This window comes from Lepidochelys olivacea (genome assembly GCF_965140295.1).
Source record: "Lepidochelys olivacea isolate rLepOli2 genome assembly, chromosome: 6".
NCBI classification, from domain to species: Eukaryota; Metazoa; Chordata; order Testudines; family Cheloniidae; genus Lepidochelys; species Lepidochelys olivacea.
The window spans coordinates 53,463,045-53,607,223 of NC_140416.1; the positions used below are offsets into that span (position 1 = coordinate 53,463,045).

General features: G+C 44.8%; 1 protein-coding gene across 2 annotated transcripts; it reads right to left on the bottom strand.

Moving 5' to 3' along the window:
* Positions 1 to 424: 424 nt before the first annotated feature.
* On the bottom strand, positions 425 to 70,820 carry ALX4 (ALX homeobox 4). Of its 2 annotated transcripts, XM_084632306.1 has the most exons (5): positions 70,803 to 70,820; positions 69,152 to 69,541; positions 25,150 to 25,460; positions 15,636 to 15,764; positions 425 to 7,993 (listed from the first exon to the last, which is right to left on the bottom strand). In XM_084632306.1, exons 2-5 carry the CDS (start codon positions 69,537 to 69,539, stop codon positions 7,670 to 7,672), a joined length of 1,152 nt encoding a protein of 383 aa, XP_084488432.1. In that variant the 5' UTR covers positions 69,540 to 69,541; positions 70,803 to 70,820; the 3' UTR covers positions 425 to 7,669. The 2 variants fall into 2 exon arrangements, with proteins under 2 accessions (XP_084488432.1, XP_084488433.1); XM_084632307.1 differs by lacking the exons at positions 69,152 to 69,541; positions 70,803 to 70,820 and adding an exon at positions 57,903 to 58,097.
* Positions 70,821 to 144,179: the final 73,359 nt, after the last annotated feature.

Genomic DNA, 144,179 nt, shown 5'->3' on the forward strand with positions numbered 1-144,179 from the left:
ATTAGTTATTGCTTTAGAGGGTTTGATCTCCCCCAGCAGAAATAATTCCTCATACTATGCAGTGGGAATAGTATCACCCGCTTACCTCTGATCATGCTCTCCAGTTCACCTACTACCAGCCACGTTAAAGTGCACTCTTTGTAGGTGCGAAAAGCACTCACTAGCTTTAAGTTTGCCTGTGGAGTATTGCCAGGGCTGGGTTTTGGCTGCTAACAATCTCTTTGTGTGGGGGTCGAGGCAGCAGTCCTATGAGCTGCCACCTGTTGTTAATCTAGCACCGGCTAATCCATTCTGCACTGTGTCAGCAGTTCAAAAGGGCACTGTTAGAATTTTTTGCCAACTTCAATTAATGTGAGATTTTGGAGGCCCCCTCTGATCGCATTTCATCTGTCATGAAGTCAGGAACAAAACAGACAGATTCCAGTTGGGAGGAGAGAAGAGAAGGAGTTTATTGCAAACAACAACAACAACAACAGTTGGGTCTCCTCAGACAGGGCTGTGAGTAATTCAGTTCATTTTGACTCCTTTAAAAAAACACTGGCACCTAGATATTCCAACCCCTCCCACCTCACAAAAAAAAAAAAAAAAAAAAAGTTCGAAGTGCAATAACTTACTCCCAAAATCATTCAAAAAGAACCAAGATGCAAAGCGGTTTGTTCTTTTTTTAATATTACACTGTAACAAACTCGTAATACATGTCTGTATACGCAGTAAAATTGTATGGCACAAACCTCACATTGCAATATCTTTTCATGATTTTTTAGTCATTTTTTTCCTGAACTTTTTTTTTAATTTTATTTTTTTAATATATTCTACCCCAGGCTGTTAAGCTAAAAAAAAAAGTTGCGTTTATACAAGGTTACAATATTTTACAGCAAGGCCAATAATATTGATTGAGGTTTGTTTTCCTTCTTTCTCCTTCTCTCCCATTCTCTCTTTCAAACACTGCACACCTAAACTGATATATTATTATACATTGAAAACTGTCCTTCAAAATCAGTAGTATAAAAGTCCTAGCTCTATCTATGGATCTAGCTATGTGGGATTGGGTGGGTAATCATGTTACCAGCAAAGAGTTACTAGGGTATAAGGTCGGTCTTTCACCGCCCTGCAGTACCATCAGCAGAGTTGAAACTGCCGGAATGAGTTTCAGGCTGATTCTGCCCCAGTTCCCATTTGGGTTTAATCCTTGATTCAATCTGTTTGCTTTTCACTATGTCAGTCAGAACAGCAAAATAAACACAGTCCTGCACGGCCGTTTGATTATTTTTGCAGCCCTTTCCAGGAAACTACCTTTTCGCCTTTGTTTGTTTTTAGAGTGTTTTACAACATACTGTGATGTCTGGGTGTATGCTGTCAAAAAGGAACACATGGAAAAGACCCCCCCCCCAGACACAGACACGCTCTGCACTGTATGTACACATCTGTACAATGCACACTATCCAGATACACACTGACCACATACAGATACAGTGGTATGTACACACAACACACATTGCATATGTATACGTGCAGGGCATTCATGCTTTACATACTGTACATATACAGTATGCATACAATGCACACCCCTCCCACCCATGTCTTGGAACATATGGACATATTTACACATGGATACACACGCGCGCACACACACACACACACACACTTTTCTCTCTTGTGTTTTATTATCTAGACACGACCGGCCAGACTCTAGCTCTAGGACAACAGGTCAAGCAAATTCTCCTTTGACTTGACATTTCTGCCCGCTGTTCCAGGGAACTAGCAATACAAGAGCCTGAGAGATGAGTCTCTGAATTCATAGCACATTTTTAAAGGAAACAACACAAGCACAGCAGCTGGCTTAAGGGCCTATGAGGAGCTTGGCCAAGAGGAGTTTTGGAACCTGCTGGGTGGAAGGAAGCACGTCCTCTTGCCTCAACACTCACCTATGCACACAGCCCAGTGGTCTCTTTAAGATGCTTGTTCTGTGACCGCAGAGTGGCGTTTCATACCCTTTCAGAGACCTGCAAATTCCATGTGACAGAGCTGGAGCAAATGCATCTCCATGCCCTCTAGAGTGGGATTAGGGTAAAGCGCAGTGGTTCTTGAAGTGTGGTCTGTGGCAGCCCTTCCTGGTGACTGGCAGAGGACAGCAGTCCGCAAGCCAAGCAGTGGGGGGACAGGCCTGGGGACCAAGGGTAATGAGTAAACGTTTGCAAGTTGTTACAGAAGCATTTCTACTCCCAACAAAGCTGTTCTGCCAGGCACCTGGGTCGCGATCTATACTCCGCTGCTTGTAAAACCAGCTCTGAAAACCATGCTGCTGTTGCTCTCAATTTTGCCCATTCCCATTTCCAAACCCCAATGTCCTCCCCCTCTTGTGTTTCTAATGATGGTGGAGCAAGGTGGTGGCTGCTGTTTACATCCCTCTTGGTGGCATGGCTGGATGGCCGCAGTCGCTGCTGTTCAGGGGAAAGTTTTGTAAATCGACTGCCTCTGGATACTAGCAGCAAGCACAGGGGACAGCAAACCCCCATTGCGGGCAGTGGGCCGAGGCCCCAAGAGGGAGATGCCTCTCCTGCTCACTATACACAGCTGTTGAGCTGTTTTGAAAATCCCCTCACCCGATAGTCTTGTTGTTAGTGTTGTTCCTGTAGCACCTAGCCATTTCAGTCCTGGGCCAGGGCTCTGGCATCCGAGGAGCTGTGCAAACACAGACCAAAAAGCCAGTCCCTTCCCCAAAGAGCTCACTTGTGGGCTGGTGCCTTGTGTCTCATGAACTATGGCAGGTGTGTTCTCCTTTCTAAAGGCATGGCCAGCGCAAAATCATCACAATGGCAAATTATAGTGCGGAGAAAAGCCCAAGCTAAAGGACGTATTGACAGGGTCATAAAGAGAATAAACATGCATCTAAAGGTGCCATCCTGGCACCTCAATGCAGAGGAGGCGTGAAGACTCAGCAGTGCCATTACAGTAATTAGGAAAGCAGAGTAATCTGCAGCTGGGCTAAAGGAAGCACTCGATTTTAAAATATTTGTTTTTCTAGTTAATTTAACAGTTGGGTAAAAACAAATTCTTAAATTAACTAAAGAAATTGCTTCAGCGTAGCGCATAGACGCCTCTTTGCCTAGCTGCGAAAGTGATTTCTGATGTTTTCAAATGTCCGCACTCATTCTTTCAGCCTTACTTTGGGGCATCAACACTGGGGCCCTGTGCAGAAGTGACACGCAGATGGCAGCTGCCGTTGAGCGAGCCAGACTGAAGCAGTGGCAGGTATTGCTTAACTAACGTGCGAACACTTCATTTGGGATGCCATGTCACGTAGTCACTGTGTTTTGCTGGCTGAGGTCACAGAGCTGGGCACTATTGGTTGTTTTCAACATAAATGTAATGACTCTAAAGAATATGTTGTGCAAGGGTTTTAGGGTAAGTGAAATTTGGGGCTGAACCACCCTGCTAGTGTCATGTCTCTGCTATATGGAAAGAGTGGACAGTGCTCAGTCCCCTGCTGGATCGGGCCCAGTCCTACCTTGTGCTCCTCTAAAACTGCCTCCCTTATAACTGTCGAGATAACTCCCCCTAACAGCCCCTCTCCCCGCCCCCCGGGAATATTTGTCTCTCACTAGAAATGTAGCTAAGAGCAGCTCGCCTCACGTGTCCCCACTCTGCGTGTAGTGCACGGGCGTTGCCTCCCGCTGGGGCTGTTTGTAGTTCCCCTATGAGAGGCAGCTTCTGCCTGACATATAAGGAGGGAGCATGTTTGTTGCACTCTGCAGCCTTCAGCGGTAAATCATCGGCTAAGGCAGACATGTCCTGGGAACTGTCCTTACTTAGCCCAGGACCACCTCGCTTTCAGTGACAGATGTGAGTCCATTTCAGGGGAGGGGGGTGAGGGGAAGGGCACATGTTGGGCTAATGGGGGAGGAGAAGAACTGTACCATGTTCCCTTCACCCCCATGCCCCCCCCCATCAAATTCCAGCTGAAATTTATAGGCTAGGTTTGTTGTCCCCCCCAAATCTAGCATCTCTTTAGCAAACTGCGTGAGATCAGGGGCATGTAAGAGAACACTGCTCCTTTTCCAAGGCCGGGGCTCTGCGGAGCCCCAGCTGGTATGGGGAGGATAGTGTAGTCAACAGTCCCTCCAACAGCTGCTTAGTTCAGGCCGCCTGGATTTAGTGAGCCTGTTGGTGACATTAAGTAGCTGGGAGCTAGGGAGCCAGAGTGAACCACCGGGTCTGTCTTTGTCCAACAGACTCAGTAAGGGATCCTCTTTATAGTCATCCCAGCTGGGTCCTGTCTCTTTTCTTCTCTACAGGGCAGTGGGTGGCAGAAGCACTTTTCAAATCACAGAGGGCTGCTCAGTCTGGCTGAGGGGGTTTGGAGTGGCCGCTAGATCTGCCCCAGCATCACACTGGGGGCTTGGCTGTTAGATTTCTGCTTAAATAAGGTTATTTTAAAAGGTTTTTTGTAAAACCAAGTAGCAATGGGCGGAGGAAATGAAAACAACAACCAACGCAAGCCGGCTCTAGGGCAGGAGAAACAGAGGGTGAAAGTGACCAGACCAGCAATGTTGATGATGCAGAGTGAGGGGCGAAAACTAAATGAGCTGCAACAGTGGGGAAAAGTCAATTTGGGCCCCAGTCCTTCCACTGGAGCCTGTGGCTCTGCACAAGCCCTTGGAACCATCTACCTGGATTCTACTCCACGCTCCGGACCTTTAGAGGTTAAAAATCCTTTCCATTTTTATTAGAGAAAGGAGCTTTTACTGACACTAGGTGGGGGGGGGGAGGTGTTGTATTGTTTTTTTTGTGGAAGAGGGAGTTAAAATGTGTTTGTTTGTTTTTTAACCTCGACGTTATCTCTTTAAAACATACATGAAAACTGGAGAAACTTTCAAGAAGGGCTTAAGTTCTCCCCTGTGACTCTGTCTGATGTGGTAGGCAGCCTTGTTTCAGCAAGTTGAAAACGCACGCAGGGACCATGTGCCTAATCCAGCAGTTCTCAAACTGGGGCGAGACCTCAAAGTGGGTTGTGACCCTGTTCTAATGGGGTCACCAGGACTGCATTAGACTTGCCCCCCACCCAAGGCTGAAGCCCTTAGGCTTTGGCGGCCCCCGCGGTGGTGGTGCTCAGGCAGGCTCAGGCTTCAGTTCCCACTCCTGGGGTTGTGTAGTAATTTTTGTTGTCAGAAGGGGGTTGCAATGAAGTTTGAGAACTGCTGGCTGATCATTAAGCTAATCTTCCACCCTGAGGCACAACTCCTGTTCATCCTTGGCTGACATAGACTCATTATTACACATGGACTTCTGGATACATGCATGATACCTCCCTCACTGAGTGTGGGGGAAAGCTTCACTTAGAATTCTACTGACCCCAAAGACTTTTGAGGAAAAAAGAGACAGAAGTATTAGTTTCACTTAGTCTAATAAATACATGTGAATGTTAGATCTAATATAGGTGTATTATTTATATAGGGCACAGCAGTGTGCTAGGCAGTACATAAATAATAATATATACACATAGCCAGAAACCTGAATTTTGGAAGTAGTTTCTTTGGAGACAGTCCAACCATTATGAAACGAGACTCTGAAAAGAACCCTTAATACTCCCAAATGAACTGACTTCCTAGCACCCAGAGACAAGGAGTTATGGCAGTGTCTTTCATTGGACCAACTTCTGTTGGGGGGAGAGACTTGTCTCTCCCCCCAACAGAAGTTGGTCCAATGAAAGAACCTCACCCACATTGTAAAACCAAGTAGCAATGGGCGGAGGAAATGAAAACAACAACCAACGCAACAACCAATAGCCTGGGACCGACATGGCTACAACAACACTCCCTGTTGCCCCTAACATGCTGGGCCAAGTTCATCCTGATTTAATGCTCCGAAAGTTACTGGACTTGCACGTGGAATGAAATGAGCCTCCATGTCACATGGGATAGCCAGGTCCGCCATAGCTCTTGTGACAAAGAGAGAGATGAAGCTATGATGCAGCTTCTCTTTCTCATGAGCCAAGGTGCCAAAGCCAGCTGCCCCTAGCCAATGCTGTTTAACATCATCTCTTGAGGCATGTGCATGTGTTACATACACTGCCAGAATTACCCCGTGCTGTTTCTAGTGCTGCTTCAACTATCCATGGCTTTAAGCAGTGGTGCAATGGGAGCTTCTGAGACTATCCCTGGCACCACAGACTCCATGGAAAGGTTGGGAAGAACTTGGCCTTGCAGGGGAAAACTCGTCCAACCGTTTACAGTTTAACTTTGAATAGTTAATGCAGCCCCAGGTAACAGGAAACAAATAGGAACCACAGAGAGAAATCAAGAAGTGCCATTGACTCAAAGGACACAGAGAGCCCAGGGAGGTTCTGCCCATCTGCACCCTGCTGACCAGCGTTTCAGAGGATGCACACTGGAGGCCACTGCCCCGCAACTGCATGCTGTTCCGTAGAGGATGGTAGTGAAGTGACAAGGGATCATTCCGTACATACGGACGTCAGGACAGCAGCTGCATGTGCGTGGGGGATTCCATCACACATGAAAGCCAACAAGCAGGGTCGCATGCTAGTGCCTGAGTTGTAATTCAAGGGAACCTCCCTTCTGCTATGAAGAGCAACAGACCCATGCTGGGCAGGGCCCACATAGCAGCTGCACTTATACAGTTGCTAGCTGTAGGTAGATGCCAGTAACTGCTGACCCAGTAAACACCTCTTAAAAGAGATGGAAGATTAAAGGCCTGCCATTCCCTCCCTGCTGTGGACCTGTGCTTACAAACCAACTAATGCCAGCTATTTCCTAGACGGGGCGAAGGAACCTTAGCTTATTGGGTGCTAATCCCCCTCTGAGCACCTAAAAGGCAGAGAAGCTGCTATCTCCCTTAGGGAGCCTGAATGGAGGTGAGTGAAGTAGGGTGTAGCTGATTGTCTTAGCCTGTAACTTCAAGCTTTTCCAGCAATGGTGGTACTTAGCTCTGTAGGGAAAGACATGCCATCCCTTTCCTCATCCTCCCTTAGCGTCTCTGCAAGTCCTTGCTTCAGCTAAGCTTGTGCAACACGGAGAGGAACCAGGGCAGGAGTCAATGAGGGTAATTTCTCTTTCTTTTGGACCAAGATTCTCCCCCCAGCTCTATTGCAAACTCAAATCGCTAGTTGTGACTCCTGCTAGGAGGCCAAGAGTGATGGCCCTGCGGCCCCCTCCCCCGCCACCAGGAGGTGCCTCCTTGCTGGTGCCAGGCATCACCCCCCACACTTGTTGCCTGTATGGGACAGAATAAAATGGATTAGAAACAACACTTCAACACATGGGTGGAGGGAGGGGGAAATCAACTGAAAATGATGGGCGGTTGATTGGAAAGTCCGCTCTGGCACGGGGAGAAAAATGCCCTGGTCATTGGCAAACGCAAGCATGACAGTGAAAGGGAAACGCCACCTGTTAGAAGAAAACACAAGTCTAGCTGGGATAGGAGCGATTCCGCCACTTCCTCTTATCCTGCTTGAGCACAGGAAGCTGGGAGCTCCCTGTGTGTACGTTTGAAACACTCCACTTACGGTAAGGTACGTGTTCGCTGTAGCTAAAAGTGCTGCATTCGGCTCCCCAAGGAGGCAATGGCTGGCTTGAGTCCAAGCGGAGGGTGGGTTTTTTTGGCTGTCCCCGTTTGCTCTGTCAGTGTCTTGAGGGCGTTGGCTGCAGCCCTGTCATGTCGCCCAGGAGATGGCAGCACTGTGCTCCTTTGCCTTCATCCTCAGGGCCGCAATGCTGGAGGTTTTGCGGTCAGGCTCGCCGCCCAGCTCGTAGCCATTGATGCCCGGGCTGATCCCAGCGGTGCCAAAGAGGCTGCCCATGTGAGTCTGTCCCACGTGGCTGCCAGGGCCGGAGACACTCAGGAACTCGGAGACACCACCAGCTGCATGGGGGTGTCCGTGGGGGGACATGCAGGAAGGTACTGTGTCACAGGGGACCACGCAGGCGGGCACGGGGGAGGCGGTGCCATTGTTGCCAATCCAGGATGGGTTCTGGATCTGAGGGAGGAAAAGGAACCACAGTGTTAGCTCCTGGGCAGCCCTGGAGATGGAAGAACTGGTACAGTACAGGGAGGAACAGTCCTGGCTTCTGTCGCCCCCATGGGCCTCCACCCTGACCCACAGGGGCCCCCTCTAGAGGGGAGAGGGACAGTCAGGGTCTGTGGCCCAGTCAGTCCTCAGTCTCCCAGCTGAGACCATTAGCAAGGGGGCCAGCTAATGCAAGCTGTGCTGTGGACACCTGGCCACCAAAAACTGGACTGAAAACCATCAGCCCATTTCACAAGGGCCCCAAACAGCCATTGCATGAGAACAACTTGCAACCTGGGCCAAGCTGGCCTAGATTTGAATAAAGACCTAGAGGGAAAATGTGCTGTGTCTATTTCCAGTCCCCACAGCCCTTCATTTTAAACTCCACTTAATGCAGCTTGACATAATATACTGGGTACAGCCAGAAAATTGCTCCCATGACCCAGTATACACTGAGCACCTGCTGACCATTGGAATGGGTTAGCTTGAAAGAACATGTGAGCCATGGGAATGAAAGGGCTAAGAGCACAAGCAACATCGGCAGCCCTCTGGCGTCTGGCAGCTGCTGTTCCTGGGTTGGTTATGAGCACTTGGGACTGTCAATCCTGCTGGCCAGGTAATAGGGTTGAAAGAAGGCCCGTTAGCCACGAACTTGGTGTAGGTAACCCCCGAGCAAGGGAAAGGTGTAAGAGCAGAGGGGGAGAATTCTTAAATGTGTGTGGGGAGTAAATCCAGTTCTGTGTTAAGGAACATTTTCCAGAGACATTGGGTGGGTGTGTCTGGATTCATACAGAGCATCCCCCAGCCAGGAGACTCATGAGTGAAGGAGTGAGTGCCATATTAGCCTCAAAACCACCTGAGCTGAAGTTGGGCCATGCTGTTTTGCTCAGTGAATAGGGATACTAGCTAATCCCAAGATGCTTTACACCATGGGGATGGGTTCCTGGGTTTGGGGAGAGGCTGCTGAAGAGGAGAGGACAGGGAGCACTGAGTGGTCCTCCTGAAGCACCCAGCCTGCTTCTGGGACATTTCCCTCCTGACCTGGCCTGTGGGAAAGGCTTGCCCCAGATTCTACACTTGCTGGGTCTGCCCTACCCAGGGAAGCAGCAGAGCCCAAGAAGTTAAGCCAGGTACTTCCTGCTGTGGAAGCCAGAAACAGTCGTGTGCTGAAGGTGTGGCTGGTGAGGGAGCCGAGGCAACTGGGGAGAAGGTGCTAGGGAGCAACGCTTCTCAGCTGTCTAAAGTGCAGGCTAAGGAGCTGAGAGGGGCTCCCGTTGTGGTGCTAGGCAGGTGGTTTGCAGGGAGGAGGAGGGAAATGGGACCCGAGTCAACTCTCCTTCCTCCCTTCACCTGAGAAATTTGACGGACAGGTTAAAATGGCAATATGACATAAGGTCTCAGATCAACAATGAAATGCAGAGGAATCTGCTCTATTGGCATCAAGTCCATTCCTAGCAGGCTGGTTGGTGAAAGTGCTCAGTCAAGTCATCCATGCAACCACGCAGTGTGCACGTCACACCAGGCGTGGCACATGGGTGTGCTAATAATGCTAATTCAGTAGCTGTACTCTTTTATCACCACCTGGATCGTCCCTGGCCTCTTTCATCTTCCAACTTCCACAGAATTTCCTTATGAATTGACTAATGAACTTACCTTAGCTAGGGAGAGAAGCTTCCCTTTTTGTAACATAGGCATGAAATGATCAAACTGAAGGGGGGAGAGGTTGTGTTCATATGTCCGGAGATTTTGTTCAAATTAAAGAGGGGCGTCAAATTAACCAGTGCATTGGTTAAGTGGAAGGCTCCGTAGACTTCAGATGATATCTACATAAATCAGGAAGGCTTATCAAGTCAAGGGAAAGAACAATGACATCCTGAGCATTTGCTAGCAGGCTCATAGTTTTCAGAGGATTTCCCAGTGCAACTGACCCCAGTCTCAGAATTGGCTACTATTAGGTGCTATGCACTAGGTTCATCAGACAGCAGATCACTGTGCCTTTACTTGAGTGCAGGGTATTTACCCTGTAACAAAGAATGACACCACAAATGCCTAAAGCAGCACAAGGAGGTCAGCTCTCTGCCCTGCTATAGATGTTAGCAAGGTCACTACTTGAGGCCAAGGAAAAGCAGAACCTAGAATGCTGGTTTATGCAGGGAAAAATGTTTGTGGTCATTCTTATGTCCCAGCAGATTGAGAGCACTCTAAAAACAAATTACACAGCCTCCATAGGAGGTACTGTCTGGGGATCCTCAGAGCATCCAGTAGATCCGCAAAGTCCTTTCCCAATGTGCACTGGGCTCCAGCTGAAACCTGCAATAGGTTCTCTGAGATAGGCTTCTTTGGCTGTTCCACAGTCCTGGGCAGGAATACAGAAAGGCCATCACCAGGATATTACGTTCTCCTTTAAGTAAAGGCCCTTACAAGGCACATCTCTTCTTGGGGAATTAATTACTTATTGGTACAACAGATTATGTTTAGAAGTTAAGCAATCCAGACCAGAAATTACTGCTCAAAGCCTGCAGGTCACATTTAGACCCAATGGAAAAGCGACGTCAGTGGACTAGCACCCATTCACACTAAATCTGACTGACAGGCATTGAATCTAGTCGATAGGGCTGCAGACTGGGACTCAGGAGACTGGGGGTCTTCTTCTGCCCTACTGTGTGATGCTGAGCAAACCATTTCACCTCTCTTCACCTACGTTTTCCTGTCCGCCCCCTTTGCCTTCTCTAGTTAGACTGCAAGCACTTTAGGTCAGAGCTTGTTTCTTGTTGTATGACTATTCAGTTCCTTGCAATGCCGTTGTAGCTGTATTAGACCTTGGATATTACAGAGATAAGGTGGGGGAAGTAATATCTTTTATTGGGCCCACTTCTGTTGGTGAAAGGGAAACTTTTGAGCTACACCAGGCCCTTCTTCAGGTCTGGGAAAGGTACGCAGAGTGTCACAGCTAAATACAAGGAGGAACAGATTCTTTAGCATATTCTACGGCAAAGTGGCTCGTTAATACCCCTGTGGTCACTGGCCAGATTGTTGTAATAAGCCATAAATCCAGTGTTTTTATTAAGCCCGTGCTTTTTAGTGTCTAGCAAAGTTATGAAAATGTAGGTGCCCATGCTCGTCTTTTGAAGATAATGTGCAGGTTTCCTTTGAGGACAAGGGTTGAGGGGTCAGATATGGAGTGATCACTTTGTGACAAGTGTGCACCCGTAGGTGTTATGTTGTTTTCATCCTTTATCATTTTTCTGTGTGAGTTCATGCAAGAGCATAGTGATGCTCTGGTTTTGCCAATGTAGTTGTTATTGTGGCATTTAGTCCATTGGATGAGGTATACCATGTGTTGTGATAGGCATAAGTAGGACCAATTAATCTTGATAGGTGTGTTGGGGGGGGGTGTTGATCATTAAAGCAGTGGAGATATGTCTACAAGTTTTGCATCTATTGTTATAGGAGGGTTTGGTGCTGCATTGAGTTTGTGGGTCCTGGGCTGTGAAGACCTTGCTTCTGATGATGAGTTTGGAGAGGCTGGAGGATTGTTTGAAGGCCAGAAGTGTGGATTAAGGAAAGACTTCTTTCAGAATGTGGTTCCCATCGAGCATAGGTTGTAATTGTTTAATGATGCCCTGCATGGGTTCCAGTGTGGGGTGATAGGTGACAATGAGGGGTGTGCAGTCAGAGGTTGGTTTTTTTTCCGATATGGAAGCAGGTTCTCTTGGGGTATTTGGGTGGCCTATTACAGGATGCGATCTACTTCTCTGGTGGAGTGTCCTTGTTTTAAGGTAGGTATCCTAGACTTTCTCCTTGAAGCATATTCTGTGATATCTGAGGGCCTGTTTGTAGATAACAGATATCTTGGGGCCTTGGGGGTGGTTACTGGATTTGTGAAGGTAAGGATGGTGATCTGTGGGTTTCTTGTATGTAGTTGTCAGTAGGGTTCTATTGCTGAAGCTGATCGTGGTGTCCAGGAAGTTGATGCTGGTGCAGGAGTGAGTGTTTGAGAGAGAACTGAATAGATGGATGGTGGAAATCTATGAGGGAGTTTAGGTCTGTCCAGAGGATGACAATATTATTGACGTATCTTAGATATACCATTGATTTCACTGTGCATTTGTCCAGAAATTCTTCCTCAAAGTGGGCCATGAAGAGGTGGGCATATTGGGGAGCGACCCTAGTACCCATGGCTGTTCCCATCGTTTGGGAGTATTACAGTTCCTGGCTCAGTTGGGCCCTGACCTTGGTTAGGGCTTCTAAGTACTAGTGTAATACAAATAGGTAATAAAGTGTTTGCAGCACTCCAGTATGCTTGTCAAAGAGACACAGGTGTGGTCAGCATGCAGTCTCTGGGACAGACCATTTCCCATTTGCTTGCCTTAATTTTTGCTTAGCATATGCAGGCTGATTAGAGAGAGAAAAGGAAACCCCTGCTTGTGCCCCCCACTCCCCAGAAAGCAAAGTCAGATTCAAGTGTCTGGCCATCTGGGATCCTGAATCTTAATAATAAAACAAAATGATACTGCAGAAGAAGAGCGGTGTTTGGCAACGGGAGGCCCTTCCTTGGGGAATAGGTGTGTTGGGCGGGTGGGGGGGAGGGAGATGAAAGAATGCAACAAGAGAAGATCCAGATGGAGCGAGAGTGTGAAGAGCCCAACATTCCACAGCCCGGCAGCATCACTGGCTTCTGTTCCACTACTGACCTTTTACCTCCTGCAAAGTACATTTTTTTAGGCTGGGGGAGGAGGTGGTGAGGAGTGAGGGAGGCGATGAAAGTACAAAGGCAGAAGAGAGAGTGTTACAAAGTGTGGTCTAGTGCGTCCTTTGCTTGAAAGATCCTTCGGTGTCTCTCAGCTGTTTAATAAGGGCCTCTTATTCCTTCCAATACAAAGGGGAAGCCAACCAAGGGGAAAGGTCAAGCACTCTTGGCCTTGATGCAGGAAAGCCGGCTTGCCGCGCTCTCCAGGAAGGCCAACCATGCATCTGACAGCTCAGGGTTGGAGGGGAAATCCCAGCAGCTGAGGGGAGCAAAAGCTCAGCTGTAAAACATCTGACCTGGCAAACCCCAGGATTTCTTGGATCCTGCATGACAAAGACTGGGTGGCTCAAGGGGACATATTGTGGCCACCAAACCCAACTACCACTGAGAGTTTGAGTCCTTCCCTTGGCAGCCTTCTGAGAACATGGGAGAGGAAGTCTGGGTCACTCTTTAGACCTAAGTGTTGGGAGATGCAGGTTTGATTCTCTGCTCTGCCACAGGCTCCCAGTGTGACCTTGGGCATGTCACTCAGGGTGGGATCCCCAACGGGACTTAGGCGTTGCAATGGTGAGTGTCATGGCAACTTGACAATCACAGGAAGAACACTGGAAGAAAGCCAGAGGTAAGTGCCTAGCCCCCACATACGATGAATGGGGAAAGATAGGCACCTAAGAATGCAATCCACAAATATCAGCACTAGGTGGGGAGCTAAGTTAGCCAACGGGAGATGCTAATTCTGCCTCCCCCACCCATGGAAGGCAAGCTGTAAGGAGATGCCTATTTCTGCTTAGAAATCCGTGAAAGGGTACCTGCTGCCTGGAGTCAGGTGGCTTAGGCACCTAAGACATTTCTTGCGGGAAACAGTTTTGTGTGCTCCACACAAAATGGCTCAAGGAGGGGCCCCCACCTTCTAGCCCAGTGGTTAGACCTCTCTCTGGGATGTGGCAGACCCAGGTTCGGTTCCCCCCCTTGCAGGCAGAGGGGGAGAAAGGATTTTAACAGGGGTGTCCCACCTCGCAGGAGCGTGCTCTAACTACTGAGCTATGGGATAGTCTCATGTGGGGACTCCCTCAATCTATTCTGATGATAAATAATGAAAGAATGGTTGGAGCAGGGGGACTGGAGCCTGGGTCACCTCCCAGATGGGTGTCCCAACACTGGACTAGGGAATTATCTTCTCTCTCTCTGTCTGGTCCAATGACTATTTAAGTATTTATCCATAGTGGAACAGTCAGTGGGCCAGAGGGAGACAGAGTGTGAGAATAACTCTGGGCTTTGAATGGGACCTGATCTGGCAGGCAGCCTCTGAGCACATCTACGGGATTGGGCCCAGCATGCGACTTAAGTGGCCAAACACCTGTCTTCCCCCGGTTTATGAATTGCTCCACAGCTTAGGTGGGAGATAGGCATACGGGCACTTAGAGGCAAGCAGCAATGCACATGCTCAGAGTCAGAAACACAAGCCCCAAAGGAATTTTTACCCTGAAAACTTAGTCACTGAGTGAGTTTATGGTATCTAATGGACTTGATGGAAATTTTGTGGACCACAGTGGAGCCAAAATAGGAACTTAAGTGACTAAAACAGGGGCTTAGGTGCCTATTGGGGTTTACTTTTGTGGCTCCTACTCTTAGCCTCTTGGTGCCTTTGTTCCTTATGGGTAAAATGGGGGGTAATAACATTTTCCTATCTCATAGGGTGTTACGAGGATAAATACATTGCCAATTATGAGGTGCTCAGCTGTGCTGCAGGGGGACATACAAGTATCTAGCTAAATGGAGAATCCCTGAGCAGGGTGTTTGGTGTCTCCTCCTGCCTGAATATATAAGAAGGCTACATCAGGTGATATCACGGAGGGACAAGCTTGTCCTGGGAGATTGAAACAGATGAGAAGCCTGCGCCTAATGACTCCTACTTGATTCAGGCAGGGACTAGTGTTAAAAGGGAAGGGACATCTGGAGAATTTGTTTAAGGGTCCAGTCACACCTTTTCTAAACCAATTAAATGTTTTCAGGAGCTAAAATATCCAGGGATCAGAACAGAATATAATTTAAGAACTGAATAGAACAGAATTGGAATGAATGTAGTGTGGCCAATGAAGCATTGTCCTTGCTGCTTGGTGTCGGGTTGGTCTTGGTGTCGCCCCTAGGGGAGGCTGAAAAGGACAGCCCTATATTAGGGCATGGGAAATCTAGATCAACCTGCCCACTCTTAAGAGCTGGGGAGAGCTGTGTAATGATAATTATTATCTATGTATTGATTTGCATTACGGCAGCACTTTGGGGTAGAATCCAGGATCAGGAACTGACAGTGCTAGGTGCTGTACAAACACCAAGACCGTCCCTGCCCCAGAGAGCTTGCAATCTAGGTTTCTGACAGGACATGAGAAGCCAACAGGGAAGACAAATGAAGGGGGCAGTGGGAAGTACAAGTTAACAGCAAGAGGAGCAGAATTAGCCCAGTAGACAGTGGCTTCACTGCACCACTTGCATAGCAGTCATCAGCTGCCAGTGTTTTGTAGGCAGCACCACAGAGGTAAGTCTGAAAGAGGATGATGTATAGCTCCACACTGTGCTACCCCAGACTGTGCCTGAGATGCTCACAGGGTCAGTACAGTTTGTCTTTCAGCAGAAGGACCGACTTATTGTGGGAAGCACAAGGGACTATGAGTGAATGTTGTGTCAGGCATCTGTTGCCCAGACACTAGAAGTGACTCTGGTCTCGGCCCACTACCTCCCAGCGGGGCCAGCATTGCCCCAGTGCATCACAATGATGGATAGCCTCAGGGTTAGGGAGGGGGAGACTGAAAGAAGCTGAACAGGGCAGTCAAGAGGCCGGAGTGGGACAGGGCAGGGGACACTCACCTGGGCGTAGTTCTCTGCTCTGGTTAGGAGGGGCAGCTCATAGGCCGTTGAGAAGTGGGTGCGAACCTGCTGCATCTGACCAAAGCGCTCTCGCTTCCTCCATTTTGCCCGTCGGTTCTGAAACCAAACCTGAGGGGACAAGCACAGACGGCAGAGATCAGAGAGGATGGGAGCAAGGAGTGAGCTCAAAGCACCTCCAGAGAGAGTGGGGGGTAGAGCTCCCAGAACACCAGCCTGGGGAGACTTTTGGCAGATAACACCTCTTGTGCTATACCCAGAGTGCTTTGCAATAGAAGTCCCAAACCTAACTGGGGCCAAGGGACAATTTTCGATTGTAGGCATGTCAACATGATGCCAAGTGCCCACACGCAGTTGCACAAAGGCCCAAATCCTCAAAGGTATTTAGGTTCCTAACTTCCGTTGATTTCAATACAATGGAAGTGGGCCCCAAATCTCAGTTCTAGATATCTAGTCACCCACTTGAGCTCCCATATAAGGCAACGGGGCACCCCACTTACTGCTTGCCCTAGAATTCGGTGAATCAGAGTCTCTTGTTTATTTTTGGCTAGATGCAATTTCTTACCTGCTAAAGTAAAAGAGATGCTGTTGAGACGAATGTCCCTGCATCACTGATAAGTCCCTGCCCAGAGATTAGTCAACTGGAAAGAATTTTAAAATCTGTTTTTTTCTTTGTATCAATAATCCGGTGTGGTTTCTTTCAGCACCTTCATCAGCTCAGAGAAAGACACTAGCCCTGTCATTTTCACTTTCTGTTCAGTTTCATTCCAGGTGTCCCATGGCTGCTGATCCCACTTTCTGACACTCTGGGGAAATTGTAAATCCCCCAACAAATTGTTTTCACAAAAAATAGATGGAAACTTCCCTCTTCCTCGAGGATCCCAGTCCTTGAGAACTGAGCTTCCTCCTAAGATGAAGGGAAGTAGGAAACACTTCCTAGTTCACGAGGGAAGAGAATCTCCTCTACATTTACAGAGCTGAGATCTGGGTTTTTCCATTGTTGGATCTTTCTGATGTAAGGGATTCCTGTGTGAGCCATAGAAATCCACTGAAAAAATTCCTTGAATGAAAGCAAAAGCATAGTTGTCTCATGTATAAACCTGGTATTATTTTTACAGTAGGGCAGAGAGATCCAATGGAAATTATGCTGATCCAGGAGTGACGAAACTTGGATTCCAGTCCTAGCTCTGCTACTGACTCTCTGTGACCTTGGGCATGTCCTATCCCCTCTCTATAAAGATGATAATCCTGACCCACCTCTCCTGGTTGCTGTGTATATTAATTCATTCCTATTAGGTGAGAGGTGCTGTATAAAAGTACGTAAGAGCTCAACAGCCCTGGAGTCTCAATTCACAGAGGCCCCTCCTGGCAGTCTGCCCCCTACACAACACTTCAGGGTTCCCCCCTGCCATGCCACTCCAATTTGTCCCAGCTGCCCCTCTGTCATGATGGAAGGGCAGCTGGACCAAATTTAAGGGAATGGTGTCATAACCTGGTTTATGGGGGTCACAGTGCCACTCAGGTTTGGCTCAGCTACTCCTCCATCGGGGGTGCCTGGGCCAAATCTGTCACCCTAGCATCTTCCTTGTTTGCCTGTAGCTAGTGCAGCCTCTGTCAGTTCATGTACTTAGCTACTGATCAGGTAGCGGTAATGCCAGCTTCTTCCATACTGCACCCCACTGCCTGCCACACGAGACGCTCTGCATTGGGGCTGTGCTGGGCAACTTCTAACAAGCCTCAGTTGGGCCAACTGATGTTTTTGCCCATGATCTCAGCATAGCCCTAACCAAACCCTCCCTGATTTGGAGATCCTGGGAGTGAACATGAACGCTACTGGACTGTGTCTGCTTTCCTATTCCTGCCCTGATAGCTCCTTCAGCTGAGCTGAATTGTCACCCTCTGGATCAAAGGATCAGCAATGGGGATCAAATGAAGATCTTCAATAAATAGACTGTTTGTTGGTGCCAAGTTCCGAGTATAGATCTGGGACCCAGGAGATCGTGAGTTTTAATCCCGGCTCTGACAATGGGTAACTCTAGGGTCTTGGGTAACTCACTAATCTCTCTGCCTTAGTTTTCTCATTTGTAAAGCTCCATGAAATGTAGTGGGCACTTGCTTCATGCTTAAAAGTGCTCAGTCAGTATTATTATCACACATCCCTTATTTTACAGCTGTTTATGGAGGTTTAATAACTACTTAGCTGAAATCTAGTTGTTCAGGTCTTGTCTCAGCAGTGGGAAACCTCAGACCCTGATTCTGATCTGACTTTTTCTGACTGCACATCAATGTAACTGCACTGACTTCATAGATCCCAAGGCCAGAAGGGACCATTTTGCTCATCTGTTCTGACCTCCTGTATGATAGAGGCCATTGAACTTCCCCACACTAATTCCTAGAGCAGAGATTTTAGAAAAACAGTCAATCCTGACATACAAATGGTCAGTGACGGAGAATCCAACACAGCCCTTGATCAATTGTTCCAATGGCTCATTACTCTCACTGTTAAAAATTTAGAAATTATCACTTTATATCCAGTCTGAATTTGTCTAGCTTTAACTTCCAGCCATTGGCTCATGTTACACCTTTCTTTGCATGACTGAAGATTGAACAGCCGATTATCAAATATTTGTTCCCCATGTAGATATGTGATCATGCCACCCCTTAACCCTCTCTTTGTTAAGCAAAATAGGTTGAGTTCTTTGAGTCTATCAGCACCAGGCAGGTTTTCTAATCCCTTAATCATTCTCATGGCTCTCCTCTGAACCCTCTTCAATATATCAATTGTCTTCTTGACTTGCAGACACCAGAATGGGACACAATATTCCAGCAGTGGTCACAGAGGTAAAATAACCTCTCTACTCCAATTTGAGATTCCTCTGTGTGGGTAGCCAAGGATCACATTAACCCATTTGGCCACAGCATTGCACTGGGAGCTCCCGGTCAGCTGATTATCCACCACAACTTCAATGGAGTCACTCATGTTTTACACCTGTAAAGCCCGTTCCTGTGTGTTCAAAGCCTCCTGAAGCTGTGGGTCAGTGAAACGCATCCATCAAGAGCTGCTTTGAAGGGCTCTGACAGATGCATGCAGTCACTAGGGGCAGGAAAGCCCAGGTCAGGCTGGCGCATGAAAGGAGCTGCCAGGAGCTACATGGCAGCTCAGGGAGCATTTAGCGTTGACTGTTCAGTCAAGTCAAAGGCAGGCTTGGGGGAGAGAACCAGCTCTGTTGCTTATGAGCCGATCTCCTCACCATGTGGTCTGGGGATGGGTTAGAACCTGTCAGTGGGACAGCAGGGAGATCACTCACATACATGCAGTGGCATCTGCAATGGAGCCTGCTAGCGGCAGCTCTGTCAGCGGACAGCTTCCCATTTAGGGATAGCCTGCATCCTGTGCAGCAATTAGCAACCCCCCACCCCCTCCAAAGGTAGGAGGTTTCCGGGAAGTAATGAAATCAAAGGGGGCTCCGAAATATAGCGAGAATGCTGCATTTGAATAATATCCCAGTGGAACAGGTTTGGGGCCCCAGGCATCTGTCTGCTTTCTGCTAGCACTGGCCCCGCCTCCAAGCAGCCCAGCTGGAGGCCAGTCCCAGTGCTGGCCAGCTCCATAGAGCTTTGATCTGCAGATGCAGTCAGTGGTGGTGACCCTGCTACTCCCTATGCTGGGGAGACCATGCTGTGCATAGAAGATGGGTAGCAGCTAGGGGGTGTGCTGTGCACTGCACACAAGGCTGGTGAGAACATATGCCACACACATGTGCCCATCTCTGAGCACGATAAACACATATGACTGTCTCATGCAAAGTGCACATCCCCCATCCCACACACCTGAGCGCCCCACTGAGTCACAACAGAGTGCGTCCCATTCTGGCAACTCTATGCTACCCGGGACTTCCCCAGGCAAGGGAAATCCTTAAGTGTCCTGATATTCTGACTTTAGGTCTCCTTTACACTGCCAGAGCCTAGGACAGCGTCTGGCTGCTAATCTGTATGAAACTGAGCATGCTGCGGCACCCTTCAGCTTTACAGGAAAACGTCAAAGGAATAAAAACAGTGCACAGGGCTCTCTTTTGTTGTTTTGGGTCTTGAAATACCAGAGACCTTAGGTCTCTTCAGGGAAACCTCCAGCAAAACTCTGGATGAAGGTCTCACTTATGAAGTGGGAGTTTTCTGAGCCCTTTGTGGGTGGGGGGGGGGAAAGTGTTTTATTTTTAACACCGAGCTTTCCTCCCCGCTGTTTATTCAGGCAGTCAGCTTCAACTAGTGTTAACAAAACTCAAATGCTTTAAACAATCCCAGTCCCTTTGCTCTGTCATGTTTTAGTTGCTTTGTAGCTTTGGTCTTATAAACCTGTTAGGCCTCCAGTCTTCCATAGAGTCTTCCAGGAAAAACAGGGCAGATAAGACCTATAATATAACGCTCTAAGCAAGGAAAGAAAACAAACCTTTCCAGGCCTTCTCAGCGAATTCGAAAGAAACAGAAAATGGTACAAACCCAATGTACTTTTCTTAGCGGGGCACCTTTAGTAGTGAGGAGACTACAGGTCCCAGCATGCAATGTGGCCTATCCACTAGGATCAGCCAGCAGCAGTGCGGACCGTGGTCTGCAGCTCTATGCTAATAGTAGCAGTGTAGTGTAGCGTGTTCTTCACCTGCAGGCTGCATGTTGATAAGCTGTGATCTAGCACAGGAACAAATCAGTCCTGTAAAATCTATAGACTAGAATAAATGGTCTATGTCTCCATACACATCTAGCCTTATAGTGGTACATCAATCCATATACATGGATAGATATTGGGGGTAGGGGAGGCAGGGAATAGTTTGTAACAAAAAGGTCAGTAACTTCCTCCTCTCCACCCCTCTACAGTCCCCCCATTCAGCTGGTGCTGCCTGTTCTCACACAGTGGGAAAATGTTCCTCCTCCTCACAATGCTCAGCTGGGTATTCTGAACACCCCACTCCCATGCTTACATCCCCCTATGCTTCTGATGCAAACAGAAGTGATGGGGGAGAGGGGGTGAGAAGCTCAGTATAGTTAAAGGAAAGAGGGGCTCATTCTGCAGAACTGAGATCTGGATTTCAGAGCCAACCCCCACACGCTTCAACTTTCAGGGAGCAGGGGTTGGGGCTGAGGCTGGGGCTGGGCTCAGCTCTAGGGGAAGCTCTTTGGGTTTCTGGCTCCCTGTCTGTGGCTGCATTTCTCTGCCTCTGTCACTGTCCAGCTCCAGCTGTTTCTCTGTTGCAGTCCCTCACAAGCTCTCTCTCATGGTCTCTGCCTCTTGTCTATCTTTCTCTTTCTCACGGTCTCTGTCTCTTTCTCTTCCTCTCTCGCTGCCCTTTTCTCTCTCACGCTCAGGCTCACAGTCTGTCAGTGTCTGTCTGTCTCAGCTCCTCCCTTTTCAAGGCCAGGCTGTCTCCCCTTCCCTTGGTGAGGGCCACAAGCCCTTCACTTTCCAGCCTGCAAGAACAGAGCCAGAATTCATCCTTAAGCACTGAAACTGGACACCATTTTATCAGTGGCCTGGAATGGGAAATTGGAGCCTGGGATGAGAGAATTGAATAACTTGAGCTTGTTTTCATTTCATGTTTAATTTCCTGCAGGCTTAGCTCAGTCTTTCCGCTCCTTCCACCAGCCTCCCAGGGTTTTATGGGGGAAAAGGGATCAAGATATATTACCTCTTGCTTTGCTTTGCTTTTTTTATCAAGGCAGTGATTTTTGCTACAGCAGAGTTTGACATTTCCCCCTTGCTTTCAAGCCCTTGCCGCATCACAGGGTCAACACTGAAAAGATTTTCATTAACAGCCCTGCAATAAGGAGGCCTGCCCTGGGGAGGGGCAGTGGGGTGACATTCCCTGGCGCTGACCCCATACGGAGGTGGCAAACCTGAATCACAGCTACTGTCTGCTAAAGAGAAACTTGCAGCCAGTGAGAGGTATGCTCATGTGCTGGTATTGAGCTGGGGTGCACTGAATGGAGGTTGGGAGGGGCTGCATATAAGCAATTGTATGGGTATGCCTGGGGAGTGGGAGGCGCAGTGGTACATGTGTGTATACAAGTGTGTTCCTCTTTGTGTGTGCATGTGCATATGCAGGGATGGAGACTTCGCAATGGTGTGTGTGCATGCATCAGATGGGTGGGGGGGGCAATGATGTCTGTGGGTGCATTTATGTATAGGGATGGGTGTCTGACAGAAGATGTGAGCACATGTGCACAAGGAAGGAGCTGTGCACGTGTGTGTGTTTTATGGGGTGTGGTGGAGGGTCATGCAGTTGGGTTATATATTTCTCAATATATGTGGGATCAATCAAACCTCAAAGAGCCCCCTTGGGATCCTGTCCCTGGTCACATAGCCTTCTGCAGCTCTCACACCAAAGAACCAGACCAGATCCATATAAGGAAAAGTAGGTGGGACTCCAGGAGTGGGGACCTGAGGGAGGAAGCAAGGCAGGGATCCTGGGCTTGGAGGGAGAGTTGGTAACCTAGTTGCATTGATCCACTAGGTTCAACAGATTTGTCTCAGCCTCTTACACCGTACTGGTTTCAGTGGTAGGTTATTTGTGATAGACACACGCCAAGCTGCAGTGCTGCTCAAGGGGGCTCACCACCCACTTATGGGAGAGGGGGAGCAGAAGGAAATGCATAGACATGGCCAGTGGCCCTCTTTGGGGGAGCAACCTTTTGTGCCTGACCCATCATCCCTGTCCTAGCCCCGCCTTTCCTTCCCCTGCTGCCTCTGTTTCTAAGTTTGTTACCAAGCATGGTATGGGTATTTGGGTATTTCCAAGAGGGCCCAGAGACTTTAGCTTCCATGGTTCTATAATTCTGTAACTTCCTTCTGACTCCAGGAGGACCTCCATGGCCCAGAATAATTGAAGGGGGAAAAGCTATGCTGGAGGTTGATGCCTTCCCGCCTTTGTTTACATGTAGCATGTAAGGGAAGGAGAAGTTTGTTGAGAGCTTACTTTTGTAAAGGTGCCCCTGTCACTGCAGCAACATTGCAGCACATTGGGATTGTTGACTGCTAAGGTCGCTGCAGTTTGGACCATGCGATATCTCAGCTAGCTGGCTCCTTTAAATAAGGTTCAGGGGCATCTGCAGGTGCGGAGTGAGAAAACGAACAGCACGCTGCACCTCAGGGGAAACTCAGCTTTATTGCCTGTAGACACCAGCTGTGGAGATTAGAATCCAAAGCAGGCAGAAAAGTGGCCTCTTCAGTGTCTGGAAAGGGGCCAAGCTGTGGAATGATTTCCAAAGACACTCCATTCCAGAGCTCCGCAGACAGAGCCCACTGTGCCGGGCCTGCTGCTGGGGTGAGTTCTTCTCCAGGTGCCTGGCTCCCAGTCGGGTATTTCACTCGCAAAGTGTGAGCTGGGGAGAGGTCTGGAAAGAACCAGACTAGTGACTTGTCTGTCTGGGCTCTGTCTCTGCTACAACCTGGTGCTTTGGGGACTGTTTAGTTCTGGAGGGAGACCAGCTTGGCCAGAGGGAAGGCAGTTCCAGGACCAGGCCAGGCTTTTACTGAGGCAAGTCACAGCACAGACCACCTCATCTCCTCCCCATCAGGCTAGGGAGAAGAAAGGTCTGGCTTTTGGTTCACCTATTACAATATCTGCTCCTTAGGGACCATAAAGTTCCCTGTTGGAGTCTCAGGTTCGGTTATGGGCCAGCCACGCAGTCACACACTACAGGTTAGAGCCTCAGGCAGCAAACTTCCATCAAAGTCAATGGAGCTATGGTGATTGGTAGCCACCAGGAAAGGGGGCTCATGTGGCAGGTGAAATCCATTCAAGTATGTTGCCACCATTTGGCAGGTGAAAAAAATACCATGGTAGGGACTCAGGTAACTTGCTGTGTGTTCTAACACTAGGTTTTCTCTTGTTTCTTGCAGCTTGAGCTTCCTTAGGTAAAGGACTCCAGTGACCTTGGCCACTTCCTCCATCTCCACAGATCCCTGCCCATTCTCAGGACAGTTTCTGTCACCCTCAGTTCTGTAGGCCACCTTTCTCTGGCACAGGTCTTAAGTGGAGGGGCAGCAGCAGGGCAAAGCTGGTCGGCTTTGGAGCGTACGATTAACAATCTGGTCACTCCATTTTAACAAAACCCAGGTCTGCAGACAACAGACACAAATATGAGCTAAGTCTCTCACACATGAGCCAGGCCTAGAACCCCGGTCCTTTGGCTCCAGAATACAAGCTTCTGTCACTGTAGAGGTGAGGGAGTGCTCCATTAGTTAACAGCAGTGGTAGGCCCCCTAACCTGTCTACAGGCCAAACTCTAGAGGGGAAGATCATTCATTCCCTCAAACATGCACAGGGCCCAACTCACTGCAGCCTTGCACTCTGTGTTGTCATTGCCACTACTAGGGCAAAGTGTACAGTACTATCATTCACTGTGCACAGGTGTGAACGATGATGAAACATGCAAGGCCATGGAAGATCAGGTACCAAATCCTCTCCTCTACACCCCCTGGAGTACCTCTGGAGAAGCTAAGATGCATGAACCAGAGGCTCTGGGCTGAGCGTGAAAAGGAGAGTCCCCCCTCCCACTACCATAGGATTGCCGCTCCTGAGCAAAAGAAGTCAGTCTGTGCAGCGTGTGATCAGTAAACCTGAGATTGTACCCGGACCTCCAGGAGAAACCATCAGCATTTGCGATGTGTCTCCAAGAAATACTATCAATAGCCACTTCCTGGGATCTCGTCTATGCAAGCCCTGATGAAGCCTCAGCTTACAACTGTGTGAGACCTGGCAGCTTTGCAGCCTGGGGTTGTTGTTGGACTCCCCTGTTCTTTTGGAGGTGGCAGCCATACCTTTTTGCCCCCAAACAATAGGCTTCCTGCTTTGTCTCTGAGCCTGCTCGGCCAACCAGGCAGCAAAACCCATTTCAATTGTGTCTCTGCATTCTCTGTCTCTGCATCCCTGGCCTGGCAGGTCATGATGACCTCTGCCTCCCCCACCTTGCCAGCAATGGGATATAGCATGAGAAAGGTTGGCGCCACCGTGGCTACTGAGCCGGTGTCCCCATCTGATTCTTTTGGAGCAAACTAATTTACATGAAAGCCTTGCTGGAGTAACTGTCGCTGAAGACTACCTGCTGCCTTGTTGCTTGCGAAACTGCTCCATTAACTCAAGGAACAGCATGCTCCTCTGTGAATCTCAGAGGATACTAATCCAAAACAAAAAAGTCTGCACTAACACCAGGCAGAAATAAGGTTCCCTGTATCTTGGTCTATTGATGCCCATTGCCTAAGAGAAGAGCATGAGTCTGTGGCATGGACTTTGGGTACAGCCCTGTAGGCTGTAAGTTTAAGTGGAATTAGGGGTGAGGTTCTAGGCAACCTCAGCTAAGATGTAACATTGTAATACAGAGCCATCTTCCAGATCTGTTAAGTCCCAGTGAATTATAAGACTCATTATCTTGCTGCCTGGAATATTCTTCATTCACACACTGAAAACCCCACTGCTCCCATCCACCCCAAAGCTTCCCCCATTACCTGTACTCGGGCCTCAGTGAGATCGGTCCTCATGGCTAGCTGCTCCCTGGCATAGACGTCTGGGTAGTGGGTCTTCTGGAAGACTTTCTCCAGCTCCTCCAGCTGGTAGCTGGTGAAGGTGGTGCGGTTCCGCCGCTTCTTGCCCTTGTTGCTCTCCGAGTCGGCCTTGTCCATGGGGCTGGGGAGGTCAGTGCTGGCCCTGTCCTGGGGTACCTTCACCCCGGCCTCCTTCACACTGAGGTAGCTGCCGTCCATTCCCGCAGGGTCAGAGCTTGGCTGTAACTCAGCCTCTCCCAAGGAGCTCTCTTTCCCTGTTTGTATGGGAGAGAGGGGGAAACAGGGAGAGAGGGAGAGAGAGAAAGAAAAGAATGTGAAGCCCAGGACAAATGAATCAGTTTGAACAGGAGTCACTCCAGTAGGGAAAAGAAAAACTAACAGAGAGAGCAAGGGTCAGATGGGTGAGGAGGAAGGAGGGAGTGTTAGAGATGGGGTGAGGGAAGGAACAGAGGCCAACGGGAGAATGGGGCCCTGAGAAAGGAGAGGGACATGAGGCGAGAAACAGGGCTGTGGGGCTTGGATTAGAGCTAGAACATGAGAGGGCTGGGAGATGAATGGGAAGAGCGGGAGAGAGAGGGGGACTCTTTTTATGGCATAAGGGAAGATTAACAACACCTTAATTTATATTCAGTTGGAATTTTGCGAGTCTGGTAATAATGCCTCAGATGAAACCCATGGCAGAAATTGAGACAGATGCCACCAGCGTGCAGAAGCAGACCGAAGCATCCATAGGGACTCCATAGGGAGGAGGAGGGGTGAGGATTCCACCTGCTCAGAATGTCCCTGGAAAGAATGGAGCCAAACTGGGCCTCTCCCACCCAGTTCTGGTTGGAGTTTTGAAGGCCCGTTTCAATGTGAAACTCACAGCCAAATGTGGGAGGCCTGGTGAAGCCCACACCATAGAGTGGAAACAGAGGCAGGTTCCTGCAGCTGTCTACAAAGGGAAATTGCTGAGATTTACACAGACTGAGCACCAAACCAACCCAAACCTCCTTGCCTTTGCTGATTTCCCGAGGACTGACTGTCACTAGAGCTCGACTTCAGGATGGAACTTTCCCAGGGTTTTGGGGGCTCTCAGTATCTGGTATGTGGGGGTCAAATTTGACTCTAGCTGTATTTTTAAATTTCAGATGATGTTTATTATGCCAGTGAAGGCTGATCAAAGCAATATCACCCTCCATAGACCTGCGCGTCCTTCATAGACTCCTGTGTACCAAAAGGGGTAACAGCGTATGGAGTGGCTATCATTGCCAGTTCAGATGAGTGCAATCTGCTCCCTCCTATGGGAATAGGTCATCTGAACTAAATCTCTCTACGGTGCATATACGGCCATTACCATGTTAGCTGAGCACCTCACAGTCTTTAGTGTATTCACCCTCACAGCACCTCCCCTCCCATTGTTCCATTCTACACAGGGGGAACTGAAGCATAGGAAGGCAGAGAGATTTGAGCAAGGCCATGTAGGAAATCAATAGCAGAGCAAGGGACTGAATCTGGACATCCCAGGTCAGCAGCCTAACTTCTGGACCATGCGTCTTCTCCTGTTGAATACAGGTTGCTAGAAAAACAACTGCAAATGGTAGCCACATATTATGTTCAATAGGCCCTGTTCCCCTGTCATTACACTCATATAGCGTCACTGGCATCAGGAGAATTACTCTGATTTACACCAGTGAAAATGAGAGGGGAACCAGGCCCACTATGTTTTGTTAGGGCTTCAACAATTTTTGGAAGAGAGGAGGAAGAAGAAAATGATAGCAATCACTGAAGAAAGTGATAAGGTAATAGAACAGAAAAACAACAACACCCCAATTCAGTTTCCAGCCGCAGAGAAACAAAGGGAATCCACTTGCTGCTTCCCATCAGACTGTCCCCCGTAATTAATAATTAACCTAGTGACATATAAAAATAGTAGAGTGAAGAAAGAGGTTAATAATTTTATTGGTAATGTGTGTTAATTTCTCTCTCAACCCCTGTCCTGAAGGCTAGAACCTCTTTGAGGCTTCTTTAAAAACATACCTAAAGCTATGTACATAAAAGAAAAATTATGTTTTATTTATTTAAATGCAATGATAAAGGGAAGAATCTTATTGACAATCTTTTAACTGGACATGAATTGTTCCTTTACTTTCTTTCCCCAACTGTAATGTAAGTCCCTGTCAGCTGTTAAACAGCTACCATGTTCCATGCCAGAGGTGGCTGACTTTCAGTGGTGGGTGAGGTGATCTTTATACAGGTAATGGCTTTGGGATCCTATGGGATGGACGTCACCATGGTTAAATAATGGGAATTAGGAAGTCCCATTTGCTAATCCCAGCTCCACTTGCAACTGCCTCTGGAACCATGGACAACTCATTTAACCTCTCTCCATGGCTCGCAGTCCCCATCTATAAAATGGGAACCCTACAGTGCACACCTGTTTAAATGTTTAAGGATTAATCAGTGAATAGTTGTAAAGAACTGTGAACACACAATGTGCTATGTAATTGCTAGATGATTTATTAAATAGACTACAGCATGTACAATATAGGGCAGGTAGCTCTCATTTTATAATTGACCAGAACATGCTAGACACACTTGAGGGGGCTCTGTAAAATAATAAATCATATGCATGTAAGAAAGAATAATAATAAATCTCTTATTGCTCTCATCAACAGAGTCATTATATATATATTTCTCCAAACTAACATTTCATTCCAAAGCAACTAGCCCCCACCTGCAAGGGTAGGAAGGGTGGGGTATAAATCCAGCCTGGTTGCACTGACGGCCCTCCCTCGACATACTAGGTGTGAATTCATACACACTACATTACACCTTGCCATGTCTTATTGGTTCATTTAGCCACAGCTGATTTGTGTTGCCATGTCACTGCTTTGAGCAGAACTCAGCTCCCACTCTGGAACAGCTGGGTTTTAAGCCCAATCTAAGATAGGGTCAGACTTGTCAGGACTCCAGGTGACTGGGTGAGTATGTGGCTATCAGCTTGCTCACTCCGCCCTGCCGTACCACTTGTGCTGTTGCACGAATGTCTGAGCAGTGCCAGTCTGGTGTGTACCTACCTCCTCCCCACAGTCCCGTCTATGGGTTAATTTGGGTTGCCCTAGCCGGGTCCTATACCAGAGATGTCCACACTTGGCTCAGCATTGTGCTATGAGCCCAAAGGCCATGCCTAATCTGCATAGAATGGAGCAGACTTTGCTACTCCTCTCTTCAATAGGGAAGGACATCTCCAGGCAACTATAGTTCCCAGCATACAGTGCTCCAAGTGGCCTGGCTACTCAAGTCAAGGTGGAGCATTGCATTCTGGGATCTGGGATGACCCCTTGTGTTGAACACAGGGTGTGTGCGCACACTGTAGAACTCTGTTAGTCACACTGTGGGCTGCCCTAATCTGTACTGTTCGTGGATTTTGCAAGCCTGTGACATGTAAGGGTTTCCCAAAGCACATTTTGCAAAGACTGAGTACAGCGGAGCGTGATGTGGTTAAGAATCACAGCTCTTCAGCCAGATTACTCCCATTACTTCATGCCTAACTTTGCTAATCAGTGACTGTAGCAGAATAAAGGGGAAAGCTGAACTGAACCGCTACAGGCTGGGGACCGACTGGCAGTTCTGCAGAAAAGGACCTGGGGATTACAGTGGACGAGAAGCTGGATATGAGTCAGCCGTGTGCCCTTGTTGCCAAGAAGGCCCAATGGCATTTTGGGATGTATAAGTAGGGGCATTGCCAGCAGATCAAGGGACGTGATCGTTCCCCTCTATTCAACATTGGTGAGGCCTCATCTGGAGTACTGTGTCCAGTTTTGGGCCCCACACTACAGAAGGGATGTGGACAAATAGGAAAGAGTCCAGCGGAGGGCAACAAAAATGATCAGGGGGCTGGGGCACATGACTTACGAGGAGAGGCGGAGGGAACTGGGCTTGTTTAGTCTGCAGAAGAGAAGAGTGAGGGGAGATTTGATAGCAGCCTTCAACTACCTGAAGGGGGTTCCAAAGAGGATGGAGCCCAGCTGTTCTCAGTGGTGGCAGCTGACCGAACAAGGAGCAATGGTCTCAAGTTGCAGTGCAGGAGGTCTAGGCTGGATATTAGGAAACACTATTTCACGAGGAGGGTGGTGAAGCACTGGAATGGGTTACCTAGGGAGGTGGTGGAATCTCTATCCTTAGAGGTTTTCAAGGGCTGGCTTGACCAAAGCTCTGGCTGTGATGATTTAGTTGGGATGGTCCTGCTTTGAGCAGGGGGTTGGACTAAATGACCTCCTGAGCTCTCTTCCAACCCTAATCTTCTATGATTCTATGAGAGAAGAGAGGGTGGAATTGGCAAACTTTTCAAGTTTAATTTTGAATTCCATATATTAGAGTCCGGGAAGTTAAAGATGGAAACTGTGCATTAGGTCTTCTCATCCATAACCCCTTTACCAATTCAAGATTGTTCCCTACAGTCTATTCTCTAGCCAGCTTTGAAACATCTTGAGGCAAGGGTCTTCCATCACTATCATTGGGCAACAATTCTAAATGTCCTAATGGCTTTCACCATTAGGACATTGTCCATGCTGTTCAGCCAAGTTGTCAACCCACTACCCTTAGCTCAGCCCCCTTTGTACCAGTACCACCTTAACCACCCCCCTTGCATTTTTCAGACACTTGTGCCTGGTTACAACCTCCCTTATAACCCATTCATTGCACATGGGGTTTTATCACAAGCACATATTTGAGGGCACATGTGGGGATTTGCAACAGGAAAACAGACAAAATCCCTCCTCCTATTCTCATGATCTAAGGAGATAGGCACAATTCAGGTGAAAAATCAGCGAGTGTAATGTGGCTGTGGTCATGGGCAGAGCTGGTGGACCAGTTTGTCAGAAGGGATTGGGACGTGACCGGGAGGGCACTCGCTATGCATCCAAAGGTGAAGGAAGGACAAAGACAACTGGACAAAGGAGACACATGGGGAACATAAGAAAAGATGCACAGGCAGAATTTTGGAAGTGGCAGGACAGGCTATAGATATTTAGTAGATCTAAGCCTTGTCTTTTGGGGGGTTCCAAGAATCTCAGTTCATTCTCCCCACGTCTACTTATTTTGGTTGATCCAGTACTATCAAGTTCTAGCTGATCTAATAAGTAGAAGTCTAAGAAAAGGACATTTTGCAGGGAAGTTTTTCCCCATGAGATCTTCTGCCCTGTCTTAGAGTCTTAAATGGCTCAAATAATTGGGGAAGCATCTGTTCTGAACCCCGGCTTGCTCCAAACAGTTTGAGATTTGTCCCTCCCTGTTTTCAGTAAACTGTGTTGCTAGGAGAATCACCCCAGAGGGAAAAAATGACATGAGAGAGAGAGGATGCAATCTAAGGAAACAGCTTCTCCCCCAAATTACCCTGCACAGGCAAACCTCTCCGTGACAGCGGGCAACAAGAGTTTCCTCTGCATCATAATTTTGGGGGATTAAACAATTCAGGTCATCTTAATGGAGCAAAACTGTTGATTAATGACTGTAGAATATGACTCTCTGTGTTTATAAAGTGCTTTGAGATCTTAGAGTGGATGGTGTTGTATATATGACAAATTCTCTTCTTCATGACACTGAGATAATTTTGTTGACTTTGATGCGTTTCATTGCATTCACTGAGAGGAGAATTTGGCCCTGTACTTTATTCTCTCCCATGAATAAGCCACTGGCCTGGATTTAATCCTTAGGTTCCAGAAGCACAAGGAGTTCTATATTGGCACAGAACGTCCACCAGGAATGGAGGCACACTGCATTAACTGCCTAAATCCCCCCCTTCTCCAGCTGGAGATCTGGAACCAGCTGATGCTACCCCCAGTGTGTGTGTGGTGGTGGTGGGGGGGAACGGGGCAGCCAAAATAATTGAACACCTCCCCTAAGTGCCCTCTGCTAACAAAGCTCATATGGCATCCTGGCTGGATTTTGAAGCAGACCTCCCTGAATGCAATTGCCTGGGGATGGTGGCAGTTGTACTGCCAAAGTCCTCCCAGGCGCAGCTGCTCTTGCAGATGCAGAGGTGAATCTGGCCCATCTGGTAATGACAGGATGTCTTGACAGCCCGGATGGAGAGGCCAGCGGCTATGCCATTCTCAGCATGGTTGGAGCACTGACTTCTGCTGTGCTTGTTACTTTGCAGCTATGCCATAGAGGAGGAGGGAGGGGCACTTTCAGTGTGTGGGGCACGGGATGGTGCATATATGCAGGTGCAACATGTAGCTGCCCAGGCATTTGTATGCACCAGACTCATAAAGCCAGCAGCCTGAATCGCCAGCAGTTAGTCTTCAAGGGGAAAGAAGCATGTGTGGCAGGGCCACGCAAGTACTTTTGTAGCAGTAGGGAGGGCCAGGGAAGCAAGGAAGGGAGACAAGGCAGAAGAGCCAGAATTGGAAGGGCTCTGCCCATCAAACCCAGAGCCACGCAAATTCCCTCTGTGGAACTGGCAGGGGAGCAGCCTGAGAACAACGGCTTGGAGAAGTGGTCAGCTGTCATCTGCCAAGCCTTCCCCGCCCCCCGCCTTCACCCCCTACGTCTTCTTTCCCTGTTCACTAGGCCCAGGGTCGGGGGGAGAGGCTGTGGCCTGCAGGCCCTAATAATGACTACAGGAGGGAAGGGGGAAAAACCCACACACACCAACATGGGAGAGCATTGGGTTTGATCTAACTTCGTTGACTGCATAACATAAACTGCAGCTAGGGGTTGGACCCAGGGCTTTCAGTGGAGATATTTAGCTCAGCTGAAAGCAAACAGCCCTTGATTTACAAACAGCACTGTTATGCAACCCCCAAGGACAATATATACTGGATCTGTCTGTAGCAGGGATTGCCCTGGCTTCGTGGGGTCAGTTCCAAACCCCCTTAGCCTCCTTTCCTTTCAAGTCCTCCAGCCCTTTATTTGTTGCCTTTATTTCATGGGATATTTCTCAGAGGATTCTTTTTTGACAAGGGTGATTGTTTCCACGCCTGAACAGCAGAGCTGAGCTACCCTGCCCTCACCCTGCCTGTAGAGACTCTTGAACTGGCTACCTGCAAGATGGTGCCAGGTGACAGGCAGAACCTGCAGTAGCAAGGACTTAGTGATGGTTGTAGAATTTGTAACAAAACCTTCTCTTCCTCCCACCCTTCTTTTGTCACTCTTCCCTGCCTTTACTTGGACTGGCTAGAGGGACAAGGGGTATCTTTAGAATAACGTATACTGAATATTTTGCCCTTATTTGGTGCTTTTTGTGTGAAGATCTCAACACGGTACAATGGGGGATACCATGTTAATTGCCTCATTTTACAGAAGGGGAAACTGAGGCACAGAGCAGGGATGTTCCTTGCCCAAGGTCATGCAGGGTGTGATGGGCAGAGCTAAGACTAGAACTCAGGACCCCTGGGTCCTAGTGTCCTATCTCTTTGAAATACACCCAAATATGTGACTCTCAGAAATTCGAGGGAGAAAAAGCTAGTTCATTCCTTTTGGGTGTCAAAGCAAGATTGTTCCTTTGGTATCTTCTCCAGAGATTTGTGCAGTCTAGTTGTAAAAGTCCCAGGTGGTGGGGAACCCACCATGTGCTTTGGGGAGACAATTCCACAGTCCAATAGAGATGATCATCCGTGCTAAGAATGAGAAGGAATTAAAATGTACTTTACATAAATAATCAGAATGTAGGGCGGGATAAAAAAATCTGACTGCGGGACTGCAGATCACATGATTAGATGAGAGCCATTCTAGTGGTTACAGACGTGGGCTGCGCATGCGGGTTGAGAGTCCTGGGCTCTGTTCCCAGCTCTGTCAGTGCACAACCTTTGCCAAGTTGAGCCATAATGTCCTAGTCTGTAAAATGGACTCTTACATATGTAACTACCTCCAGGCAGGCTGGCACTCTTTAAAGGTATTTGCAAAGTGCTACGAGATCCTCAGGTGAAAAGCACAATAGGCCAGACTGTGCCCTGCTGCTCTGAAAGGCAAAGGAAGGGAAGGGCAGGGCTCTCTTCCCTGCACAGCAGCATGGCACAAGAGCAGCTCCTTTTGTGTCCCCTGGAGATCGAGACACTCTGAAAGGGACAGGGGTGGGGGCGTAATGACCACAGGCCAGTGGAGCTAGCTAGCCATGAAGCTATGTTGTAGCAGATGCACTGTTTCTGAGTGTCAAGGAGGAATCTCCAACCTGAGGCAGTGCCTTCATGGCACAAATGAGCCCCATAGTAGCATTATACATTTCTTTTTAGAGTGACTTGATTCTTATGGCCCCTGTTCAGGACGATGCCAGGAGTGGTGGAGAGAAGCAAAGCCAGGAGGGTTCAGTTATGGTCATCCCTAATGAACAAACATAAAAATGGCCACCACTGAACTCCATGAGACAACTTCTGACCTGCTGTGAAGCCATTGATATCAACAGAGGTACCCCAGGAATGGATGTGGCGCCATTTGCCGTCTGCTCTCTTCGGTCATTGGCAGAAACAGGCAGTCTCTGAAGTGCCAGTTCCATCCCAGTGTCCACCCAGCTGTGACTGGGGCTGGAGCAAGAGCAAACCCATTTATAACCCATGGTCAGTTAGAAGTGGGAATGGCAAGGAGTGGACTGCAGGGAATATGTCAGACCTGTATGGAGGGGGTGGTTGCCTAGAGAGCTTTGCCAAGAGAGGGGACTTGCCTTTCCCAAGGAAAAGGGTCACCCCTGTCTAATAACCTCAAGATAGTTCTGTTAAATATTGACATGAAGTAAATTACCTACATCTGCCTAGGGATAGACAAGTTCTGACTTCTTGTAAGCAGAGATAACCTCAAAATTTAGATCTAAAGTTTGAGGGGTTTGGATGCAGGCTTTTTTCTAGTCACTCTGAGCAACATCATGATGAGGATTTCCTTGACCAGGAAGCAACGTAAGCATCACTTATTCTCATTACACCCTTCAGGCTCTAAAAACCCAGATATACAGTTCAGTGCCTTCCCTCTGCTCCCCAGAACCCCTTAGCTGCCCTGAGCAGCAGCACAGGGAGACCTATTCAGTTCCTGAGCTGTGCCGGTGTCTCTGCTTTTCAGTCAGAGGACACCATGTGACCTGCTGTCAGAATCCCCAAGCCACCGGATACAATTTGTCAGCGTGCAACGGCAAACTAGTATAGTTTGGCGCAGAGCTCCTGAACAGCATTATTGTTCCATTGCTATGCAGGAGCTCCAAGACTGGGGAGATTCTCCCACACCCAGGTTCTGCTCCTCCTTCCCCCCAAACACACACACAAGTCTGGTGAAAGGAAGGGCCTTTGTTGACAAAATGCATCATTCCTCCCACTGGATAACTCTGGGGACAGCTGACGTCAGCTACGCTGAGGAAAAGAATTGCTCCTACTGCAGGGGACTAAGCATTTGGAATCCACCCTCCAGATTTTAGCAGACAATGCCCAGTGTGCCAGAGAATGGCAAATCCCCCAGGAAGGTCCCTCCCAATAAACTCAGGGGGAACATTTTTTCCTGACCTCAGTTCTGGCCAATCAGCTTTTCAATGTGAACCCAAATGATCGTAACCTAGCACTGTAGCCCACCACTGAGACACCACTTTTATCCAACCCCTTGGACCGTTATTGAATCCTGTTAAGGTGGATCCTACCGGTATTGTCCCTGTAGCAGAGTAACAGACTTTTGTCATGCAATCACTAGGGCTGCGTGGATTAACAGCTCGAACCTATGTCGCTCCAAATGGGCACTATATTTTGGGGAGGGTAATAGGGCTGTGCCTTCCTGGAATTCTGTCATTTCATTCAGACTGAGTTCAACATTTACAGTGAAATGTTCACACTGCAGTGAAATGTGAAGATTTCACACAAGGACAACACCACTAGGCCCAAGTTGAAATGACAAATGTTTTGACATGAAATTTAGCCCTGCCTCTAATTTCCACACACATTATATTTAAGGCCCTGATCCTGCAAATTGTTGCATGTGGCTAAAGCCTTGTGTCTGCATGGAGCCCACTGCAGTCTCAGGGCCTCATATAGATACTAACTGCAAGACAATTACATAATCAGGGAGATGCACTTACACTGAAAAGCCATGGTTATCACTGTCTTTTAGTACTGCAGATCCCCTAGTAATCACTAGTGAACCAAAGAGGCCTGCAGGAACCTGCCATTGCTAATGAAGGCAGTGTATGTAGTTGTTACCAGGTTGATGCTATGACTTTACCATGTATCTTTATACATCATGATATTCTAGCTCCATCACTGAACCATAGCTATTGGTGAAAGAAGAGTCCTGTTAGCCCTATCTAGCCCATTCCTCCTGGTGAGTGGTGACCAGTCTAGTGTTAAAGGGCTGCCTAAATCGTGGCTTTGCCATGAGCACTAAATGAGGGGCACCCTGTCCTGCTCTCTCTCTGCATGGGGTAGATCACAGCTGCTTTGAGGAGGCTATGTTCCCGCTGTGCAGCCACCTGTGAGGTGGGTAACCTGGGCAGGGGAGTAAGGAGCGCTCAGCTCATCAGAGGAATTTAGGCTCTTAACTCCCTGTGAAATCAATGAGAGTTTGACACTTAAAACCTTTGAAGGTCTAGGGTGAGAAGAATTCTGGGCAAGCGCCCTGCTCATGGTAAGATACACACTGCTTTCCACTTATATAGAGCAGAATATTATATGGAACTGGCTAGCATGAGTGTATGTACCACTGTCCTCTGCTGAATGGACCCAGAACTGCCCAAGCCTGCCAGACTAGCTGCTGATGGAGAAGTGCTACACCCCTTTCTCTCCAGCACGGCAAATCAGGTCATGGTGTAACCCTTATTTCTTTGAACAATTAAGTTTATTTTGGTTTTAATTTCTCGGACCCCAATTTTTGGGAGATTCTGTAACCTAATCTAGGCTCTTCATGCCATGTTTGAACCCCTGTTTTAACATCACTGCTAAACTTTCCCCCAGATATGGATGGGGGAGCAGATTAGCTAGCGAGGAAGATTTACATTACCAATGTACTCCATAGACTTGGCCATCTGTAGTAAATATATCCAGTCTTTGTGATCTTGCCCTAACTAACACATGCGGAAGCTATTATATTTTTTCCCCAAGTTGTCTGTTACAGCCCTTTATTTATGTCTCTTGTCTACTTCAGTTGAGAAGTTGACACGTGGCTGTCATTTAAAAACCAAACCAAGTATTCGTTTAAAAGATAAAATGGAGCTTCTGCATTTTGATTCATAAAAGCCAAAACACTGAGAGTTATTCACATTCAGTGAGCAAAGACCCTTGTGCTGCCCAAGCACAGAGGGAGACACAACCCTTAGATTTGAATGTCTTGGCTTTTATCACTTTATTAATGATTACTGAGTGTTTTATAAAGCTTTTTTCCTCCTGAGGGATCCCAAACAGATAGGGAACACTTGCTCCCCACTAAAAATGCAGCCATCTCTGGGGAGGGATGTGGCAGCTGTTAGACTTTCTAGAAGAATCAAAGATTACAATGATCAGTTGCAACTGTCGGTGGAATTTAGGCACAATAGGTGGAATGTCATTAACCCAACTGGAATTTGGCCTCAACACCATAAGCATCTGGAACTGATTCTCGTGGCTACTATTGCAGGGCTGGCTCACTACCATGAAAAATACCCAGGGATCCTTAATGATCACAAGTGGTTAGGACAAGGAATGTAAAATGGATCCATAAACACAATACAGGGCTTAGTTCTGCTCTCATTTTGGGGTAACTCCTTTCATTGCAAAGGTGTTGCTCCCGCTTTGCTCCCTGTGAAGGAAGCACCAGGTCTCTTCGTAGTTTCCTGTATGCATTTTCAGACAGGTAAATAGAGGAAGTTGCCTACAGTCCATGCTTGCTTTGGCAGATCAATTAACCTCTTCAGTGCTGGAGAAAATACCAGATAATGTAGGGCAAAGAGCACTTCCAGTTCTCCTCCCTTCTCACAGCAGCCATGTTGCCACTGAAGCATTGATGTTCCTATAGGAGATCAGGTATTTTGAGGAGTTTAACAGTCAAGTGTAGCAGCTAAGGGTTAAAGGCAGGCGTCCATTATCAGGGCTACTCCTCAGATAGAGCAGGAGCTCTGGGTGAATGTCCTGACAGTCTGGAAGCCAATCCCCACAACACTGGACCTCTGTGTTCCCAGCACTATCCCAGCAGAAGCCCTGACACAATTGAGAGGCTCCTAACCCACCAATAGCCTGGGCCAGCCCATGATCTGCAGCAGAGTACAGAGTCTAACCACACTTCTGCACCAGTTACCTTGCTAAGTGACTGGAATTAGAAGGAGATTCAAAGGCCCTGATTCCCCATTGCCCCGCACCTTGTATGGTCACTTATCCTACTGCAAAGCGGGTGTGAACACCATCATTCTGATGCGGGAACATTTTATGCCCACTTTGCACAAGGCGCTAGGCCGTGGTGAATCAGGCCCCAAGTGCTGACTAAGGGATCTACTTATTTTTTCCTTAGGCCACATATAAAATGCAGGTCATTTCCAATTCCCCAGTGGGTTTCTTCTCCAGGGGCTAAAAGTCGAAATAAAATGAGCAGCTAGATGCCTCCCTTTGGACACTGCAGACTCTGCCGACTGAAAGCCCACTTCAGATGCGGTGCCCTTTGGAGCAGGTTTAGTCCATGGCATGCTTTGCCCTCCATAGGTCATCTCTGCATTAGGCTGCCTCAGCTCTGGATAAGGATGAACACAAATTCCTGGGTCACATCTTTTGATGTCTGCCACCATTGTTACGCAGGGGTGTGTGTGCGATGGGGTGGAGTCCTGCATGAATGTTTGGTCTTGGGATGCTTTGTTTACCCACACCAAAGAAAAAGTCTGGCTGCTCTTGCAGAAACTGAAGAAAGCTGGTGACGTGCCTCAGAATTCTGGATCGCTGCCCCACTCATGGTAAGATACACACTGCTTTGCACTCGTCTAGAGGAGACTAGTGTGTGGAACTGGCTAGTACGTGGGTATGTATCACTGCCCTCTGCTGAATGGACGCACAGTAGCCCAAGTCTGTCTCATAGGCCTGTCCTGCTAGCTGCTGGTGGAGATTCTTTAACTTAAATGGTGGAAGCTGTGGTTTTGGAGCAATAGGATCTGAGTTCCCATTCCTCTGCTGCCCTGATGTTCCAAATGGGTCAAATTTGCAGCATGAAGACAACTGTGAATTTCCTGGGTGGTGCTGGCCAGTTATGTTAGAGCATGAAATGGCTATAGATGCTGCAGTCTGGCCAGAACATGCCTCCTCCTGGGGGGAAGGTAAGAGGGCCAATTTCTGTCTATCCAATGCACTCATTGTAACAGTAGCCAAGCCCTGTCTCTTCAAAAAAGACGTGTTACTCTAAGCGGAGCAGACGGCGAGGATGACGGTATGTAAACCCTGGAGCAGAGAATGATGGGTAGTCACAGACACCCTTCCCAACACACTGGCCTGAAAAGAGCCTGGGCTTTGAGAGCCTAGCGCAGAAGTGATGTAAAAGGTGCTGTAAGCCACACATTGTAAGTTGGTCCATTGGGTTTCTGTTTCTCTGACACCCAATGTGTAACCTACAACACCAGTTCTGTCCCCAGTGTGTTTGGCCCAGAGACTCGCATGAGAGTCTGCTTATACCCGGCTGCACACAACCCCGACTGACTGGCTGGCTGTGTTTTGTTTTGATAATCCCTATGTGGGTTTTTAGAATAAATGATCTGATTTGTAAACCTTAACTTCAGCGCATCTAACAAGCCCGCACCATGTCAGTTCCAGCAACAGAGCATGTGTGCGTTTTTATGCATGAGTAATTTTATTCTCTATGGTTATTGTTGTTTTTGTTGAGTTTCTTAAAACCAGGTCTCTTTTATCCCATAAAACATCTGCTTTAGAGGCACATGTTGCTTTGTTTACTGATTTGTTGAATTCATGCACCCTGTGGCTACTTGGGAAGCACAACATCATCAGTTTAAATGCAGCTGGTATTGTCTGTTTCTCTCTCCTGCTTGTTAAAAGACACTAACTAAACTCACTTTTGTATAAGATAATGTATGCTGAAGGCCCTGAACTGAGGCTATGGCTGGAATTCAAACAGGGCATGGTTAATGCCCTGAGTTCTTCTTCTTACTATAGCACTTAGCTGAACTAGAAGAAAAGACAGAGCTGGACAGTAAAGCTTTTACTGCTGCTTTAATATGCAGCTTATGCCACTGCTCACTTCCCAACTTTCAGAATGCAAAATATTGGAAGGAACTGGTCTGTGTGCATGTGCTTGCCACTGCCCTCTGCTGGACAAGCATAAAATTCCTCAACTGCGTGTCAGAGGTGCTATACTGCTGACAAACGAAGCAGTAATCTCCTTGAGTTAAGAGCTTGTCAGTTTGGAGTAGAAAGATCTTAGTTCTCTCTTTGCTGGCCCCGTGAATTTCTGAGCGGCCATGGTTTTCAGCATTGTAACAAATGTGAAATTCTTCAGTAGCCACAGATGAGTTACACAATATGTTAGAAACCTCCTGCAGCCTTAATCAAGATCAGCTACTAGGAGGCTCTTTAAATGAAATTCACTTGATCATTAAAAGTGAAATTCACTGGTGTGTACAAGGTCAGCCCAAGGCCCATGCATTACTGAAGTCCCACTTGAGCAGGATTCCTCCCTTGGGTTGACCATGATCAGCTAATGAGTTTTTAAACATGATTTGCCCTGTCTGGATTAGAAGCAAAGTCCTGTATAAAGTCACATTAGTTAAAGTGGGTTAGCTATTGTGTTTTTACACACCACTTTTTTCCCCTAGCGTATATGTGCCCTTAAAGAGCTGGGGAGTAAATCCTAACCCAGCTTCTGGGCTCACTTCCCTGTCTCCATAAACATGTGTGTGAGCTATTTCAAGTCTCTGCCTTTGCCTGCACTGACATTGCACTGTTGGTATCTGAGGGCATGTTTACACTCTTGTGCGGCTGTGGTGTAAATGCCTACTACAGCAACAGAAGGGTTTTTTCCATTACTGTAGGTAAGGGCAGTAGGTAGCTCAATGGAAGAATTCTTCCAATGACCTAGCTGCGTCTACCCTGGGGGCTAGGTTGACCTTATTATGGCGCTCAGGGTGCAAACTTTTTCCATAGCCTTGAGCGATGTAGCTTGGTTCATCTAATTTTTAAGTGTAGACCAGGCAGAACTCATTGCTTTTAACAAGAAGGGTGCTAACCCCCCCCCCATTTCCTTGCAGTATATTTTCAGTCAGAGCCTGTATAGTGCAGAATGAGGCTAAAGAGTATTTCCAGGGGACCTTAAACAAACTTGCAGCTTCCTTTAGATTTGGGACTTGATAGCCTTCATGATGAGGAAGGTCTGGGTCACATAGGTGAGTTCTGGATCTGAAAGAAAATGTTTCAGTCTCCCAATCAGAAGCAGGTGTTAAAAATAACAGTCCTGGCCAATGCCACTACTGGATCTGCTTAGCAGCCAGGGGCCTAAAAAGATCCTTAGATTGAGCATCTTAATAACAAAAGGTGGGCATCCCCCTTTATTGAGCGGGGCAGATATCCAGTTGGTCATCTCCTTCAGATGTTTCCCCAGCAAATTGGCATTGCCTCCATCTTCTCTGCAATAAGCCTCAGCGTTTTGTCGTTTAAAGGCTAGACATTGAGTAACCTGAGAATCTGGACTATCAGGGTCAAATGGAGGTGAAAGTTATCAGTATAATCATCCAAATTACTGACAGAGTGAGGCAACTCCAGGCCCCACATAGAAATCAGCCAAATTGTTACAAAAAGAAAACCCCACTTCAAAGCTTACTCCACTAGAGGGATTTGAACATACCACAGCCAGGCTCTGGAGCTATGTACAGCATATTTTGATCACAGAATCATAGTAATGTAGGGTTGCACGGGACCTCGAGAGGTCATCTAGTCCAGCCCCCTGCGCTGAAGTAGGACCAAGTAAACCTAAACCATCCCTGACAAATGTTTGTCTAACCCGTTCTTAAAAACCTGCAATGATGGGGATTCCACAACTACCCTTGGAAGCCTGGTCCTGAGCCTAACTACCCTTAGAGTTAGTGTTTTTTCCTAAATGTAACCTAAATCTTCCTTGCTGCAGATTAAGCCCATTATTTCTTGTGCTACCTTCAGTGATCATGGAGAACAATTTATCCCCAGCCTCTTTTTAACAGCCCTGAACATATTTGAAGTCAGTTATCAGGTCCCACCTCAGTCTTCTTTTCTCATTGCTAAACATGCTCAATGTTTTTAACCTTTCCTCATAGGTCAGGTTTTCTAAACCTTTTATAATTTTTGTGGCTCTCCTCTGTTCTTTCTCCAATTTGTCCCCATATTCCCAGAACTGGACACAGTACTTCATCTGAAACCTCACCAGTTCTGAGTAGAGCAGGACAATTATCTTCCATGTCTTACATATGATATTCCTATTAATATACCACAGAATATTAATATTAGCTTTTTTTGCAACTACATCTCATTGCTGACTCATATTCAATTTGTGATCTACTATAACCTCCAGATCCTTTTCAGCAGTACCGTACCACCACCTAGCCAGTTATTCCCCATTTTGTAGTTGTGCATTTGATTTTTCCTTCTTAAGTGAACTATTTTGCACTTGTCTTGATCGAATTTCATCCTGTTGATTTCAAACTAATTCTCCAATTTGACAAGGGCATTTTGTATACTAATCCTGTCCTCCAAAGTGCTTACAACCCCTTCCAGCTTGGTGTTATCTGCAGTTTTTATAAACGTATGCTCCACTCCATTATCCAAGTCATTAATGAAAATATTAGCTAGTGCTGGACCCAGGACTAACCCCTGTGGGACCCCACTAGATAAACAGAGCCCTGCATGGATACAAATTTATATCCGCAGATGCGGCTATCTGCAGATATAAATCGGTATCCGAGGAACCTCAGGGCTATCCCGGGAACGACAGCAGCAAAAGGAACAGAACGTGGGGCTGCCACTCCCGGGATCCAGCACCCCGTGCCGGCAGCTCTTCCAGCACGGCTGTACTGTCCATAGCCCTGCCCCCCACCCCTTCCACGCAGCTGTCTGCGTCTCCTGTCTGGGGGCGTGCACGCTGCTTGAACACAAGCGTGTGACCCAGGACATCTGCCAGTGAGCCTGGTGCCCCAGTGGACGTAGCTAGGGGTAGTACTGCCAGGCCGGAGGAGCTGCCCGCCTCCTGGGAGCAGCAGCTCCTCTTTCTGCTCCTTTCTCTGCTGCGGTTCCCGGGAGAGCCCTGCTATTCCGCGGATACCGATTTATATCCGCAGATATACATGTGTGTGTGTGCAGGGCTCTATAGATAAACCTTTCTAATTTGACAGTGAACCACTGATAAGTACTCTCCGAGTATGGTCTTTCAACCAGTTGTGCACCCACCTTATAGTAATAGCATGATTCAACTCAGCACACTGAACAAGTGCCAAGATGGACAGGGGTTATGTGATTTGTCTGGCTGTCTCCAGCTGTCTGTCAGTCTCCTTTGCAAACGGAACAGATTAAACAGTCTTGTCAAGAATACATCACTGAAGCTCAGCTACCTCCCAGAGGTGACTCAAGACACCTGCTTTGTGCCTCTCATAAAAGAGCTCGAGGTAAGATAATAAGTGGACTGAATGGAGGGAAGGAAGCAGCTTAGAGTCATTTTGTCATGAGCTGAGCAAGAGCTCAGCCACCTTAGCACTACGGGATCCTGTTTCAAACTAGTGACAAGCAAACTTCAGAAGGCTTGGAGATACAATCCAAAGAGGCATCCAATACGGTGGATGCTTATCTGAAACTTACCTAAACTATGGCCCTGACCCAGCAAAGGACTTAAGCAGGTGCGTAGCTCTGCTGATGTCAGTGCGATTACTCGCTTGTAAAGTTAAGCATGTGCTTAAGTGCTTTGCTGGATCACGGCCCTGGTGAGCATCTTGGGGCTGCAAAACGGATCTAACAATCTCCCAAGATAGGTTCCCATGAGGTTTCTGGTGCCAGAAACACTACAGTAGAGATAATTTGGAGACTCAAAATCATTTGGATCCGGATCTCAACAAACCCAAGGGTCTAGAGGTGTTTGGATCTGGGGCAGAGGCATAGTTTGACTTCTATTTTTGGTGGAGGCAGCTCCAGTCAGGCCAATAAGGTCATGCGTGGGGAGGCGGGGGTGGGGGGGGAAATTCCATGCCTGCTTGAGGCTTGCAGATTGAGGGGGCAATGCCCCCTCTCCCCTCCAAACTACGCTCATGATCTGGGGTACTAGTTCAGAGCCATTTCTAGCCAAGAACAGCACTTCTTTGGGGAATTTTGGCTCTTTCCTTATCAGCTGGAAATTGAGAGCCAACTGAAAATGAAAGGGAAAAAAAAAAGAGAAAAAAAAAAAGGTGGCTGAACTTTGAAGCACAAAATAGCTTGCTTTTGAATTTTGGGCCAATGTTTGGTCCAGGTGCTTTCCCCAAACTGTTCTGCCAGTTTTAAACAAGGGATCAGCAAAAAAATATATATATATATATTCAGATGCAAAAAAATTACAAAAAATTATTTTCTCTTCCCATCTCGTTCCTTTACTAAACAGGCCTGCTCTTAGAAACAAGGCTAAAATTTATGTCCATTCTCACTGCTCATTACAGGACTGGGAATTGCTAATGTCCTGACAGGCATAAAACGTTTGTAAATATACCGGAGATAAATCTGGATTCTGGGAGCCAAATCCTGCCAATGTTCTTGGATGCGATGGGGTAGGGGTTGGAAAAGAAGCCAGCATCAGCAAGCCAGGATTCTTTGGCCCTAAAGAATATTATATGGCACGGAGGCATCTATTGTCTAGAGGATGTTGTCAACCCCTTCAGTCCACTGGTACCCCTGCTGCATTAAATGTGACATACATAGACACAGAGGTCTGTGTGACAAAGAAAGCTTTTATCTTAGGGTTTGTCTACACTTACAGCGCTGCAGCTGCAACCAGTGCAGATGTGCCATCGTAGCACTTGGTGAAGACACTACCTAGACCGACGGGAGAGCTTCTCCTGCTGTGTAGGTACCCCACCTCCCCGAGAGGTGGTAGCTATGTTGATGGGAGAAGCCCTACACTGCTGTCTATGCTAGGAGTTAGGTCGATATAACTGCATTGCTTAGGGGATTGGTAGTTGTACCAACATACGTTTGTAGCATAGACCAGTGCTTAATGTGCTCTTGAGCTCATCATGAAATATATTCCTATACCTAGAACATAACATCTTACTGAACTGATGTCAATGTGATATGTTCTTCTTAATGTAAATCACTGAATCTAGTCGCTCAACTAGAAAGAAAGAAAGGGTCTGAGTCTGACCTGCCTGGAAACTCCCGGTGCCCCTTACACAGTCTAAACAAATATTTATTTAAATTACTCAAAATGCCCCAGTCTTTTATATGTATCCCAGAAGAGCGCCATAAAACATCTACAAACAGGACTCCATTAACCTCTGCTGCCCTGAGTTAGAGGAGCATATTTCAACTGCAGTTAAATTGAAGTTTAATAAACTCTTGGCCTCTGTTGGCTCCCTCCACAGACCCCTTCCCCCTCTGTCTTTCCTCCATGACTTATTACACTGGCATTCAGTATGAACAGCAGCTGCCAATATGGGGGACTCATTAGTGCTGCTCTTGCTTCTGATCTGACTGGTAAAGCACCTAACAGTGTTCAATCAATCACAGCTCTAAGCGGCTGCTACAATCTCACACCTCCTATTTTTTCGGTGGGGGAGGTGATCGAGTGGCCCCTTCTGGCCTTAATCTCTATGACTCTATGTAAGCCTTCAAAGTTGGATTGTCCTTTTGACTGAAGAAGGTTAGATGCAGCTCTCTGTCACCACAGTGGCTCCTCAATGGGCAAAGAGGAGGTGTTCACCCCCGAAGGTCAGAACTCATCCCACTAGCCCAGAGAATTTGGGACCAACCCAGGTCTTGAACTTAGATGACAGGAGGCCTCCATCCACTGACACAACCACTGTGAACTTATGAAGATGTTTGAAAATCCTGAAGGTTTCACCAGATTTAACACAGCTGTTTTATTCATTTGAACACATACATGCAAAGCTAATTATTCTCCCCTTTAACAGGCTTTTACTATCCAATCAGGGAGTGGAAACACTACCACATGATTTGGGCAACCAATGACACACCACAATTGCCCAAGAGTCAAAACACATTGTTCACAAACAATCCAAAGGCTGAACATGATCCACAGAAATGATATGGCAAATGCTTACAAACAACAGACATTCACAGAAACTGAGATCAATTTGCAAATGACTTCTTAGCCAGAAAGGGAGCTAAATTCATAAAGAATATTCAAAATCTATAGCTTAGCCAGCTCCCATCACAACTAACCAACCTGGCTCAAGGTTGATCTGTTTTATTTGTATATAACGAGGCAAAGAGAAAATGAAATTCATTCAAAAACACCATTGGATAATTTTGAGCAACCAAAACATTGAGACAATTGTACTCTGTTTGTGGAACTTTAAAAGAGGTGATGAATTATTCAGTGGATAAATTGCTCCTTTGAAATCATTCACTAGTTCTTTTCATGGCAGCGCATGAAATGGTGAATTTTGTTTCGCTTAAAATGTCAATAGTGCCTGCAATCATTTTAATTGTCACAAACAAACAATAAAACTAAGATTATGTGAGTCCAACGGAATTTCTCTCTTTGTTTTTTCGTACATCACTGTTTTGGCTTTGTTGTCACAACCATCTGTTTCTGTCAGTTTTTCAGTATCCCATCCCTTACTACTCTGTCTTCCTAAAGGCTTGATTCTGCACTAGTGACTTCAATGGGAGTATGGCCATTGACTTTAATGGGAACTGGATCTGGTTCAAGATTTTTATACCATAAACATACAGTGGAAAAAATAGTATGTGATCATGTAATGAAAAGCTTAATCGTAATGCACGTGCATTATGGGGGCTGAATGAAGGTTCCACAGACAGTCTTAATATTGGCATTTCCTAACTTTTGAGTTCTCAGCTTTGCAACCTTAATGAAATTCTTTTAACATAGGAAATTACACGTAAAAACGTAATTTTTAAAAAAGCAAATGGAACCCCCCGCCCCAGATATTCCATCATGTGGCATCATATTCATGCCCAAAAAGGTCATCAGCTGGGTTGGAACTGTTAGATCAACCACACAGACTTCTGCCACTTGAGCTAAGAGAGTAATTGATAGCAGTAGTAGGTTGTCATCCTCTATGTGGACCAGCACTAGAGAGGGCTGGCAGACGTTGCCAGTGGGCTTCACAGATATTTGCTGACAGCAGAGGAATGGTGAGACTCAGGAATCTTGGGTGCCATTTCAGGCTCTGGAGAGAAGCGTGCTGTAGTGGGAACAGATTCTTCTGCCTGTTTCCCCCAAGCATGAGCCCTTCTGCCCCATTTCCTCCGAACTGTCCCTGTCCTGGTCCTTTCTCTTCCTCACTCTCATCTCACTCTCATTTACCTCACTTAGCCAGTCCCAGTCTCCATACCTCAGGCTTCTCATCTCAGTGCCAGTCTCATTGCCCAGTCATGCTTCTTCAGTCAGGGAACAAGAAACAGCCTAATGCATCTAATTGCAGCTAACCTACACAGATCAGATTTCAATCGAATGCCTCACATTCACTCTACAGCCCAAGGCAGAGCCATCCCTAGGGTACGGCAAACCGGGGTGACTGCTCCGGGCCCTGTGGGCCAGACTGATTGGCCGGCATGGTCGGTCCCGGAAGTGATGGGTCGGTCCCAGAAGTGACGGATTCCTCACTTCTGCTCCGGGCTCTGCATCCCCCTTTGGGCCGGCCCTGGCCCAAGGATTACTCACAAAAACTGCTCAGGGAATAATCTTGGATCAACAAATCTGCAAAAATTATAAATGTCTCCTGGACAATTCACAAACAGAAAAAAGGATAATTCACTCATCTCTAGTCCTGGATAGTGAATTTAGTCCCTGGGTCTTACAATCTGATCCATGTGGGAGGAACTTTGTGCATGCACAGAGGTCTATTGAATTCAATAGAGCTCTGCACAGGCAAAAGGATCTGTCCATATGGAGGAGATTTCATGACCAGGATTATAGTCCTTAAATTATGCCTCTTCTAGTCAGAGTGCAAGTGGGGGAAAAATAGCTGGGAGAATTTAATGGAACATGTGAGTCAGAGCAGGTATATGTGAATGGTGTATGCATGGCAAGGGTAAAAATCAATGGCCATAAAAAATTAAATTGCACCAACATTTGTTAAAGACACATGTCCAAAAGGTACTTCTTGTTTCAGAATTTCATATCTGACAGTAACCAAGCTCTCTCTGCCCCCACCCATTTCCTTCCACTCAGTTCTTTAGTGATGGGCCTATCTGCAGGGGTCTGGAAAGAATGAAATTAAGGAAGAAGAAGGGAGAAACAATTCAGGTTCCAGTGCCTGGAAAATCATGGAATTCACAGGGAATAGGAGGGAGGGAAGAAATTTGCTTAGTATTGCCAGAGACTGACCCCCAAACTGTTCCAGACTCCAGGATCAGTGGAATGATTGAAAGAAAAGTTGTTGTGTTAGGGGCGGGGGGAGGCGGGGTTGTTTCTGTTTTTTTAAAAATAGGATTCATGCTTCACTGTTGCCTTAGTTTTCTAGCTCACTTTCTATTTGGGTCAGACTTGTGCAGGGTCCCTACAAAGGCAGAAAAGCATAAGAGAGATTTTCCTCACTGAGTTGTTTTCAGGCAGCCCATTTTGTTTGTGCCACCACAGGCATCTCAGGAGAATAGATCTAGTCAGAAGTGAATAATGATTTTCCTGACCCCACAACTCCTTCCGTGGAAACAGTTAGACCATCTCCCACTGAGCCTGTATATTTCAGAAAGCTGGGATTTCAGAACTACAGCTTCAGTCCTGAGGGACACTGTGGAAGCACAGGGTAAAGCTGGAATGGAGGAAGCATCATCTTTGTGTCTTTGCAAAGCACATGGTCTGAGCTAAACAGTTAAGTGACAGCAATGGGAAAATCCTGTATGTGGAACCCTAGGTCTCTGTGACATTCTAGGAGGATGGTCTAATGTTTCCAACAGGAAAATGGGAGTTCGAAGGTCCGGATTCTTTGCTAAGTGACTCTACCTCAGTTTCCCCTCTGTAAAATGGGGATGATAATACTTGTCTTCCTCATTAGGGGCAGGGAAGTTGTGGGGCTCAGATGCTACAATAAGACGTGAGACAGATAATAGGATTAAATAGTAACTGTTCACTTTGACAGCCTCCAATGAAGGACAAGAGAAATGTTCAAAGTATTAGAAAATAATGTAGGCAGATGGCAAGCCTCAAGGGGATGGGAATGGGCCCAGAGCCTCATAGGTATTTAGGCTCCTAACTTCCAGTGAAAACAATGGACCTTTGAAGATCTGGGCCATGATGACTTTCACCTTCAGTCTGCTTGTATGAATCCAGAGAGGGTCAGGTGGCCAAAGTTGCTGTCAACTGATGACTGTTCAGCAGCCAACGTGAAGTGCATTTGGTGGATCTTAGGTTAGTTTCTAGTGGACAACTATTTACATCACAAACACACCAGCACAACTGGCACTAATTGTCTCCTTCCCTGCACAGACCCTAAGACTGAATGGGATGCAGAGATTAAACTCCCCTCTAACACTTACTTCAGATCTGAAGCACTTAGGCAGGGGCTATTTTATAGCCTTTGCTTGACCTGTTCTGTGGGTAAAAGACTTCACTTTGTAGGGCTGTTAAATAGGCCAGTACTTTTCACACACACACACACACACTTTTTATAGGACCATAGTAACATACACGAGCCTGGGGGCCCAAAATGCCCCTTCTTATGGCTCTCCTACGCAAAGAGATTGATTTATGGGGCTTGAGATTGAATGACCTGTTTACTGGGATTTGTTTTGATACAAGAGAAAATTATACTGACTGACAAGACAGAGGAAGGATGCAGCTGTTACCCTTGTTCACCTGAATGGTTAGACAGTATTTGGGGTCTTGCAGGAGAAGTTGATGATGGAGCCAAGAATTATTTGATACAACCTTCTTTGTTTACAAAGAGCGAGCACAATGTTCTGTTTTCCTGAGCACAGTAGGAATTAAACAACTGGAGGCCATTTTTTTGCTCCATATTCCAAACCTCTGTTTCCAGCCAGCACTCTACCCAAAAAGCTCTCTCTTAGGGTCACACTACAGATGCTTCTCTGGCTGTCCTGGGCTTCCTTGTTGCCTTCTCTATCTGCTTCTGAGATGTTTCTGACTGCATCCATTCATAGACACACGGCTCCACCAAAACAATACCCAACCCTCTGCATTTGCATTCAGTCCCCAGCAAAACCCCTCCACTCACACAGCCCAGCTCCTGACCCACCTTGCATATGGTCTGTATATTGTCTCAGCTATTTTACTCCAGAATGAATTTAACTCTTCTTACATTGATCCTGAACAATAGGCAGCTGTCACACCCACCAGCTCCAATGAGATTTCATCTAATTCCCAGCATAATCATGCCCCTATCTTAACTGATCCATTGTGCCCAGCGAGTCCAAAATGGTGATGCCCTTTTTGACCCCTCCCTAATGGAAAGAAAAAACATTATTTACTAGTTATGAATGACACAAGCTTAGCTACTCATTTAATTGGTTAGTTCTCATACTGTTTCTTGGACAATGCAGAGGCCAACGAACACATTATGTGCTTCCATTATATTCTGTCCAGAGCCAAATCTGCTGCATTATGAGGTAGGATGCCTGTGAGGGGCACATATCTGTTGACGCCATCCAGCCACCATGTTTTAGGTCTTCTGGTTGGCCGTTTCCATCCTGCTTTCATTAGGCTGAAATCAAAGATGAGTCTCACAGGGAAATTGGTAGGGATTTAGCCCAAATGATCAAAGCACTTTAAAAGAGATTTGGTGACTGAGAGAACAGCAAATGGATCTCTTTGTTCAACTTCAGTTTATACAATTTGATGTTTTCAGTTATTCGGAGATGCTTCATCTGAATGGTGTCCAACTTCTTTTATATCTTGACAGTGAAGGGCCATGTTTCATAGTTCATATAAATTACATAATGTTTTTCTGTCAGAACACATTCACATCACCAATCCAAACTGATTTTACTCTAGTCCAAGTCTCCTTGACGTTCTTCTCTCCCTGCCCAATTTCCTTTCTACCACCCAAGTAGAGCTCTTCAAAAATTGTCTATTGTAATGCTGGCAGACAGACAGAAACTGCCCATTCTGTTCTAATGGGGAACTCATTATTGTCACGACTCTCCCAGCCTCAGCTTCCACAGCTACATTCTCAGTTTTGGAGGGGTAGCCTCGCTGAAATTGGGTCCCCCTGGTACCTCCTCAGATGGTCCTTATGAATAATGTTGGGTTTAGTCCTGGGACCCAACTTTATCCTATACATAACATCATTTATTTAGGTCAGTACTGTAGAGGGTCTTTCTCAAGGTTTATCCAGTTTAGGGCTGTTACCCTTCCTTCACGTCGGATGGTGAAACCAAACCAAATCCCTTCTTTCCTTATATGACCTTCCATCATAGAGGGTTGCGGTTTTTTTCATTTTTTTCAGAGGCTATCAAATTTTCTGCAGCTAAGGTGTGGGCTTTTTCAGTTTTGGATTGTAGGGTTTCTACATAGTCCACATGGTTCAAATCTTTGTTCCACCTCAGGAACTCCATACAAAAAGTTTTCTGGGGTCCTGAGCTCATGCCCAAACATGAAGAGCGCTAGGGTACACTTTATACTGTTGTTCTATAAGCCATCAAAAGGCATGGGATATGCTGGTTCCATTCCCTTTGGTGTGTTCTATAAAGGTAGTCCCAGAGTCCTATTGAACCTTTTGCTCCATCCAATCAGATTGCAGGTGTGCTGGGGTGTTGCAAGTTTTGCGGATGCCTAGAATCTCATATACCTGCTGAAACACTTTGAATTCAAAGTTTCTCCCTGGATCTGTGTGTAACTCACCTGGTACCCCAAATCTGGTGAAAAATTCATTCACTAGGTCCCCACCTATTGTCACAGCCTCTTGATTCCTTATTAGATAAGCTTCAGGCCATTTTGTAAAATAGTCCATGGCTACAAACTAATATGGATTGCCAGACTTTCTCAGGCAGAGGTCCAAGTGCATCAACAGTAATGCACTCCCTTGGTGTCCCCATGAGATACTGCTGCCTGGAGGCTCTCCCTGTCTTAGCAGGACCATTCTTTGCAGGGCATGCATCACATTTCTTGTGCCAGTTTTCTACATCCTGTCCGCATTTCATCCAGTAGAAATTCTTCCTTAGCTTGGCAAAGGGTTTTGCAACTCCAAAATGCCCAGCAGTTTTCAAATCATGACATAACCTCAAAACCTCCTTTTTCAATATGGTATAACCAGGAGAGACCTCTCAACTATATTTATCATCTCCAGGGTTTTCCCATCTCCTGTACAATATTTCATCTTTAAATTCCAAGCTTTCCCACCCTGAGCAGAAAGCTTGTATTGTGGCATTCTGAGGGGATACTATATTCCAAGGTGGCTGCATTTGCCAAATGATTTTCCAATCACACACTATCCTGATTTAGGATCTTCTCTTTGGGAAGCTTTTAGCTGCTCTGGAGTTCATTCCTGCAAACTCACATCCAGTGTTCCAGTGGATGAACCAAGAATATTTGCACTTCTGCAAATTATGGGAAGAGAGGCGACAGCCATCAGTTCCTGAGCACACTCATTTCTTTGGGCAGCCAACGCCTTGCTCTTCTACTTTGGGCAGTGTTTGTAATGAGCCTCCTAGTAAGGGCATCTGGACAAGTCATCAGCATTTCAATGCTGGTGCCCAGTCCTGTCTGTGACTATGGAAATCACAGCACTGCAGTTTTTCCAACCACTTGGCAAGTAGCCCCTCAGGATTCCTGAAACTAAAGAGCCGTTGCAGGGATGCATGGTCTGTCCTGACCACAGACTTTCTGCCATACAAACAGAGGTGAAAATATTCTATACATTTAATCACTGCCAGGAGTTCTTTTCTGGTTCTCTCTGGAGAATTTAGACTATTGCTGCAATAAACCGCCACCCTCTCAAGTCCCGTGTGCTCTTGGGTCAATACTGCCCCCCAACCGTAAGCACTAACACCTGTGTCCAATATGAAAGGGGTTTTGAAACATGGGTAGGCTAAGACAGGAGCAGTCACAAAAGCCTTTTCAACTCTAAAAATGCTAAATCGCACTCTGCTGACTACTGAAATTTGCCTTTCTGATTCGACTTAGGCAGTGGTTTTGCAATATTTGCAAAGCCACAAATAAACCTTCTGTAACAGGAATAGAAACCTACACAATGTGCATATCTGTGAGTGTCTGGGGGACAGGCCAATTCTGTACAGCCTTGATTTTCTTTTTGTCAGTGGAGTCTCATTGACTGTGTACCCAAGAAAGCAAGTTACCTCTTTTTGACACAGCTCACATTTCACTTTCATCTGGGGAGCCTTAAGCTTATGGCAAACCATTTGTAAATGTATCAGTTCATGTTCATCAGGTATTAGCATGCACCAGGATATCATATCAGTATAGCAAATAAGCTAAGAGTGGTGTGCTGTTCCATACCCTGTCCATTAGCCTCTCAAATGTGTCTGATACACAGGCCAAAAGCCATCCCTTTCAATTGCCACAGGCCTTGCCCTGCCATGAAAGGAGTCTTTTCTCTGTCCTTTGGATCTTCTTCCACTTGCCAATATCCACTTTTAAGATCCAATATGGAAAGCCAGATTGAACCTGATACAGCATCCAGCATATCATCTATTCATGGCAATGGATACGTGACTTCATTTCGTTTTCTATAGTACACATCGAATCTGATGTTGCCATCTTTTCTTCTTAACCAGAACTATGGGTGAGGCCAAGGGCTGGTTGAAGGCTCAATTATGCTTTACTGATTTGTTTCCACAATGGCCTGTAAAGCCACTTCCCTCTTTGCTATTGGTAAACGCTGAGGTGGCTATTTAATGGGTTAGTTTTCCCCAACATCAATCTGGTGCTGGACCAGTGCAGTGCAACCTACATCTTTGTGAGTTAGGAAGAACAACTCCTGATTCCTAACCAGAAATCTTTTAGACTGTTCAACTGCTCCTCATTTAAATATTCCACTGCACTGGAATAAGTCTAGTAGAAACTCTGGGAGCTCACCTTCCCCCCTGCCTCTTGTAGTTTTCTTTTATTCCAGCATGTATTAGATCCACTGGTTTACATTTTGCAATTGTGGTTCCTTTTTTTGTTTTTTAAACTATTTGCTGCTTGTTAGAAACATTTAGCAAATGATCAGGAATCTGTTTCTGATTCAGATCCACAAGAACTTTAGCAGATATAACCTCGATTCCCCTCCTGAGACCCTGGATCTCAAAGCAGGTTTATGTAGCTGATGTTATCATTTCTGCTCCTGGAGGCAGGACATCTACTGAAAGACAATTGCCTATAAACCATGTGCTTCACCTGGGCCACATCTTTAAAGGGAATTTCCACAGACTGAATTAGTAGGACATCTTTTCTGGCATTTATTACACAGTTATCAGCCATAATGAAACCCAAAGCAAAATTAGCTCATCCACTGTCTTGGCTATCCAGACTTCTTGTCTGAATTCCAGAGGTTCAAAACACAATTTTGCCCAGTTTTGGACCAATGTCTTTGCTTCAGTCACTGTCTCCATTTGAGACCAATTACATGGATCAGTTTTGGATCCCCTATTCCCTGTCCTTCATGACTGGTCTAATAACTATTATGTTTGAGCCAGTGTCCACTATTACTATTTAATTCACAGATCCCATCACACATTCAAGAGGCAAACTCCCACTGTTGTTGTTGTTGAACAGCCCAGATCTCAACCAAAACTATGGGGCTAATCCTTGTATCTCCAAGCTTTTTCCACTCAGTTTGGGTGCCTCCACATTTCCTGAGCTGGGAGAGGGCCTTTCACTAGGCATTTGTGATGCTCTGTCCTGCCCTGCTTTATATTTATAACAATCCTTTTTGTGGCCAGTTTTTTTCACACTACCAGCATTTAACTGAACTGCTTTCCTTCATTTTTTCATTGTCAATTTCCCTTGTTTTACAAACCAAATGAATCATTTTTCTAATAATTCAAAAATGTAATAAATCAGATTAGAATACCCTTTTCAATCATACATATTAGATACAGAGCTGTACTTACAGGGCTCATGGCAGTCAGCTTCTAGCTTCCTCACTAGCAGCTGTTTCTTCCTCAGGTGAACAGCTGCAAGAAAAGATTCAAGTCCTGTGATAAATTCCACAGTCTTTCCAAGTGTCGTTGGCCTCCTTTGGTTGATCTGCAAATCCAGGTCCCACTGAGCATCTATAAACTGGTCCATTGCAAATTTATCCTGGAAAATCGGTCCTCACTGGTAAGTTGATATGCCAGGAACACAGGTCTCCTTAGGCCCGCTGCTATTTCAGATGTGGTGTCTTCTTCCCTCTCCTTCTAGCTCTTAGCTGTGCCCTGGCCAGCTCAGACTGATGACTGTCTCCAAATCAAATATCAAAGGCTTGTACCAGGTCTGGTCAGTGTCTTTTCTGGGGCTAAGTTCTTCAGCACCGTTAGAGCTGGATCACCCTAGCTGGCCGCTAGAAACCTTACTTTCTGTTCATCTTCCCAGCCATTTATTTGAGTTATGGCATTAAACTGAGCCAAATAAACCTCCCAGGGAGTTTTCTCTTCAAAGACAGTGGGGTTTGCACTATTTGAGCTGGGACAATTTGACCTATCCCCTCTGGGCCTCTGTGGGTTACAAGTGGGAGAGAGCAGTGTTGTAAATGTCCTACCTTATCCAAATCCTCTGGCTGGCCCAATTCCTCATCCAGGTGGCTGCCTTCCACTGTGGTCTCTGACTCTTTGATTTCCTTCTGAAGGTGATTTTTCAGTTCCCTATGTTCTTGCTGCGGCTCGTCAATGTTTGCAAGTTCCAATTTGGCCAAAGCATTCCTCGTCTCCCCTATTTCATGGAAAACCTTCTGGGACATGGCAGTCAGGTAACTGGTCACCTCATTGATCCATCTTGCCATTTCAAACTGGGAATGTTGCACCTGGGCCTCTCATTGTCCCTAGACACTGTGTAGTTGCTGCCCCAAGAATGATTTCATCTCTGCCTGCAGGTCAATTTTCATTCCCTTCCTGGGAAACCTCCAGATATGACTTTATTTCCTTTTGCAAAGCTTCCAGCTTTTGATTTAGATCTTGATTTAATTCCTTCTGGTTTTGTTTTACTTCCTTTTGTCCATCTATGATTTCTGTGAGCACACTGATTATGTGTGCCACCTGAGGTCATTAGGAATCACTGGCTCACAATTTTTCTCCTTGGAAACCGGATCCCAGTCTTAACACCAGCTTAACCCTTTTGACATGAGCAGTTAGTCAATATTTGGGGTCTTGTGGGTTGTGGGGAGGAGCAATTGATGATAGAGCTTGGTATTTTTTTTTTGACACAATCCTGTTTATTTACAAGGTACATACAAAATTCTATTTCCCTGAACTAAATGGGAGCCAAACAGAAGACAGTTTCCTTGGTCAATATTCCAAGCCTCTTTTTCTAGCCAGCACTCTACCCAAAAAACTCTCTCAGCTTTTCTCTCAGGCTCACACTACAGATGCTTCTCTGGCTCTTCTTGTCTTCCTCATTGCCTTTTCTGTTTGCTTTTGCGGGGTTTCTGACTGCATCTGCCCACATAGCTCCACAGCTGCACTAAATCAATACCCAGCCCTCTGCATTCAAAGATCCCAGTGAAACCCCTCTGCCCACATCACAGAAAGTTTTGCCTGCCCCTTCTCACCACTCTGTTCCCAGCTCTCTCTGTTTCTCTCTTTCTTTGCATCTCTCTCCCTCCACTCCCTTTCCACCCTCATATTTCTCCTCTCCTTCCCCAAATCTCTCTCTGATGGAAAGAAGATCCCAGAAAGATCAAGGGCATTAGAACCATTCCTATCATAGCATCTCTTCTTAATTAACAGTTGAAATATGGATCTCCATTCACTAGAGCAGAAGCAAAAACTGTGAAGTGCAATAAAGAATATTTTTGAAGAAAATATAATATTCAAGTATAGCTAAACATCATTTGTTTAAAGATATATAGTTTTCATCCTTCAATATGTATACTGCCATTTAAAAGTCTGGAGCAGCTGAAAAACCAGTGACTGGTATAAATTACCATAACATTCTCCTTATTTATATGAAATATTTCTGTTCATCTTTATGTAAATATTCTTGAATCACAAAGGTCCTAGTCTTGCTGGGGAACCCCTCAGGTTGTTCCTAATTTTGAACTAATGTTCTTTCCTTTTTGAAAATACTTTTCTACAAAGATATTGGCTGTACATTTTCAAAAATGACTTGTGATTTTGGGTGCATTCATTTTTTGAATGCCCACCCTGGGACATCTTAGAGACCTGATTTTCAGAGGGCTTGTGTTCAGCATTTTCTGAAAGTCTGAGCCCTTTCAGGTGCCTCAAGTTAGATACCCCAGAACTGAGTCATCCATATTTACTACTCACTTTTGAAAATTAAGGCCATTAATGTCTTTTGCAAAGTTAACCAGTTTAAGATATAGACAGGTCAGGGCACATGAAAACATCTGATCAGCTACAATTTAATACTTTGAATTAAAGTATTAAAGTGTCTGCCAATCAAGAGATCTAGTTTCTATCCCTGATTCTGCCACTGACTCACAGTTGAGCCCTGGGCAAGTCACTTTCCTTCTCTGTGCCTCAATTTCTCGAACTGTAAAATGGGGATAATGATACTTTCCCACGTTGGCAACGTGCTTAGAGCTCAATGGATGAAAGCCACTATAGAAGTGCAATGTTATTGATAAGATAATCAATGGCTTTAAAGATTTCAATGTGTAATTGACAACAGAGCCAGACACTTGGACAACTAAGTGGCTAAGGATGTGGCTGGAGATCTCCTTAAGCACTAGACATTGGCGGAGAGCCACCAAGACACCTCCTCCCTCTTACAAGGGAAACTCATCAAGGCTTTGCATGCAGAACTTGGAAAGGGAATAAATCTTTTAGATCTGAGGGACTGAAGTCTCCACATTAGCTCCCCCTTAAACTCCGAGTGCATTAACTTGGGAGGTTAGAAACCTAAGCCAAAAAATCTCTTTTGATTCACAACTTGTTTAGAGCAGTCAGCCATAAAGCAGCCAGTGAATCACTCCCGCCAGTTAGTCATGCAACCACAGTGAACGTACACTCAAAAAGGAGCACAAGATAAACAGCCTGCAGCCCCAGATAACACACACATAGAGCTCATTTGTGCTATCTGGCATCAATATATATTGTTAATGGGACTCCTACATCAAACCCTTAGTAAAAGACACATTTGTTAAGCATCCCCAAGTCTCTCTCTCCCCATCAGCGTCTTCATCTGTTTTGCAGCGTGTTGCTTTCAAAACAATTCAGACTAATAAACGTTTAAGACTCTTTTTTCTTCCTGCTGCTGCTGGTAAAACCTTTGCAGAAAGCGGTGGATAAAGCAGAGTTCAATCCAATCAGCACAGGACAACTTGAAAATAAACAGCCCTAGTGCGAAAGGAAACCTTCCTGCCTAGAAAAGAAAGATACAAATAAAAGGGAAGTTGACACATCAGTGTTATAAACAGCTTGGTTCAGGAATCCTATAAAACTCTCAAGCCAGATCTACCGGCCAAGCCAAGAGAAGCAAAACGGTTTAGAACCAGACTCAAATAAATCATCTTGCGAAGACCCAGGAACACGCACGAGCCATACCTTCGACTCCTCCGCTGCTCGATTAGCTCACTGAGGAAATCCTACAGGTCTGTGTGCGCAGATGGGGGAGACGCCGCTACCTCCAGTGTCCGCTTACACCTAGAGTTTAGCCAAACTTCTTGGCGCCCGCTCCCTCCCCTCCCCTCCCCTCCCTGGGGGTGGGGGTGGGGGTGCTGCTGGAGCCGTTGAATGGCAGATCTGGTGGCCCTATTGTAAAAAAGAGAAAGCCATTGCCAAAGCAACGTCAGCTGCACCCCGGGGAGCCCGAAGCCGCGAACCTGGCACAGAAACCCGGCGTTATAAACCCTGGGAAGAGGCCGCTTCTCACAGGAGCCAGCTGCGCCAGAGGCGAGCCCACGGGCCGGCTGCACGTCTGCCTGCTGCGCTACCTTGGTTCCTGCCTCCTTTCCCCCAGCCTGCTTCCCTTCCTCTGGGGTTGTCTCATGTCACTGTTCGCCGCTTTCTCTTCTTCCTTCCTCTTCTTCTGGCCCGTCGCTCCTGCTCCCTGCCTGGCTTTTCGGGGGAGCGTCTCCTTTCCCCCACTCCTCAGGCTTTGCTTGTTTTTCATGCCAGGTTTCTTTCCGTCCGTTCTCCCCGTGCTAGGCTTGCTTTTCCCGCAGCCCCCCTGGCTTTTCTTCTCGCCTTTCCTTCCTTCTTCAGCTCGCTCTCTGGTGTAGTCTTTAATTTCACTCCAGTGATGTATCTCCAAAACGTATTTACTCCTCTACCCCAACTCCCCCCGCTTGCTCTTCACCAGGCTGTAGATACCCGGAGTCCCTTTGATCTGTATGCGAGGACTCTTGTCCGGAGCGGAGCGCAGTTCAAAGCTTCGGAGGGGAGTGAAAGTTCAGGACCTGTAAAACCGGCCCCATTCAGCCCCGGCCTAGAGAAAGTCTGACTCTCTCCTGAGATCCACTTCGGCTCTGATCCCTATCAGTCACATCTGGAACCTGGGTTCCCCTCTGATCCCTACCCGTCACATCTGGCTTCAGTGCAGTACTGCGGGGCAGGAAGGGGCTTTAGATGAGGGGAGATGGAGAGGGGAACGAGATGGGGGCAGGATATGTGTGTGTAATCCCCTCTTCAGACAGTGCCAGACGCTGCCCTGGTGACACAGCCCCAGTGGGTCCCTCCCGTTGTGTGTTCCCCCTCTACGACTTTCAATCTAGTATTGCTCGTGTGGGGGCAGATTAAAGGAAGAAAAATTGGGTCTGAAATAAACTTCTCTCTGCATCTCCGCTGCCTTTGACCGACGCAACAGGCGGGTCCCTTGGAGGATGGAGCCCCACATTTTTAAAAAAGCGTTGTGTTGTTAATGGATAGTTTGTTTACATGTACAATTGCCCGTTTCCCCAACGGGAGAGAGAGGTGGTTGTTCAACTCCACCTGCTGATGGTCTGAATCACACTGAGGCCGGGGGATATTAACTACGGAGGGGACTGCACTGCTTTCTCCCCACTGGCCCCTCTGAAAACTCTTTCTCAGCTCTGATCCCTGTCCACCATATGCAACGAGTCACCTCACAGCCACCCCCCCCCCCCTTCCCAGGTAGCACAGAGTCTAATTCGACTCCTATTTCCATGGCTGTCTAATGCTTCAGTAAGTATCACCGAGAGAAGTGAAAGAGGAGGCGGGGAAGTTGTTTATGTTCAGGGGTAGGGAAGTATAAATGATACATTCCCCAGCGAAGGGTGACCAGAGGTCCCCCAGGGGAGAGGCAAGAACACCCAGTACTTAGTCATGCACCGTTATCTCTGACCCCGCAGGCCCAGCTTGTTGCCTCGGTTCCTCGCCTCCAGCTCGCTCCGAGCAACCCGCGTCTCCCTTGTACCTTGCTGAATCCGAAGGATCTTTTACTTTCACTGAATTGGGACCCGCCCTGGAGCCGCGCTAAGGCACCAGAAGCGCGCGCGCACAAACTCACATTCACACTCACACACACACGGGGGAGGGGGGGGGCGGGGGCATTTTAAACACATTGCGAATGGAGACTTCGGGAAATTCCGCGTCGGGGACGGCTCCTGCACCTGGATGGGGATAGCAAGCAACAAATAAACAAAAATATCTCCCAGTGGCCACACTGCAAAGGTGCTGCCAGCAGCCTCCCAGCCCCTCTGAACGCAAAGGAGGAGAAGGGGCATTGCAGAGGGAAGGGGAAACTTCTCAGGATGCCCCTTCCCCGACTTCCTGGCGCCGGGGGATCTGCCGGGCAGAGAGATCCCGAAAAGAAAGGCAGCCTTATTGGCGGGAAATCATTAGACATAGTGTAAATGGCGAGATGCACCAAAAGGAGCCTTCTCTCCTTAGCTAGCACAGTGGCGGCGCCTCTAGCCACACGCAATGCGCAGGGCTCTCCTTGGGTATATTTCTCTATAGGGGTCCTTATATTTCCACCCCTTCATTAAAATGTCCACATCGAAACTGTGGCGACCCCTTACCCTTTACGTGTGAACCACAAGCCCCTAACCGGTCTTCTTCCCCCCCCCCCCAAACACACACATTTTGACGCAGGCAGATGTGGAAGCGCTGATAGTTCCCTCAGTAAAACCGCTTCACACGTAGAGAGCAAACGGCAGGAGAATCCCACTAGGACGTGTCACCTCCATGAGCCTGTAGCCCTGCTTGGAGCGCGCAGAGAAGAGGAGATTGGCTGCCCAGATCACAGCCGATTAGTGCTTCTCAACGAATACCTTCAAGACAGGGATTTTTGCAAATTATGCGCCTGATCCAAAGTCCATTAAAGTCAATGGGAGCCTTTCCATTGACTTCAGTGGGCTTTGGAGCAGGCCCCAAATATTTTATAAGCCTTCAACGTCAGCGAAAGGCTCATTCTGGAGCCAGGTTATTTCTCCTATTTCTACATTTTAAAATGCTTGACAATTCTTAGACGCTATTTTGCAAACGTAAAAATAAAAATGAAGAAAGTGCATTAGAAATATATCAGAAAAAACCGTGTGGAGCGATCCCTTCATTCCTATGGCAAAGTCTTTCTGCTCTGATGGATAAAGCGTTAGAGATTGCGCTTGATATTTGCACGGAAATAAAATAGATCGTCATTAGTTGCATAACCTTATGCCTAAAGATTTTCCTATGCCAGGAAAAACAGTGTGCATTCACCTAACCCGCTGAGCAAACATCCCAATGCATATTTCTCTTTCATTCCCCGAAAGGGTTTCCCCCATACCCCCCCCCCCAAAAAAAAACCCGTATTTCAAGACAGCAATATGTATTTCCAAGAACGGTGATTTACATCACCTCTACGTAAAAGAAACGGCCATTCAGATGACTTTAATACATAAACCACTTGATGTCCCGCCCCCCGCACCTCGAACCCAAGATAGAAGCTGTGCTTTCCCCCGGGGTCCAGTGTAGGGAGTAATCCATAACTGGTAGTCTGACTGCAGTAAAAAAAGGGAAGCACTGCAGCTGCATTCAGGGGACAGAGACGCCTTCAGCGTGCGTACAGCACGGCAATTCCCTTAGTAGTGTATAAAGGCCTATTGTGCAAACATCAGACCGGAGTTCTTTGACTCTCGGCTCCGAAATCTGGTTGCCACGACCTGCCTTGGTGCGTGCCCTGTCTGAGTCACTCTCCTTTGATTTCAGCGAAAACAAATACAATTTGGAAATTCAACGTTGAAGTGATTCGCCCATTTCCTTTGCTTTTGCAAAAACCGCAGCTCGGACTAGTGGAGGCCTTGTGCCCGCAATGCCAAATGGGAAACCCCGTGAATATCACTAAGCAAACTAAAACCTTGTGTTCGCCTCAGTGACCCCACAGTCGAAATCCGCCCTAAATGAACCGGAAGCATTTCTGTTGTCGCTTCGTTATTAACCTTGACTATAACTCTCCTTAAGCTATATTCACAGCTACTATCCGGTAGATGGCCTGGATAGTAGCGTAGGGCAGCCACACGCTTTGTAAAGCTTCAAAACAACGTGTTTATTAAAAAATATATACCTCTAAAACCCCTCTCCATCAGGGGATCTTTGCTCTTTGTTTCGTAGCTCTAGGTTTGGACATTACATTCCAGCCAAGGACCTAACAGTGTTTAAAGTGGGATACCAGCACAGAGTCCCGCAGTCGCTTTATTCCCATTCTTTAGATGCTGATCATCAGAAAAATGCAGAGGGCCGAGTTAAGGGGCTTGGTGTGTTTTTGATGCAGGTGGAGGAGGGTGGCGGGGGACAGCATTTTTAGAAGTCATAAGAAGCTGGCCAAACCCAGCGGAAATCACCAGGGCTAAACCGGTTGAAATTAACAAAGGAAAACAGCTACTCAGAAAGAGGAGGAGTTATGGGCCGATCCTGTGGGCAGGATTCGCTCCAGTGGCCCTCCCTTACTAGCGCAAGTCCTGCCATCCGGCGGGGATAGAATCAGGATTTTATCTCGTCCTAGTTTTCTAGTGAAGACAAGGCCTGGGGGAAGGAAGGCTACTGAGCTCTGGGCAGGGCCGGCTCTACAGTTTTTGGCCCCAAGCAGAGGGAAAAAACTGCCGCCGCAGATGGCAAAAGGGAGAAGCTGCCTCCGATTTGGCTGAAGCGAGAAGCTGCAGCCGATTTGTGGCTGCCGCGGAAACACTGCTGCCCCGTTCACAGTGCCGACAGCCCCAAGCACCTGCTTGGAACACTGGTGCCTGAGCCGGCCCTGGCTCCCGATTGGCCCCCTTTGGGTGACCAGATAGCAAGTGTGAAACATCGGGATAGGGGGTGGGGGGTAATAGGAGCCCATATAAAAAAAAGCCCGAAATATCGGGAATGTCTCTATAAAATCGAGAAATCTGGCCACCCCAGGCCCCCTCCTATGTGCATTCTTTGCCTCATCCAACACTCCATAGCTTCACTGGGGATTTGGGGGCTTTGGGGGAAGATGGGACCTTATTGTTCAGATTCGGGATACACTAAGCTACACGGAGGCCCAAAAGGATCGGCTGAGAGGCATTAGCAGGGGCAAAGTGGAGAGGTTAGAAAGGGCAGTACCGCGAGATAAAGGGGCCAAGGAAAAGGCTCAGCTGGGAATTGGGAATAAAGCCAGTGCAACAAACCCGCGCAGGCACTGCCAGAAAGACTTTCTCGGCACTCCTAAACTGATCTCCCTCCAGCTTACCAGCGAGACACAGTCCGGATCACTCAGCAGGGCAGTAAACGGAGAGACAAATAACAAGCAAATAAAACTGCATTTTTCCTGGTTTGCAGAGGCCATTAGCGCCAAACCTTCAACTCTCCACACTTGTTGGTCACGCTCAGCCCAGCGAAGAAAAGCTGCGTGGGGCCAGCAGGAAGCGGGCGACGTAGTGCGCCGGAATGCCTTATTACAGCGATTTGACAACCCAAATGAAGGCTTCTCGCAGCCCCATCTCTAAATTGAAGCCCTCAGCCCGGCCTGGGATCGGATACGGCCCACATCACCGGCGGCTGGGACGATGTGTATCTTGGGGCTGCTGAGAGCCATTGAACCAAACTGGGAACCCTGGGTAGAACCCTGGAACCCACTTCAAGCCAGGGGGTGCGGCAGCACCCCACGCAGCCCGAGCTCCAGCAGACACCGTTGGGAGCAAGGTGCGCTCTGGCCCAGCTGTGGGAACAGGGATCCTTCCATGGCAAAGGCGCCCAGATTCTGGAACCCGCTAGAATCAGCCCTTTCCCCCCCTTTGGCATAAGTCTCTTTCCACAAGTGTGTTTCATCCTCACCTGAACTGTGACCCCTCAATGGCACCAGGGTCCGAATCTCCCCTCAGACCAGGGTAAATGAGGAGTAACTCCGGTGAGGCCAGTGGACAACGCCAGTCCAAAACGGATGCCCTGGAGGATAGAATCAGGCGCAGGCAGCATAGATAGTGTCACGGTTTGGGATTAGCCTAGCTACGAAGGAGCTGACACAGAGATAGAAACAGCTGCCCCAAAGGACATAAGAACATAAGAATGGCCATACTGGGTCAGACCAAAGGTCCATCTAGCCCAATATCCTGTCTTCCCACAGTGGCGAATGCCAGGTGCCCCAGAGGGAGTGAACCTAACAGGTAATGATCAAGTGAGCTCTCTCCTGCCATCCATCTCCACCCTCTGACAAACAGAGGCTAGGAACACCATTCCTTATCCATCCTGGCTAATAGCCAGTAATGGATTTAACCTGCATTAATTTATCCAGTTCTCTTTTAAACCCTGTTATAGTCGGAGCCTTCATAACCTCCTCAGGCAAGGAGTTCCACAGGTTGACTGTGCACTGAGTGAAGAAGAACTTCCTTTTATTTGTTTTAAATCTGCTACTCATTAATTTCATTTGGTGGCCCCTAGTTCTTATATTATAGGAACAAGTAAATAACTTTTCCTTATTCACTTTATCCACACCACTCATGATTTTATATACCTCAGTCACATCCCTCCTTAGTCTCCCCTTTTCCAAGCTGAAAAGTCCTAGCTTCTTTAATCTCTCCTCATATTGGACCTGTTCCAAACCCGGAATCATTTTAGTTGCCCTTTTCTGAACCTTTTCTAATGCCAGTATATCTTTTCTGAGATGAGGGGACCACATCTGTAGTCAGTATTCAAGATGTGGGCGTACCATGGATTTATATTAGGGGCAATAAGATATTCTCCGTCCTATTCTCTATCCCTCTTTTAATGAGACGGAGAATATTTTATTGCCCTTATATAAACCCATGGTAAACCCACCTCTTGAATACTGAGTACAGATGTGGTCCCCTCATATCAGGCAGCCGCCTGCTCTGCTCATTGGTACATTTCTCCCCGCCGCAGATTTATGCCCCTATTAACAGGGCAATGGATTCTGGAGCTAAACTCAGCCTAGAGTGACTGGACTCCGAAAGCCGAGATTAGTAAAAAGACAACGCTGACTGGGGTTTGGCAAAACTGCAAGCCTCGGTTAACCAGAAATACAAGAGAGCGATTATTCATTATTGCAATTATGCTAATTTCCAATGTATACAAATCATTCCGGGGTACAGCGGCATGCATGCGAGTGCCGACTCAATACAGCGGTGGGGGAATGATTCCGAACAACACAGCGCGGGCTCTCTGGGAAGCTCGCCCTGGCCCGGTCTCCTGAGCAGGAGGCCCAGCAGATTCTCGCTTCTCTCCCACCCCCTCCTCTTCGCTGCTTGTGCAGCAGGAATGCTATCTCTGGCATGGTGCAACCCGCAAAGGAAGGGTTAACCCTCCCTTTAAATTCCAGATACAGAACCCCATAAACTCACACGGCTCAAAACTTTTCATTTAATTTTAGAAAAGAAGAAATTCTATGAGTCTGGCGTGCCACCCTTCCCTCTATGCAGCAATCCGTCCAAATCTTACAGTGGATATTTACTGTTACCCAGAAACTATTTTAATCATTAGCCATTATTATTCGTAGTGTTCATTCTCCTCACAGACCCAGGTGGCTTTTATTGCATTGCCGTGTATTCTGAGCCACACCACACCACACCATATTTTAAACCCGTTAGGGGTTCCATGGTACCACTAGTCAACTGGGAATGTTGCTTAATAGCAAATAAATAAACGAACGCCTAAATGTGCAATCGATAGGCATGCAGAATCCTGGTGGCACTAATGTGGGTGACACATTCATTTGGTTCTATACAGCCTTGTAATGGGTCATCGGATGCTAAGATGTTGCCCTGGATTTTTCAACCTAAAAAAAAGAAATCCAGTTAGCAGAGAGTTTTCAGAGAAATCAGGCACCTCTGAGGAATGGCCTCAAATACTATTTATTCACTGCTAATTACTCAGTAATGATTTATGCAGCGCCGTCCACGTCCATTGCCCCAGAAACCATGCAGATAGACCCAAAGAGTTTACAATCTATGTTAAAGGCCCAGAGACTTATTTAGTGGAGTCCAATATAATGAAAGTCGTTATTTAAAACATACCGATGGCATATGTTTGGGGAGTATAACGAGAGACACTTCCCACCCTCCCCCAGCGCCTTCTGATTTATCGTCCTGAAATTCGCAGGGAGGTGTATTGGGAAATGAGTGGCTGAAAGGTTGAGGGTAATGACATGTACCGTTCCAGGTGAGCATGTGGCGGTTACAACTCTGTATCAGGTAACTCGGAGTGCTCGGCATCATACGCATTACGCTTCATCCGCGCTGTAAGTCACGGTGTCGGTCTCTGACACGGCGCCTTCCCTCTTGGGGTTCCCCTCGTGGTGCGCGGAGTTACAGAACCCCGCAATGGAATTTAAAGCGCTGGGGTGTGGGGAATTTGGAAACAGCCTTTGAAATCACACCGAATGGGGGAAGCTGTAGCTGTATTTCTTTTTCAGACTCGTGCAACCCCCCCCCCCCCTTATGCACTAAATCTTTCTTCCCGCCCATGAAGTGACCCAGGGCCAGACGCTGATCTCGGTTACACCGCTGCATGTCTGGAGTAGCTCCACTGAGCAGTGTAAAGAAGAATAGACATAGTCCCCATTGTCTCTATTCCACATGGTCACAAAGGATTTGCCCTGCACTGTTTCCTTCAGAAAGTTCAGCCACGATGAGTTTCCAGACCTGGCCTTATGCGATGGGGGGAAGAACTCGTGTTACAAGCCATGGAGTACAAAATCCAGGCAACTCCACTGCCCATTTCCCTGCAGCATTTTTGGGGGAATTCTCCCCTCTCACGGCGCCGTGTCATCAAAAGCCCCTGAAGAAAAATGTTTGGGTGTGAAGTCTGGGGCGCTGGTAGCTTAATTTCAGTTATCGGGGAAATGAATCTAAATCGCTTTGGTTTCTTCTGCGCGGGGTCGTTTCTGGGAAGGAAGGTCCCAGATTCCTCCCATCCAGAATGGAAAAGTTAGGGACTGGAGCTCTCAAGGCCAGACCCTTGGCAGGCGAGGAGAGGGGCTTCTTCGGAGCATTCTAAAGGGCTGCTGTCTTTTTTTTTTTTTTTTTTTTTTTTACAGCGATTACATGTTGTGCTGTCTGGCTTTTTCATTATAGATGGGGTTAGCAGCCTGTGGATCAGAGCTCCCTTGCCTAGCTGCCTTTCTCCCTACACTGCGCGCGGTGCCTGCGCCATTTGGGGGTGCACAGCGTACAGATTTGCCCTGCACTTCACCAAAGGTGGGGAACTCCTTTGCAAAAGGCAAGGAGCTTTCAAGTTACTGGGACAAGGGAGACCTTTCCCCATGGGACGTTAGGAGTCTCTGGTTCGATCTATGTCTCTGGAGTCAGCTGTCATTCGGGGAAATAAATGAAGCTAACAGGGCGAGGTACAATACGGCTGAAGATTGGCCGTACACATATTTCAAAGCATCTTTCTCCGCTGCACCCCTTTGAGAGGGGCTGCCCAGGCCGGCTCCTTGCAGCACGAGTGATGGATGGCTTGTTAATGTAACCCCAGGCCCCGTCCCTTCCAGCTTTTCCTATAGTCAGCAAACACTCCAAGCCTTCAGGAGATGTTTAGGAGGGGTAGTGGGGGGAAGGGGGGGAAGGTAGGTGCCTTTGACTTGTTTCAAGTCTGGAAAGGGGGAAGGGAGGTGCATGGAGAGAAAGTAAATAATAAAATAAAAGCAATTGGAGAAGCTCAGACATAATCCAAACCAGGGTTCAAAGAAAATGGAACTAAAGAAGGACGGATGAGAAGTAACCCCAGCACACCGCTGTTGCACTGTGGAAAAGCAGGAGCTGCAGAAGACTTAGCTTTCCCTTGCACTTCTGATCTCCCTTTTGTAATACTTCTCCATTGCTCACTTTGACTGGCATCGCTCGTGTTTTGCTTTCTCTTTATTCCTCTAGTTTGTTCCCGGTCTAGGGCTGCTTTGGGTAACTTTTGATTGATGGAACAGTGGAAAAAATGAACTTTCACTGAGACTTGGTTTTGAAATAGCAGTGAATTCAGACTGCAGTGAATGCAGACTGGTGGAGTTAATTAACCAGCATTTGTGTAGAAACAGGGAAGACAGATAGCGAGAAAGATAGATTTTTATTTTCACTTTCCCTTAACCAGAAGAAGAGGATTGTTTTTAACCTCCACGTAGAACGGAAACGCCTAAACAAATGTTTGTCATTTTAAGTACATCCCCTGAAAGATAATGAGAATAAATCCGGTTTATTTCTATTCAGGTTAGCGCCAATGAGGGGAGATATCTTAATTGCCACTAATGAAATGAAGAGGATGCAAGTGTGTTACCTTTGATGATTCAAACGCAGGGCAGAAATCAACGGGGGTGGAGGCGAATAGTAAAGATAACCCAGTGATGGGGAGAGCAGATTTCTCTCAGCATTCACATTTAAACAGAAGGCCACTTTAGGGAATATTTTGAGTAGGGATTAACTAAAACTTGTCTTTTTTAAGAACACAGTTACGGATTTTCTTTCATTTGTAATGGCAGAATAGCAATCTCTAGGTGTGCATCAGATCTAGAGAAATTATAACACTACATTGCAGCAGGCCGAAAGGAAATAAGCTGCTGTCATAGAAAATACAGTTGTTTGGAACACGGCTGTGTTTGGAAACACAAAGAGGCATTGATTTTATAATAAAATAAATAATAATAATAATATAATAATAAGAGCAACAACAATAAAATTACAATCGAGGGATGCGAGTCTGTACATGACTTAAGTCATTCTATGCGAAATAAAAAACCAGAATAAAACCCATTTTTTCTCCCAAGGGCATGTGGTTGCTTTGTTTCAAAACGCGCATATCCCCCTACCCCCCGACATTACCGGGCAATTTCAGAGCAACCTCAGGAAAACGGGTAGGGGGGAGCTTTTATGCATCCCACCCCACTCTTTTCCTGGGAGCATGTGCATTTGTAGGGGAGGGGATGCGGTTGTTTTCTTCCATCCTCTCCCGTTATTTGGTCTCTTCGGCACTGGAAGACGGGAAGACGGGATCCCGAATCCGGCAAAAGGGTGCACGGTATCAGGGGAACGGCTCGCGTTGGGTTACTGCTCAAAGGGCATGCTGGAAAGACACCGGTACGACACCGAACCTATTGACCTCTCTCCGACAGAAACAGGCCCGATCCCGCAGTCCTTACTCTGGCACGGATCCCCCTTGTCTCCAGCAGGGCTTTCGCCAGACTAGGGACAGAGCACACACTGAGGGAGAAGCGGGTCCCAAGCATGTGGCCCCTGTCCACCAAAGGCGCCCTGCTTTCTCTGTTTTACGTTCTTCCCTTTTCCTGGCACTTCAGTTTATCTGCGCGCCCCTCTTCCCACCTCCCTTTCCCCCGCCCCAGCCACGTTCAGCAGCAAACACACCCCTACCGGAGCCGTGCGCACAGGACTCACCGTAGCAGGAGACCTGCAGGGCTCCGTTGTGGCTGCTGGTCTCCTGCAGCTTGAGGTTGCTCTCCGGGGGAGTTTTGCAGGGGCCTCGCTGCATGTACAGATGCTGCGGCTGCTGGTATTTGTTAAAGGAGCCTTGTGCCCCAGCAGAGCTGGGAGCCTGCCCGCTGCCATCCAGGGACTGGCATTCCTGCTGGCTATAGCGGCTCCGGCACTTACTGCTGCTGTCACCAAAGCCTTGTCCTTTGCTGGCCAGGAAAGTAGGGCTGAACTTGTCACTTGCTTGAAATGCCCTAAAAGGCGAGGAGCCCTCTGTGCTCTGGGAGGCTGCGTTGTAGTAGGAATCCATGGCAGCCGGATCACAATAAGAAACACAAGTATCAGCATTCATTCCTAAAATTAAAAGGCCCGAGTGTCTTTAATGCGCTTGGAGGGGCACCAGGAGCCTGCCTCTCTCCCTCTCCCTCTCTCGCTCTCTGTCTCATATGCACACTCACAGCTGGGCCAGGGAACTCTAAGAGGATTCAGATGTTCTTGAAAGCTGACCAGATCTCCAAAGCCTCCTCAAGATCTTGCAGCGCGAAAGGGATCTGCCCCCCCTTTCCTCCCTCTCTCTCTCACACTCACTCTCTGTCTCACCCTCCAAGCTATCTACAGTCCAAAGAGACTCTTCTCAACAGTTTTCCCCCCACACACATACAAAACCCGAGACCTCTCCCACAATTAATATGTAGATGATGACAGTGGAGGGGAGGGGGCCAAGGAAGGAGGGGAGCGCGCGAGGGGGGGGGAGGTCAGATCTTTTGCATAAAAAAACTTTTTTATGATTAAAAAATAGAAAATCAAACACATGACATTAATGCAATTAGGGGATGAATATGGGGATCTGTGCAGGGCGGAAGAGCAGGGAACAATTTAATGGGTATGACACACTCGATTCGTTCTGGCCCTCTTCACTATTGACTTTGCAACGCAGCTGCAGGGACCTTAGACTTTGTAACCCCCTCCCTCCCCATTAGGTCCTTTTTTAAAAGCAATATGGATTCCCCCCCCTCCCCCGAGCCATATCCCTTTAAGACCCTCACCCTTCCCCCCAATTAACCCTTTGGCAGCAGCCCCGCTCCCTCTGCCATCTCCAGGACTGGCAATGACTTTGTTAGACCCTTTCAGCGTTGCTTTGTGAGGTGTTTTTCTGCCCCTTGTGACGAGCTGAAGACAGCTCTACCCAGGGCAAGTTCGTTCTTGCTTCTGGCGGTATTATTAATGAATTAATTGATGATGATTATTATTACAAGCCGGGGAAGATTTTCACATTTTTCGATCAGATGTAAACAATTCTTTGTTGCTCGTGACGTTTTTATTAAAATCCCCCTGGTAGCAGAGCGGTGTTTTACTAGACAACCTGCCTCTGAGGCGGCGAGACTGGTACTTGTAGAGGGACTAGGACTGGAAGAAGCCTTTTCGGGACTGAAAGGTCAATTGCAACCCCAAAGGGGTTTAACCGCAAATCGGTATCAGCCCCGATCCCATCAGCTGAACCGGACTCCACTCCTGCTTCCCCAGTTAACTCCTGCTGTCCCTGACACTTATTTATTTATTTTTTTTATCCGGCCTTTCTTCCATCCCTCACATCTGGTTTCTATCGCGCTCTTACCTTGAAGTTTTCAGTAATAAAGATATTACGCCAACTGCACCCACAGCTCTTCAGTCAAAAAGGCCCTTAACCCTTTCCTCGCCGCCCGCAGCCGGACGATCATTTCTGCGCACCGCCGCGAGGGAGATGAGCCCAAATATCGCTAAAGACAGAAGGCCCGGCTCCTGCTCCTAAGGAAGTCAGTGGGCCCAAGGTCCGTGCAAAGCGTGGTGAGGGAGGGGGGAGGGGAAACGAGGATTGACGTTTGTCTATAAATATACACTCGGGGCTTTTGCAGATGTGTTCTCTTCCCTCCTTTCCCTGCTCCACCCCCCACTTCGGACTAGGGGGGACACAGACTCACGTTTTTAGATTTAGTTACATAGTAGGAAAAGCAAATTTGCAAAACCTGAATTTAACAGGGAATAATAACCCTGATTGCAAGGGAATAACCTGGAAGGGAGGGGATTGGGGAGTGAAGCCGTTTAGACACTTGCAAGGGGATTGTTACAGTAGGCAGGGAGATTTTACAATAATAACCAGCATTGTAAATATCGTTGTCTGACAAAACTATATCGCACATTAGTACTAAGTACATTACGATGCAGCAAGGGAGGGCTGCCTTTTTTCCCAACGACACACCGGGGTTTCTAGTGAGGTCCTCGTTAAATAGCCAAAGATGGATTCATTTATTAGATTTCAAAACATTTTCAAGACTCCCTCGGAGCAGAGCAGCAGAGCTGGGCTTGCTCAAGTTTCTGGTCCAAGAAAGCTTTCAGCGGATTTTCCTTCCCTATTCTCTTTATTACCTGCTTAATTCTTTCCTCATTTTTTGTTCCTCCCCGTCCCCCGTCTTCCCCCCCCCCCCGGCTCTCCCTCTCTCTTATGACTTAATAAAAACCAAATCAACTCAATGCATTCACGTCTTTCTAAAAAAACCCGCTTCTGGACGTCCAGTAGGAAATCCTCAGAGAAAACTATGCGAGCCTGGGATTCTGTTCTGGGTCTCTTTCTGCAGGGTGAGTATCTAGCCTCGAAGATAACCGCATCTTTTCCAGGTCTGGCTCCAGTTTTATAACCAGTAGCTCGAGTTCATTGAACTTCTAGACACAGAAATGAAGGAGAATACATATTTGTGCATGTTGAATAAAGGGGTTTCTAGCCAGTGGTTTCGAGGGCAATTCTATTGGCAAAGGATCAGCACCGCCTCAACCACCCTAATCAAGAAATGCTGGGGGTATTTCAAAACGCTTGGAATAAGAATGTACGGCATGGTACTCGGCGTTTGCATTTCTCTTCGACAAAGCCACCATTAAAAAGGAATGAGATTCCCAAGGTCCTGAACTACAACAAGAAACATACACTGGTAATGGTCAAAACTGCATCTCTCGATGGTTGAAAGCAAGGTTCTGTCCAGTGAATCTATTCACCACTCGCTAACCCAGCCCCTAGTTGCATTCTGTTGTAACGAAAATTCAATTAGCTTCCAATCGAGGATAATCTGCAGCACTGTAAAAAGGTTTGCTATAAAACTCTCTCTCTAATGACCAATTTGTGTCACTGGAAGTGAGAGGTTAACGCAGGAACCGTTACCGAGTTAAAGGGTGTTTGGAAAATACATTGAAATCTAGCGATTAAAAATAATTGGAGAATTGCTTTTCATATCTATGTTATTTTGTTGTTGTCCAAAGTCCCTTCGCAAATCCGAACGATGATTATTTTTGGTTGTAAACGAAGCTGTGTAAACAAATAAAACCAAACACCAAGTCTATAATTATACACGGTCTCAGCTCCAAATTAATATAAGCACACAGCTGATTTCCCCAGACTATCAGGTTTACCGAATGGGAACAGATTTTCGTTCCTATATTTAAAAGGAAGAAAAAAGTAAAATCTTTTCGACTTTCCGGCAGTCCTAGAAAGCCAGACTCAAGAATATGTTATCAAATGCATTTAATATTTGCAGGAAAGCTATTGAACAGGCCATTATCTGACTGAAGCGACCCCACTATCTGTTGATCAGTATAAAATCGATGCGAAAACCAAAGCTCACCTTTCTCTGATCAGCCCCAGCCTGCTTTTATAATAAATAAATATAAAAAATCCTGGATAGCTTTTCAATTCAAATCATGATCACATCAGTTTATTGTTGTTTTGAAAAGAAGTCCTTGCTGAATAAGGATTAGATATATTGAAACTCCACGTGCCTATGGCAGTTTTGAATGCACCAGACCTATTTGCGAAATCCATCGTGTTTTCCAAACCACCAGAGTCTGGGCTACTTTGGGAAATCAGACCTGTACCCTGAAATTGATAACGCTTATCAGCTCCACGCTGTCACAGCTGCACCGCAGCCTCTCGCTGGGGAAATAAATAGCGCGTGGCATCCTTGCAAAGTTTTAATTTCAAGCAGATAGTCTTTATTGGAATAGAAACAGACGAGTCGATTTAAATGGTAGCGATGCCGTCTTTTGATAGAGGATTATTCAGGCAGTTCAGGCTCCAAAATAAACGTCTATTTCGGTCTAATGGAAAACCCAGGCTCGTGTAGTATCTAATGAAAAATACAGTGGTCAGCAATTAATCTATATGCATACGTGTATATACAGAGACGTATATTATTCATACACATTTATATGATGTTATCTACAGAGATTCTAGCATATCCTTTCATATATATATATAAGGTTGATTATATGATTTATGACCTACTGGGCATTTGTATTGATCTCTCGGATTAATGATTCTTAATGATATAATCTGTCAGATAGAGAACATATTTCTCTGGGCAAACTGCTCACCAATACAGATTTGAACAAGTGACTGGATTCAATTTCTATTTTAAAAACCAGAGCGGAGCGGAATCAATGGGAATGGGAAGGACTGGGATTCCCGGTTAAAATATTCATTGTGAGGCTAAATCCACCACTCTTTCTCATCCCAAACCATCATCCTTTTTTTCAGGCTCTGGTTGCTTCCCTTTTTGCACCCTCTCTTTGCTAAAGGACCCCTTTTATTGTGACTGGCTCCAGCCCGGACCTGTGCAGGGGAATAGCTTGGAAGGCGGTGGGGCGGCTCCAGCGCTCTCCTGCAATCCCTTGCCTATCTTTCTCCTGTTAGTCTTTGAGAGGAGGAGATGGTTCCAAGTTGTGAATAAATTCCCCTAATTCCGCGAGTGGGCTCCTTTCAAAGAGTGGGGGAGGGGGAGGTTTTTACACTTGCTTCCCCTCCTTTTTTTGGCCGAGACCTGCTCTTGGAACCTATCCCGAGTTTGTTTTCTCACCGGCTTTGCCCCAGACTACCAAGCCGCCAGCGCCTTTTTGTACCTGGTTTCTAACGCTATCGCTGGTGCTGCGGGTAGTGATGGTGGGTTACGTTTTGTGCTAACCTCCAAAACTTTTGGCAGCGGAATTAATGTTGCATCTTTATTTCAGGAGCTCACGGCTTAGTTTGCAGAGCAACAGAGCTCTTGGCCCTTCCTTGTGTTATGCTTTTTACCTTTTATTTTTGTCTCCTACTAAACTAACGCAGTCCATGCAGGGTACTGGTGGGAGAAGCTGGTTTCATTGCTCTCTGATTTCATTGCTCTTCCTCTGTCCTGGTGGTTTTTCTCTGAGGGTTTTTTTTGTTTGTTTGTTTGTTTTTTGTTTTAAAGCACATTTCTTGGGTGATGAAAGGCCACTCTGAGGAAATGGGACCTGATCCAACCCCTTCACTGAAGTCAGTAAGAGTCTTCAATTGACTTTGGATCAGGCTCCTGGTTCGTTACTGGCCAAATCCTTTCCTGGTATTATTCAACATCAACCCAAACAGTTGACACCAAGGCTGAATTTGGCTCATTTTTTCCCTTGCATCAAGTCACCACGCGCCTCTACAGTCCCATGTGGATGGATACAATGATATATCCAGCTCCGTCTCTTGCTATTTTGGCTTCTCAATTGCCCCTCGACGATAGCTAATCTAGAGGGAACCTTCTGAACTGTTTGCTAAATTCCCACAGAGCACGGGCTTCCCCTGAAGCACGGGCTATATAACATAGCTGTTTTTAATCTTTCACTTTTAGGACTCAGAGAAAATCAGAAACATCGGAGCGGTGCCCCCCCCCCCCCCTGGATACAGCGCCGCGGTATGTTTCAAAGTTTCTCCCCCATCCCACCCTCACTCTCCACTTCCCCACCCTAAGGAGTCAAGGGCTGTCCCTGGGGGTTCAGAGACTTTCTTTCCTCAGCGGGGAAATCTCAACCTTGTCGAAATGCCGCACTCATCGTCACCCCCCCCCCTTCTTTTCACCCTGATGCCAACGAGTTAAAGAGCGGTAGCTCTTGTACCCGCATCTGCTCCGTAAATTTCGGTTATTCTGCGGCTTCCTTTTAGCGCCACTTCAATCAAACAGAAACTTCGGAGAGCGGCCAGTGTGGATCTGAGAGGCTGGCTTGTTGAAGAATTGCTGGGGTTTTGCATCGAGGTCTCCCTCTTTTCCCGCATGCTCTAGCTTCTTAGGAGAACAGACGCTATTTCGTGTTTGCTTTGCACAACGATTTTTTGTATCTGATCAAAGCGCGGTTTCCATCAGTACTTTGATCCCAGGAGAAGAGAATTTCTTCTGTCCACTGTTTCATTTTGGGTCTCCCTGTTTTGCTTTGGCACCCAGTTTGCTCATGCTAGTCAAATATTTCCCGATAAACTCAACACCTGTTCAGTGGCTGGGCAGCCTCTAGAAAGCTTGTGGAGAAGAGGGTCCCTGCTTCAGACGCACTGCTTTAAAGATTGCATTCTACTCCGATGTTACGAGAAACATCAGGAACAAACGACAAAATAATTTCGTGCAAAACAAAATAAAAGTATCAATGGGCTTCGGAAGAGAAACTATCGTGGGACCCTTCGGTCTCATTTGCATGCACCCTTGGCAGGGAGAATTCTAAAACCTGTACAGAAAGGATCCCCTAATTCTGTCTTTTAAATTTCCCGTTCAGCTATTTTCTGTTGCAGGAGGCAAAGACTTTACAGATTTCACGGTGTCTGTGTCACTCCCCTCAGATTTTACTGTCCATTGGGACTGGCCATGACAAGCCATGTGGTCCCATCTTCTCCTCTGTCCAGGAGCCCATTGTCACTTTTATGAATTATGTATCAATCTCACTGATTTGAGGCGGGGTGATGAGATCCTTCTTTTTTAATCACAGGTTTGTGCAACTCCGCCCCCCCTTCCAAAATAGCCGTAGAGTTTTCAGATATGTGATATGAAGCTGGGTATATTCATTCCACTCGTGTGCGTGTTACTTGTTTAGACGCAGGTATATATACCAACAAGAATGTATGTAATAGAACAGATTGGATCCTGCTCTTCAATCCAGAATTAATATTTGAATCGATTTGTGAATTATCAGGGAAACAAGTGAATACACTTTCCCCTGCTCTTTTACCTGCAGCCTTAACCATGAATGATGAAAGTATCAAAGGACAGACTGGAGGTAGAAGTTTCACGGAAGGGTTTTTTGCCACTATTTTAGTGACAGATCCAGAAAAAGACAAACCCAGGAGTCCTGATTCCAATTCCATGGGTCAAACTGTGTGATGCACACTAGTTTAGTTTCCTTTAAGAATTTCTTGCAAATCTATATAAATATTTGGAATGTTACATGCACCGTGACCTTCTTATTTTGAGATATAGTAACAATGTGATGTTTCATGTTTAAATCTTCCAAGATTTGCTGTGTGAGGAAAAATACTGAGATTGACTGTATCCAAGGATTCCTGGGCAGGAGGGAATCCCTACGAAAATTTGTCCTTTATTTGTGATTAACTGAGTAGCTGGTGTCCGGAAGACGAGGCCTCAAAAAGTCCTTTCAGTTACTATTCCCTCACCTCAAGAAAAATATAGAACTGAAAAATATTAAATATTGTATAAGACTTCATATCATCCAACGACTTAGAAAAATAAGGGACAATTAAAAGTCTGAGTAGATGAGATTTAAGTCTAGGCACGTACATATACGAATATACACCCATTACATATGTTGTATAGTAAATGACCACATAAATAACCCTCCTCAATTATATTAAATGAAGAAATGCTGCAAAAGTGCATGTCAATTCAAACTTCAGAGGCAACTAAGTCTTCAGTTTTCAGAATTATATTCCAGATCTTGAAATAGCTGGTCATTTGCAGAACTCAGAATGGCAACAACAAAAACAAAAGACCTGGCAAACAGGCAGGTTGGGGGCATCTCTTGTGTTACGTAGAGACTGAGCACAAGAAGAAATGAGAAAGGCAAGGGAGCTTCTGCAATGCTGCAGCCCGAGGACTGAGCTGGGGAGTACAGCAGACGGGAGAGTTTCTGGGACCTGACACTGAGCTGCGGAGCAAAGCAGTGTGGGGAAACAGAAGGGAGCACCACAGACCAAATCAAGTCAAACCCTTGAACTTATTCCCTCTATCCTTCCTTCTTATTTCTCCCTTCCCTCCATTTCCCTTCATCATTTCAAAGAACCAAGAAATAATCTTTTTAGCATTGGGTGCTCAGCTCCTAAAGCAGAGCTGGCCACTCGATTTCGTCTGACTCCTGGATGATTTAGATTGCTCACGTATTCATGGTTGAGCCATCCTCCAGCTGTGCCCCAAGGAGCTTCTTTCCTCTGGCTACTTTTTTAAAAGTTGTGAAAAACTGATCTTTATTTTCCAGAAATATACAAACTTATTCTCTCATTTCTCCTTCTTCTCCTCCTCTTCCTCCTCCTTCTTCTCCTCCTCCTTCTCCTTCTCCTTCTCCTCCTCCTCCTCCTCTTTCCTCCTCCTCCTCCTTCTCCTTCTTCTTCTACTCCTCTGATGTACAGGCCATTGTTACATCTTACCAAAACTTCTCCAAGGTGTTCTGATAGTCCGATCTGCCGCAGAATTTTAAAACTAAACTTCAACCTTCATCCAAATTCCAACGATCCCCAAAGAGGCTAGCTTAGGGTTCTCTGATGTAACAGCAGCGGCGGACTGGAATTTTCAATGGGTATCTTGCTGGAGGAAAGAAAAAGCCCATTGCTATTAACTTCCTTGGAGTTCTGTCTTACAAGCTGTTATTTTGAATGGAGGTCTGAGCCTACAGAGACAAGAGTCCTGTTGAAGTCAGTGGATATTTTGTCTGAGTAGAGGCCATATAATAAGAAATAAAGTTGATTAAAAATTCAAGGAGGAGGCCCAGAAGCTGTTCTGAATGATGTTATCGCCTCTTCTGGAATGACTTTGTGCAGGGACAGACAGCTGTCTTGTTTGACAGTATTTTTACACATTATTTTTTTACCTTCTTATAGATATTTCCCTCCAGAAGGGCTTGCTTAGGGTGAGCGAGTGAGACTTTAGTTTATACTTTTTTTTTTTACAACACCCCCTCATCCTTATTATTGCTTCTGCTTGGCTTTCCAGAGTCATTCTTTACAGTGAACCACACTGCAAAGTGCAAGGGAGCCAAATAAAAAAAGAATCCCCTAAAATGGGGAAAGGTTGATTTAAAAGATTGTTTCTAAGGATTTAGAAAATGGATTGTGTTTATGGAGTGAAATCCTGGTCCCACTGAAAAACAGTGGCAAAACTCCCATTGATTTCAGTAGAGCCAGGATCCCATCCCACATTTACAATACCAGCTTGGATTCAGTGGCCTACCATTTCCAAAAGTGACTGGTGACTTTGGATTTTTCTGGTTTTGACTATGCCGAACTTGAGACATTTCAAGGGCCCTGGATTTCCGAGGGTAGCTGCTCATCACTTTCTGAAAATCAGGCCCCTGTAAATTGTCACTAATGGGGGACCGAAAGACTAAGGCACCCCATAATCCTCAAGTCATTTTTGAGAAAGCAAATTACTGAATACACCATTTAGTTTATTCTACAGACCAGTGTTGCCGTTTTAATACATTTTACTCTTTAGCTTAAGAACAACAATTAACACAGAAAGAGCCACCAATATGCTAGGCATCTGTCCACAGCTAAGGATCACTTCACTTCTCCACAGGCTGCCTGGGCCAAAGCCAGTGAGCGATGCTCAGCCAGTCCTCTGCTGTGGCTATTTTTCGTATGGTCCTTCTAGCTAGCTCTAGATTGCTTTTAAAAACTTTCCTGGTGTGCAAGCATTAGTCGTATACAGGAGACTGGGCGAGCGGGGACATTTTCCCACTGTTGTATTTGAATCAGAAACCAGGACAGGGTTTTTTTTTGCCACACTGGGGAACAGTTTGTGTTGAGTAATTCAGCCTGGTCCAAAGCCCATAGAAGTCAAGTGCAGTCTTTCTATTGACTTCAATGGGTTTTAATCAAGCCCTTCATCTGTGGGATCGAAATGAATTTTCCCTCAAGTGAACTCTGAGTGGACCCACAGTCTAGAAGGCGGAGGGGAGTTTCCCGTTAGAGAGGGCAGTAGAAGGGGAGCTTGCTCCGTGCTTCCTTATGGTGCCGGCAAGGAGAGGGGTCAGCGGGTGGCAGGGCCGATCGCTCTGAATGGGGTATTTCAGCCCCAGCCAGGACTTCTCTCCAGGGTGCCCGCGACCTTCCTGGAGGTCAGTGGGAAGCGCTGCGGCTGCGGCCCCTTGGCATCAGCTCTCCCGCAGTTGTGGCATTTACCGCCCCCGTGGGATGCGTCCCAAGCCTGGGAATTTCCTCTTTGCCCTCTACCCGGGGACACAATACAAAGAGGGCAGGGGAGGGATGGGGGGGGGGGGCGAAGGCGCTTCATATCGAAAGGCATCTACTGGTATTTCGTGCACCTGTCAATGCGCAGCTTGAGCAGATCACCATGACCTTCACAAGCACGGGACAAGCTCGAGCCAGTGCGGCCGCCCACGCATGGGGGGCGGAGAGGCGGGAGGCGGGGAAGGGGAAGAAAGAGATGGGGGGAAAGGGAAAGGGGAGCGGGAAGAGAGAGAGAGACTCTGTGACCATGAGAGAGGGGGGATGAGAGAGGCCGTGACGGACTACAGGGGAAGAAGACAGCTGCAGCGTGGAGGGATGTGTGTAAACGGTTGCATGGGAGAGGCAAGGCTAGGATTTTAAGGGCGTATCAGTATTTGATTGCTCTCGAGGGCTAATATTTCTGCCGCCCACAACCAGCATTGGAGGTGAACAGTGCGCTCCCCGAGCCAGGAGCGCGGCACGACACCCCCAGAGATTTGAACAGTCCCGCACGGCACAATGTTTTCTCCCCCGCTCGGATACCCGCTCACCCTGTAACCCAGCTCCTAACGAAAGCATCCCTTGGCTCACAGCGTCTCACTTTCCCTTCACTGGGGAGCAGCTGGTGCCTGCTGCAGAGAACTGAGGAGAGAAAGCGAAGTGGGGATATTTGTAATTATTCTGTGCTCAGCGATAGAAAACCCCAGGCCGTAGCGACACCGCAATATTCTCCAGGCACTGAATCCCTTATTCCCAGTACCAGGCTAATCTCACACTTGGAAATGACTAAACCCTTTGCGTTCGCCTTTCAAGGGAGATCTGTGCAGTTTGTATGAACTTCCCCAGGCGCGGACTGGCTTTTAGAGCCGATTTTGCCAATATAATAAAGAAATATAACTGAATTTTGTATCACACTGCAGTTCTTTTTGGTTTGTCGTTCTTGTTGTCACTTATTTCTGATGGGGGCTAAATTCCATGATCATTTGAAACAAAAAAAGAGTAATAAATAGCACCTGGCTGTGAAAAATACAAGTAATACACAATGTGGTCACTACATCCTAATCCAATTGTGTATTTATTACTAATTGTAAGAACAGCAACAGAACGCGCACGATTATTAATAGTAAAATAATGTACAGTGCAGTTATTGCATCATTATTCCTTGGGATATTTATTACTAATATTAAGATGTACAGAGTCTCACCGTGTGTGAGTACAGCATGTGGCTTACACGTATCGGAGATCAAACTCGCTTCCCATTTATGTAAAGGGAAATCACTTTCATAATTGCACAGTTAAAACAAATGTGCCCCGCCTAAAGACATTTTAATTAGCCCAACGATCGGAGCTAATGCCCTGGAGCACAAGCCTTGATTTCCATTGCAGTGGAATAGTGAGCTCTGCTCTGGCCAGTAGCAAACATCCCCTCTTCCCCCCAAAGCAAATCCTCTCTCCTACAGGATCGCTGTCAGGCTGACTTGAAAAGGAGAAGAAACAGTCCTTTTGGGTTACACAAGCGAACAAACCCAAACCTCTCTTGCAAAAGTACAACAAAATGCCCCCGAGAGTGAAGAAGGAAGCAACACCAGAGGATGAGACAAGACATTTTAGTGGCTTTAATTTAGGAGAGGAATCAAACCCATCCCCGCAGCTGCATTTATAACATCCTTCTGCCCTAAACTTTTCTTATTCATTTAATAGTGACTCACTTTAAAATAATTTGCTTGGCTCATTGTCACTGTTTAAATCAGGCAATGAGTCGGGCAGCACCCACCCACTCTTTCAGTTATTAGATAATATCGGAGATTGACCCAAATTCTCAGTTTATTACAGGAGAATGGAAACCTTAACACTATCGCATCTGTTGCTAGGCTCAGCCCCTGAATAGGAGAATAAATGTTAACAGTTTCCCTTTGCCATAAACAGAGCACATGATATAGACATCATCGGAGGTCGTATTTTGATTAAACTGCCATATAATTCGAAAGGGTCGAACCTGTTACTATTACAAGCGTTTCCCTGCCGTTGTGATAAGACCGCCAAGAAGATGTGATTCTAGCAGGGGTTGAATGCCCCCCTGTGAAGCTTCTTGCTATGGTCCTGGGGGTCACTTCAATGACATTTTCTTTTCTTTTCCTCATTCCATTTTTCCTCCAAAAACATTTTCCTTCTTTTTGTTTACAAGAACCTGAAGATTAATTATATCTTACAATGAGAACTGCATTGATTAAACAAACAAACAACTCCCCCCCCCAACAACCCAGAATCACAGCGCATAAAAATAGGCAGAAATGATCAGATTTCTTGTTTTAAAAAATCCCTTTCAAAGTGTCGATCTTAAAATATTGTGCAAACCCTGGGGCAGATCTTCTGCCATTGTAAGCCCGAGAAGCTACCCATTTACACACCAGAAGAGGATCGGGCTTATTAACGCATTAAGCCTTATAACCAGGAAAACATGATTATCTCTGTTTTTCAGATGGGGAAACTGAGGCACTCGGGTGAAGTGACTTTTCCAAGAGCTAATTACTTGCGGATCCGGCAATAGAACTCAGGAGTCCTGATTCTCCATCCCAGGCTCTAACCACTAAATCTCCCATCACAAGTGATTTACAAATCAATACATACAATCTATTAACTGTGTTCCAGAGTTTCAAACCTGGGTGCCTACAGCTAGATTGCTAAATCCATATTTAGGCATCTAAAGAAAAGTGGCTGATTTTCAAAAACACTGAACACCCACAAATCCTAGGGAAGTTAATTAAAGCTGCAGGAGCTCAGCTCCTCTGAAAATCAGCCCACTCATATTTAGGTCCCTAATTGTGCATTTAGAAACCTAACTTTAGGCATTTGGGTTTGAAAGTTGTGGCCTGAGTGATTTCCCCTTGTAATCTAGAACAAACTATGTTCAGTAGTCATCCTCAAATTGTAAAACCTCAGTCACCCAAAAATGGAACCCTGTCAATAGGACAAACCTGGAGCAACACAAGGAAGAGACGCAGAGAATTTCAACATTCAGTAATGCAGCAGGATGAACAAGACAGAGGAAGGATTGATTATGAGGTGTGATCTTTGGGGGGTTAAAGGTCAGGAGAACAAAATGCAAGGAATCAAGACAAAACAACAACACAACAACAATACTGAAGCTAACATCAGTCACTCCAGAGTGATTCCAGTTTGGGATTGAGATGGACTATGGGTTGCACTTATTTGGTGGTTGGATGGAGTGGGAAGACAGTTAGAAATGACAGTCCAATCAGCTGAGTCCCGGGGCCACCTGTGTCCTCCCTGCTGCTCAGATTTATAGAGTGTAACATTTTAATAAAAAACACACACACCTCCCCACTTTGGTGCATTAAGAGATTTCTAGCAAAACACAGTAATACTGCCATAAATTTCCCTCCCAGCACCCTCACAAGTAATAACTCAAACCCCAGCATTTTGTATTTAATGTTTATTTTGATGGCTGCATTCCAGAAAGAAAAGGGAAAAGAGGCAAAATCGACTTCCCCCCCGTTGCTATTAGCCTGATGTTTTCAATAAAAGTTGGTGCAAACTGGGAAACAAACACTTAGAAAAAGAAGGGAGGCAAACAAGAGAGCTTATCAGTTGGAGCAGCTGGTTAGTGAAACTCTCGGGCAAAACTCCTGTTGAAGTCACTGACCCTTATGCACTGATTTATTGAGGCCAGGGTTCAAATCTTGACTTAAGTCACAAGTGGAATATATTGGGCAGCTTCCCATTCTATTCCACGATTTCATCATATCTGAACATCCCAACCAATGGGCCACAGTTGGTGGCTGTGCTCAGAAAAGGCTCAGAGCTGGAACACTGCGTGGGCTGCAGGTCATGAGTGAAGTGCATTGGCAGAACTGTTTGGAGGCACAGGGCTGGAATAGCAGAGGGATGGAGGTTAGGACAGAGGGATATTGGTAGAGTTACACAGGATCAGTGATGGAATAGAAGTTGGTGCTACAGGTCTCTTCTGAGGTTCTTGGAGGAGCAGTGTAAAGCTTGACCTGCATATATTAAGCCATCAGTTCCTCCCTTTCACCAGCACTAACTCACATTCATCATTAAACAGGAAAATCAACCAGACAAACCCACCAATGACACACACAAATGAGCCATGACAATGTTTACCTAGTATGCAAGCTCCAAGCAACGATTATTGACCCAAGTAAGAGTAATTAAAACCCCATACATCACTGAATATTTACCCAGGTGGGAATTAGCTTCTGATCACTTACCCAGGAGCAGAAATCCTTGTACTGTACCTGATTCAAGGGAGGCAAAAATTGACCTGTGGCTGATGAGAACTGCAACAGAACATAGAATCAGGCTGATGACTGACAAGTAGGGGGCCCCATGCTTATAGTTAATGTGTAAACTGTACATGTGGTAGATCTTGGGTCACTCACTCTGGATCAAATTCAGCACTGTGCAGAAGACCAGAAAAAGCTTATGGGGTTAGGGTTAAGTGGGATTTAAGCGCTGCATAGGCCTTCTGCTTGCTGCCTGCACAGGGGTGAATTTCACCCTGTACCAACTAAAGGGCAGTATGGACAGTAATATAAGGAGGATCACACAAGGGCATACATGTCACTGTCTTTGTTCTACCCAGCTCAACTGAGATCTGGATTTTTCAGATTGCTTCCTCCTTTTAGAGAATAATAATCTTATAATCCCCCAAATCATTCCAGACCCCAAATGGATACAACATAAGCAGGAAATATTTTTTCTCTTTGACATCTCATAACTACAAATATTTCCCCCCCACACACACCCCCATTTGCAGCTGTTCACTGGCCCCATGAAGACTCAGTAATTTAGGAACCAGGTCAATTCTATCTCATCTATAGATTTTTATACTGTGTTGATCACTATGGTATCTGAACATCTATTACTGTGGTATCTTCCTCTCTGGACTGAGTCCAAAGGACATGAGCAACTCATCATCTGATCTTCCCACTATCTGGCAATAAGATCAGATGGGGAGGAATGATTTCCCACCCTGGGGCTGAGGGACTAAAGAGTCACCATCCAATTCAGTTCAAGTGGCTTGGGGATTCATTTTTGGAGACCATCTCACCTATGGTAAGGCCAGCTCTGAGTTAGTCACCAACATCCAGAATTGTGGGGTTAAAGATACTTAAGTCTCTGATATATATGGAGGCACTGTAGATTCAATCCATGTTACACTGTATTCCTTGGTCCAGTGGGAGCTGGTAAATTATGGATTGTGGTCCTGATTTTCAGAAGTACTGGGACCTGTGACCACCTATTGATATCTAAAGGACTTGTTGAGCTCAGCTCCTCTGACATATTTACAAACTGCACCATAGGTGTCAGGACTTTAGTGGAACAAACCAGATCTCAGGAGCACATCTTGTTACCACTGGGGAGAACTTTGTGCTGTCTCAGTGCCACTTGAATAACATATGTCAGGACCCTGGGAAATAGGCACTAGTCTTAATGCAATCCAAACCACAAAGAGAGTTTTGATGGCCAAGTAGACACTAGTCAAACTCACACTAAGGTAGAATAACCCCCTCTTTGGCAGCGTGGAACAAAGTGTCAAGATGTGATGCCAGGTGCATTGCTATGGAGAAGGGGAGGTGTTGCAGGTATTCCTGCTATAAAGTTAGTAAATGCTTTCTGCTTCCTGCTTTTGGTTAATTTGGCCATTTGCATGTGCATTTACCCCATTTACACATGAGTAATTGTGCATCAAAACTTTATGTGCAGGCTGTTGCATGCCTACATAATTTGAAAATATACCCCCTCTGCTATCATTGTCAGGCTCCCATTAGTGAACATGAGAGTAACTCATAGCTCTCTTGTAACTGTTTTTGAGGCCGTAGAAGACAGTTCTGGGCCATGGTCACATTTGCAATCTTCACAACCAGGAGGGCTAGAAAATGATTGGAATGAGAGGGATTTGCACTAGTTAAGGATCTGGTCCGTCTTTTAAAATTATTTATTATATTTTTAAAAATAGAAGCTTAAATGCTGCAAACCCTGAATCTGTTAAGCAGGACTGATAAGTATTAGAGCTGAGAAAATACTATTTATCAGACGTGCTCTGCAGTGAATAGCAGGATCATTTTTTCAATTAATGTTATTTGGAGCATTTGACCTATTCTAATAAATACAACCACCCGCCTGGATCCAGCTCATGGGCCAGGAGTTTGACACCCCTGTTGCAGACAGAGTTCAAGACACAGGATCCTAACACTTACCTGTTATATTTATTCCCATCTTCCTTCTCAAGGGAGGCCTTCGTCTGTTTTGTTTTATTTTATGAGAAACTACAAAATGTTGGGAGAAGAGAGGAAGTTCCTCCTCAAGGTCTTGAGCCGCATGAAGGAAAGGTATTCTCTAAGACCCTTAAGTTGACCCTGTGGACTAATATCAGTTCCAAGACATTCAGCATTTCATTTGGTATTAGAACTTTTTTTTTACGGTGTTAATATTATTGTAACATTGTAATTGTAATGTTGTGTAATTATTATTATTGGAGAATGGGAATAACATGTCATTCTGGTGTACTTCAGTTGCATCTGCACCCATCCACCTCACAGTCCAGGCAGCTCTTGAGGGTGAGGTTCACTGGGGTGTGAGTGTGTGTGATATCATTTAAACAATGTAAACACGTGAAATGAGACTTTTTAAAAGTTTTTGAGGGGCTAGGAAGAGATTTATTTTAAATGCTGCAGTCTCCCTGAATGGCCACACATTTGTTTTGCTTTTGGATAAACAGCAAGGAGGAGCTCACTGAACCACACAACCAGGCAGAGACTCACAGATACCACATACACAAGAACTTGATTACCTTGCTGGTTGGGATTGAAGTGAAATTACATCCAAGGTCTCAGGTTCAAAAACCCAATGAAACTTTTATTTTGCTTCTAGCTGTGTTCCCCTGGGCTGCAAGCTGTGAGGCTGAGTTTCTGCTTGGGCATGGGAGATACCAAGAGACATCCATGTGCTACAGGAAGGGGAGCGGATGATTCAGTGACAGTCTTTCTGACAATTGATGCTGAGCTCCATTTTCACAGCGTGATGCGACAGGGTGTTGTGCTGCTGGAGGTGCTCTCTTTTAAAAAAGATGTGAAAGTCCTTAAAGATCTCAGGGCACTTTCTGCAAGAATCAGGGAGTCCAGTGTGATGATAATACTTAGCTCTTGTCTAGCACTTTTCAGCTGCAGATGTCAAACCACTTTCCAAAGGAATGCAAATACAGTTATTCCCATTGTACAAAATTGGAAATGCTTGCACAGGGAGGGGAAGTGTCCTGCCCAAGGTCACACAGCAAGTCACTGAGAAAGCTGGGAACAGAACTCAGGTACCTACAATGGGTATTTACATTTTGTCTATCGAAATGCTTCTATACATTACATTGATACTTCATTCCTCACTGAGGAACTCTAAACTTTTGGGTAGCCTTGCTGGTGCTGTTATAATGGCTTCTGCATTCCAGAAGTAAGTGAGAAGAACCCTACAGGTGATGCAGTTTGCTTTAAGTCTCACAAAGGGCATGATATAACTCAATATATCATAGCCTCACAGGCATATGCCTCCATCAACAGCATCTGCTCTGAGATTGTTCAAGTGGTCCAAAGAAAGGGTCCTCTTAAATTCTCTCTTACTTTCAATTCCTAAATAGCTGTGGCAGCAAAAAATGCTCACTTTCATCTGAGACTGGAAGACCACACCTCATCCTTTCAGACACAGATCTGGCCATAGTGATCCACACATTTGTGACTTCCAGGCTGGTTTATAACATCTCATTTTATCTACGAATGAAGCCACTCTCACTGAAAAAGCTCCAACTAGTATAAAGCACATCAGTCTACCGCTTTGACAGCTCAGGTCACTGTGAACACATCGCCCCAGTGTTCTGCTCTCTGCACTGTCTCCCTATTGAACAAAGAGACTAGTTCAAGGTCTCTCTTCTGAATTCCAGAGCCCTTTCAGGGACTGGTGATACTATCTAAGACTCACTCTCTCTCTCTCTAACAATGACCTCCCATGACAGCTACATTTCACTCATTCCATGAAGCTGCTGACCAAAAGAGAGAGATCTGTGCCTGAGGAAGACAAAACTTTCAACAGAGCTGGACCAAGACTATGTAACTTTCTGTTAGATGAAATACGAATGATCATTAACCTCACCACATTCAAAGCTAACTGCAAACCTCATCTCTTCCACCTAGCCTTCTGGCCTCCCAAGCTCCCTGCCCAGTGGACTGCAGAGGAGCTGGGGACATGGGCAGGAAAAAATTGATCTCTCACCTCACTATTTTCATTGTCTCTTTCATATTGATCATAAGCCTAATATTCCCTCTTCTCTAGAAGCAGCAGCAGCCGCAGCCGCTAGCAGTGTAAATATACAGATATTAAAATTCCTCCTGACTAATTCTGTAGTAATTGACTAAAAATAAAAGCTATATGGCTAAGAAACAAACAATGCCTTTCCCAAAGCTCTCTGATCAGAAATCCCCAGGAGACTTGGGTTTCAAATGGGGTTAAAAGCTTTATGATTTGTTTAACCAACCCGTATAAACTCAAAGGCTATTTCTGACCCAGAGTGTATTCTTGGCAAGTAAAAGGAAAAGCATTTGTAAACAGACAGCTACACTGTCTCCTCTGTGCTGCTGCCCAGTTGGTAAATGAACATCCTTTCTAAGCCATACTGGAATGGAGCAGTTGAGAAAGCAGCTCTCTAATGGAAGTCATGTGAATGATGTTTTTGAATTGTATGGGCACAGTCTAACACTGACATGGGTTCAATAAATCATTCTGGAGAACACCATGCTCTCCTCATGGCAATTGAATTATTACAGCGTTGCTGGGAAAAGAAGAAGACAAGAACCATCAAACAATCTCCTAATTTCTCAATCTCTCTCTCTCTTTAATGGGAAATCAACACTTATGGTTACAGGCTCGGTCTTAAATAAATCTTAGTTCCCCAGCGGTGTATGGCCAAATGTTGAGAACCGAATGGAAGGGTTGTGGGGAAGGTAAAGCCAACCCTCTGTAATCTAGTAAAAGATTTATAGGCCTGGGTATTGCTTGTGGCTTTGGATGATTGCTGAGGAATATTAGTGTAGAGATGTATTTCTAGGCCTCCTGCCCAGCCCCCTGCAAACACAAAGTGGCAATCACACTGAGCCAGATTCTGCTCTCCGTTACAGTGGTGTAAATGTAGAGTAACTCCACAAATCCAGCTCTCTGTTTCTACCCTGCTCATTTTCTCTTCCTATTACTTTATCTCCTTAGTATACCACAGGGCACTACTTAGTGATGGCCACATACATCCTTCCCAGAGCTTGGAAAGGGAGTATACACCTTCACTGAAGGGCTGGTAAGAAGCTGTGGAAATGAAGTCAATCCACAAGGCAAGTGCTTGAGACAGATCCTGAGTTCTTAGCTTATCATATTCTGCCAACCAGGCAATACTGAGCAAATAATAACCTGATTATCTTACGTCAAGGCAGCCAATCTGAGAAGGAAAAGGATATTTACTGGTCTCTGGATTCTGCAGGACTCTGATGCAGCAGACTGGATATTTTGCAACAGCTTCTTAACAGCATTTGTTTTTGATGACATAGAATGCCAGGGTGGTTGGAGCTTAATCCAAAGATCACTGACAACGACTCTCTTGGACATCGCTAGGGTTTGCGTATGGCCCTTGGTGCAAAGAAATAATTAACTATTGAGACAACTAGCAATACACTCGCTGGCTGAGGCATGGCTATACAGAGGCTGGGTTAAACTGCAATGCAGTGTACAAAAGATTATGCGGAATAGTCAGTTGTACTAAGACAAAGGCCAGAGGGGAGTGGCCTTCCCCCTGCAGTAGCATGTGGTGATACTAAAGCTCCCTGGTCATTTAAGCACTTTGGGCCTTTTATTTTATAGGCACGGATAACGTCTATATTCACTTTTTTTTTTCAAACACCATCACCCTCTCTTGTGCTTTGTAGAGTCCCAAGCTACAGTTGCAGAGCTGTGGTCAGGATAAAAGCCAACAGACCGACCATAAATCAGCTAGACTCGAGTTCCTTAACCTTTCATATTAACCTCTTGCATTGACTTGAGTTAGGTGCTCCACTCCGCTGCTGTAAATCACCCCACAGGGAATTTATGAGCATCAGAACAATAAAGCGGGTTTTCTTTATTTCTCCCCACACCTCTTTCGCTTGGTGCACTTCAGAAATCATTCAGGAAAGGCTAATGACTGAGATCTGTGAATATTACTAACTCGTTTCCCACACCAAAGGGATCTGGCAGGAAGAGGTTGGGGGTGGGGGGGAGAGGGTGTCTTAATTTCAGTCACTGGTGACACGATCAGAAAAGTCTATTCTAAAGACCCCAAGAAACCATTAGGTCCCCCTTGGAACAGACCCCCCCTCCAAAAAACCACCCCCCAAAAAAACCCTAGCAGTTAAACCCACTTGAGGGTTAAAATAAGCACCCAGTCATATATATACAATCATCCCCCCATTCTATCTGAACCCTCAAACCCCCATAGAAGGGCTTACGGGCTGGTTTGCCCAGCAGAAACCTGGGCTTTTATTAACCTGATGGATTAACCCTACACACATCATGTAGGGCCTCATGATTATCTCACTTACACTAGTGAAAATCAGGAATACTTTACTCATTTAATACTGAAATGACACAGGTGTAAAAATGAATGTGAGAGGAGACTCAGGCTCTCAGTGCTAGGCACTCATTTGAATGACTAGTATAATAATTATTTATTAAGTAATACTAGTCATTTGTTCCTTTTCCTTCCTCAATGTAAGCATGGACTCCAGGTTCAAATGTCCTAATCTTGGAGATGCGGGTGCTTCAAGGAATTGCCAAGGGAATTTTAGGGAGACTTACTTCAGAAAGTGCAACTTTTGTGGGGAAAGCAATAGGTATCGCTAACCTCATTTGCAGATTTACCTTGCTTCTTAGCATTTAGTTGCTAGATCTTTCTGTACTCACATCGCAAAGATCGATATTTTGCAGGCCCAGCAAAGGGCTTTTTAAAAACCCAACAAGATGCCCTAGAAGACCACATTCCAGCCTGCATTTGTTCAGCAAGCTCTAGAATAAGATATTAATGACAATAAGGGCCCACTAACACACAGCAGGGCCAAAGCTGCAGAGCTTCATAGTTTCCAGGACAACGGGGTGGGTGGGAAGGGGAGACAGGGATGGGATCACTGCAAGGTTTCACACAGTAATGGAGCAGTATTTCATTTTCTGATGGGACTTTAAAAAGGGAGGTCCTCCCTGTTCTGTGCAGACACTGGAGATCCCAGGGGACATTTTTTGCGAGAGCAGGAGCTTGCATGGTGTCCTTGACCAAATCTTCCCTTCTCCCACTATTGTACAACATGTCGCACCCCCTAGCTGCTGCTCTCTACCCCGGAGATGGCTGCATTTCAGTGATCAATATAGCTTATGAAGTGCTTTGAGATCCTTATAGTAAAATGAATACAGGGTTGAAATTTGTGGCTCCCATCCTTATCCTGGAATCTACCAGACAATCTACTGGTCTAAGGTATTTTTTTAGTGCCCAACACTGAGATGAGATGAAAACTAAGAAAGCTATTGTGAATAAAAACGAACTCACTCCTTAAATCTGACCTTGAGACATGCAGCTGAGTGCCTCATGAGAGGTACTGAATGCCCTCAACTTCGACTCAAGTCACCGGGGAGTTCGGGAGACTCAATATAGTGAATTACTGGGCACTATATGCTAGCAATTGGCGCTCTGTTTAAACATTTTAAATGCTTCCAGCACCATCACATCTAGGCTCCTGATTTGGATGGGAGTAGTTCTTACACAGGCATGAGCAGTCCCATAAGTCAATGAGACAAATTATACAAGAGTAGGTTACTTGGTATTAGTAAAGGGTTTGTAGGATTGGTCTCTTTGTTCTAGACTAGCAATGCAAGTAAAGAAAACTGGCATCAGCAGGGGAGAGGTACCCCCAGAACTTCTCTCAAGAAGTTACCACATTTACTTAGATTGGAAGCTACTTAAGGCTGGGATTGTGTCTTTCTCCAGCACATTGTGGACACTACCTCAATGCTACTAATAAATCAAGAGTAAAGAGAGAGGGCAAGTATGAAAAACTCTCCTGTTAGCTTGAGCTAGCAAACAGGGAAGGGCTGCTGCTTCTCTCACTAATGGACAATTTAATTTCAATTTGCAGTTAAAGAAACAGAAAGCGCTGGGTAGGGTTTGATTAAAAAAAGAAAAATTAACAGCTTTCTGCTGTACCTAAGGGAGAATTAATCTCAGTGGCACTTTCAAAGATAACATGGGTAAACATAAGCTTAAACATAACTGTTAAGCTCCAAAAAAACCCCATTCCTTTTCCCTTTGGGATGATTGCTTTCTACAAGTCATATCTACCAATACAGCCAATGACCTCAAACCACAGTAACTTTACATCTGTTAAGGATAAAGAAGGTAAGACTCAAACCCAGGTCCAATTACACAAGAAACCACACTGCAAGATTGTAATCACCATCAAACAAACTTGCATTATGTTACCCTGCTTGGGCAAATGGCATATGGCATTCCATTTTTCTCCCCATCATCATCCTAGGCAAGCGAATGGTTATGCCTGGCCCAGTGGATATTTTTGATAATATAGCAAAGCTGCATTAGGCTGTTCATCGTAACAAGCTTCCTTAGGATCTATCTTGTTCTAATCAGGGATGCAATGCAATGGTTTCATGTATAATATGGCAAAAGGCATTCAAATATTCAGACAGAGGTGAAAGAGAGCAAGGTTCATAGTAACCAGCAGTGCGGAGGAGGGATGGGTTTTGTGCCCTCTCCCTTTTTAATTTGCTTCTGTATTATGACGTATGAAGAACACTTGAGATGTTTTTCGTTCAGCACCCTTCCTCCTCTGCCCACTGTTAGAAATACCAGGAATGCCAAGTCTTGTAATCAATGATTTTGCTGAAGGAAGGACTACTTGGATGTCTCAGCCATACATCCTGGGAGTTTTCTGCCTGGTCTAGGGTTTTCTGTAGTACCCACTACCAGTATCTATGCTGGTTTTTCAGTTCTTAACTTACGGGCCAGAGGTGGGGAAACTTTAATGAAGGCCCCACTTCTCGAAGCTGATGGAGCCTTATTTGCCTCAGGGGGCTCTTTGAATCCATTTGCAGGATAGAGAGCAAAGATACTATGGTGATGTGAGCCAGAGAAGTACCAGGAGAGACAGACAGAGAGTTTGCGGGCCCCCAAAACATTTTAAATACCTGTTTGAAAAAATCCTTTCCAGGTCACCTTTAAGAAACAGTTTCAGACTATATTATCCTGTAAGACTCAGCTGAAGTGTTAAGTGAGGAAGGATAGCCTTGGGTTTAAAGCACTGTTGTGGGACTCAGGAGAGCTGGGTTCAGTTTTAAGCTTTGCCACAGATTTCCTAGGTGACCATGGGCAAGTCACTTGATCTCCCCATTCCTCAATTCCCCATCTGCAAAAGGGTATAGCAGTACTTCCTTTCTCCCAACAATGAATTTTGTAATGTGCACCAATATAGAGGTGATGTGTGATGTCATTTGTTTTGCCTGTTCTTGCAGGCTCTTTTGGGGGCAGGGATGGTCTCTTACTATAGCATGCCTACAGCATCTAGCACAATAAGGCTCTTGGGACCTCCAAGTGTTTCTGTAATATAAATAATAAAAATAAAACCCATTGGGAAGCAAGATGCCTTGCCAGAGGTAGTTTTCCCTGGATGCTCAGAAGGATTTGAGCTCAGTCTCTTCTTTCAGCCAGTTCTGGCTGGCTAGAAAAGGTATATAAGGCTGCCTCTCTACCCCATCCCTTTCAGCACAGAGAACTCAGTACCTGGGGTTTACTGAAAATAAACTCAGGTCCCTTATCTCATCTCTTTCTGTTCTATCTGAACATCCAGCTTTCCTACAGTCTCTGCAGTATGTTTCTTTGTGACTAAGGCTCCACTTAAAGAGGATTTGGAAGAATGAATTCATATTATCAGAACAATACTCTATTAATCTTCCAAATGCTCTCAGTTTGGCAGGATTACAGCATTTGGATTTAAATATTTGGTTTGCTGTAAAACAGAAATGACCCCCAGCATCCCCACCAGACAAGCACACTAGTGTCCCTTCCCCAGCACAGTGGAAAATGTCTGTAATGTAAAAACAAGAGACACAACACAGAAAAGCCCTGACTCCACAGCCCAGATAATTCAAAAGGATATTTCAAGTTACAAATTTGTTTACCTTATACAAAAGTTAATTGCCTCCTTTTGATCTTACAGGGGAAACCACAAAGGAAATTTTGTTATAGTAGGAGCAAACTGAAGCCTGTAAGTTACTCTCCAACTCTAGATATTCATTAAAACAATTCTGTTTGATTCTTAATTTAAAGAAAACATTTTAGTTTCCCTTGCTTATTATTAAAAATACCTCTGTCCCTAGGCTAGGACGTAAAGTGCTTTCCCTACATATAATTTTCTTGCTAGCTGTCAACATTGTGCAGTTTATAACCTGTATTTAGGGTAGGGGTCTGTGTGTATGTATGCATGTATACACACCGCCCCCATAATATTTTATATATATTAAGTCTGTAGGGATGCAGTCTTTAAAAATAGTCAAATATCCAAAAGTATTCTAAATCTTAATATCCTTAAGAATAATGATGCTTGCTTTAAAGAAGGCTATTTAAATTTTAAAATCTAAGTATTGTAAATTCTAAAAATGTAAACATCTTCATTTCCAAGTCTGGCACAATTATTAAAGTGAAAACTTTTAAAGAAAAATGTCTTTTTTGAGGTTTAGCTAATTAGTATGCTATGATAGGGAACAATCAGTGCAACCTATTTATGGAGAGGTATCAGAGTATAATAATAATAATTAATAATAATAAGTAATTAAAATACATGTGATATTTAAGAGAAAGCCAAGTAAGAAGAAAGTAGCTGATTTTTTTCTCAAATCTCTAGATACTTAACATTTTGAATAGGTTTTAGACACCAAAGCTTTGTTGTCTGTATGATTTTTATTTTAAAGATGAGAATTATTTTCCCCCTCTTTTCATCAATCTATAGATTTTTCTGCAGATAGCAGGATTAAATATCATCCAGATAAGGAAGAAAATACAAACAAAGAACAGAACAAAACAAAAACAAAAAAGCAAACACTCCCCACAAAAACAAGCAAGTAAGCAAAGAACCCAAACACTGCAGAGCAGTAGAAAAGACTTGCTGAAAATACTGAAGAAGAGAACTGGTGAAACAAACAAAACCAAAGTGATTTGCCCTCATACTGGGAGAAAAAACAATGGCTGATACAGATAAAAATCTGAAGGCACAATCTTCGGACATCTTTATGTGCAAAGCTCACAAATGTTAATTGTAAAACCCTCTGGTTTTAAAAGGTGAGATTTATATAACATGTTCTTGCATATTTTTCTTGTTCTCACTTTAGAATCAAGCCACACCATGTGTCTAGGCATACATACATATGTGTATGTATATTTTTATCTCTCTGTATACACATTTATATGAGTATGTATTTGAATGACAAAGAAAATAGACAGACTGAAAACAAAAATTAGTGTGTAGCAAAGAAATGTCACAGTATTATCGTTTGCACACATTAAATCCATGATTGATTCTACACTGAACATGAATAATCTGAATGCTAATTAGAATTTTATGCTTTAAGACATTTTATTTTAATTAAATATTTAAAAACCCATCTACATAATTATTAAGAGAAATAAACGAAGTAATCCTGAGTTAAATGCTTAAAATATTGAATGGATTCTTATAATTTTTGCTGCTACAGTTTTCAGGGGTAATGTTGAATGGGACAAATTTTTAATTATTCAGCAATAAATGGAAATGTTTGTCTTGACCATTTTTGAATGTTCAGTTTTAGAATACCATGGAACTACCATAAGATAATAAAAAAAACAACATTCAACTAGTTGTTGATTTTTGTAGTGATATCCCAGAAACTGCCTCTTATTAAAAACAAACAAAAAAACCTTTGAAGAAAGCTGTTATAATTCCTATTTACAGTATTACTGTATATTTGGTATTTCTAGTTTCTAAATATTATTGGAATTTGCATAACCATGAATATTTCCTTTTCCAAACAATATAAATATAGACACAAACAATGAACCCAAATATAATAAAAATCCATTTTTTAAAACTGGGTGAGCATTAAGTTATTCCATTTCTCAGTTGAGAAACCAGGAAATATTTGAATAAATATGGATGATATTTAATTAAAAATAAATGATATTGGACCATTGAATTGCTTAGAGTGAAAAGCAAATAAAAAGAATTGGACTATTTACATTTTATCTCTTCCAAAATATTATTCTGAGATTTTTATGTTGAACATTTTCTTCCCACCACAGAAGGGTTTGTAGAATTACTAAAAAAAAAACAAAAGCAATTTTTTTTAAGAGGAAGAAATAACCATAGCCAAAAATTCCTGCAGGTTTGTGACTAAAATTAGATAGTTCATAAGACGGGAGAGGAAGAAAGACAGTGAACTGACAAAGTGATGAAAAGTGCAATCAGGCACTGGAAATGCAAGTGTCCCTTTGCCTGCTTCATCTCCATGTTAAAAGCAATGAAGTTTCCCAGCAAGGAAAGAAAAGTTCAGACCCTACCTTTTTCAGCTGAAAAGTAATGGGGGAACTTGTTCCAAAAGTGGGTATGACCTGCACTGCCTATATGGTACTCCTTACCTTAAAATCTATACATTTCTAACCAAAACAGCTTGGAGCAATTCACATAAAACAGACCCAAATGTTACCCATTCCATGTAAAAGATCAGGTTTCTGTCTCAGCTCAGCCTCAGCCTGTGATATCAGGCTTGGTTTTTTTTTTTGTTTTTTTTTTAAAGATATGTATTCTTATGTTTCCAATCCTCCAACACACTTTTTTCATCTTGGTAAAGTTCTCTTTTCAGAGGGGGTGTTTGGGAAGGATTTCAAACTTGTCAGGGCTCTCTTTTTTCAATGCAGCTAAGCTTTCACTTTTTGAAGGCTTGAATGATTTGCTGTGGTCACTGGCTCTCTATTATTAATATTGTTGCAGATACATAAAGTTTACTACAAGCTGTAAATATGTCAGGTTTTGCCATGGGGTTTGCTAATAAAGAAATCTTAGAGGGGGATTATTGATGGGGAAGATAATCTTTTCAATAAGGGTTCCTGCTTTTTTCCAGGGACAGCAGGGGCATTCCACACCAAGGAAAATGCAGACATTTGAATCTCTTAACCTTTTGCTCCGGGCAAGGCATAAGGAACTTTGGGCATAGCACTTTATTCTTGACTTTCTCCTGGCTAAATGTGATCCTGTTTTTCAGCACGATTTTAAATGCCCTATTAGTTTTATTGATATCTTTGGTACTCTAGTTTAAAGAGTTCTTAACCATAAGGAACTGATTGATTGCCCTGTGACACTTCCAAGTTATTTCTATAGCTGTCCCCTTGGGTTAGTACAATGATAGTGAAAATAGCTAATAGCTTTGTTTCTTTAACATTCAAGGGACATCATGAGGTTAATCAATTTTTTAAAGAAATTGTCTTAAAAGAGCAGAGCAGATTTTTGTTTCTTTTCCTCTGGCATTCCCCCAGGCCTCTCAAAAATATTTTTTTTGAGGGGGGCAAGTCATAATAAGTGGCTGATCAATCATTCTTAATTCACTTTGGTATTCATTGTAATAACAATAAACATGATGAGTTCATCTGGTGCTAATGTGGTTGTCATATGGTTGCCCAGAAGAATTCTCTGGACATTTACCATGAATTAAGTGCATCATTATGAATTGTGTCTACAGTAGAAAAAGAAAAGGCACATGAGGAGGCTTGACTGCAGGGGTTAATGGTGAGGGAGGGATGTATCACTTGAGTTATTATTGCACCTAAGTGAAAGTTAAAATTTCAATGCCGTCAAAAGAAGGCAGGAGGACACAATAACCTGCAAGCATGTGTCCAAATGGGGTTGTCGCTAGGTGTATAAACTAATGTCAGAGACTTTGGAGAAGAGGACAGGAGATGGGAAGGTTTCATTTGACTCAATGAAAAACGCTAAATTGTGGCAGGGGAAAGAAAGCAGCAGAAGTTTAAAAAACAGAGGCCGGTGAAAATTTACCTTCCTTTCCCAAGAGTTTATACATTGAGGGCTAAGAAATAGGCTTCTTTATCATGGAGAAGGTTTTAAAGTCCTCAACTCCCCTCTGCATCCTTGGAAGGGTTCCAAGCCTGGAGAGCTGGAGGGATGGTTGTGGACGGGGAAGGGAAGCCAGCTGGAACTCTTTGTATTCTCCTCCCTGCCCCCATGAGGTTTGACTTATGGTGTTTCCTCCTCCATGCCATAGGAATTTCTGGGGGCAGCAATGGTAAGGGCATAGATACGACAGTGATGGGCTATAGAAAACCGTCAGATAGCTAGGAAGGTCTCTAGGAACACTCCTTTTGGATGAACTGTGCTACTCAGGAGCTGGGGGAGATCTGTGAGATTGAGGCCAAGTGCAGTGTGTGGATGCCTTTGCCTCCTGAAGATCCCCAGAGATCCAAAGAAGATCTTGGGGGATTGGTGCATTAAGGCATGGAATTCCCATTGGGAATGTGTGAGGCAAACCCTGCCTCCCTATGGAGGAATGAATAGGACACTCTGCAAGTTGAAATTCTTAGAGATTCCTCTCTGTGAATCATTCCTGCATGAGGTGGCTGTATTGCAGTGGTGGGCAAGCAAAGTGACCTTTGTGTAGAGTTTGTATGTCAGTCTAAGTTTGCAAAATCCTTTGTGATAGGAGGCATGATGCAAATGGATATTAGCATTCATTAAAGAATTGCACTGGAGAGCACATAGTAGATCTTTTGTTATTATTAATTATTATTATTTTTACTTTTACAGCATCCCAGCATGTCCTGGGCACTTGACAGAACAAACAAAAACACAGTTCCGGCCCTAGAGAGTTTACTATCCAATTGTAGAGAACACAGTGAATGGAATTAAAGACAGCAGCGAGGGTTTAGGGTGAGGAAGGATGAGAGATATAGCCGTACAAGTCCCAACAGGCATGAGATCATCTTAGTAGCTCAGCTGAGGGTTTTAGTGTAATTTCTAATATAAATAAGTTATTATTATTGCCTCACTTCTCTTAGGCATCACAGTGTTAGTCCTACAGAAGGATGTGAAGGAGGTGGCTTGGCAAAGCAGAGGCAGGGGAGAGTGTTCTATGCAGAGGGTGGGTGGTGTGGCCATGCTTGCAGGAGAATCAGAGGGAAGAGGCTGGTGTAAATGCGGAGGAGATAGTGATGTGATGAGCATGTGCTTAAAGTTAAGCATATGCTTAACTGCTGTTCTAAATAAGATTTTAGCATGTGCTTAACTGTTTTCCTGAATCAGGGCATAAAAGCAAAGAGAGCAGCCTGAGTCTTTCCAAATGTAGGACTCAGAATTACTCACATAGTGCTAGCCCTAGCAAAGGAGAAGAGCTGTCACCGTGGTCAGGAACAGTTCAAAGTTTTGCTGTATAATTGCAAGCAATTCCCATCTAGGATCAGGAAAACTGAACAGGGGGCTTGTTTATTTTAGCCTTATTCCTCCCACCCCTCAGGCAGGCAGCTAGGTTTAGATTTCAGCCTGATAGCTGTTCAGACCAATGATGTGAGAGCACAAGGGCTTTTTTGCTCCATTCAGAGGCCTCTGCTGTGAGCCTGTACGAGTCTCCTGGCACTTCATCCTGACTCATAATGGTAATGAAACCCCTTAAAATAAACACTTCCTTTATAACATGCTCCTTGACACGGGGTTGGGGTGGGATCCTTTGACTTGGGATCAGGAAAGCACTATGTCAGACAGAGGCAGGTACATCATGGGGCAATCCATTGGAGACAAATGGGCTGATTTATTCCAACAGGTCCTGGGTACAATCCTTTAGTCCTTTCCTCACTTTTCCCCCTTCTTCCTTTCTCACCTGAATCCTTGCAGGCAGACATTAATGAAACTGACACAACCAATCTGGCTCATTAGCACTGCCTATGCATTTCTAATAGTGGCCTTGACTGCAAAGTTGTAACACAAGTCGTGATTGTCTAGTGCGCCTGTGAATTAATGGAGGCGGATCTGTTGGCATAAAAGGATCTTAGGAATGTTAAGCTAAACATATGCATTTTAGACCATTTGCAACATTGAAGGGGCCTCTCTGAGATTAGAGGGCCAGATTCTGGTCTCAGTGACACTGGTGTAAATGGATTTCAGTAGAGATACTCTGGAGTCACAGAATGAGATCAGATTATGGCCCTTTGTAATGTATTGACTGCAGTGCTGCTGTACCCATGCTGCTCCCACGATATTAGACAGACAAGGTGAGTGAGTTAATATCTTTTATTGGACCAATTTCTGTTGGTGAAAGAGACAAGCTTTTGAGCTTACACAGGGCTCTTCTTCAGGTCTGGGAAAGGTAGCCCTCAGAGTGTCCTTGTACTGTACTGAATGACATGCTCTTTCCACTCTTCCTGCCCTGGTCAGATCCAGGAGTCTGCCATGTGGGCATCTCTCTTCTTGATGTCTTGCCAGAATTTGATTTGGAGCTCATGCTGATGAATGAAAACTATGCCTCATCTCTCCCTCCTAACCATTTGCATCCCTAGTGTCAGGCCCATCTTCCTCTTTGTTCTGCACACTGCTGCTCTCTAACCTCATTATGATAAATAGTCATAGAACGGTGCTCTTTGACATCAATAGAGATCTGCTAAAATATTAGGGTACAATATGTCCTTATGTAAGTGATACTAATATGTAATATGCACCCCTGCACTCATCACCTCTGAATCAGGCCCATGCTGGATGTAACTGAGTCTAAATTAATCTAAGTTAGCATAGTTTATACATCAGAGACTGGAAGATGTAAGAGGCACTAGATTATCTCATGGCCCCTAGTATCTAAATGGGAACCTGGTATCATAACCTCAGCCATAGAATCACTAATGGGAATTGTGGGCTGCTCAGCACCCTGTAGGACCATGGCCCAGCTGGCCAAAGTAGGGCAGGGACCCCTCTTTCTACCAGGTGAAATTGCTGCATGTAGATTAAACTGAAGCCCCACACTACAAAGAAAACAGGTATAGTTTTCCAAGCAAAGAAGAAAATAGTGAACATTTTTGCATTTGTAAAATCTGACAAGTCCACAGTGTTACAGCTCTAAATATTTCCCTGGCCTCTGTACATGATCTGGCAGAAGTGGGTAATAAGCATAGAGGGCCAGATTCTCCTTTGTCCCGTGCCCTCTTTATTTTGGCCTGCTAGCAGATTCTGGCTATCGAGCCAGTGCATCTAGCCATGTGAGGATCAGTTCGGTGCCAGGGGGATCCTTCTGTGGTGAACAAACCGATCATGTGCTTAGGTGCTTTCCAGAACTGGGAACTTTCCAGAACTTTCCTCAAACTGTAACGTTGAGTCCTACACCTCCCATTCAGAGATGTTGATCTAGCCAGCTGTTCACCACAGGGTTAGACTGCTGAATTGGGGCTGAGTTATTAGGCTGCTAAGCTGATACAGTGGCCTGAAAAGATTGTGATCCTTATGATATAGAACTCAGTTGTCATTCTTAACCTGACCAAACGTACACTCCTGGTTACACCCCCAATGGAGTCCTGGCAGAGCAATCCCTCTCTCATGACTACCAACACTTTCACACCTGCTGGAAAGGCCTCTAGCTTCTTCCAGTCTCCTGTGAAATTTTTCTTTCCACCTGAATCTGCCTGAAATTGGTGCATTTTCCCTTGGAGACTCCACTCTAGTATCTTCTACATTAGAGTATTGCTACAGATCAAGGGAAGATCTTTCTGTTGCTTTGACACGTGGTCAACCCTTGGAACTTTTTGCCAGAGGATGTTGTGACGGTCAAGACTATAACAGTGTTCAAAAAAGAACTAGATAAGTTCATGGTGGATAGGTCTATCAATGGCTATTAGCCAGGATGGGCAGGGATGGTATCCTTAGCCTCTGTTTGCCAGAAGCTGGGAATGGTCGACAGGGGATGGATCACTTGGTAATTACCTGTTCTGGTTATTCCCTCTGGGGCACCTGGCATTGGCCATGTTGGAAGACAGGATACTGGGCTAGACGGAGCTTTGGTCTGACCCAGTATGGCCATTCTTATGTTCTTATGTTCATGGGGACTGTTTGGGAAGTATTTTGCTCTGATTTGTGAGAGCTACTGTGCTCAGCAACTAGGAAAAATCAGATCATTTGACTTTGGAAAAATGTGTCTTCTTATCTCCTGTTGTGTCCTTCCCTGGTGGTATTGATGGAGTAGTCCTAGCAGCACTTCTAGGATTGTGGTGAACCCACCACCAACAAGAAGGATTTCCTCTCACCAGCCTATTCAGGACAGGCTCAGCTATGCTGTAGGTGCAGTGCACATGAGCAAATATTTGTTACTTTTATTTACTGAGGATTGAGCACTCCTTTTATGAAAAATAGAAAATACAAGCCCGGGCTCAAAGGAGATGACTTGCTAAATCCCACGTGCAGTTCAGAAACTAGACTCTTCTCAGTGGTAGCTGATGACAGAACAAGGAGTAATGGTCTCAAGTTGCAGTGGGGGAGGTTTAGGTTGGATATTAGGAAAAACTTTTTCACTAGGAGGGTGGTGGAACACTGGAATGTGTTACCTAGGGAGGTGGTGGAATCTCCTTCCTCAGAAGTTTTTAAGGTCAGGCTTGACAAAGCCCTGGCTGGGATGATTTAGCTGGGGATTGGTCCTGCTTTGAGCAGGGGGTTGGACTAGATGACCTCCTGAGGTCCCTTCCAACCCTGATATTCTATGATTCAATGGATGGTCTAACCTTAAATGCATGCTTGTCACAGCAATATCATTACCCACATTGCTATGTAAGTTTGATTAACACTGATAGAGTTTTAGGAGGGATGTAAATACAGAGAGGGTGATCAAGTGGAGCACAAGCCCAAGTTCCAGGTGTAAAAGGTGGCATGGCAAGAGACATGCAGGGGAGAGTCAGCCATTGAGGTATGTGGCTTAGGGACAGACCAGGAACCATGAGCAGTTGGAAGAGGAGAGAGCAGACCTACAGATAGAGGAGTATTATACAGAAATTTGAAAGTGAAGATGAAATGCAGTGTAGATGAATGGCAGCCCCTGAAGGACATGAAGCTGGGAGATGTGTGGTCAGAGTATCAGGAGAGAAAGATTTAACTGGAGTGCAGGTGCAAATCATGCCTTCTCATGGTGGGGCTTCTCACTTTTGTCCCTCAGTTTATGAGCATTTTTCAATGAACACAGTGTGGCAAAAATCATGACTTTGTTAACCTCAAACAGCTGATGTCAAGTATCTCCTAGGATCGAGCTCATTGATTGTTCTTATATGTATCTTAGAGGCAAGTCATACTAGGTCATCAAGTAATCATCAAGTGATCCATCTCCTGTTGCCCATTCCCAGCTTCTGGCAACAGAGGTTAGGGACACTTTAGAGCATGGCTTTGCATTCCTGCTATCCTGGCTAATAGCCATTGATGGACCTATCCTCCATGAAGTTATCTAGTTCTTTTTTGAACCCTGTAATAGCCTTGGACTTCACAGCATCCCCTGGCCAGGAGTTCTGCAGGTTGCCTGTGCCTATTAATTTCATTTAGTGATCCTTGTTCTTGTGTTATGAGGAGTAAATAACACTTCTTTATTTACTTTCTCCACACCAATCACAATTTTATAAACCTCTATCATGTCTCCCCTTAGTTGTCTCTTTTCCACGCTGAAGAGTTCCACTCTTATTAATCTCTCCTCATACGGAAGCTGTTCCGTACCACTAATAATTTTTGTTGCTCTTTTCTGTATCTTTTCCAATCCCAATATAGCTTCTTTGAGATGGGGCAACCTGATCTGCAAGCAGTATTCAAAATGTGGGCGTACCATGGATTTATATAGAGGCAATATATTTTCTGTCTTATTATCTATCCTTTTCCTAATGATTCCCTACATTCTGTTAGCTTTTTTTGACTGCTGCTGCACATTGAGTAGATGTTTTCACGGAACTATCCACAATGACTCCAAGATTTCTTTCTTGAGTGGTAACACCTAATTTAGACTCCATCATTTTATACAGTATGTATAGTTCGGATTATGTTTTCCAATATGCATTACTTTACATTTATCAACATGGAATTACATCTGCCATTTTGTTGTCCAGTCACCCAGTTTTGTGAGATCCTTTTGTAGCTCTTCTCAGTCTGCCTGGGATTTAACTAACTTGAGTAGCTTTGTATCATCTGTAAATTTTGCCACCCCACTGTTTACCCCTTTTCCCAGATCACTTACGAATGATATGTTGAACAGCACTAGTCTCAGTACAGAGCCCTGGTGGACAAATTGTTTCCCTCTCTCCATTCTGAAAACTGATAATTTAATCCTATCTGTTGATTCCTATCTTTTAACTAGTTACTGATCCATGAGGGGACCTTCCCTCTTATCCCCTGACAGCTTACTTTGCTTAAGAGCCTTTGGTGAGTGACTTTGTCAAATGCTTTTAGAAAACCTAAGTACACTATATCCACTGTATCACCCTTGTCCACATGCTTGTTGACCCCCTCAAAGAATTCTAGTAGATTGGTGAGGCACAATTTCACTTTACAAAAAACATGTCGACTCTTCCCCAACGAATCATGTTCATCTATGTGTCTGACAATTCTGTTCTTTCCCATAGTTTCAACAAGTTTGCCCAGTACTGAAGTTAGATTTACAGGCCTGTAATTGCCAGGATTGCCTCTGGAGCCTTTTAAAATCACATTAGCTATCTGCCAGTCATTTGGTACAGAAGCTGATATGTGGTTACGTACCACAGTTAGTAGTTCTGAAATTTCACATTTGAGACCCTTCAGAACGCTTGGATGAATACCATCTGGTCCTGGTGACTTATCAATTTGTTCTAACACCTCCTCTGTCACCTCAATCTGGGACAGTTCCTCAGATTTGTCACCTAAAAAGAGTGGCTCAGGTGTGGGAATCTCCCTCACATCCTCAACCATGAAGACCGATGCAAAGAATTCATTTAGTTTCTCCGCAATGGCCTCATCTTACTTGAGTGCCCCTTTAGCATCTCAATCATCCAGTGGCCCCACTGGTTATTTAGCGGGCTTTCTGTTTCTGATGTACTTAAAAATTTTTGTGCTGTTACTTTTTGAGTGTTTGGCTAGCTGTTCTTCAAATTCTTTTTTGGTCTTCCTAATTAGTAGCATGCTGGATAAGCTTGGGCAAGCCACTTCCTGTGTGCACACCTCCGCAAACTGGGGATAATGAGATGGATATTGACCTCAGACCTACTGAGGAAAAGCACTAGGTATTATTTTCATGTGGGCTATGAAAAATCCAAACAAAATGAAGTTTTGTATCTTTGAAATCATCACCCAGGAGGATGTTGGCATTTCTTGCTTTAGTTAATGTAGACTGGGGCCAGTACCAGATGCTTCAGAGGAAAGTGTAAAAACCCATTGTGGACAATTATGGCATAACTTGAGTAGAAGATTTTTTTTCATAACCTCAGGCAATTAATCTTTGGTTTATATTCTGAAGCATGAGGGTTGCCATCCTTTATGCTTTTCCATGCTAGCTAGTGTGACTACAGCTCCACTTATTTATATAATTTCAAATTCTTTTGAGGGACTATATAACTCAAGCTGTTGCTAGTGGACTATAGAACTTTTCATAGTCACCTCAGACATTCAAATCCAAAATAAGTCAGCTGAAATGTGGTAACTGAAATGTGTTATCATCTGATGGCTGTTTGGTGACCCAAGTGAAGTGAGTTCGTAGGGCTGTTTCCAGTTCCCAGAGGATGGATGTCTTCATCACAGACCACAAAAATACAATCACAACACCTCCCAACGCTATAGCTGGTATTAATTACTAATAGGTTCTCTCAGAAGAGAAACTAAAGATCAAAAGAACCCTGAACTGCCTCTTCACTCTTATAGGTTGTGCCTCCATGTCAGGCAGTGGGTACATTAGCAGAAAGCATGAGGATGCTTGCACTGCCAATGCCCATGCGCTGTGTATTCCATAGGGGTAAACCGAGGGTTCTATTCTCCAGGACGCTAATCCAGAACCTGTCACAGGAACGAAATAAAATGGAATCTTAGAAAAATGTTACCTAAATTAGAAAAACCAAACATCTGTCCTCCTCTTTGGTGCTGCATTTCTCACTGTGAGCATTTAGGGGGCCAGATGGGAACATTCTTGACCTCCAACACAAGGGGAAAAGAACACTTGCTCTCATGGATGGGTTAAAATAGGTTGACAGTAATAGTCCTAGATTAGAACTGATTTGCTCTCCTTTAGAACAGAGCATCTCCAGACTATTTGAAGTTCAATACTGGTACATTTCCAGACATAAGGCCTCTTTTAACCTGCATTTTATGAAGTCCCTTGCACTGGATTGAAGAACTTATTTCTTTGCCTGTTGGCTGGAGAACATGTGCATAAGATGAAGTCTTCAAAGGAAGGTTCAATTGGCTCAAGAACGCCTCTAAGGCCCTTTCCCCACCCTTTGGTGTTATTTCTTAGTCATGTCTAATTGATTCTGCCAATAAAATTATTTTCTGTTTCTCTGTCTCTAAATCAAGAAGTCAGTCTTTGGCACAAAGGACCACAGCACAGCCACATTTTAATATTTTGTTCTCAAACACCTTCTATCCCCAGATATGTTTCCCATTCACTTTCTTTTTATCTGCTTCCTCATCACTGTTAATTACAAAGACCCAGATCCTCGAAAGGTATTTAGGTTTCTCACTTCCATTGATTTTACTGGTAGTGAGGATCCTAAATACCACTGAGGATTTGGTAAAAGATGTTGTTCAAATAGAAGCTCTCTTCTTTATAATAAGTAAACTTAGACCACACACAACCTCCCACCCATAGCTCTGCCAGTTTTCCTCAGTCCAGACTTCTGGCTTGCAGCAACTCCAGCTATTTCAGTTTTGGGCTCCCCCACATACAGCTATGCCAATGCACCTGAGTCCCGGATTCTTCACATACAGTCTGTCAATTCCCCTCACTTCGGATCTACAGCAAAACCTCCTATTGTAATCCCATCCTCTCCTGGCCTACATACCTTGGAAATATATTTATTATACACTTGAATTGTCCAGCATTTCAATTGGCTGGCAGAATGCTACTTGGCCAAAAGAAGTTTTGAAACTATTGCCTCCTGATCTGTTTAGTAGATATTTTGTAACTGTTTTCTGACTAATAAATGGTACAAACAGGGTAACCTCTACTAGGGCAGCCTCAGTAGGCTAACTGCTGCCATTTTAGCTGTTGCACAAGACCTTAGTATTTGAGACATCTATTTTTCCCTCCCCTTCCTCCCCACTTTTAGCTCCTGATCATGGGATGAGCTCTATGTGAGCCTTCATGTGGTACCTTCAGTATATAGTCTGTCACCTGCTGACTTCAGCTACATTGTAACAAATAAGATTCTGGGAGGGGAGGGGGAATGTAAGAAAAATGACACAAAATTAAATAAAACAAACACTTTATGCATTTGCAGGAACAAAAGTTTTCCAGGTAAAAGGAAATATATTAAAACAGAGGAATGTTTTCTATTTACATTTACACAAGAGGCTTGTTGCTTCTGGAACCCTCCTTGCTGTTGGTGGAGAGGGTTGCCTAACGCTGTGTGGTCACACACAATAGCTTCAGCAGAAGCTAACTGAAGCATTTTTATAGCAAAATTGTGAAGGGGAAAAGAGTTAGGGCAATTTTCTCCAGAGATCAAATCTAACCAAGCAGCCTTACCACAGTTTATTGTTATTAAGAAAGGGGGAGCTGGTAGTGACCCCTATATTTAGATTATCTGACACTTCCAATTATAGTGGATTTTTTTAGAAGCTCCATTACATTATATTACAGCGCCCACCCCACCAGGGCACCCTCAAGCATCCAACCACAGTGGGATAAGATAAGTCCTACCTCAGTTACCCTTTTGCTGTCCCCAGAGCCAACCGAGTTGCCCATCCTTTTGCCTACAGACCCAATCAGTAACCATCACAAGTGCCCTGGAATGGCATGATGTCTTTCTCCAAGTCCAATTCAAGGTCTGCCTCTAGGCATTATTTGTTTATACAGTTCTAAAATGAGATCATTCCTGGACACCCAAGTAAAAGCCAGCTGTTCTCTTGTCCTTATTCCAGGGCCCATTCTATAGGCCATCTATTTGTGAGTTAATAAACACCATTTTGTAATTCCTACATCCCTATTCCAAGTTTTCCACACCACTGGCCACTCACCACACTTTTTACAGCTGTTTCACCACACTCCGAGACCAGGGCACCTGTAAGTGGCCTCCCCACATCATTCAACTCCTCAGGTCCCTCCACCTGGGAGCCCTACCTCTGCCAAACTCCTCCAGGACCCTACTCTTGGTTTTGACATCCTGCTCTTGTTTTGACCTGCCCCTGGGTGAGCCTGTTCTCCTCCTTTACCTAGGGACCTCCACATGAGCCTGCTATCCATCAGGTTTCCCTAGCTCTGACCAGTTCTGTCATACCTTCTCTGTGACAGCTCTTCTGCCCCCTAATAGCTCCCAGGAGAGGTCCATCAATGGCTATTAGCCAAGATGGTCAGGGACACAACCCTATGCTCTGGGTGTCCCTAAGCCTCTGACTGCCAAATGCTGGGACTGGATGACAGGGGATGGATCACTCCATAATTGCCCTATTCTGTTCATTCCCTTTGACGCGTTTGGTACTGGCCACTGTCAGAAGACAAGATCCTGGGCTCAATGGACCATTGGTTCAACCCAGTATGGCCTTTCTTACATGAAATAGTATGCCCTGAATCACAGAACATCAGCTGTTCAGAAGAGACAGGTGTGTGATGGGGAAGGAGCAGTCAGATGAGGGGGATCTGTAGGGTCAAAGAGAAGCTGTGTAATTGGTTTGAGGAGCACATACAGAAGTAGAAGAACACAGTGTTCAGTGTCTTCATTGATGCTTTATTGCCACCTTGCTTTTAGAATAAACATTGCTGCACTATGCTAGGAGAAGCAGCACTTGCTTGTGGTTAGAGCAGAGGACTGGGAACCAGGGGATCTCCCACATTAATCACTATGGCTGAAATTTACTTCATGCTGTGGGCCAGCACACAAGGCTTATGCACCATGTAAGTTGCACCTAAGCTTTTTTGAGGGGTTAATTGAAAATTAAGCAGTGTATTTGGTGAGTGATGACTTTCTATATTGAGGTGAATTTCTTTCTGTAAGACCTTGGTCAAGTCACTTGACCTATCTGTGCTTCAGTTTCTTCAGCTGTCAAATGGAGATAATGATATTATCTGCTTTTCAGGGGTGTTGTGAAGGCTAAAGTACTGTTTGTGAAGTGCTTTGAGATCCTTGTGGAGAAGGCACTGTTTGCACGGTAAGTGTTATTATTTCCCTCCTATTGTGGGAACTAGAAAAGCAAAGGACAAGGAAAGCACTGGTGTATTGTTTGTGAATCCGCTTTCTTTTGCCCTGGAACGTGGCCTACGGTGTCAATCTAAACCCACCTTCTAATCTTTTCAAGTTTTATCTTTTCACTTCAAACCTACCCAACTCCTCAAGCCAACCTTTCAAACCTTGGAAATGGATGAATCACTCACCTCTTTATTTGGGTTGTGCCATAAACATTCTGTTTCACAGTAGTCAATTGGCCATGAAAGATGAACTGTTACAAAACAGACAGCCCTGAGCTATGTTTCAGGCAGTCCTCAAGCTACTTAGAGTTGGTTAACACACCGTAGCATGAACTATGAATTGACATGTTTGTTCTGCCACTTCACCACCAGCTGCTCCCACAAGTCCTCAGCCCCTCCTAACCCAATAGCTTAGAAAGCCAGACAGTGATCAATGCTTCTGTGTTTAACAGAAAGGACTCCTGAAATGGGGGATTATTTTTCTCTCTTATGAGCTATCTGTCTTCCTTCTCCTGCTTACCCCATCCTCAAGCAGAATCCACAGACTGTAACATCTTTTTCCCCAAACACCATGGGAACACATCCAGCCACTATATGGTGGGCCCCCAGGGGCCCCTGATATCTCAGAATGAGATAAATGCCTTTGAATGACAGCAATTAATCCCAGAGGAAATAGTTTACTTAAGGACAGTGCCCCTTTATGTCTAAATTGTTTTTCCTTTTTGTCTTTTTATTCCAGTGATGTTGAGGGGTTTGGACAGAAATTTTCCGCACATATTCCTTCCTGCTCTCCTTCCTTTAAGGCTTTAGCCTGCCTTCCTCTCCATCTTTCTTGCAAGACTTTGGCAAATCTCCTCATGCATCCACAGGAAAAAAGCAGAAGTGAAGCTTTGCAGTTAGCTGCACAGGTCATTCCCCACTTTGTGGTTCCAAACCTTTGTTCTCTCTTCACAGAGGAGAAGGGGGCAGAAAAGAAGCTTCCAGCATAGTTTAACTAGGTTGAATTTTGCTGATAACTAATACAACATGGTAGAAGCTTTGACTTTCAATAATCAGATTTATCCAAAGGGAAAAAAGACATTATAAAAAAATTGTGAAAGATAAAGGAGTCACTTAAAAGTGATCCAGCCATACTATTCCTTTGCCATTGCTAAACAAGGAGAATCTTTCAAAATGATCTGAAGAAAGTTATTCAGAACGTAGCATTTTGCCAGGGGAAGCAGATGTGACATCTCATCTTTCTATTTCCTTGAAACTAGATGTGAACCTGAGCCCCAGAATTCAGATCTGGATCGGAACCATCCCCAAATTCCAGGGTATTCGGAGCCACCATTTTGACTCAAAACCATCTTTGCTGACCATGAAAATACTAAAACGTTAGTTACAAAATCAGAAACAAAGTCAAATACACCTGCTTTTATGTTTTCTTACAAACTCAATTTCAGCCAAAGTTCACCAAAAGGCTCCCTAAACTTCATGAACCTTTTTGGGGGAAGCAGGGCTGATTTAACCCAGCACAACCCGAAGCCTTAAGATGAGTTAAACTTTGAATGGTGTGGTTCATTTTCAAAATTAAATCACCAAGCAACACACAGAGATCTTGAGCCTATTGTTGTGCATGGCATTTTTACACATAGAATAAAGATGCAGCCTGTCCTGAAGATCTTACTATCTAGGCTGAGAGTCTGGGTCCCTTCTCCTCTCTGAGCCTCAGAGTACTCTGTAAAATGGGGATAGCAGCATTTATCTATCTTCTGGGGTGTCATAAAGATTAGATAATGTTTGACATGCATTTGGGGATCCTGGGATGAGAAGTGCCATAGAAAAGCAAAATATTAAGGTCTGATTCTCATCTATCCTAAGACTTCTTGATACTGGTCCAGCATTATAATTTGCACCCACTTCATTTTGTAGAACTAGAGTATTTGTGTTAGTGGATCTCCAGGTTCCTCCAATCTGTTACTGCAGGAGAAATAGAATCCAGAATCCTGGGGTAGGTCTATGCATAACTGGCAACCTTTTCATTTTCTTTTTGCAAGATGCAATTGCCTAATAAGAAAGGGGCAATTGTTCACTAGACTTCCAGCCACTGCTGGGCATTGTGCATACTCTGGTAGATTTTAGCACTTACACAATGCTTTATCAATCTTCATTAATTGCCATCCCTACCCCCCTTTGAGGTGAGTAAACATTATTAGCCCCATTTCTCAGATGGAGAAATTAAGGCCAAAAAGTGAAATGACTTGATCAAGGCCACAGAGGGAGTCAGTGTCTGAGCCAGGACTATAATGCAGGAATATCTATCTCCCCGCGCTGTTCTTAGCCCACTAAACTACATTACTTCTTGTGCTATTTAGCGGCTGATTCTCATGACCAGAGGTCACAGTGGCTGCTCACAGTGGAACTAGTTCAGCTTCAGACAGCAGCTTGAAGTGTCTCTAGTGCCATTAGTGATCTCCAGACCTGCAAACTTATTTGCAGCCCTGGAACCTGCGGGATGTGCGGCGATAGATTTGTTCTCTGCCCTTTCCTCTCCACTCTTAGCCAGGCCCTAGAGCTGTGTCTCAGCTCTGTGGCCACAGAGCAGAGGGGCAAGAATTTGGACCTGTGTGTTTATTTATTTAACATATTTCCATTGCAATTGCATCCGCTTCTGACAGATCTGAATTTGGTCTGAAAATATGCATTCTGGGATAGTCTTTCAGCTCTCATAAAACCCAACTAGAGACTTATCTGAGTAACACTGTCTCTGACGACAGACTTGCTCCTTCCATTTCTGGATAGGCTGGTAATTCCAGACAAATGGCCTTTCGTATAGCATTTCTGCAGCAATTCTGCTTCCAGGAAGAACTAGGAAGCCCACACAAAAACTAACACAAATTAGCTGGACCTTGTTGGACTTCAGAAATGGTTCCTTTTAGATTTGGATCCAGTTAACTCATTTTATTCCAGCCTGCATTTCTTATTATTTAGCATTGCTCTTGAGGTAGCACCCAGAGGCACCAGTCAGGACTAAGGCCTTTCTGTGTAAGGTGCTGTACAAACACATAGGAAGACATGAGCCTTACCCTGAAGAATTCACAGTCTAAGCTGGTAGCATTTGTTAAATCCCCCAACAACTTTCCACTAATTAATAAAATGCATCCTCCTTCTATCAGAAAAGGAGAGAGGTTTTAAAATGATGGTCCCTGTAATCAGCAATAAATTCCAGGGGAAACCCAGCATGAGAGTGACATTCTTTATATGAAAATTAGAGATGGAATAGAACGAGAAACTTAAATCCTTGCAACAGGTAAATCTAAATAAATAAAATCCTTTTAAATTGTCTGACTCAAACTTACCCATGTTCCTTTGGTTCCAGTTTGCAGTCAAAACTGTAAGAGGATTCAAAGTGTGGACGCCACTCTAGATAGTGGAAATTTCACTCCAATAAATGGCCACTGTGGCAGAAATCTTGCAAGAGCCGCTGATTTCATAAGACTTCAGTGCCAAACCCAAACCTTAGCTCTGGTTCCACTGTGAACCTAAACTCCAACTCTTAGCCTAAACTGGATCTGGGTCAAAAATCCCAGCATTCAGAAGCATTTGGCCTATTAATTCAAAGCAATTATAGTGCATGGTAAAGAAAAATTTAAGGGGAATTAGTGAAAAAAACAAGAAGTGGAACAAAACTAGGATGGTTTTGTCTAAACAGGGCCTGTCTGAATTATTTTACTCCTGCTTCCCAAAACAAAAAAGGGATGAGGGGGAAACCTTGGCTCTTCTACTTTGCACTAACTACTGTATTTCTGCTCATAAGGCAGAAAGTGGCACGATGTACAATATGGTTCTAATATGCAACAATGGAGCCAAAAAGGGATTTTTCCTTTCCTTTTTTATAAAAGGAGTTAACTTAATTTCAAGAGCTTGTGTGTTTTTCATTAGCAATGCAGCCTTTTGAAATCTGTCAAAAGAATGCCCAGCAGAAACTGAAATGGATATAAAAGGGGTTGACTCAAATCACTCTCTGCACCCTGCTACCTTGCTTCAGCTTGATTGCTTGGGGATGGGGTGGGGGAATGGGGAGGGGAATGAAAAGGAGACACAGATCAGTTCTCTTCTTTCCAGTCTTCATTCCTTCTCGGTAGGAGGAACTCAGGCGTGATTAGGCTTTGGAGCTGGGAAATACACTGTCCAGCCCCTTTTCAGTTTTTTGATGAAGAATGTTCCAGACGGGGACATTCCAGGTAAGGGTAGTACAGCATGCAGGAAAACAAATGGGGTTCTGCAGCCTGGGCTAAACTGGGACATGAGCTTCAGACTCGAATCCTACTAGAGCAGCGCTGCCCTGCGTGAAGCCCTTGCCTTTCACCACATCTTCCATTTTGATTAGATTTTTTGGCCAGGAATTGATTACCCGGTGTGACGCATGATCAGCCTGGCGTGTGTATATATATCCTCTTCAACTACACCACATAAACGGTCACAGATCTAAACTAACATAAACTGGGGTGGTGGGCGGTAAGGGATGCTACATATGTAAAATTTATAGGGAGAAATTCTGACCCCATGTACATCCATATAAATGGGAAATAACTCCATTGATTTCCATGGAGTTACGCTGGATTTACACCATCTGTAACTGCAAGAGAATCTGGACCAGATTTTTATAAAAAAAAGCAGCAGGAAGTTCCTTATCTTTGCTACTCATAACATGTTAGAATGAAAGAACTGCAGAGATTTTCAAAGTAAAATTTGCTGTCCATCCTTGGTATTTTTCTTTCCTTTTTGCACTATATAGTACTTGGCTTGATCAGTTTCACATCCAGGACTTATCCCTCTTATCCCATGACTGCCTACTTTTCTTAAGATCCTTTGATGAGGGACCTTGTCAAAGGTTTTCTGAAAGTCCAAGTACAATATATCTACTGGATCATCCTTGTCCATGTTTGCTGATCCCCTGAAAATTCTAATAGATTGATGAGCATGATTTCCCTTTACAAAAGCTGTATTGACTCTTTCCCAACATATTGTGTTCATCTATGGGTCTGATAATTCTGTTCTTTCCCATAGTTTCAACCAGTTTACTTGGTACTGAAGTTAGGCTTACTAGCCTGTAATTGCCCCAGTTGACTCTGGATCCTTTTTAAAAATCAGCATTACATCAGCTACCCTACAGGCATTTGGTACAGAGGCTGGTATAAGTGATAGGCTACATACCACAGTTAGTAGTTCTGAAAATTCATATTTGAGTTCCTTCAAAACTCTTGGGTGAATACAAGGACAGGACAAAACAAGGACAAAGTCCTGGTGACAAAACAAGTCCTGGTGACTTGTTACTATTTAATGTATCAATTTGTTCCAAAACCTCTTCTATTGACACCTCAATCTGGGACAGTTCCTCAGATTTGTCACCCAGACAGACTGGCTTCAGTGTGAATCTCCCTGACATCCTCTGCAGTGAAGACTGATGCAAAGAATTCATTTAACTTCTATGCAACGGCTCTGTGTTCCTTGAGTGCTCCTTTAGCTATGCAGAAGAGATGCTCCTCTGCAGAGCCCACTAGTCTTCAAGGAGGACCAGAAAACCTGAGAATTAAAAGTGATAGCATATAATTTTTACACACTTTCTCATATATCACATGCAGCTCTCCAGATCCTCTTTTTAATAAAGTTTCCTTTCCCTAAGAAGAAAAGGAGTACTTGTGGCACCTTAGAGACTAACCAATTTATTTGAGCATAAGCTTTCGTGAGCTACAGCTCACTTCATTGGATGCAACTCACATCACTCACGAAAGCTTATGCTCAAATAAATTGGTTAGTCTCTAAGGTGCCACAAGTACTCCTTTTCTTTTTGCGAATACAGACTAACACGGCTGTTACTCTGAAACCTTTCCCTAAGAAGGAGCTTATTATTCCACAGTCTCCCAAACTCCTTGATATGGCTATGCAAAGCTGTTGGGAATTTACTTTCAAAATGTGTCATTTTGCACCCACATGTCCCTAGGGGAGACTTCTCTTCTCTTTTTTAATAAGTCTGTGAGCAACAAGGCAGAGATGACACTCAGATCATCCCTCCATCTCTCACCTTCTTCCCTGAAGAACTCTCCATACTTCTGAGTAGGGGCTAGTCTACACTAGAAGCACTGCAGCAGCACAGCTGCATTAATGCATCTGGTGAAGATGCTCTATGTTGAGAAGACAGAGCTCTCGTCAGCATAATAAATCAAGAGGTGGTAGCTATGTCGGCAGGAGAAGCTCTCCCACTGACCTAGTGCTGTCCACACCAACACTTAGGTCAGTGTAACTTACACCGCTCGGGAGGGGGGTGGCTTATTCAACCCCTACCCCCTCACCTCCCTGAGTGATGTAAATTTATATCAATGTAAGTGGCCGCGTAGACCAAGCCCTAGGTAGCTAGCTCTGAAGTTCATCAGGAAGCAGAGTACTGCACAGGGTAGTACTTAAACAGTGACCCCTGCTGGCTGATCAGGAGCTGCATTAGCTGAGTACATTAGCTGAAATATATGGGCCCAATCTTGGAAGATGGTCCCTGCTCTCATCTTGGGGGCTGAAGATGGTCAGATCCTTGCACAATCAGGCCCTAGCAGAATTCTAAATGGAGCTGTGTTCAGTCTACTACGCTGAGAGTCAGAACAACATGGTAGAGGTCAGATAAGGGGGAAAATGAGGCCTTCAATGAAGGAACAGATTTAACCTGGATCCATGATTTAATCCTGCCATGGTACATGGATACTGCCACTGTCATGGATTTAATATTCAGCTGCTCTCACAGATGAGCTCCTCTCCAGGTGAGCTGGCTATATCATGCAGGTAGTGTCAGTCAGTGGCTCTATGGGGATACAGGAAAAGGGGCATTCTGCAAAATAAAGAATTGAAACAAAAAAGTCTCTCACTCATCTGCTCAGATACACACAGTCCTGTTATTCCAGGAATTTATCACAAAGTTTTCTAGGATTGTTATACCCCCAAACTGATTTTCTCTCTCTTTACGTCATCAGCTCTCAGAGATTTTGCTTGGGGGGTAGCTGGCAAATGTGTGTATTTAAGAGCTTGGGCAAAAAATGTGGTTGTATTTTTTAAAAGGCAACAGAAGAAAACCTGAGAAATTTAAACTAAGAAAACCAAAAATTTTAAATTTGTGTAGATTTTTGGGGAAATACAAGATACTTTGGAAGATAACATGTCAAGTGAATAGTTATGAAGATTTTGGTAGCTCTGTGTGTTGCCATATAACAAGATCCTGTATCTTTCAAGAGTTTCTTTGTACTGCCTTGGGTGATGGTTAACAAACAGAGCAAAGACCAGTTATAATGGGATACAGTCTTCGAAAGACTCAGTAACACTTGGTTCTGCTGACCACTTTTGCTACTTTACCTTAAAAATCCCTTTCCAGTAAATGGTTTCAGAGTAGCAGCCGTGTTAGTCTGTATTCTCAAAAAGAAAAGGAGTACTTGTGGCACCTTAGAGACTAACCAATTTATTTGAGCATAAGCTTTTGTGAATGTTTCCTTCAACTTCTGTTTTCCTCTATTTTCCCATGTTTTTACCCTGTTTTCCAGAACTTTTAAGTCCTTATCTTGCAGAGTTTGAGTGATGTGGTTTTTGTTTGTTTGTTCTTTAATTAAGAATTGGGCAAAGGTGCCCGACTGATGGCCCTGGAAACCAAAATCCCAACAACACAGCAAGCACTCCCTTATAAGATTCCCACAATGTGTGTCAGCCTGGATCCTGGATGGACATCGCTTCTATGAGGGCTTAATTCTCACTGATCTCTTCAAACGTTGTAAGTTGAGGCTGCCAGTCAGCTGCCAGTCATGATGTTGATTGCTATGATGGGGAGACCTATCCAATAAAAACTGGACTGAGACCTGCCAACTCATTTCATATAGGATATTGAATCGCCAATTGCAATGTCTTTCAGTCACTATCTCCATTTGAGCTGGCAACCAAAAGATTAAATGCTCTTGTACCACATTTTCGCTTGGAGGTATCCCACCCCAACACTGGGAGGTACTTGTTAACAAGCGGGAGAAAACAGAAGGAATGAACTCCAGAAAAAACATTCTTGAGAAGAAAAATTAAAATTACTTGAAATAAAGGGTGAAATCCTGGCTCCATTGAAGTCAGTGACCAGGATTTCACCCAATGTGGTTATCTGATAGTTAAATGAAGATGCCTTCTGAATTGAGGGGGTGTTCTGGGAAGAGCAAGAGAATTGTGGGGGTAATTTATTTTTAATCCCAAGACTAATGGTCGCTAGTGGCAATAGAAGAATTTCCCCCAGAACATGAATAGTCCCCAGGCAACAAGACAAGATCATGTAGACAGCTCTGCTCTTGGGCCACTGAATCTCAGAGAGAAAATTGTGCCCTTAATTAAGTTCTGCTTCACTGAGCAGTCACCCTGAATCAAATTCTGCTTCACTGAGCACTACCGTGTTTGAGCACTCTAGGATTACAGACCCAGCCATTTCCACTGAGGAAAAAGTCATTTGAGATGGCTTGTTATTCCATCCAAACCCTGTTAGTCATGGAGGGCAGGCTGCCTGCTACCCAGAGATCCCTGTGCCTGTTAAGACAGAGAAAGAACAAAGCAGCCCTTCTCTGCAGAGGACAAAAAGAAACAGTTACTCAAAATTCTCCTCTAAATAGTGCTGCAAAGGGGAAAAAAGAACAGACTTATGGAGAATAGATAAAATGCTGGAGATGCACCCAGGAGGAAACAGGAGAGTTGATGCCATGTTTAAAGAAAACAATGGCAACATATTGGGTTCAGAGAGCTTCTCCAAACTTCCTAAGTAAAAGGCCTCCTGTAGCTAATGTTCCCACCTTGTAAGGTGGAGATGGTCCCCAGATCCAGTCAAAGGCAGAAAAGAGTGACTTGTACAGTCTTTCCAATTTGCAGCCTGGCTCCAGCTGAGGCTTGCTACATTCTTTCCTTTCTCCATCCCTTTACCCACCCATTTATTGGCTAAGCAAAGTGAGGCTTTGGCAAATTCTTCAACATAATGGACAGGAGTAGAGCTGGGTGGAAAAACATTTTAACACAATGGAAAAGCTGTTGAGCTATCAAAAGACGTTCCCATCCCGAATCAAGATGAAAAGTCAAAATCTTGAATATTTTCATGAATTGAAAATAGGGAAAAAATTTGGGTGGGGTCAAGTGAACCATGTTGTTTTTATTTGGACCATTAAATATTTTTTTACTCTAACAGAGACACAGGAGCAGCATGAAAGAGCCTTTATCATGCAGGCATCTGGGTCTTCCCAGCAGCGATGGATGGATGGTAGTAGTGCCAAGGAGGCCTCCATCTTGTATAGGGCTGAGAGCCCAAATAGGATTGGAAAGTATCCTCTGGAACTTACCTGAATGTGGGAGCTTTCCACCCTCCATATTCATTCCTGCAAACCAAAGGATGCTCAGCATGTGCTCTGCAACTGTGCATCTTCAACACTGGCACACTGGTACTGGGGGGACAGCTCATTATCATGGTTAACTGAATCCTGGCCCATTGCCATAAAGTCACCAGCAAGGGCCAAGATTAAAACAGACTCCAGTTCAACTTCCTTTGGTGGTCACATGCAGCCAGTTAATGACCACATTAATTGAATATAGGAGCAGAGCCATGGTTTGGGGAGCTGAGGGTGCTCCAGTGTTTTTGATTATTTTTGAACTTCCCCTCTCATAATTGATAATTACACGGACTGGAAGTGTCTCTTCCTAGCAATGCACTAGAAAAGAAAAAAGATAAATAAATGATTTTTGTGGTTTGTTTTAGTTGCTGCTTGCCTGAGAGGGGGGAAGAAGACAGGGAGCAGAACAGACTAGCTTTCAGGGAATGGCTGACCTTTCAGACCTTCTGAGCGTCCAAAAACCTTGCCAGTGTCAAACCAGCTGTGGAACCAGGAACTCCCTTTGACGTCACTGCTGAAAGGTCCTAATTAGTTAATTTCTCAAACCATGTGGGCCTCAAGTGGTCTAGCTTCACCTTTAGCCCTGGACCAACTCACCCAATTTAGTGGTTCAAGGTTCAATCCTATGTCAGGGCAAAGACGACCCTGAGAAGACGCTTATTGTTTCACTCCATTGTATCCATATGAATTTTGCCATACTATTTCTGGATACCTACTTTGCTTTATGTTTCCAGGGCATTAGCAGTCAGCCATGTGCCCAATTATCCCTGCTCAAAGCGGATAACAATAGCCAGGAACTAGTTTGCATGTAACCAGCTTCTCTTCTCCATCTACAAATCAGCTATGAGCAGAATACACCTCCCCATAAAGTGCCTTTCTTTTTAAATGCTATGTGCTGCATCACATGCCACTGCATGAGAAGCAGCTAGTAAATGATAATAGTGATACCTTCTGCTTCTTCGGTGCCTTTGCTGGTGTGCCAATGCTGGAGATGTGCACAAAGATTCCTAGAGTAATGTAGACACTATACTGGTTTGAATTCTTCTATTCCATAAGGTGCTCAGATAGTACAGCAATGGATGCAATATAAAACATCGGTGCCATCATAGAGAACACACTTCACATACCCCTGAGATGCAGCTATTTCTGGGACGGAACATGACAGTTATATATCCGGGGCCAGCTACACAAAAGTTTAGGACACAAAGAAAAGGCGAAACTGTGAGACTGTGCGGGGAATTCTAGAGAAGGTAAGAGCAAAATGGAAGAGAGTGATTCCTGGCTAATGTGGGAGGAAACGTCTCCTAGCTGGCACAGAGAGCTTTAGTGCTAACTAAATATCCAGGTTCCATCTCAGTATTGGCCCTTCAAACTCCATGCTGGGGCAAGGTGCGAAGGCAGGCACCAGTGCCTAGATCCCCAAAAGTATTTAGGTACCTAACTCCCATTGATTTTAATCAAAGTTAGATGCCTAAAGTTCTTTGGGGATCTGGGCATAGTAGGCGGCAGCAGGTACTGAAGGAGCCTCTCTTCTCTCTTCCTTGGGCCCTGTTGGAAAATCTCATGGGGGGTAGGAGAAGGGGACTATATGGTGCATCCCTCATAAACTCTTAAAAGCATGATGGGGGAAATAAAGTTCAGGTTGCAATAGCTGCCACGGCAATAGGGGTTGCCTCATGACACAGCAGCCATGGGGACAGCATAGCCCCAGCCTCAGAGAAGGCAGAAATTAACAAGTACAATTGGCCACAGAATTCTGGGGTGGGCTTGTGAAAGCGTTTTCTGTTATGCCCTCCCAAATGTAATTCACTGATTTCTTTGCACATTGTAGGAGAGAGCAAGAGACAGCTTGGAGCACTGGGCCTGGTGCATGACCTGAGGCCTGAATCACAATCAGCAAAACCAGGCTATGCTATGAGCAAGTCAGGCCCTGTCATGCACACGGTCTGCCTTAGGTTTGGGAGTGGTGGGGAGATCAGGGAGATGATCCTCTGAGGCACACACCAAAAAACAGACTCATTTTACATATAAAGTGTCTGTCTGCGTAGGTAGCTGGCTTGGCACACCTTGATAGTACTACCCAGAAAGAGCACAGACTTGTATTCATCCAGGTTTATTGTTAACCAAGCACGGTCCTAGTGCCCTGACTCAGTGGTTACAGGTACATTAACACATGTATGCCTGTTACAATGGCGCAGCTCAGTCAGTGGAAGGACTTTCCACCGCCCGCTAGGCCAGACAGAGATGCCCCTCTTATGATTTCTCTTCTATACATTGATATGCAACTTGTCTGTATTACCCTTCTGATATGGTTAGTTACCAACCCGACACCTTGGACCAGCTGATTCGAACAAAACTTCCCCATTCATTATTTTGTCTCCCCATCCTTGTCTGTCTTGGGGTCAGTGTGTTCCCAGGAATGTGTTCACATGAATATCCAGTACCTAGTACTTAGGTGTGCCTGTGTATTAGCAATGCTAGCAGTACCTTTGTCAAGTTCATGTATCTGTCAGTGAACTTGTAAGCAAGCATTTGCCCTATGACAGGGCCTGACTTGCTCATAGCATGGCCTGGTTTTGCCGATTGTGATTCAGGCCTCAGGTCATGCACCAGGCCCAGGGCTCCAAGCTCTCTCTTGCTCTCTACTACAATGTGCAAAGGTGTATGCCAGTTACAAATGGTGAGTCGGGGGTGGTTCTAAAGATATCTAGATCAGTCAGGCTTAGGGCTGGTCTATAGTACAAACTTACATCAGTTTAGCTATGTCTCTTCACATCTCCCATCAGCCTAGTTAATCCCCTCTCTGAGAGGCAGTAGCTAGGTCGGTGGGAGAAGCGCTCCCATTGACATAGTGCTGTCTACATTGGGGTGGGGTGGGGTGAGGTTGGTATAACTACGTCATGCAGGGCTGTGGATTTTTCACACTCCTGAGCAATGTAGTTATACTGATATAGGTCTGGAGTGTAGACCTGAGCTAAGAGATTCTAGAGGGAGAGTCAGTTGTGTGATAGAAGAGTTCAGGATGCCAGAAGAAAGTGTAAACTGCACCAATTTAGCTTCACTCTAGGTTGAAATAGATTGAATAAAATGCCCCTAATCTCAGTTTGAATTAAGTCCAGAAAGTGAAATTGTCCTGTCTGGTTTGTCTGTCTAAACTAAAGGAAGATGGCAAATAACCCGTCCCCGCAAACATTTAACCACTTTTTAAATATTCTTTCCATTATTATAACTCAATGTGTCATTAATAAGATTGTTAAGGACATTTACATAGATATAGAACTAACTTCTACTTTGACTTTCACCCCATGCAACACAGAATAAGAATCTGGATTTTAATTTGCTGCTGTAAACTTTGTTAGTGCAGAGTTAAGGTTGATCAGCAATACTTTGTACCTTTCCAGAATGTTGAATGTACCTATATTTAAACCTCTGAAAACCAGGAAAACCCTGGCTTTAATGTGTCAACAATTTTATGGTAGGGCAGTAGCACCATTACAGGCAAGGTTACCCCAAGATCTCCTTCAACACATGTGAAAACCCTTGTAAGAAATTCTGTCTGTTGGGTTAAAGTCTCATTTTAAAATGGTTATTATAGTTTACGCACAGCTTGATTTCTCTATAGCAGTTTGTGAAAGAAAAGTATCATTTGACGTTTAGTATCACTGTTTTCAAAAGGGCCACATGACAAATTTTCCTAGTGTTTGACATTTTGCTTGAATCTCTCTTCTCTCCAAAACAATAGCATATTGAGGGGGAAACATTGATAGGTATAAATCTTTGATTTATGAAGACTAGATCCAGCATCAGAAAAAGCTGTGTTTATTGTTCCATGATAAACAAATTACTGTTTTGACTGTTGGACAGCACTGCATTAGTCAATATTGACCTTATGCCAGGCCTTAGAATGGAGCCCTCTATTATGGGTACATGTTCTAATGGTTGACACATCCTTTGATCATATTGACATTGATGAGAGTTGCAGCTACTTGCTTTTGTTTGATCTCACATAGTCCCATTGTGCTTGAAATGAGTAAGGTGCATGGAGCATGACTGCATTACCCTAGAACGACGGCTTATGAGAGTCTTTCATCTTCGCTCTACTGATACCACACGTTTTTCCTTGACAATACTGTTAGAGTAAAATCTGAGTATGCATATAGACTTTAGAACATTTTGCAATATTAGCTCCGTCAAGGAGTCCACTCACCACAGTGGCACCTCCTGCTGGCCAGTCTGGTGATTAGCTCTCCCAGCTTGCTCTCTTTCTCTAGTGTTGTCTTCTCCCATCTTGTCTCACTCTGCTGCCCTGCTCATTCCCAGGTCTACAACTTCCTCTCTGTGGCATAGCCCTCTAGCCAGGTCACTAAAGTCCTTTTCCAAGAAATTCACAGAATTTCCAGACCTGCTGTCTGTCTGGCACCTCCAACACCCTTGCCACTCCCCAGCGGCTGGTAGGGGAACCCTCTCTGTCCTCTCCACTGGGTTCCAGCCCATGGACCCTATCACAAGCAGCCACAGTCCTCCTACAATCCAACCATTTGTTGTTTCCCTGGGCTTCTTCCTACATATCTGGCTTCCCCACTCTCTAGGTTTGTCAGCCTCCAATGCCCTACACTCAGGGAGTGACTGCAGCTTACTTCCCTACAGCCTTTCCCAGCAGCAGCAACCACCCCTCTATCACTGGCTACCTGGCTTTATACAGACTTTGCCTGTTCCTGCACAGGTGAGCCTAGCTTTAATTAGCTGCCCCCAGCCTAAAGCTCCCCTGCTTGGAGCCTAATTAACTGATTGGGCCCACCTGGCTTAATACAGCTCTTGAAAGGCCAGAGTGGGGAATCCATTCCATTACAGGTTCTTAAACCACAAAATTTGCTTTTAGGGTAAAACTTTCAGAAAGAGCTGCTGCAGAATCATAGGGCAGGTCTACACTATGGGGTTAAGTCAACCTAAATTATACAACTCCAGCTACTTGAATAACGTAGCTGGAGTCGACGAACCTTAGGTCCACTTATTGCGGTGTCTACACCGTACTGGGTCGATAGGAGAAACTCTCCTGTTGACTTACCTTATGCTTCTCATTCTGGTGGAGTACTGTAGTTGATGGGAGAGCAATCGGTGGTCGATTTAGTGGTCTTCACTAGACCTGCTAAATTGACCCCCGGTGGATCGATCGCCACAGCATCAATCTACGGTACGTGGAGACAAGCCCATAGAAATGTAGGGCTGGAAGGGACCTTGAGAAGTCATCAAGTCCAGCCCCCTGCACTGAGGCAGGTCTAAGTAAATTAGACCATCCCTGACAGGTGTTTGTCCAACCTGTTCTTAAAAACCTCCACTAGTGGGGATTCCACAACCTCCCTTGGAAGCCTACCCCAGAGCTTAACTACCCGTTAAAAGCTTTTCCTAATTTCTGATCTGTATCTCCCTTGCTGCAGAATAGAACTACTAATATGGATAACACACATTCCTCAGAACGCTGCCATATCTAGGCCTTGAACTCACTGCAAATGGGTAAGGTTCTAGTTCAGTGGCCAAAGGCCACTAGCTTGAGCTATCCAATTATTCAGAGCTCAGTTTATCTGAAAACACTCTGGTCTGCAACAGAATCACAGTTCTGCTACATATGCAGGAATTACTTTCTATGGCTCATCAGCTTGGCTCGCACTGCACTGTAGATCCAACTTTTACCCTGATTCACTTTTTAAATATTATTTCCTCAGAGAGTACCAGCCACTAGGGAGATAAATGCTGAGTGTGTGATATCAATTTGGGGATGATCAGAGCCACAGACTGAGCCTTAAGCATGCACACACACAAAAATCCCAATAGAACCATAAAATGTTGATGTCACAATTTTTTTCAGAGTTATATATCTCAGAAACCCCTTACTCAACCAATACCAAATTTGAACCATTAACCCTACCCCGAATCTCCATGAGGCATAGCAATTGTCAAAGCAATCTGTAAGCATGTGAATTTTGCAGCACATAGAATAATAGACTGTTAAACAGTAAGTGAGTCTCAGGGGAGGTCTACACTTAAAATGCTGCATCTATGCTGATGGGAGAGAGCTCTTCCATTGGCCTAGTTAATCCACCTCTGTGAGAGGCAGTAGTTATGCTAGGGTGACCAGACAGCAAGTGTGAAAAATCATGACGGGGGTGAGGGGGTAATAGGAGCCTATATAAGAAAAAGACCCCAAAATCAGGACTGTCCCTATAAAATAGGACATCTGGTCACCCTAAGTTATGTTAGTGGGAGAAGCTCTCCTACCGACACAGCACTGTTTACACCAGTGCTTAGGTCAGTTTAACTACATCGCTCAGGATGTGGATTATTCACACCCATGAGCAACATAGTTATACCAAAGTAATTCTGTAGTGTAGACCAGCACTTGGACTTTAACTATAATGGTGCTCCCACCCCATAGGTTGCTTCATCCTTCTCTACCCACCTGGATCTTCACATTAAAGACAAATAAATACATGAATACATTATTTAATACTATTGAGGTTGCTTTACTTACTGAATTAGGGTTTTATTTTCAGATTTTAAAAATATATTTATATACATATTGTTTTGAGATTTTTTTTTAAATTCATCCTTTGTTAATCCTTTCAAGAAGACAGACAAGGTCATCTCTTCCTTACTTTAAATTTAAATTTCTTAAGGCCTTGACTTAAGAAAACTACCCTCCCTCCCCAATCTATCAACAATGCCAGAATCAGTGACAGAGACTTAGAAATCACAGCAACCAGGAGCTCACAGCCAGAGCAAAAGAAATGGCTCATTTTCCCGTTGTCTAAGTAAATTCAACAATTTATGAGAAAACAAACAAAACTGTTTTCAGGAGACAGGCCAGTCCTTGCCTACAGACAGCCCCGCAACCTGAAGCAAATACTCACCAACAACCACATACCACACAACAGAACCACTAACCCAGGAACTTATCCTTGCAACAAAGCCCGTTGCCAACTGTGCCCACATATCTATTCAGGGGACACCATCACAGGGCCTAATAACATCAGCCACACTATCAGAGGCTCGTTCACCTGCACATCCACCAATGTGATATATGCCATCATGTGCCAGCAATGCCCCTCTGCCATTTACATTGGTCAAACTGGACAGTCTCTACGTAAAAGAATAAATGGACACAAATCAGATGTCAAGAATTTTAACATTCATAAACCAGTCGGAGAACACTTCAATCTTTCTGGTCACGCAATCACAGACATGAAGGTCGCTATCTTAAAACAAAAAAACTTCAAATCCAGACTCCAGCGAGAAACTGCTGAATTGGAATTCATTTGCAAATTGGATACTATTAATTTAGGCTTAAATAGAGACTGGGACTCTTAAATAGAGACTGGGACTAAGTCATTATGCAAGGTAGCCTATTTCCCCTTGTTTTTTCCTACCCCCCCCAGACGTTCTGGTTAAACTTGGATTTAAACTTGGAGAGTGGTCAGTTTGGATGAGCTATTGCCAGCAGGAGAGTGAGTTTGTGTGTGTGTGTGTCCCGGAAAAAAAAAGGGGGGGGGTGAGAAAGCCTGGATTTGTGCTGGACGTGGCCCACCTTGATTACCATGCACATTGTAGGGAGAGTGGTCACTTTGGATGAGCTATTACCAGCAGGAGAGTGAGTTTGTGTGTGTATGGGGGTGGGAGGGTGAGAAAACCTGGATTTGTGCTGGAAATGGCCCACCTTGATTATCATGCACATTGTGTAGAGAGTTGTCACTTTGGATGGGCTATTACCAGCAGCAGAGTGAGTTTGTGTGTGTATGGGGGTGGGAGGGTGAGAAAACCTGGATTTGTGCTGGAAATGGCCCAACTTGATGATCACTTTAGATAAGCTATTACCAGGAGGACAGTGGGGTGGGAGGAGGTATTGTTTCATGATCTCTGTGTGTATATAAAGTCTGCTGCAGTTTCCACGGTATGCATCCAATGAAGTGAGCTGTAGCTCACGAAAGCTCATGCTCAAATAAATTGGTTAGTCTCTAAGGTGCCACAAACAAAACTGTGGGCTGGGTGCATAGCTGAAGCCCTACAGCTTCAAAATCTAAACTATGCAGCAAAGGGCTGACTAACTCACTCTGACTCTCACTTCTCTCTAGCATGCAGTTTATAACACCTGAGATTGTCATGTGTGAGCTCATTCATCTAAACAGTAAAACAAGCCAATGGAACTTTCTGCCTATCTTTGCTGGCACTCATCACTGTATAATGTAGAACGCATTTGATGCCAAAATGGCGTTCATTAGGTAATGCAGTTCAGCTGGGGCAATGACTGGGTAATTCCAGACCAAAAGGGACCCCTTCTCATCTGACTCTAGATTAGTTTATTAGCAAAACTGCTCAGCTGGGACCGTGAGGGATGACATTCAGACAGAAACTTGTAGGAGCTCTTTAGCTGACTCTGATAACAGCCTTGAAAGGTTGCAATGGGGCTGAAAGGAATAGGGGTGATTCTCCTTTGCCTGAGCCCTTGTAGTATTTTACACCAGTGTAAAATGTTACTGCATCAGAATGGCAGCATATTATGCCTGAGCGCTATGTATGTGCACTGGTGAAATAACTAAACAAGTACATGGAAATGGCTAATCAAACGCAGTACAGTTTGAAAACTGCAAGAAAACTTACTGGAGGAAATGCAATATTGTAAGATTATGTCGTAAACTCTTCACAGCAGGGAACATGCTTTGCTGTATTTTTCATAGCGTTTGTTTAATTTATGGTACTGTAATGTTATTTATTAATGATAATAATTAATAAGAATTGCTCATCTGCAGCGAATCACAAGAGCAACATTATTCAACTGTATTTTTTGAAGCATTTGAATATTAGCCCATCTGCTAAGTAATCCCATTATGGATATATACTCTTGCGTCCTTGTTCTACATTGTATTCTAGAAATGATTTTTCAGCAGCAGCTGAGGTGCCAACCAGGTGGTGTCATTTCCCTCAGCTTTTACTTACCCCTGGTTACAGTTAATATGTGTGTGCACACACACGCACATATTCTCTCACTTGTATTGCTAGAGAATCTTTGTGTCAGAAAATGCTGAATTGTGAAACTGAGGTTACAATAAAAAAATCATTTATGCCCAAAGGAATAAATAAATACATTGCTTCTCACTTTGCTGCTGCACTACTCTTAACCCGTCTTGTCCCTCATTAAGGGGCTGTCACCATCTGGCCTGCCTTTACCCTCTGGTACATGCTGAGATCTCTGAACTATTGTACGATCTCTGAACTATTGCTTTCTAAAGCTTACAGAGACCTCCAGAAGAATGATAATAACAAACTCTGTCTTCAAAGTACTTTACAAATATTAACTAATCCTCACAGCATCCTTGGTAGGTGGGTCAATATCATTATCAGTTTTACAACTTGGGAAACTGAGTTGTTGGAAACATGAAGGTCCAGATTCTCGAACCTATTTAGGTACTTAACTCCCATTCACATCAGTGGGAGTCAATAAGAGTTAGGCACCTAGATGCCTTTGAGGACTGGCAAAGAAGTGACCTGCACCAAGAATCAGTCCATGTTAGAGCTAGAATTAGAAAGTTCCCTGGGTGTTAGGCCTGTGCTCAAATCACTAGACCATGAACCTAATTCTTGGTTTTGTTCTTCCCTGATCATATTACTCTTTAGCGCTCAATTTTCCTTTAACCCCCATTGTGAAATGCCAGTAACCCAGGCAGCCAGTTTCAGGGGGTCTTGGGGTATCTCCCTCCATTGAGTGCTCTGAGAAGAACATTTTCTTTGGGGTCTCCACATAAAGCTTATTCTTCTTTGATTTTTGCCTGTCATGCAACCTCAGCCTGCTGAAGACAATAGTGGCTTTGTTACTCATTAAAGGGCTTTAATTGACTGAAAGAAATATTCAAGCTCTTCCTCAAGAAGCTTATAATTTAATAGGTGAAATGTCAGAGAAAATCAATGCAAGCCTGTTTCCTCTCTGCTTCATTATGCACTCCATTAAATAGCTTTTATGTTCTGTTTATAGGTTGGTTATGTGTTTTTTTCCCTTTTCTTTTCATTTTTCATTTCTTAGTTTTATAAAAGAAACATTTTTAAATTTATGATGTAAGGAGAGCTGGGCTGAGAACCAGCATTCTGGGAAATTCATTTGGTGTCCGCTGGCAAAGGAGGGGATCCATGAGACCACAAACAACAAGATGTCCATAGCAATAGACTCAATGGTGGCACACTGCCGAGGGGAGGAGGGCAGAAGAATCAAATACATTCCTGGCAATTTACTGATTGTGATTCTTCTGAGGTATAAAATGTCCTTAAATTGCTGCGTACCCCCTACAGAGACCTGATCGCTCAACCTGGAAGGAGAAAACCACAAGCAACTTGTTAAATTTTCTCCCTCCCCCGCCCTGCAGAGAGCAAGAGAGAATGCCTTTTCCAGTTAGTAAACAATCTGGTTGACTGGAGGGATGCTGTCACCCGGATGTGGCAAGTTTTATAGATGTGTGAATAAGAAAGAGCACGCAAAGGAAAGTATTACACTTTAGGGACTGATTAAACATAATGCCAACTTGCTCTGTCCTCCCACTCCCCTGTGTAACAGGTCCAGAATTGGGAATCTCAGCCTTTGATGAGATCCAGGAGCAAACCATGATGGTGCAACCACAGTTTGGAGACGAGCTGGAATATCACAGGTGATATACCATTGTTTCCTAGAACAATGGAGGGAGTACTCTACAGCTAAGACCATGGGACTGAGCGTCAAGATTCCTGGGACTGAGAGTCAGGATTCCAGAGTTCTTTTCCTTGATCTGGCATAGAATTGGTTGGGCAGGTTATTTCTCTTCTCTATGCTCTCTGCTTCAATGTAAAGGACACCAATATTTTGGGGTCAAAAATGTGTGGGCTTTTTTGACTGGCTTCAATAATATTGTATGGTGGAGGGCAGGGGACTTTCACCATAACTCAAGCAATCTGAAAAATTCTTCCAACTGAAAAGCAAGGAAGAAGGTTCTCTGATAGAAGAGAAGAGTAGTAGAGAGTACTCTAAGAAGATTGTCCATTCATAATTGTAAGATGTAGGAGAAATAAGTGAGAAGAACTGAAGGTTATGATAAATGATGGAGATGACCTACTGGTTAGTCTCTAAGGTGCCACAAGTACTCCTTTTCTTTTTTCAGAAACAGGAATGTCAAAAATTGATAGGTACAGTCTATACAGGAGAAAAGTGAGAGAGGCTTGGCTGTCTGTGAGTTGTGTGTCTACAATGCCAGTCAGCAATGAATAATGTGGTGAAGAAATTGTTTGGGTGAAGAATATAGGGAGTAAAAAAACAAAGGAAGCTACATAGGCTCCCATGAGGGCTGGAGGTGAGAGAGAAGGACACCATTTTTGGACTAGCTGTTATGGTCTTTGAAACCATAAAATACATACTCATGGGTCACTGACTTTGGCTAGCTGGACAGCCCTAATGGAGCAAATACAATCAAACATGCATCAACAATTAGATACTTATGTGACAGTGAAGATAACTATATGATCCAGAAGGTAGAGAATCCAACTAGAAAAGAAGCCATCCTGAATGTACTTTTATAACAATAAAGAGGAATTGACTGAGAACATGAGAATAATCTGGAAGCTCAGTGCCAGCCTTCACAAATGACTATTATGAGCATTATCAGTCATACAGATTGCAGCAGAGCCCCATCTGTGCTCAGAGCTTTCCATACACAGAAAGAAAGGCAGTTCCTTCCCCAAAGAGTTAACAGTTTAAAAAGACAAAGATGGACAAAGGATGGGAGAGAGGGATTCATAGATGTCAAGGCTAGAATGAACCACTATGATAATTACTCCTGAGGAAATTTTGTGCAAAAAAAGAGAAAATTCTGTGCCAAAATTTAAAAATTCTGCCCACAATATTTTAAAATTCTGCACATTTTATTTGTCTAAACAACACAATATAATCATATCATTTTCAATTTTGGCAATTTATTTCAAAATACTTTTCAGCAAATAATTGAAAATGGTGTGATTATGTTGTTATTGTGTTACTGTGTGTTTGACAAATAAAATATACAGATCTGTGTAGAATTTTAAAATATTTATTTTTTTTTGGCACAGAATTCCCTCTAGAGTACCAGGGAGCGTGGAACAATCTGGGTGTGGGCAGCTCGGGTGGGGGGGTGTCTGAGTGCAGGTGGGGGGGAAATTTGGATGCAGAGGGGCTTGGTGGGGCAGGGTGTTTCTGATTGAAGGGGAATGGGACTCTGCAGGGGTATCCAGGTGAAGGTGGCTTGGGCTTGGGGGGAAAGGCAAGTGGAGCTTGGTTGGATGGTGGGTCAGGGTGCAGCTGGTTGGGGCTCAGTAGAGTGGGGGTCCAGGTTTGGGTGAGGTTTAGTGGGGTGAGGGAGGTTGGGGGGGGTGAAAGGGTTCCTGATGCAGAGGGGACTCGGTGGGGGGGGGTTCCGGGGCTGGGGAAGGGGTCACTGTATGGGGAGCTGTTCTCCCTGTCTGCCAAATCCCCATGCATCCAGATCCCCCTACACCCAACCCCACCGACCCTCACCCCACGCACCTAGACCCCCCCCCCATACCACATCCCTGGGTCAGTGTTTGGAACAGGCATGGAGTTTACATGACTATCTCCGACCCATCTTCCCCAAATTCCTAATTTTAATCTCTTTTAATCAGTTGTGACAACCTCCATCCCAGAAGTCTGTTTCCCTTCCTATTCAGGTGGAATCCATCCCACAAGAACAGTCCCATGGTCATGCATGTGTCCCAGTGGTTGAACATCCCAAAGCCCTGGCATCACTGCCTGATGCAACTGTTCATCATCATAATCTTGTCTCGCCTTCACTCTCCTCCTCTAGCAACAGGTAGAATCCCAGTGAAGTATCTTTCTCAGACTAACATAGTCTCCCTTGCTGCATTCCAGTGAGAATCAAGTTGTATCATTTGTTCCCACATGAGAGACAATCAGTGGATTCTTTTCAGTTTCCATTAGGATCCTCTTCAGCCTCAGGTCCACATCCTGTATCTTAGCTCCTGGCAGAGAGCACACCCTTCTTCTTCTCCAGTTCATCTCTTTTGACAGGCCTGTCCATTCTTCTTAGTAGGGAATCCCGAGTCACATAGAGCTGCCTCTTCCTGGTGTTTGTGCAAATCTCCAGCCTTCCCCTTTGAACCTCAACCATAGTTTCTACCTATGTATCCAAACCTTAGACCTTCTTTTCCATCAGCTCTATCAGGCAGCACTTCATACAAATGCTTTTCAGGTATCCGCTCCAGGATAATGTATATGCTGCAGCTTCCACATCCAGTCATCCTCATTGTCTCTTCCATTCCATGGGTCCTTATCACTGCTGCCTCTGTATTTGTCATAGCCTTCCCATCTAAGCTCTGGTCAAGGGGAAAAATAAAGACACAAACAAAACAAAAACAGAACACCACACACTCCCTCTCCCAAAATCCCCTTACGGACTTCCACTCAGGCTATGCCTACGCTGCACTTTCCTCGCTGCACCCCTGACCAACAAAAGTTTTACCGATGAAAAGCACTGGTGTGGACAGCTGTTTGTCAGTGGGAGAGCTCTGTCCTGCTAGCAAAGAGCGACTACATGGTGTGCCTTACAGTGGCACTGCTGTCAGGTGCACAGTATAGACATAGCCTCAGACTCTCCTGTTTCCAGCTCTGTTTGCTGGCTTCTGTGCTGCTAGCTGGCAGCTTGGCCGCCTTTATAGGCCACCTAATCAGGGCTCTGCTGTGATCAAAGGTGCTGCTTCTCTCACAGCACACTGCCCCCTACCAGCAAACTTAAAAAAACTCCAAAACAAAACAACCCCCCCCCCACCCCTGACCAGCAAGTACAGACCAATAAATGAACCAGAGGGACAGCACTGGGCAATGGTGCCAAACAGCCTGCCCACGCTGGTCATGCTGTTTTGGTTTGACTATTATTCTGCTTTCCTTTTTGAACTCTACTGCACCATTGCAGTTATACCGCCTTGTAGGTACCTGTTCCACAGTTACCAGCACAACTGTCCAAAGCAGCAACTGATGGGAGATTTGAAAGGCTTTTTAGGAGCCCAGGAGCATTGTAATTCCTGAGAGATGCTCCATAAACCTCTGACTGCTGGTACCATTTCCTACATTTCTTAAAATGGCAGCCAGGACGAATGCTCACCATTCTCTACTTGCTCAGAAAGAAAGGTTTCTGCTGAACCTTTTGAAGAGCAGTCGTGAGAGGACTGGAGCAGCTGAGGTGAGGAAATGGAGGGTGTTCCAGCAGGACTTGCGGAGAGCCAGAGACTGAGACCAGCACTGGGCCGAGATTTTGCTGCAATACTGATCAACTCCCCCTCCGCTTCTCTTATTATTGTTTTATCTGAGGTGGGGAAAAATATTCTAAACCTGATGAGAGGCTAATTTTTTCTTCAGTTTTGTTTAAAATCTGTCATAAGCCAGAAAAATAAAGCTGTTTGAGCAGTTGAGGAGCAATGAACATTTGTTAAAAATAGCTATTGATAAAAAGCACATAAAGGAATGTGGAACATATGACTATGTATAAGTCAGCAGTTGGTTTCAACCCCTCACATTTTTTTTTGAAGGGGAATTTAGAAACAAAAATAAAATTTTCATTTTGGTTTAGTTTTCAAAAAGGGGGGGGGAATCAAATTTTCATTTTTCTCCTTTCCCCCCTTTTATACCGCTCTTTCTCTTCTCCCCATTTCCCCCCACAACAACACAAATATGACTTAATTAATGCCTAATAACACCATGAGCCAGTCATGGGACTGCTACAAAGCAATATGCACAGTCTGGAGACTCCAAATGGCATGGTCTGCAAGCTCAGAAGGTCACTGGAATGTGAGTCCTGATCCAGGGTACAAGATGAAGAATACAAGGGTCTCAATAGGAAATTCAAGAAAAGCTCCAGAACCCAAAAACCAGGATCAGAAACTCCATAGTTCACACACATAAGGCTTAGCTAGATGGAGAAATATGGATAATTTAAAGGGAAAATAATTGAATGTTCCCCCCTCCGCCACTTCACCCCGAAGCTCCATCTCATGAAGAAAACTCTTTTGTAACTGATGGAGCTTGAAACTGAATGCACATGAAGCGAGTTAGAGATGACAGCAAACTCTTGATTAAATTTACTAAAAAAAAAAAAAAAAGCCCCAGATAGAAGGCCATAATTGTATAATGCAGATATGGGGGGGGGGGGAGCAAGCTCTGAGAAGCCCTTTGATATTAAGACTTAAAGTCATGAGACATTATTGTTCCTGAACTCTAGGAACGATCCATCATCGCTTACCAGGGGCACCTCTGGATTCAGCACAGTCATGACTTTCTATGGGCAATGAGTTTTATTCTGCAGCATGCTGCCTACTTTCTTTGGCACTGAAGGGGAGTTACAGCTCCATCTCCTGATGACTGAAGCTGGCCAAGGCAGGCTTGTTGCTTATAGTACATTTTCTAGTGCTTTGTCCAATATAGTTTTAAACAATTCAAGCTTCCACCACGTCTCCTGGGGCACTATTCCAATTTCTGATACATTTGATTGTCGGAAAGTTTTCCACAGTTTCCTATAATTACAGTTCATAATGCACTTACTGTATTGTTTTCCACCTCCCTGCCCTGCTTGTCTGTAACGGGGAACATATTTTCTGTAATGTATTTACAGCAAACCAATTTAAAAGGTGCAGTGAATAGGAGGAAGTGGTTGGAGTGTGACTGTTTAGCATACAATTTAGCACAGCTCCAGCCTCTGTTCCTGATGGGCCCTTTCCAATTTAGAATTTTTCTGTGATCTTTACAGGTGGAAAGTGTTGACTCACAATGCCTGCTGAGGTGTTCTGCAGACAGAATGCTCCCTCTAGCCATCCCGCAATTCTGTTGGGATAAGAAGAAGAATGTGGAGTGGTGTTTCGTGCCTGCCTCTCCTGGACCTTTGGCTCATCTTTCTGATACTCAAGAAGGGAACCTAATGTTTCAGAAACCAAACTAAACCAACCTCCTCCTGCCCTCGGAAAAAAATGTAACCTTTGCCCATATGTAGAACTGAATCTCTTTGAAGGTTCTGAAATGTTCAGTTACCTTTGATCTGTCCTTGAGCAGCTCACAATAAACCACAATTCCACGAGGAAAGCTGATCTCATGAGTGTTGCAGACTGATGGGGTTTGGATAAGAATTAACACTTGGAGGATTAACTCTAGAATGAAACTAAACTGTCAACCCCCCGAGGTTCACCAATAACTACTGGTCCTAGTACCTTTGTACAAATGTTCTCTTGGATTGAACAACCTGCCTTGCAGAGCCATCATAAGGAACTCTGGATTATGAATGGCTGGAAAACAAGAACTCTATTCTGCAAAAAAATTCAAGGTTTCAACATCTGTTTTTGATCGGCATTGGAACAAAAACTAGAGCTTTAGAATTTTTTCATGAAAAATCCACCCCAGAGTAGCCAGCTTCCTGGTGGTGGGGTTACTCACCGGAGAGATGGGAGACTCAGCTTCAAGTCCTTGATACCCACAACCCAAGTGAGTGCTCTAACCACTGGCAATGAAGCCACTGTCTATCCCTTGTCCAGTAATGTTTATACAAAATGGAACAACTTCAACTGAAGAGACTGAGAATCAGATCAAATTCTTGGGTGCATGTCTCTCTCTCTCTCTCTCTTTCTGGTTTTGGCCAGAAATTCCATCCTGGACCTGAGAAATGGTTTTGACAAATTGGCATTTTCTAATGAAAAACCATTTTGTTGAAAAATTCCCCACCAGCTCTACTCTGGATACATATGACATTACATTGCCTACCCTGGTGTTACTTTCTCTCTGTTACCAGAGATTTTATTCATGTAACAACCTGAATAGTTTAAAAAAACAACAACCCAAAAACTAATTTTAAAGGGATTATGACAAACCTCTTGTAAACTGTATTCAATAAGAAGAGGACTTAGAACAGGGACTGTAATAGGTTTGAGTGACTGTGCTGGGGAAACAGATCATTTCCTGATAGTTAACAGCTAATTTTTCTAACAACCAAAATGCAGGAATCCTGCATACAGGGTTTCTAATAGACACTTGTGAAAATGGGGAAAGAGGGGCTGATGGATACCAGGTGGCCAAATTTTATTGCCAATTATTGAAGACTCTGTTCAGCTAAGTAGGCACTAAGCATCAGTGGCCACCTGATTCTGTACAGTAGGTATGGGCAGTTTGTATCCATATACTGGTCATACTTGCACACATGAGAAATAAAATCTATCAATAAATTGAAATTGTTTGCTCTATCTCCATTAGTAAAAACAAGATAAATGTTCAGCCCTGGAGCTGATTCCTCACTACTATTCTGCAGTCATGACAGGACCACAGTTTGTTAATGTAGTGTCTTTTGCTACTGGTCTGCCATATTACTCAGTGTGCTGCTTCCCCCATTGAAGCCAATGCACTGTTAGGGTATATTTGATATTTTCAGTAGCAGTCAGTGGATTGGCTGCGGAACTCACTGCTTCAGGACATTAATGAGGCAAATAACTTAGTAACTTGTCATACTCCTTTGTACCTCCCGAGACACTGCCAACCCATTTGCACTGTGGCAAGAAGACTTTTCTGTGTCTCTTCTGTTGTGAGTTCCAGACAATGCTGTACCTTATAATATTTAGTAAAATTATAATTATTACTTATTAATACAGCGCGTTGAGATTTTTTAATAATAAAGTTTTTTTTTACAAAAAATGGCCATTTATTGAAAACAGAGCTTTTGCACTGTTTGTAAAAGCTGCCATGACATTTTCATATCAAATTTTTTTTTAATTAAAAATATTGATAAAAACACACTGAAGCTTTTATAAAAAATTGAGATTGGGTCTATTTGAACCCTGCAAAACAGAAACTGTTTCCAAATATCCAGTGATGCTATTTTTTCATGCTTTTACCAGATCTGCTTATTAGCATTAGCGTTAGTTAGGTACCCAGTCCTGTGGTATCTAGATTGACAGGAAGATAGGGGCCAAATACAGAAGTTTGGATTCAGATTTGGGTTCTGAGTCTGAAACAAACACTGAATCAGTGGTATTTGGATCTGATCTTCCAGGTTCATGATTTGGACCCATTTCCAGTTTTAACTTATTCATTCTCAGGCATTCCTCTTCTACTCCCTTGCTTTGCTGTCTTGTATTCTTGCCTGAGGATCTGGGAGACTGTAGTTTTGAAGACCTTTGAAAATGTACCATTCTCCTTAAGCCAAATGTGCAGCTTTCTCTTTTCAGAGTATTGCTCTCCATGGGTTTTTCCCAAATGCTAGCTGCCACGTCTGTAAATACCCCATGATATGTGGTTTCATGAAATTCTTATGAAGCAGCAGAGCAGAGCAGAAAACCTATTGTTATTCATGTCATCTGGATACATTGGTTTGGAACAGGGAATCTAAACAGAAAATAGTTTGGATGCAAATACTCCAGACTTAGCTAGAACTAACAAATAGGCAACAGTGCAATACAGTGTAATTAAATAGTAATACATAGGCTTGGCAGATTCAATTCAATTTGTATTTTTTTATAATTTTGCCAGATAATATTGGTGTTTATTTTTACGCATTTTTCCCCAATTTAAATTTTCACAGTTGCACAAAATTATGGCTTTTAAGCATTTTTTATGTTTTTATGGATTTAAATTTTCACAGTGGTGGGAAATTACAGTGGGGTCAGACAATGGGGGAGGGGTGTCAAACAATAATTATTTAATGACAACAGACTCAGATTCAAAAACCATTTTAAACATTAAAACACAAATTGTCAACACTGCATGTCAAAATATACAAAGTAAACAGCTTTAAATCAAATTCTAATAAGTTCTCAACCAACATTTTTCTTATTTTGCCTACCTGTAAATTTCTGTTATTATCAATGAAAGTATTTTTCATCAGTTTGTGTGTATGGTGAAATCAACGTTTACCGACATTTGCTGATAAAAATCTCATCCTTCTAACCCCAATAATACATTACAAAGCAAATTCAAGGAGGGTTCTGGGATTATTAGCCAGAGCATGGCTTTCAGTATCAGCTGGATAGTGGACTGCATTTCCAGGGTCTGCCATGGTTCTGGATGAGTGGCACTGCAAAGAAGGTATCTTACCAGAACACCCACACATTTTAGGAGTCCTTACCCAAGAGGTGATTTGTGGGAGGAGGTAGGCCAGTCAGAAGACAAGTTTTCTCTAATAAAGAGAAAAAGGAAAACAGATAGAGAAGTTGGGGAAAGGAAGGAGAGGTGGGAAGACCTAGAGAAAAGAGAGAGAGATCCAGGAGATCTTGGCAAGGGGAAAGTATAGAAATGAGAGACGCACTTTGTCAATCCCAAGGAATTCTTCATCTAGGACACCAATAGAGATAGGGCCAGCCCTGAGCCAAGCTTTGATCCTGTGTTGTATGACTCACTAATGCCCCCTCAATGGAATTAATTCTTCATGTTATGTAGTTACCTAGATGTCCTTCCTTCCTTGTTTGGTACTGTGTAGACTGTGGTCCAGTGATTAGTGCTTATGTTTGGAAGCTAGGGCTCCTAGATTCTATTTCCAGCTCCACTACTGATGTGTTGAGTGGCCTTGGACAGATCACTTTATCTCTCTGGTCCTTAGGTTCCTCATCTGTAAACAAGGGAGTTAGTAATACTGACCTGCCTTCCAAGGCGCTTATGAGGCCTGAAGTCATGCATGTTTGTAAAACACTTGGAGATCCTTGGATGAAAGGGGCTATTGAAGGCCATGATTATATTAATTAATTATTATTATTAATGATTTGTTAATAATTTAATAATTAATAAAATATGTTTGCAGACTCTCAGAATGGTTGTGAAAGTCCCAAGGACAATGCCCTGAAACAGGGTCATCCAAAAGCTGCCCGCAGACTAAACATAGCCTGCAAAGCCCTGAAATGTGACCTTCTGGTTTGCTGTAGGTTAGGTATGGAGGAAAAACCCTTAGAGATGAAGGATTCTCGCAGGCCAGAGCCCAAGTTGGCTATTTGTGTGTGGTGGTTCTAGGCTTGTCATGTTTTTTCTAGATTTTACTACTGGGAAACTCAATCAAGTAATTTCTGTTCATCCACCAAGGGAAATATACGCACAAGTAAACGGCAGAGCTATGAATTTATTTCATATGTGAAATAGGGGTACCCCTAAACTCCTGGTATATTGCCAGTGTGGCTTTGATTGTCACAAAGTTGGGTATTTTTGTGGGGAGAAGGGATTTTCAACAAACCAGAGCTGAATTTTGAAAGGGTCCGGTAAGAAAATATGCAAGTGATGAAAAGAGCACAGTATAGTTGCCTCACACCAGCACTGCAGGGATGCTCTCTGTCTCATTTCAAGTGTGAGCAGTAAGACTATATTTGCCTTGAACAGCATCTAGGAGAATAAAGTTAAATGATTTTTAAAGGAAATATAAACTGCTTTGCAATGTGTATTTAGTACACGTACTGCGCCTTCCTGCTTGCTATAGAGCGATAATAATATTAGAATGTTTCCCACTCCCACAGCAGAGGATATCACAGGGCTTTTATGAATTTAACTTCATAATCCTGTAATGTCTGCCATAGGATAGGTAGAGGTTAATATCCCCAGTTTGTGGATGGGAAAACTAAGGCACAGAGAATGAAGTGACTTGCACAGGGTCACACATGGTATGTCTACACTGCAATTAAAGACCAGTGGCTGGCCTGTGCCAGCTGACTCGGGCTTGCACGGCTTGGTATAAAGGGCTGTTTAATTGTGGTGTAGATGTTCAGACTCAGGCTTTAGGATCCTGTGAGGCAGGAGGGTCAGCTTGAGCTACAACCTGAGCCCAAATGTCTACACCACAATTAAACAGCTGCCTAGACCGAGCCCCATGAGCCCGAGTAAGCTGGCATGGGCCATGGGTTTCTAATTGTAGTGTAGACATACCCATAAGGACTCAGTGGCTGAGCTAGGAATAGAATCCAAGACTCCTGTCTTGCAGTCAGATGCTTTAGTTGTTACACTACTCTTTTAGAGCATGGATTGTGCTCAGATTGTGTGAATGACAAACCTCTCACTGACATCAGTGGGAGCAGAATCAGGCCCTTTGCATTCAGTCATGCCCTGAGGAAGCTGAGCTGTGCTGGGGAGGAGTAAGAGATGAATCTCACCAGCTGCAGTGCATGTAAGGTTTGGAATGAGCTAATAACCACATAGCTGGTCACTCCTGTTTAATGCACTCATCCCATGTCATGGCAATACAGCTTGTTGTCTTGTTTTCTCTGTATATAATCACACACAATGTATTCCATTAACAGTGGTTACTAAATTACCCTCCATAGGGCAGGCTGGAAAATGGATTTCCTGTCCCATGAAGATTTTTGAGATTTTGAAATTTTTTCCCATCCCAAAACGAGGACAAAATCTCAAATATTTTCATAAACCAACTGTCATAAATATAAAGGGAAGGGTAACCACCTTTCTGTATACAGTGCTATAAAATCCTTCCTGGCCAGAGGCAAAACCCTTTCACCTGTAAAGGGTTAAGAAGCTAAGATAACCTCGCTGGCACCTGACCAAAATGACCAATGGCCAGACAAGATACTTTCAAAACTGGAGGGTGGGGGAAACAAAGGGTCTGTCTGTGTGTGTGATGCTTTTGCCGGGACCAGGTCAGGAATGCTCTTCAGAACTTCTGTTAAGTTAGTAAGTAATCTAGCTAGAAGTGCGTTAGATTTTCTTTTGTTTAATGGCTGGTAAAATAGCTGTGCTGAATGGAATGTATATTCCTCTTTTTGTAACTTAAGGTTTTGCCTAGAGGGATTCTCTATGTTTTGAATCTGATTACCCTGTAAGGTATTTACCATCCTGATTTTACAGAGGTGATTCTTTTACTTTTTCTTTAATTAAAATTCTTCTTTTAAGAACCTGATTGGTTTTTTTCATTGTTTTTAAGATCCAAGGGCTTGGGTCTATGTTCACCTATGCAAATTGGTGCGGATTTTTATCAAGCCTTCCCCAGGAAAAGGGGTGTAGGGTTTGGGGGAATATTTTGGGGGGAAGACGTCTCCAAGTGGGCACTTTCCCTGTTCTTTGTTTAACACGCTTGGTGGTGGCAGCATAGGGTTCAAGGACAAGGCAAAGTTTGTACCTTGAGGAAGTTTTTAACCTAAGCTGGTAAGAATAAGCTTAGGGGGTCTTTCATGCAGGTCCCCACATCTGTACCCTAGAATTCAGAGTGGGGAAGGAACCTTGACACCAACCAATTGAAGTTTCTTGGGTCAGGTCAATTGAAATGTACCATGTTAATAATTTCAGCATGGTTTGTTTTGATTTTTGACCTTTTTTTCTTTTTCTAAAAGCCTTGTTTAATCCACATTTAGTAAAAAATGTTAAAGAAAAAGTCATTTCAATTTGAAAAATGGAGACTTTCCATGTCAAAATAGAACATTTCAAACTATTTGTTTTTTCAAAAAAAGTTTGAGCTGGGCGATTTGTCAAAAATGTGTTTCACAACCAGTTTTGGTTTTGATGAATCAGCACTTCTCAAAAAATAGTTTGCCCAAAATTTCCCAAACAGCACCACTTATCCAAAGCCTATTGAAGTCAGTAGAAAACCTTCTATTGACTTCAATGGGCTTTTGAACAGGCTCAGAATGAGCCAGAGCTTGTAGTCCTTGTGTATACAAAACTCCCACTGGAATTTCTGTGTGCATTTCTAAGTGTTGCCGGCCTAGGGCCGTACATGTTATTCTCTTTTCATTACTGCATAGCACTAATACAAAGTGATTGATAATGTAAGAAGTGTTGTAGCACATGTTTATGTCAGTTCATTGCACGTCATCAGCATTTTCACTGGCAGCTCATTACTGTAGCGTAGAAAGAGCAGAACACAGGGGCTGACAAATGTCCATATCTAAAAAGTCATCAACTATAGTTTTTCTCCCACCTCTCTACAGAGATCGTATATAAGAGGGATAGGGAAATATTACTGTGGGATTCAGGGTTTTGCAAACTTCCTGAATGATTTGTGGGGTTTTCTAAGCCAGTCTGAATTCAGAAACAATTTCTCCTGCAGCTGAAACCATGGGGCTTGATCCACAACCACTGCCACAAGGGTGTGTGTGTGTGTGTGTGTGTGTGTCCATGCAGATTGTACCCCCATGTGTCACTGGGGGCAGTGTCATGTGATAGAGCATTCATCCTTTGAGGAGTGCAGTGGTGTTTGCACAGCTGCCCTCCCTTGGGCGTTCTGTCAAGGTAGTGCCTCTTTAAAGCAGTCAGAGCTTTATGGGGGACACAATGATGGAGGTGGCCTGGGAGATGCTTGAAGACTCCAGGTGAGCAAAGTACATGTTTCTGTGCTTTTCTGAATGGGGATGTATGTGAGCATATGCTTAAAGTTAAGCTTGAGTGTGAAGCTTTGGGGTATCTGTCTGTACAACTTATGAGCTCTGGTTGATATTAATAAGGAGTTACTATGAAAATTGCCGTATCATTGAATGTCTCTATGTAAATGTGGAATCCACCATTGCTGAAAGGACTGTAAACATCTCTGCCATAACAGGGACAATGGTAAGTTGTTAGACCTTATGGTTGCCTATACAGATGGAAACATCTAAATGACAAGGGGTTAGCTGAGGCTGATGAAGGGGAGAGTAGGAAGTCCCTTGAACAGGTTGAAGAGACAAAGTGGTTTAAATGCTGTCTCAGATCTAAATGAGCTACTTCCTCTTGACAATCATCAGCCTGCTGTGAGGGGATCCAAATGCTAAATCCCTGTGTCCTTTAAGCCTCTGGAGTCTGAACAGAGTTCAGGCACTGCCCTGGATTTGGGATCTCTAGGCACATGCTTGGGGTGCAGATCCTCTCTCCAGCAGCCCTGCTTGAGAGCTCAGACAACTGCTTAGCTCCTGGGACCAGTGCTGACTCCCCAGATTTAGTTTAAACATCCCCCACCCCCTGCTCCCCTAGAACTCCAGTCCTGTGCACTCTGGATTCACAGGTTAACTCTTCCAGGATATGTGATAAGTATCACACAACACCACAGATTTTGCACAGGATGCTAAAATGCCATTATTCTTTATTTAATAGCATGAGAAATTCACAGATGTAATAAATTCTACATGCATTTCCCTGCCTCAGTTTCCTCACCACTCTGCAACATTGTTTGGACTGGGGTCAGAATTCTCTGTGGCAGTCAGGATCCTTCTCCTATAGCTCATGGTTTGTCTTCTCAACCATAGAGCCTCTCTCGCTCTCCAGATCAGCTTGCTTTGACCTGGGTTTGTCCTCCAGCTATGCCAGGCTTCCCCTGATATGAAAACAAACCTGTCTGTTCCCCTCTCCTATGTGACTCTCCAAAGCCTTCTCCATGAGTCCTTTTTAACCCCCTGCTTTGTCACTTCTGATTCTCCTATTTGGGGACTTTCTACTCTCCCCTTCATTAGCTTCAGCTAATCCATTGTCAATCAGGTGTTTCCACCTGAATAGATGACCATTTAAATTCTAATGACTGGCCATTTCTCCTGGTCTGGCAGAGATGTGTTTACAGCCCTGCCAACAATGGTGGATCCCTGTCACGGAGTCACCAGGCGATGCTCTGGAACTACTCCCTATGAAGCCAGTCAGGGCTCTGGGGGAGCCTCCTCTCTGAGAGCAAACTGTCTCCAGGGCAAGAAGCTTACGCAGCTTCGGCCTTCTCAAGTCTGACCTCGGAGCATTCAGCATCCCTGGCCACACAGTGCACTTCCCCCAGCGAGTCCGCACAGATGGGGCTCCTGGGGAAGCCAGTGGGTCCTGCACCCCAATTCCACAGTCAGATGTGACTCTCAGCCAGTAAAACAGAAGGTTTATTAGATGACAGGAACACGGTCTAAAACAGAGCTTGTAGGTACAGAGAACAGGACCCCTCAGTCAGGTCCGTCTTGGGGAGCAGGGAGGCCAGAGCCCCATCTGGGTCTCCCTCCATTTCCCCAGCCAACTCCAAACTGATATTCTCCAGCCCATCCTCTGGCCTTTGTCTCTTTCCTGGGCCAGGAGGCCACCTGATCTCTTTGTTCTCCAGCCCCTTTAGTTGGCAGCTTTGCAGAGGAGGGGCCCAGGCCATCAGTTGCCAGGAGACAGGGCTGCCATTCTCTGTGCAGACACCATCACACTGGCCCTCTAGGGTTCTGCAACACACCCTTATTACCACCACCTAGATATTTAAGAAATGCCTAGGGGAAACTGAGGCACCCACACAGTATTCAGAGAAAATATTATGAACATTCCCACTTTGTCACAATCCCACATTTATATACAGGCATTCAGTGATCAACAATTTTCATAGTAACAACTTCAAGCAGAGTTCATAAGTTGTACAGATTCCCCAAATCATCACACCCTGCTTAAGTGCTGTGCTGATTTAGGTGCCAGTTCAGCAAATCTCCCAGGTAACCTGGCCATGTCCCCTCCCCAGCCATTGCTGCCCTTTTTGAGGGCTGTGGTCACCCTCCCCGCCCCAGGTATCCTCAGCGGAGTAGGGGTTGCACCTAGCCCAGAGATTATGTTATGCCAGATTTTACCAGCAGAAACCCAGGCGTGACTCAAACTTAGGTTTCTTTTCCAGGAAGCTTCAGTTAAACAAAACTTAACAAAGCACGCAGTCCCTTGCTCTATATTAAGATTAAAAAAGCCCCCAAAAGCTGGGCTGGCACAATTAGCTCCCTATACAGGGTATTCATATGCATAGTCCTTACTATTTATGTCTCTTCCCCTCTGTGCTGCTCATGAAAAGCAAACCTAATATTCAGGTTTAAGTCAGTTTTCCAAACCCCCAATACTTGAGTGGCTTTGACA

What these genes read in the sequence shown, in the direction of transcription:
- ALX4 (XM_084632306.1), bottom strand. Translation starts at nt 69,539, where the DNA reads ATGAATGCTGATACTTGTGTTTCTTATTGTGATCCGGCTGCCATGGAT. An exon ending in TCACTGAGGCCCGAGTACAG is followed by an intron (nt 15,765 to 25,149) that starts GTAATGGGGGAA and finishes TTGTCCCCTCAG; the next exon opens with GTTTGGTTTCAGAACCGACG. An exon ending in GAGCAGAGAACTACGCCCAG is followed by an intron (nt 7,994 to 15,635) that starts GTGAGTGTCCCC and finishes TTCCTCCCTCAG; the next exon opens with ATCCAGAACCCATCCTGGAT.